At 34.4% G+C, this 144,179-nt stretch overlaps 1 protein-coding gene across 8 annotated transcripts; it reads left to right on the top strand.

The window, feature by feature from the left end:
* The first annotated feature begins 32,161 nt into the window (after nucleotides 1-32,161).
* col11a1a (collagen, type XI, alpha 1a) lies at nucleotides 32,162-138,813 on the top strand. 8 transcript variants are annotated; one of them, XM_088598363.1, is made up of 68 exons: nucleotides 32,162-32,573; nucleotides 39,761-39,925; nucleotides 41,158-41,371; nucleotides 44,729-44,891; nucleotides 55,332-55,463; nucleotides 59,419-59,526; nucleotides 59,848-60,009; nucleotides 60,227-60,328; nucleotides 62,959-63,240; nucleotides 65,164-65,226; nucleotides 65,510-65,551; nucleotides 65,788-65,850; nucleotides 68,514-68,588; nucleotides 69,456-69,539; nucleotides 70,098-70,154; nucleotides 72,320-72,373; nucleotides 74,683-74,736; nucleotides 75,143-75,196; nucleotides 75,554-75,607; nucleotides 79,334-79,387; nucleotides 79,478-79,522; nucleotides 81,300-81,353; nucleotides 81,463-81,507; nucleotides 82,654-82,707; nucleotides 83,149-83,193; nucleotides 83,631-83,684; nucleotides 84,771-84,815; nucleotides 85,724-85,777; nucleotides 85,856-85,900; nucleotides 87,997-88,050; nucleotides 88,472-88,579; nucleotides 88,890-88,943; nucleotides 93,816-93,869; nucleotides 95,101-95,145; nucleotides 95,273-95,326; nucleotides 95,439-95,483; nucleotides 96,438-96,491; nucleotides 96,950-97,003; nucleotides 99,792-99,845; nucleotides 100,887-100,994; nucleotides 102,187-102,276; nucleotides 103,951-104,004; nucleotides 109,280-109,387; nucleotides 111,447-111,554; nucleotides 112,421-112,474; nucleotides 113,094-113,147; nucleotides 114,365-114,472; nucleotides 118,453-118,506; nucleotides 118,677-118,730; nucleotides 118,832-118,885; nucleotides 119,966-120,019; nucleotides 121,060-121,167; nucleotides 122,515-122,568; nucleotides 122,802-122,855; nucleotides 124,911-124,964; nucleotides 129,518-129,571; nucleotides 130,551-130,658; nucleotides 130,946-130,999; nucleotides 131,107-131,160; nucleotides 131,602-131,709; nucleotides 132,364-132,417; nucleotides 132,507-132,542; nucleotides 132,649-132,702; nucleotides 132,892-133,141; nucleotides 133,685-133,797; nucleotides 135,365-135,433; nucleotides 136,376-136,609; nucleotides 137,013-138,813. In XM_088598363.1, the coding sequence occupies exons 1-68, from the start codon at nucleotides 32,459-32,461 to the stop codon at nucleotides 137,157-137,159; spliced, it is 5,619 nt and encodes a 1,872-aa protein (XP_088454489.1). In that variant the 5' UTR covers nucleotides 32,162-32,458; the 3' UTR covers nucleotides 137,160-138,813. The 8 variants fall into 8 exon arrangements, with proteins under 8 accessions (XP_088454489.1, XP_088454482.1, XP_088454485.1 ...); XM_088598356.1 differs by lacking the exon at nucleotides 59,419-59,526; XM_088598357.1 differs by lacking the exon at nucleotides 59,848-60,009 and having other exon boundaries at nucleotides 32,163-32,573.
* Nucleotides 138,814-144,179: the final 5,366 nt, after the last annotated feature.

The raw sequence follows: 144,179 nt of genomic DNA, 5'->3' as shown, positions 1-144,179 counted from the left end.
CTTTGCCTGGCTCCATGTATTGCTGTAAAAGTATGGATAAAACCTGTATGTTAAAGATCATTCATTATTAAATACATTGCTCAATTCCATTTGTTGATATAAAAACAAACCGTGGTTGATTTTTTTATAACTTCTGTGTAATTAAATATGAGTGTTGAAGTTGCTTTGGGCCTCATTTCTTTAAAATTAATCCATAATGAATGGTGAATTTTGTTTTTTTATTTCTCTAGCCTTGGAGTGATTTCAATAAAATGCTTAAAAATGGTGCTGAATTATGTCAAAATAAGGGCACTGAACTGATTTTATTTAATGAATCAGTATGAAAGAGGGTAGTTTTAGAAAGATACCGTGTAGATGGTTTTATACTTTATGTTAAGTAACTTTAATGTCAATGCTGAACTGCCAGGTTTTGGAGGCACCCTCCTGAAGCTTAGACACAGCAGGATTCTCTTGAGGCAGAAGATCTGATCTTTTGGTGCAGCAGAAACCACTGCTGTCTAAGGAGCGATCAATGTGTAGGTTCTGAGCTGGCAAGAGACTGTGATCAAATCCTGGCAAGGAAAGAGCAAAGCTGCACCCACCGCATTAAGTAAACTACCCTCATGGACCATTATACTGTAAGATTTTGGGCAGCTTTAGAAATAAAAACCAATAGAAATTTTATTTGTTATGTGGTACAATTTTATGGCACAAATTACGTATGAAATAATGTAATAAAACATATAAAAATTACATTTTATTACATTAATATTCAAATTATACTGATATTCCTAACTAAATAAAGAGAGTTACAACTGTGTATTTGACTTTAAGTATAAGCTTACACCTGCAAATCAGGTGTTATTGTCTTTTGTGAGAATAATGGTTAAATGAAAATATCCTATAGCCTATCTTTGTATACTCAGTCACCATTTGTAAATTCCAGACTCAGTACAATACTGTATGTAGCTGCGCTTGATTTATCAGACATTTTTCCTTTATTTCCAACAGAAGCCACACACTTGGTTTGGAAATTTGCAGGTCCTGACTTTGTCTCTCAACTTTATTTTTAGCTTTAGAGTATAGCAAAATAGCATTTAAACATAAGCCAGAAGCATCTTTTTCACAAAAAATGTTTGTGATATAGCAATTACATTTCATGTATAGCTTGTTATATTTTATCTCATAGATCTCATGGGTGCCTCAATTTTCTTTGAGATTTATTGTTCTTTGAATAAAATTTTGAAAAAGGGTTCCCTTGGGCTGTGTAAAAGCTGTTTTTCAAGCCTTTTGCCTTAGGATGAAATTATGCCTAGAGGGCTGAAAAAAATTATACTGTATTTGCTTTTGATGCATTTTTAAATGCAATGAGCATTGGATAACCAGAACAATATTTTATAAATGCTAGAAATATTGTTGAGAAATTAATATTAAATAAAAACATTGTTTAAAATAAATTACATTTGGCCTCTTCTTAGTAGTGATATTTCCATTAATTAAATATAACATGTGTGTTTTATTTCTTTATTGTTTTCACTCTTCGTTAAAGACACACATTAAGTGCTTTAAAGATAGCTTTTTCCTTACTGTATATCACTGTATATATACTGTATAGCTTATCTCTAGTCCCTCGTGTGTATTTTGTCAATGGGGCACTAAAAGCACAATTAACGTGTTTTAGGAATGTCTAGTTCTTGATAGCATTTGTAAAGGGGATTCTTCATTTTTGCAGAATAACCAAAACAAGGATATTCCTTACTCTCAACTAGTACTTTTGTTAAATGATAACTCTAGTATTGGCCTCTAAGAACTGCAGAAATGGATCTGGTTGGTTGGTCTAACCACAGCTAAAACGATGTTGGCACTGTGTTGGAAGTCTCTGCCCTTCCCCTATCATCATTGGATCCTGGCCTATTTTGACATTAGATATATGGAGCTCTCTACTCCTCAGATCCAAGGTGCCTTGGAAGGGTTTATGTGGCCTAAAATGCTGTTGCTGCATATATTTGTTTTGCAGTGCATCTGTTATCACTGTTTGATCTTGTTTTAGGGGTTCATTAATAGTGTGGAGAGGGTACTAAAAACATATCATGTTGTTTTGTTCTTACTTAGTTTTCAAAAGATTTTCAAATGGATAAAAGTTAGTTTGGAAAAAATGTCAGCATAAAAATATTAACTCTCGCATAATCAAATAACATTTTATCAGTTATGTTATTCTATTTCTGTGCAAAACTGCATATTGCTGATACTCTATATACTGCATAATAACAGCTTTGTTTAAATTTACAGGGAAGGAATTGGTACCAAACAAAATCAACCACTATGTGAGAACAAAAAAGAACTGAGAGGAAAGCTTAAATCAGTTGTAAGGTCATAGACTAACTTTAGAGAGTAATATAGTCAAAATCTTATATAGCATTTAACGATTACAAGACCTATATTCAGGATTCAATACTCCCTTCCCCATCCTTATTTAGTTCTAATCTGAAACATTGTTGTGTCAGTTTTGAGTCTTACGTGACCATTTAGAATTTGTAGAAATATTAAAAATGATCGAGATTGTACCTTTTTGAACCACTCAATTACCTTTGGGTCTTTCAATTTATAGTTTTTACATGAGATGATACAATATACTGTAAAAGTCAGAAGAGCTAACTAATGTTTCAGGAATAACTGGTGCTGTTAAATTTTAAAAATACTTACTGACAGCTCAGCATTAAAGTTCTCCTTACAAAAAATGTTATTTTGTAAGCCAGACATAAAACTACTCTTTGGAGCATCATATGATTGAATTCTGGCAGCACTGAAACCTTTCTGGCTGTTGTTTAGGTAATATTCTTATTTTCAATCAAAATGTTCAAATGTGGTGAGCTCATAAAGTCCAGAAATTAATTATTTTATTTTCAAAAAAGCAGTAAAAAAGTAGGTTTACCAGACTTGGACAGCTCAAAATGTCATTACTCATTCTTTTACAATTTTAGTAAAAATCCTTGTGGACTTTGATATCTATACTTTTTTGTATTAACCCAATGTTATTAACATAATACTGAAGTTGATTTTTATTGACTCTACAAACAGAATTATTAATATGACTATGAACTGACAAAACTTTTCTGTAAATGATAGTGTTACAAATGGTGGGATACAAAAATGGTGAACAACAGGAATTGACAGAGCAACTTAGTCAATAACTAAAATAATCATAACTCCCAGTTATTAAGTATTTCTCCAGGAATATACTTTAGTGGTTGGTATAGTCAGAGGCACATTAATTCTTTATTCCCTGGTAAGTCGTGGTAATAAAAGTAATAATTCAGGTACACTTAGTTGAAGAAATATTTATTAACAGTGACAACCAAACAATACACTACATACAACATAAACATGTAACATGCAAGTTTTTCTGTGTATAGTATGTACAGACCAGACATCCTAAAAGGCCAAATGTCCTAACCACCCGGGAAAATCCCAGAATTTTACCAAGTGTTCAACTCTGAATGCCTAGAAAGGCCAGAAAAAAAAGATAAGCTGCTTTCTAAATTAAAAAGAATGCAACCTACAGTTAAATCTCTCTCTCTGCGAACCTGGATGCCACAAAATAAATGGGAGCCTATCTCCGTATTCTAGAAATGCACCCACTCAGCAGGAAAGGCCATTTTTAACTGAAATAGTCTTCACTTAGGAAATCCAACTTCCCTTAAAACACAGAATAGCAAGCTCTGTTAGCAGGTTCAAATATTTAGCTCCAATCAGGTTTTTTAAGAAGATCTTGAGCAAGGACTTCTCACCTCTTGCCTGGCACATGCCATCTCCCTCTCTCTTGTGGTCTGTTCTATTTTCTTTTTTGTATTGTATCTATCTTGTATCTTTCATCTTATATGGTGTCTTTCTGGATGGTTTATTGCGACTTAATCATTTACCCAGAACTTAATTAACTAAGGTAAACTTTATGATTGCTTTGATCACAGAATCTGGCCCCCTACATCTAAGTAAATATACCCTTTGCTTTTAAGCTAGAAACATTTACACTGCCAGGTGTTACATACTTCGTCTTAGAGATACTAGCTGTAACAACATTTGTGGATCCCAAATTTAAGCAAGTAATGTAATTTTCCTTTATCAGCATTTATACAGAGATTTCCTATTTGCAATACATCCATGCATTATCTAATATAGTGTTGTAGGGGATCCAAAGCCTATCCCAGTAAGCAATAAACAAAAGGTAGGATACACCCTGGATGGGATTCCAGTCCACCACAGGACACGGGGACACACACACACACACACGCGGGCCAATTTTCCAAGAAACAAATTATTTTGCCAGTACGTCTGAGGAAACTGGAGCACCTTGAGGAAACCTATGCAAAATCACAGGGAAAACATGCAAAATCCACACAGGTAGACATGACTTGAACTCAGGGCCCAGCACTGCAAGGCAACAATGCTAACCACTGTGATACAATACCTGCTGTTTGCAATACATATGACAAAGATACAGTTTTCATTTTGCATTAAAATCCTTTGTCCTCTGAGAAGACACAACTTTTTAACAACACTATTATTTTGTAAAGTGTCTTTCTTGTTAAAAATATCCCAAAGCACACAACTGAAAGTACAGTATAAAGTAGCACCAGATAGAATGTAAGAGTAGTAGAACCATAAGAAAATTACAATATACAACAAAAGTACGACTGTGAAAATGCCAATGAAAACAATGATTTGAAAACAGACAGGGACTCAGTCATCCTGATCTCAATGAGCAGACTCCTCCATAATTTAGGAACATAACAGGAAAAGGTCCTATATCTTGTAGTTTGTAATTTTGTAGACTGCACAATTAAGAGACCAGTGTTAGAGGAAATTCAAAGGAAGATTTACCGTTCACGGTCTTGAAAGTCAAAAGAAAATAAAATCTCTCTAGAATTTGATAGGAAGCTAGTGCCAGGATTCAAAGACAGACCTTTTATGGATATTCCCAAGATGGAAGAGAGCCATCCTAGTGAAGTTCCAGAAATGTGGCTCAAAGACTGGATCTAGGGTCAAATATTTCCCCCAAGATTTTAATTTTGTCACTAAATTCAGTCTGAACTTCCTCAAAAGTTGATTATTGTAACACAACCTGTCTTACCACTTCTCAAAATGTTTTGTATAATTCCAAATTTAAAATCAGCAATATAATTTGTGAGCACAGACAACCACTTGTATTTTACATTTAGAATACAAGTAAAACTTGTGTTGAAATCAACAACCTGGTACCTATGAATTTGGGCACCTGGGAGCATGGATATACTGTATGTACAGAGCCATGAGGAGCACCAGAAGAAACCAGCCTTCATGGATCAAATTCTACCCAGACCAACAAATTACTTTCTCTCATAAAGGTAGGAACCAAACCACCAAAACCACCTTCAGATATGGCCAAGTAGTATGTGATTTACAGTGTCAGCAGAACAAAGACTAGGATAGAATTAAGACACTGAGTCTGAAACCAGTAAAAGATCATTAACAAAAATAGTAAAACATAGATCTTAATGATTTAATAGATTTCAGTACATTAAATGCACTGAAAAACAAGGCATAATACAATTCTACATATCTGATAAAGCTGAATAAATTAGTAATAAAATGAAGCATAATGTTTCAATATTTCTGATGTAATAGAGCTACATACTGCTTGCTTTATAAAACCAGTTTAACTCAGTTGCCTGCTTTTAAATCATGGTAAATAGATAATTGGACAAACAGTAAATATGCAACACATTTTGCTTAATTTTAAATTACATCCATGACACATTGATCTAAATTGATCCTGCTAAACCCTTTTTGTCTGATACTGATTATAATAGAGAAGATCATGTCATCTTTAAGACTGAGGAGTACCATTGAAAGTGGAGTGTTCAAACAGACTCAGACATATACTTTGGCTTCTTTTAAGAGGAATTAGTGACAAAGCTCATTCCAGAAGCTGCCTTTGAATGAAATGTTCGGACAAGCGAGAAAATAGCGAAAAATGAACAGTCACTTCTGATTAGCTTACTTAAGCAAGGCCATCCATAATGATTCTTGTAATTCAAGGTTCAGTGAACTGACAAGTACAGTATATGGGCAAAGCAGATATCGGATGATGGTAAGAGTTCATTATTTAAATGGAGTGTTTTCTCCACATACTGGAAATAAGTTTTAGAAACAGTTTCAAAACAACATTAAAAAAGACAAGAAAAATGAAAAGGCACTTTTGTCTGTTTTAAGAATCCATTGCTTAAATAACATTTACAATGTTATTTGTGTTACCATAAACAATAAAAAATAATAATCTGACTGGTTCTTTGCTGCAACACTATGGCTCTCTACAAAGCGCTGAATAGATGACAAGGGCTTTCTTATTGTGCTGGCTCTATTTTTTTACTTCTAAAAGTGTGAATGCCTTATCAAGGGGAAAAATGTTTACTAGTTTTGCTTTGATTTTGGAATTAAACTTAATAATAATATTAAAAATTGGTTCAGTTTTTATGTTTACATATTGAAACTATATGTTATAATAGGAAAAGTCCTGCAAATGAAATTTCAGCTACCATTATCACCATTATCACTGTATGTAACTGCTATCTTCATCTCTACAAAACACTGTCTTAATTCTGCTTTCTTGTTGGTTATTTTTCTTACTTTTTAATCTTTAGAAGGAACTGCTCACATTTAGAAAGAATACAGTATATAGGGTATAAACAGAAGATAAGGGTCATCATTTGCAGCATAGTAATAAGATATAAATTGTAATTCTTTACAAAGAACTATAATTATTTTTCAGTTATGATGTTTATTTTAAAATTAATTATTAATTATATATTTTAAAAAATAAATAGCACATTGTGTTTCAGAGTTCTTCAAGAGGCTACTGGAAACAGGCTTGTGCATGTTCCTTATCTAACCATGCACCTGCATGAAGCAAAAAAAATAATAATAATTTTGCTGAATTTTCTAGTTTGGCAGCCCTTCCAGTCGTTTCTAAAACCCTGCTGCCTAGGGCTGATCAGACATTGCTGGGATATCATAGCTTCTGTCCACATTAGGACTGCAAGCCTCAGCAATGGAAAAATAGGTAGAGAATGCTGAAGTTAAGACTGCAAGATTTAGCTTGCAAGGAACATTGACCTTTGTATCTCAGATGAGCAGCAAGTCCCTATGCTGAAAAAGCAGAAGTAGTGTCTCTTCTTGGTCTCTGATATAAATAGAAAATTGTTCTATTTGCTTTACGTTTCGTGCAGCTGTTAACAACACCCTAGTAAGGGGTATATTTGAAAGAATTAGGAATTAAGATAAATTTGGCATATAATTATGAAACCGACAAGAAGACATGGTGTTTACACAAAATTGCTGAAACCCGTCTATCGCCCGGTGATATTTAACATAATTTCAGTTATTTACTTTCTTAAAGGTCTCATTACTTTTACAGATTTCCCTTCCTTCTTCTACACATTTAGCTGACATTAAAGAGTAAGATTTAAGCACTCTTATTATTTATGCAACTTTGATCATTGTTGAACCTTTTTTTTCATGATACCATATAACTATTATAACTACTGTTGAAACATATATGAATAAAACTGGTTGGAATAAATTAAACGGTGCTGCATTTAAAGCTTCTGTAATATTTCTCCTTATTTTCCATCCAAGTATACAGTATACCATACAGTATGAATTAATGTGTATGAAATTTAACACTCAGAAAGAAATTATGTATTAAAAATGTACTAGCGACTGAAGACAGGAAAATAAAATCTGCATTCATCTTAAACCCAGTTTAAAATTGTACATTTGCTGAATTCTTTAATGTATTGCATGTGTCTTTCCACCGATGTTGCCAAAAATGCCTCTTCAGTCTTAAGTTTTAATTTACAGGGATAGCTGAACAGTCATCTATATCAAGATGTTATGCGTCTGTTATTTCCAATGTTACACAACATATTATTTGTGTTGTATGATCTTGGTATTTTCTTGTACAGTGCCTTGCGAAATTATACTAGTTCTTTCTATGCTGTCTCATTTTTGTGAAATTTCAAGAACTTCAGAAACATTTTTTAAACAATTCAAAATTCAAAACCTGAATGCTAAGACCAAAGACTTCCAAGGGCAAGACACAGTGTAGTTAATGTCAGTAACAACTAAAGAGAAATAATTCAAATATGTTGATTGCATAACTATTCAGACCTATGAACTCAATGTTTGGTGGAAGACGTTCTAGCAGCAATAACAAACTCAAAGCTTTTTGTGAACTATCAGCTTTGAACACCAACTTGACAAAATGTTTCAATTTTTTTGCTCAAGATCTCTGAAACAGCTTGGGAATCAATAACTGCAACTGGTTTTCAAGTCTTTTCACACATAGAATCTCAATAGGATTTAAGTCAGAATTTTGACTGGGCGATCCAAGTACAGTACATTTCTTATTCTTAAACTTCTCCATTGTAGCTCTGGCCTTGTGCTTTGGGTCATAACCCCATTGAAAGGTTAATTTTCATCCCAGTTTTAGGTTTGAAGCAAGTTTTCCTCTCAGATTTTCCAGTACTTCGTTCCATCCATGCTCTCATCCATCTTGACAAGTTTCCAAATCCTTGCTGATGAAAAGCAGAATTAGAATATAATGCTGTTACCACCATACTTGACAGTATGGATGGGTTTGACTGAGTGAAGCAAAATGATTGGTTTGCATCAGACGAAATGCTTTTGATATACAGTACTGCAGGCCAAAAGGTTTCAATTTTTTCTTGTCTGACCAAAATGCTTTTTGCCACATTTTAGCAGTATGACTTAAGGTTGACTTTGTTGCAAAGCCCATGTGGGATTTTAGATTTTTCTTTCAGTGTTGACCCATAATGATTTTCTGCCATCTGTCACTGATTTCTGTAACTCTTAGAAAGTCGCTGACTGATTAAGGACTTTACAGAGACAGGCTTTTTTATTCTGAAATCATGAGAACCACTATTATTACACACAGGAAGAGGGCACTCAAGTAATTCTGTGGCTCGTTAAGGTGTGTGGACACAGCAATGAGTCTGAATACTTAATGACTTTTTAATTCATGTAAATTATCTATTTACTTCTTTCTTTTGTTTTTTGCTTTGAATGTATGGAATACATTGTGTATGTATAATTGTGACTGTTTTAAAGAAAAAAAAACATGAATGCTCCAAAAGTTTAACAGTTTTTGCAAGGCACTGTGTTTACCCTGTTTTGAAACCTGCAGGCTGACACAAAATAAATAGTGTGGTATATAATAGTGAGTATAGAAGAAACAACATTGTTATAGTAGAAGCCCAACTCTTTTCAAAAACTCAAAGGGCAGGTTTAAGGAATAGTAATATGTGAGCCTGGTCAGTACCTGGATGGGAGACCTCCTGGGAAAAACTAAGGTTGCTGCTGGAAGAGGTGTTAGTGGGGCCAGCAGGGGGTGCTCATCCTGCGGTCCATGTGGGTCCTAATGCCCCAGTATAGTGACGGGGACACTATACTGTAAAAACAGGCACCGTCCTTTGGATGAGACGTAAAACCGAGGTCCTGACTGTGGTCATTAAAAATCCCAGGTCATTTCTCGAATAGAGTAGGGGTGGAACCCCGGCATCCTTGCCAAATTTCCCATTGGCCCTTACCAATCATGGGCTCCTTATAAGCCCCATCTATGAATTGGCTTCATTACTCTGCTCTCCTCCCCACTGATAGCTGATGTGTGGTGAGCGTTCTGGCACACTATGGCTGCCGTCGCATCATCCAGGTGGACGCTGCACATTGGTGGTGGTGGAGGGGAGTCACCATTACCTGTAAAGCGCTTTGAGTTTTTGATTTATAGTATTGAGAATTGAAGTAATAATACTATATACTAAATATATACTTTGTTATGCATAAAAGAGTGGTACAATGGCACAATGGTTAGCATTGCTGCCTCATAGCACAGGGGCACTGAGTTTAATTCCTGGGTTGTTATCTGCATGCTATCTGTGTTGGCATGTTCTCCCCATGTCCATGTGGGTTTCTCCCAGATACTTCGATTTCCTCTCACAGTCCAAAGGCATGCTGGTAGGATAATTGGATTATTGAATATTATTTTTGGATTCCTGTATTCCTGTTGTGTGTGTCTGAGTCTGTGTGTGCTCTGCTATAGACTGACTTCCCATCCAGAGTATATCCTGCCTCGTGCCCAATGCTTCCAGGTATAGGCTTCAGGCCACCATGACCCTGAAATGGATAAAGCAGGTATCCAATTAAGTTTTCTTTTGATATAAATTGGATACATAAATATTATAGTACTAGCTTACTCCCATAAGACTGAGAGATACAGGGATAAACAGAGTAAATTCTATATGTAGTAACATTCAATTTTATCAGATTTGAAAATAGAAATGTTGCTATAAATGGAGTTGATATGTGATCTTAGAATACATATGTCACAATTTCAAGACTTATGCATATTAGAGAGACTGTTTATTTTGTTGTGGTTGAAACCATAGTTAAAATCAAGGCTTTCCTCAAGTTATTGCTCAGGTTTGTCTTATCTGGCTACAAATAACAACAGATGAATGGCCCATTCAAAATGTATATACTATATTAACCTGTGTTTTGTATGTGTACCATATACAGTATGGAGTCTTTCTGTTCCTTTTTGAAAATGATGAACAGAAAGGAAAAGTTTTCTCCTCGCTCAGATGCCTCACCTGGGACCAGAGAGAGTGCTGATTGTTCTACCATATTTAGGATGGGCCTTTTTTCTTTCAATGTTTCTCTTAATGCCTTTCCTACTGTAATTTACCTTCATGCTCCATGCCTGTAATCATCTCTTTCTTACTTGTTACTTCTTAAATACCAAACATTCTTCAATTTTATTGTGTCCTTAAATGATTCCATAAACAAAGATTAATAAATACTAGCCATTTAACTTTTGATCTGATTTCACATTTGTCTAATTCTGTCATCTAGTTTTTCTTTCATAGTCTTTTCTTAATACAATAAACTATGCAATGAATACAAGACTAGATTAAGAAACATTGTGTATGTAACTGTCCTTTTTATCTTTGCGGATGAGATTTTATTTAAACAGATTCCTGTCCAAGAATAAAAAAAAAAAACATAGGGCTTAGTAAAACTGTACTTCATCACTTACTTCAAGAAAAATGTTAAATGGTCTGTTCAGGAAAGTTACAAACCATGCAAGTCCTGCAGAAAAAAAAATATCAAAGAAAAGTGTCATGGAAAATACATCTACAGTATATAGAGACTGCTACAAATTAATCAACTTGTGATATTCCAACTGCGTATTTTGGAATGAAGATCTGCTTTTATATTTTTTAAAGCTTTCAAAATCCTACCATTTGTCTTTTGAAATGGACTGAACAAATCTTTTTCAGAAAATTTTGTCTGAAGGCTTAGTGACATAATTTCAGACAACATCATCGTCTGTGATATTTGTAATATGAAAAATAAAAAAACGCATTGAACAGATTTTTATTCTTTATCTTTTAATGCACAGATGTTTCAGGAGTTACAAGTCAAGAAAGTGACTTATTAAATTTACAGTAGCATGGGAATCTCCCAGCAATAAATTAACAAAGCAGCTGTTGAGTTGTCCACCTCCTTATGGACTGGGTAATTCCCACCAACATTTACAGTACAAATTTCATTATACCAGATAGATTGTTTTGAATTACCCTTGTTTTTGCGATTTCTTTAATAAACTGGGTACCAGTTTTACTTCAATAACATTTATGTCAGTAAGGTTTACTTAACAGATATATTGTTTTGAATTACCCTTGTGTTTGTGATTTCTTTAATAAACTGGGTACCAGTTTTACTTCAATAACATTTATGTTAGTAAGGGTTTATATTCAAATTGTAGAAGATGAAAGATTTTAATACTAAATTAAACTGTTTTATAAACTTTAATAAACATGTGTCTTTCATGTTTGTTCAAAAAAGTTTTATTGTGTAATTTTAATGCATACTAATGAGCTTATCTAGGCAGCTTTCACTTCTAGATATCCATAGTCCAAGTCACCTTAGGTCTGTCCAGAAGTGGTAGGCTCTGGGAACAGTCTTTCTTAGATTTCCTGTTTAGTCTATTGATTTTCCCTTGGGCGCTTACTTAAAGAGAATAAAGAGGATAAAGCTGTGCTTTTTCAGGTACAAAAGTGTCTGCAGTCTGAAAGTTACCAGTTACAATCTAAGAAAATAATAAAGTGTTAAACTAGAAATAGTCCATAAAAATTACATTGAGATTTATCACTAAAATGCTTCTATGAATTGAGAATTACAGATCAATTATTGAATTATGCAACATCTTATTGTTGTTTAAAAAAAAACTATTAATATGTTCTTTGACATTTTAACTGTTTCTTCCTTCAAACTATTACTACTCATTATGTAGCTAACACTCCCCTATCAATCAGAATTCTTTTAGAACCTGAAAATAATTGCTCAAAAGTCATGTGAAAAGGCCAGATGTGCCAATTGTGTGTGTGTTATTCTTGAGGATTGAAAAGGAGTATATAATAAATGGAGTTACCATGGGTCAAGAAAATTGCTATAATATAATGGTCATGATTCGATATCTACCTTTCAAAACAGTTGCTTTCCAGTTATCAGATACAATATTTAGCATTTTGGTATTTGTTAATGCTTGTTATATCATGTTTAACATGTTGTGCAGATTACAGAGCCCATTTTTGACACAACTGAATGTGGATTTATTAAACTATCCCACCTCTTCTTCAATTCTTCTTTGAATTTTACTATTTCTTGTGGTTTTCAGTCATATGTGTGGTGCAATTAACTTCCTAAGAATACTGTGTTGTATCCTGCTCACTCTTTTATCTAACAAAAATAGGTATACTCATTTAAAAAGGACTATGTTTTATTACTACTTTCAGACTACAGAAGTTTCAGAGATGTAAAAGTATTCCTAGTGACTTCACAATCATTTAGGACAATTCTAGTCTGCTAATAATGATAAATTGATAACAATTTTAATGCAATATGGAAATCCCAATCCTGCTTATTTCTGTAAGAGTTAGGTGACAGCTGAGCCATGATAATATAACTGCATACAATTTACTATTCTGAGTAAGAAAGAAATGCTGTTTTGTAAATAAAAATGAACTGTAGCAGTCTGATTATCATCTTGGATGCTTAAAAATAAAGAAAAACAACTCTGTGTTCTGTTTTTCAAACAACATTATCATTACAAATCTTCAATTATTAAGTACAATAATTTAGTTAAATTTTAAGACTTAACATGAATTAGCATTAGCATCTATTATCTACAGTCCATATTTGCAGAGCTACCCCATTGTGCATAATATAATCCCACACTCATTTTGACTAAATTGTTTTAGATCTGTATTTAGTATTTTTGTTAATTGATTTAATAATCACTGTATTATAATCATATTACAATCACAAACAAAGTCCATGACCAGGTTGTTAAATCTGATTCTTTGGGATACTTGAAGAAAAAACTGGGGCAGACTCTTGGATGGGCCAAGTGCCCCACCCCACCACATTGAAATCTTTATGTATTTGTATGTTCTTATGGGGGCAGCAGGTGCTGAATTCCTGGGGTGCTACAGTGTCTGCGTGGAGGTTGTATGTTCTCCTTGTGTTTGTGTGAGTTTCCTCCTGGTGTTCCACTTTCAGTTCAGAGACTTACTGGCAAGTTAATTGGCTCCTGGGAAAACTGGCCCTGGTGTGAATGTGTGGATGTTTGAGCCTCTGCATGCCCTGTGATGGACTGGAGTCCTGTCCAGGGTGTTTCCTGTCTCATGCCCACTGCTTGCTTGGATAGGCTCCGGCTCCCCCCGTGACCCTGTATTGGATAACGCAGTTAGAAAAAGAATGGATGAAAGGATGTTTTATGGCAAACCAGGCAGTGCCTGTTGTGGGATGTTGGCACTTCCCTTGGTTGTAGGCATTCAGCTTCATCTCATGTGTACCATGCACTAGAATTGAAACAATATCCCACAACAAATATTCTTTCCTAGCATATTTTTTAATCTAATAAGGCCATAAAACACTTTATGCTGGAGTACATTTTCAGAGATTCATTATCACTGTAATGCTAATAATTAATTATTGATATTTTCCAATCTTTGTTGTCAATATACAGTAGATTATAGTTGTGACATAAATTATCTGTAATCAGTTGGAGAACTGTAAAATAAATTTGATAAAACATAAAAAGGTGCCGGGCAGCACAGTGGTGTAGTGGTGGGCCCTGGGTTCAGTTCTGGACAGTTCTGTTCTCCACATTTTCGTGTGGGTTTCCTCCTGGTGCTGATTTCCTCCCACGGTCCAGAAATATACTAATATATGTTAATTGGCTGCTTCTGGGAAAATTGTCCCTATTGTGAGTGTATGTGTGTCTGTATCTGTGTATTTATCTGCCCTGAGATGGACAGGCATCCCTTCCAAGGTGTACCCCGTCTTGCCCTATTGCTTACTGGGATAGGTTCTGGCTTCCCTGTGACCCTGAATTGGAATAAGCGGTTAGAAAATGGATGGATGGTTAAGAAAGTATTCCCCAAGGGATGATTCCTGGGCCATTGCTCAAGTAGTTTGTGAGTTTCTTTCACGTGTTTTGATGTTTGGAAAATAATTCCAACAACTATTGCAAACGTTTCGCTAATTAATCTCTTAGGCATTGTAAACTGTGCCCTGGGTTTTTCACAGGTGTTGGAAGCAGTGCCCAAGATAAAAGGTGTCTGCTAGGCAAATAAATAATAAGGAACAAGTAAAGTAATAGGTTTATTCCATGCTGAAAAGCGAAGAAAAGAAAAGGAAAAGAAAGAAAACACAACGTTTCAGCTGTGGAGCCTTCTTTGGGTGTGAGAAAGTCAGGGCAGTAAGCAAAGGTAATGTACAGTAGCATAGGAGAACAAAAGTTGGGAGAGAGGAGGAGCGGGAGGCAGGAGCAGGGGACAGACAGAGTGGCCAATGAGATAGCGTGAAGTCAGGATAGGAGGAGAGAGGTGTGAAATGAAACCTACAATGAACAGAGAGAATTTAGAAGATGCAAAGGAACAAGTAATAGGTTTATTCCATGCTGAAAAAAAGAAGACACCTGAAGAAGGTGACATCTGAAGAAGGCTCCACGGCCGAAACGTGTTCTCTTTCTTCTTTTTTTTCAGCATGGAATAAACCTATTACTTGTTCCTTTGCAGCCTACGTATGCTGACGCAGCTACCCACCTGAATTTAGAAGATGATTAGTCTGTCGTTGAGAGAAGGAGGAAGGTGTGATCCTAGCTGCAGGGTAATTTTAGTTTCTGTCATCTTTCTGATGTAGGAGTTTGGAAAACCATCTTTGAGAAGACAGACAAAGAGATTAGTGTGACCTTGGCCGTCAGAGGTTAAATGAGAAACAATAGGCTTGGAGAAATCTTTAATCTTCACAGCAGCTACCCACCTGAAATAAATAATAATAAAACTACTGTTTCAGCATCTGCCTACAGTATGTGAAGGTTTCCTGTTTTCTCTGGGTTAATTTTACTTGATACTCCATTACTCCCATGATAACACACACTCTAACCTAACAGGTCCCCAATAGCCAATAGAAAATGGCTTGATTTGCCACATCCTGGGTGCACATACTGTACAAAAATAATCTTTTCTGCTAATTGCGTTTATTTTTTCAATAATTCTACAAGGCTGGGTTTCACATGCTTTCTGCTGAAAAGGAAGACATTTAATTGAAGCAATATATATTTCATTAAAGTTTGCTTTTCATTTTTGATACTTGTTGTGTTTTGAAACATTCAGTAAATGGAAATACTATTTTTTTTACCCTAATCATGACATAATTAGAATCTGTAACATTTTCCACAATTTTTACTTTAGTATTATTTCTGTTCTAACTTTTGATCTTCCATCAGAATAGTTGGAAAAACCAAAACCAAGCATTTTCCTTTTAAAAAATGATGCAACAATATTCTTTTTTTATCCAAGCAAACTGAGCTGCCTCATGGCGTCAGAAAGCAACAGGCACATTTTTACCACATGAGGCTCTACGTGAGGAATTTTCTGTTATGCAGCTATAATTCGCTGTTTCTTATTACTAGTTATTAAGTGAATCACAGGATGAGTAATGCACAAAATATTTATGTTTATGCATGTTTTATACTGACACACTTTAGGTCTCATTAAAAGAGGAAAAGCTTTTTCAAAAAACACTAGTTTATAGATTGTTTGCCAGTTGGCATACTGCCGCTTCATTAAGAAAACCACCTCAGGCAATTATGATCCAAGAATTGCAAACCCACAGAAAAGCACATCAAATCCGCAGCAATCCTCTGTTTGAAATAATGGCAGGTTGCTTGACTTTGGACTGGTCTGATATAGTATAGAAACCTATTATGCTAGGTTAAACAAAATTAGGATAAACTAGAAGTAAAATATACAGCTCTTTATTTTTGTTTTCATTTTTGAAATTCATTTTGCCAACAAAAATAAATGCGTTTACTCTCATTTGTGGTTATTGTCATGGGATGGGTAGACAAAAAAAGACTTAAATATTGTGAATAAAACTGAGTTTGTAATTCATTATATTGTTAATAAATCATAAACATTTTATATACTATTGTATACAGTATATAGGGATATAACTGGATCTTAACATCTGCATTGAGGCAAATCGTACTACACAGAGGTAGTCCGAATTGCAAATGGAGATGTTTGATTGTGCCTCACATGGTATGAAGTGCATTTAATTGTTTTGACTTTAAATATGTGACAATAGCTGTGATTTCCTTTAGAAAGATACTGTACCTTATTTGTAACCTTCACATGTGTATCAGTGTTTTTTTATTTTATCAGTCATGATGAACTAAAGTGGTTCAGGTGGGTAACTGTGTCAACAGGTGTACGCTGTAAAAACAAGTAATAGGCTTATTCCATGCTGAAAAGAGAAGAAAGAAAACACAACGTTTTGGCCGTGGAGCCTTCTTCAGGTGTGAGCCTTCTTCAGTGAGCTCACACCTGAAGAAGGCTCCATGGCCGAAACGTTGTGTTGTCTTTCTTCTCTTTTCAGCATGGAATAAACCTATTACTTGTTCCTATGATGAAATAAAGATTGACACTTTTCGGATTATATTTGTAGGCATAACTAGATATTCCCATGATCAGCAAATTGCATTGAAGCGGTTTATTATAAAATAAATAATAATGTCATCTTTACAAATCCAAGCTTGATATCTGATGGGATCTGATTTCTATATTCAGCACTTTTTAATGATTACATATGCTAGATGGTATTCTTTCAGAACTACTGCTTAAACACATGCTCATGGCTTCATAATGGTTTTCACATACAGAATATAAATTGTAATTGTACCATATTAATCACACATTATGCACTGAGCTGAGCTAGTGTTAGTGTCAATTCACTAATGTTGGATTCCTTGTCATTTCCTTCACGTATTGTGTGGAAAGTCTTTGAAATGACTAAACTAAAATGCATTCTCATCAAACTTTTCTTTATGCATTTAGAATCAGTTGTAGTTAAACGGTGTAGTACTGTTGTAAATTATTTAATGTGCCAGGATCTTACAGAGGTTGAGGTTTGATTAAGCTGCTAGCAAAGATCAGTATGTAATTGATTAAGAGCTGATTTACATGTGGCCTTTAATTGCAGTACTTTAGTGTAGAGAGCACCTTAATTATGTTATAGTAAACCTTAGTTATGTAAATTGTAGCAAAGAAATGTGGAGCTGGCTGTTACTAAACCCATGGTGTAAACTGACCTGCACCAGCAGAATGTATAACCTCTATAACCACAAAGTACCCTTAAATGCATCTTCCTGGATTACATTAGAAATATATATATATATAACTGGGTTAAAAATCATCTTTCGAAGTTAATCATTAAAATGTATCCGTTTTACTTCTGTCCTGAAGATTTAGCTTTTTTATAGAAATACAAAAGAGGTAGAAAATGTTCAATACAAATTGAGCAACAAACATTTTTGATCAACACAGAGGGCTAGATATGTTAGAATGTAGGATGATGCATAGGTTTACTAAAGAAAGCCAACAGCTATATCACCCTCTAAGCAGGTGTGACCTCCTGGAAGCTAAAGTTGCTGCTGCAAGAGGTGTTAGTGGTTCCAGTAGGGAGCGCTCACCCTGTGGTATGTGTGGATCCTAATTCCCATGTACAGCAATGGGGACACTATGCTGTGAAAAAGGTGCCGTCTTCCGAATGAGATGTAAGATTTAAGTCCCGACTCTCTGTGGTCATTAAAGGGACACTGCAATCCCAATTTCTCACACCGGTTATTAAATCTCGGTAACAAAATAAATTAATTAATCACAAAATCGTAAACTATGTGAAAGTACTGTATAGTCGCCATGTTCTTGCAAATTGCTGGTCTCACCTTGGGCAAGAACGAGAGTTCGCGAGAATTAAGTACAAATTGTGCAGCAAACATTTCTTCACAGAAACGTTCCAGCATGATTTGCATGCATAGTTAAGAAGATGGTAGTATTTGTTGGCAAAAACATCTTGAAGTTGAGAGCAATATTAAAAGAGATGTATTCACAAGCCTGCTTGGTTACAATGTCATAGGGCCGCTTCATGACTGTAAGTTTTGTCGTTTCGTTCTGAATCGCAGACAATGACAGCAATATGGCGCTGTGCATTCCTGGAAAGTTTGTATGTTTTCTGATGTAAATCAGAGGTTTTACATGTTACTGTGGACATTTTACTTTCACTGTGGTTTGAAATGCACTCATCAATTCTGATTCTTTATAATCCCGAAATATAAATATAGTGTAACGCTTACGGCCACCATTGAGTGTGAAAGCCGGCTTACCAGAGCGGTGACCTCACCGCCCTTCCCTGTAATAGTAGGGCCCACAGCCGCTGGGCTTGAAGGGAGATCTCTCTTTAGCTCAACAGGCTGGGTCCCTGTTGAGTGACGCTGGAGGCCCTGGTTCGCGCCCCCGACGGTGGGGGGCCGACCTGATGCGGCGGCAGCAAGGGCGCCCAACTGAACCCCAAAGCGTTACAATAGCTTTAAAAATCCCAGGGCATTTCTCAAGAATATAGGGATATTATCCTGGTGGTCTGGCCAAATTTCTCCCCTGGCTTTTTCCAATTATTGTTTTATATTAATAATATTTATTATTAAGAAGGCTTTAAAACTATCAATATTACAGCAAAATCTAGAAACACGTGTCAAGATTAGAAAAACACTTAACAGAGCTCTTATTGAAACTGATTATTTCAATAGCACCTCTGGTTGCCTGAGACCAAGCTCTCCATTCATCTAAAATACGCAGATGTAAGCTGAAAAACCTGCTTCCCTGTGTTTTTAAGTTGAAACATTGCATTGCATGTTAATGTCTCAGGATTCATCAGGGAGTAAAAACTGTAAAAGTAAGAATACATAGAATGAGTATTGAAAAACAGTCATTATTTCAAATACTGTAAACATTTCTCTTAACATTTCTATAAAAGAAGATGAAGACATTAATAATGTATTCCTCTGCTTTAAAACAGAGTACATGAAGCAACATACAGTCACAGAGTTACTCCTCTTGGTTGATCTTTCTGCATCAATAGAAACAGAAAATTGAGTAATCTGTAGTTTTAAATGTTTGAAATTATATATATATATTAAAACTGAAAACTAAACCACAGTAATATAGTAATAGGCCATTGGTTGGTGCATTATGTGAGAAAACTATTAGATAGCCTTTAGCTATAATATGCTTGCCCAGACAAACGTGCATTCCTGTCTGAAGTCTTGCAGTCAGAATGTCTAGCATTAGTGTTTCAGATTTAGAAAGGTTTCTTTCCTCTCCACAGTCACAGAAGGCCCTTATAGTCCATCGGGTCTGCTTCAAATTAAGTATCAAACACATTTTCTGTGAGCTAGATGTGAAAGATATGAAAATCTTTTATCTTAGTACTCAGGGCTCTGTCGACTTTGTTTTTTTTCTACAATAGAACTTACAGCTGTGAAGAAGAACACTTTGATTACTTATTTGACTATATGGTTTTACTGTGAAAACCATTACCTTGTTTTGCCCTAATATATGTATACTTACAATATACTGGTACTATATTGAACTGTAGTGCACAAGTAAATGGGTGAAAAAGAAACATTTATATATTTTACCCGATGTTTTATTAATACCAAAATATGGATTTATATAAACATGTGTAGACATCAACTTTATGTATCTGTTCATGTAAATTAATATATTTCATTAAACATTATTTTCTGTCGTTTTATCAGACGCAAGCAGCAGTTTGACAACTTTTTTTCAATATACTGTATAGCACATGCCAACCAGATGTACACACATCATGATTATCCATTCAGGATAAACAAGCTACTGTATTAAACTAAATTTCAAATATAGTACAGTTTCCATTTTCAAGTATCTGTTTTCTGCTTGTCTCTAGTTACAGTATGGATGTTTGAAGGTGGAAGCTGGATTCTTATGGACTACTAAAGAAAGGGAAGTTTATAATAGAAAACTATTGTCTTACAATCAGAAATCCAAGGCCTACATGCTTTACTTCATATTCCTGCATAGCTCTTACCTCTTTTAAAGAATATTAAAGTACTTTTGTAGTCTTCTGCAATAACCATTCAAGATGCAGAAATCATATTGTTCAAAATACTATGTCTGTTATAGAATAATTTATTTTATTAAAATAAGAAAGCCAGGAATACTTTAAAATATAGGTTTCTGGGGATGTTTTGAATTGGATTTTGAATCTGCAGTATACAGAGAAAATACAGCAAAAATTAATTAGAAGCTTATGAATCTCTTAATTTGCAATTCATTACAATGCCATAGAACAATTAAACCTTCCATTTTACATGTAATTTAATCTATATGCAGATACGCGTGCAAGTACAGTATATTATGCTAAAGCTATGTAAATGCTAATCTTCTTTAAAAAAATTTGGTAGTTGTGAGCCAACTGGTTTTTAGCTCTGAATAAAACATCTATAATACAATATGTCTACATCTGTTTGAAATGCACAAAACGTTTAGCCAAAATTTCAGTTCTGGTTTACTGCATGGAAGACCACAAGTCAAATAAAAGATTTCCAGGGAGTTAAAACATCCACTGAAAGGGCAATCATGTTATTCAGCTACTATACAAACTGTTACAATCTCATTATTCGTAATTTACGGAGGCACTAAAGAAAATTATTTTGCCATTTTGACATAAAGGAATATGAAATTGCATTTAATATGATATGAACAGAATACAGAGCCCTATGAAAATAGTCCTGAAGAAATTATATTTTTTAATTCAACAGTTGGGATTTTTTTTCATTTTCCATAGACATTCATGCATTGCATATCTAATAAAGAGTTCTTTATATTCTAGCCACTGACCTGCAGGTTTAGACTGCCTGACAGATGGTAGTGAGCAAAGAGATTGTGTTTGCTTGTAAAATGAGTTTTTCTCACGTGGCCACACAGGAGTTGGAATTTAGGATAAGGTCTAAAAATCGAGGTAAGAAACTGGGATTCACTCCAAAGCATAAGTTTAATAGCAATACTTTTTATCAGTTCAATATTTATTTTTTTTATCACAGCATACTTGCACAAATACTGAGTCTGAGAAAACAATTTAGATTAACCTTTATTTCATCTTGGCAAACATAATTTAGGGAAAAAAACAGAAAATCAAGATTTTGCAAGAATCAATGCGTACTGTCAGTAACATGAAAAATAATTTAAGGTTAATATCAGAGACAGCCACTAAGAGATATTACATTTTAAAATGCAATGTGAAGTAAAATAAGAAGCTTGGTAGTTTCATATTTGTTCCTGTTAGATTTAGATCTGATTACAAGCTGTATGAAGAATAATAATGTCTGTATAGACATTCTATAGATATAGACCAAAACATTTGCTGTTTTCAAACATCTTAAGCTAAAATTACAGTATGCAGCTGTCATGTTGCCTCCATATATTATAATATATACTACATATAAGAATATTAATATTATTATTGTTGGTACTAATGACAAGTAACATTTGTCATTTTACTTCCAAGCCTTTCTGTATGTGTGGTAACAAACAGCCTGTTTGAATAACTAGGAGGAAGTTTGCTTTTTCAGGGTTGTAAAAGAATGAATTAGTACCACCCAGTCAGGTCTAAGAGCTACCAGTTGTGAAGAATTCCTGGTTTCACTATCTGAAACTAGAGTGAATTGGAAAGAAATGTTAACGTTTTACTCTGTGTTCCCCAGAGAAATCAGATTCTCTAAAAGGTCACCAGTTTGTTTGTGGATAATAGTGATACATTTAGATTCATTGGAGGAAGACAAGAAGTAGAATTTCACTGATAACAATAATACAGATTGTATTTTTTATTGAGATGTAGTAAATCTTAAATATCACACAGCATTAGTAATTAGCATTAGCATCCACAGCCATGGTTGTCCCAGGCAAAGATTATATATTATATATTTCATTCTAAAAACATACAACTGTACATGCATATTGTATATTGTCTTACCAAAATATTAGAGAACACTTTTAACAGCAGGTCATTGCACATCCAGTAGTGATTACAGATTCAATATGTCATTGATTTCACTGGGTGTTTCCAGTTATCTGTGGAGATACAGTATCTCAGTGGAAAGACAAGAAGTCAGCCATCTCCGTTTAGGTCAGTAACGTCTTTCTACATGAAGCATCTTGCTGATGTTTCTGATGCCAGTAGATCCTTGTGGCTGACGAAACTGAAAATAAACACCTCCCCAAATAATCTCACTCATTAATGAACAAAACTCAGATAACATTTTATTATTTAAATGTTGGCTACTAATTATTGAGTTATTATTTTCATACACATTGTATTGTGTATAAAATGTCTCTTATGGTACATTAGCTGAGCACAATGAGGAAAAGCCATGACCTGTGAATACTATTCCCAATACTGACCCCAAGCTTCTCTCCCTCTTTGTGTCTGTGTGTTTCATGGAGAGCAAATTGGGGTATGTGAAAAGACAAATTTCTAATACAAAAATTGTATATGGCCAAAACGTGATCTTATCTTATCTTAAATATGTGGCAGGGATGTGAATGGGATTTTCTTGCATCTGAGCCTTTCTAGCCCAGAGATGTTGAGATCCAGTGTTTTGTGTTTTCTTCGTTAGAATCCCCTTGGTGCTCACTAGTGGTATACTATATGTTTTCATGACTATTAACTGGGGTAAGCAATGTTCTGACGTGTTTTTTAGACACTTTGGTTTAAATGATTACTATGACTCTTTCAGAATGATAGTCATCCAACTTGAATATATGTATTTTGGGAAAAAAAGTGTTTTTTCTAAGTTCTATTATATCTAGTTAATTTTGTAGTGTTCTCCAAAAACGCTTGTATATTGACATCAATAGGCTCAATTTATCATCTGTTGTAAATAAGTATGTAATGACTTGCAGTGTTTGCCAAGTGTGTGTTGAATCAACCAGGACTGCAGCCATCAAGTTGGAATAACTATAAAGGCTTTATGTAAGCATTTGTATAAAAAGAAACCATTGTATTCTATTCTAATGAGAAACTTTCATGCACAAAATTGGCAAATAAAAATAACCTTTGTTCACGTCTTTGAATGAGAGAGTTTATGTAGGTATTTCATTCAATAAAGGATTGTATAGTGTAGATATTCCTTCGATTATGAAAATTGTTCTGCTAGGTCTGTAATGTATGGGAGATTCATTGCAGTGCTGAGGTATTCACTTTTGCACTATGAAAATGAAATTTTTGTTCTTGTCTGTAAAATAAATCTCTAAGCTACGTAAGTTTCCAGAATAAAACTTTATACTGTACGTAGGAAAAAATGTAATTAGGAGTCCTTAAAGCTCTAGCCCTCAAACATTTTTGATAAACCATTTTTGAGTTTGGAATAATCCCAAAAGCTTTCATAAAGTTTCCACAGGAATGTTTGCATATTAGAATATGGGTCATATTCATGAAACCTTTACAGTTATTTTAAATTAGGACCTGTTTTTTTCTTAATAAGAAAACAAAAATTATAACGTGACCTAAAAGTTTTGATTAATATAATCTTCAACAATGGAAAATACTCACAGTTGTCGCAACTTTACCTTACATTAATCTTTAACCTTATTGGTATAAAATTATGTGAACTTCATTGCAGTTGTTGACAACAGCGATTCGTTGAATCTTCATCTAATCAACTGTATTAGAACATTCAAGACTATAGAAGATTCTTTTGAAACATTATTTCTCATTATTTATATGTACTTCCCTTGTGTGATGTATGGATGAAATAATATACAAACATGCCTCTGCATGAAACCTGATTCCTGGACATTCCCTAGTAGTTACTGCTGTGGCTATCTAGGAGCCTGAACAAGAGCAATTCAGTGCAGCGAGGTTAGGATTTAGATTGAAGAGTAAAATGTGAAGTCCAGGAAATTCTCTGTTTAGGTTTATATTAAAAAACTAGGTGTCTAATCTGTCTGACAATAAAGGTGACCGTTCGATAGACATGCTAAACCAAATATAAGTAACAGAAGTCCTGTAAAGAGACAGAGTAACATGGCTTTTATGCTAGGACTGGCCCACAAAAGGTTTTTAACAAAGGTCTCAGGCTATTGAAGTGAGCACCACAGTCATATAAAGACTGGGAAAAGCAGCAACTATCTGATTTAACGATGAACTGTCTGATCTCATTTTTGTTTAATTCATCTACATAACAGGAGAGCAGCAGATATTGTAATCTTGTTCTCCGGGGATCTCAAGAAAAGAAACACTAGAAAACTAGTATGTTCCCCCATTGATTGTTTGATAACACACACCAGAATACTGGTCCAAAAACAATTCCTTGTTTGTGAAAAAATATTTTTGAAAAGAACAAGGTTTTCACTATGGATTTTGAAGAATGAATCTTCCACATTTAAAACACTAATCTGGTGGTTTAGAAACGGCACAATTGTTAATCTTTGTTCATTGTACTGACATTTCTGGCCACTTCAAAATATTTTCCAGATACAATAGTTCCATTCTTGTCTTATCATGTCACAGGTCTCAGCTTTCATCGGATGACATTTTTTAAGGCAACATGACTGTGACTTGGGATTAGATTAAAGTAAACAATTTAAACTTTAAAACTTCAAAATGTGTTTTTATGTACTTTCTATGTTGAAAGAGGAATTGTTTGGTTGAAAAGTTGATTGCATTTTAAGAATGAATATAGAACATAATTAATGATCTTTTATATCCTTTTAACATACAGTACTTCACCATTATTGACTGCCTAAAATAAGCATGCTTTCTGTGAAGACCAACTGCACAGTTTGTTACACATTATTTAAGGAAATGTTCTTAAGATACACTAAGCAACATTTCCAAAAGTTATTTTCAGACGTACAGGTATTTTTGGCCTGAGGCTTGAGATGCCTCTTTCAGTAGCTCATATGTATGTAGTGTGAAGTTGACTATAAATATGCTTGAGGCTGACAAATGTTTACGTACAGGTAACAAAAATACTCTACACTTACTAAATTCCCATAAAATAGAAGGCAATATAAATTTTTAGACAACTTTTTAGGTTCCCTTCTTATGGGTGATGAAACACAGTCTTATCAAGTTAGAAGAAACCATATAAAAACATGTTTTATTTGAAATCAGTCTGAGATGCCAATGTTATTGTTTAAGGTTGACTGGATTTTGATTATATATGTGGTATTATTATCATACACAAAAGTAGAACAAAAATGCATACTACATGTGTATATATTACTGTACAACAGATCAAGTAAGTCTGTGGTTTTTGCATGATAACTACAGCTTTCTGGTGTAGTTTCCTTCAAACTAAAAACTGCATTACTCCAAAAGAAAATGAAAATATTGTCTTTCATTTTTTGGAAAGCTGGCTTTTGTTTACTAAAATGCCTCTTTAATTTATTTTTTCAAAGGACACCAATTATAGAATAATTATACAATAACGTTGTGTTACAGTTTGGCAGATACTACACTGGTTGTATAATCACATGGTTTCAGCTTCAGAGCTGGAATACAAACCTGAAGTTTTATAGAGAATTGAAGACAAAGCATTTTTCATGCTAAGCTCTTTGCATTTGTGTCAGTTGTGTAGTGTATGACCACCATTTAAATTTAAGTTTTGGCTTACATGACTTTCTAGCACTAAAATACAACCCTTCCCATATAATTGTGACTTTCATCTGTGCTAGGATGAAACCAAACTTGAATGGTGATTTACACAGTAAACATTGTTGTGACTGACTTTAAGCCTTCAGCTTGACAGCCTTCATCTGTCAAGTCTTTTATTTCTGTATGCCTTAGTAAAAGGAAATTAGTATTACTAATTGCATCCTCTTGAAAGTTTAATAGAGAAAATTTGCATGATCGTTTTGAAAAAAAAAGCAATTTCAAAACCATATCTGCCCTGTTTAAAAACTGATGCTTAGATTATGTTGCACTTCTAAAAATGCATGATGACCAATTTCTCCACATTAAAGCACTTTCTTTTTTATTGCTTGTGATGAGGCAGTTAAATTATACTAATTCATTTTGGCTTCAGTCTTAGGAAACACAATGAACTGGAGGTCTGTGACTTTTTGTAGACCTGTGGTAAACGTACTCTGTGTTCCCCAACATTTTCAGTTGTAGTTCCCTGTGTGAACATTGCTGTGTTGATAAAAGGTATGTGTAAGCTGACAGACTATTTCATTATGTTTTAGGTATTTGTCTACAACCTGTACTTCAGATTAGTCTTGTTAGGAATTTATGAAATCATTTTTACTGTGAATGATGCATTATTTTGTATCCCCGAATATGCGTATCTGCTTTTCCTTTGTCATGCTCTACAGTCTGATCATCTAAAAAAGGATTTTTTATTTAATTCTGTGGTGCTTATGAAATACTGGTAACTCCAAAAATAAAGAGAACATTTGAGTTAATGAGGAACACGACGTAGACTGAAAGCAGGTGCTTCCACACAGGTGTGGTTACTGAATCAATTAGGCTTGCCCAGTTGCCCATTCTGGATACCAGCATGGCCAGAAGAAGAGATCTCAGTGGCTTTGAGAGAGGGGTGATTGTTAGGGCACATTTGGTAGGAGCTTCAGTGATGAGGACTCCTGAAGAAGGCTCCACGGCCGAAACGTTGTGTTCTCTTTCTTCTTTTTTTCAGCATGGAATAAACCTATTCCTTGTTTCTTTGTAATATTGTTGACCTGTGGCCCACTATCCTTTGTGGTACTTTTTTTTGGCAACGGGAGTGTCATCTATCCCTGGTAAAAAAGATTTAGCTTATCCGGTTATATGCTCTGTTTGAAATCGAATCTGTTTCCTAAAACCTTTTATAGCTGTTCCTGTGGCTCATCTGCCACATTTCACTGCAGAGCTGGCTGAACTTCAGTGCATGCTTTTTGGTTCATGTGGGGCTTTATCCTGAGATGGTCTGGCATCCTCAGTGAGGATAAAAGCTACTGTCTTAGTATAGGCTCTTACTGTAATGTTAATGACTTGATAATCCCGTAAATGAGGCTGATGGCTATAGAATAAAGACCACAGTGGTTTAGCAGAAACCATTTTGTTATTTTAAACTTTTATGTAGGGGTAAATCCAGAAAAGACACCTCAGATAAAATTCTTATTCACAATGACAACCTGGAGAGTATGTATTTACATAGCAGGGAAAGTAATGAAGCAATTAAAGTGTACCTTCTGAAGAGTACAACTGCACTGTCCACCTGGGATTTGAACCCACAACCCTCTCTTCCAGAGCCCTAAACACTACTCCTTTGTTTTGAAATGCAAGATTTCAAATTGTACTGTAGGGTTTAGGGTTTGGAAGTCTCCCACTGGGCTCAAGTGAGTAAGAAAAATTAGTTTGATAACTTCCTCTTCACCCTTATTATACTCACTTATATAAAGAAAAACTGTTCCATAGGGTCAGCAGAATTTAACCATTTTTAGAAGAACAAAACAGAGTGTGCCATTCTGATTAGGACTACTTTTAATAGTAGAAAATTGTACTATGACCATCTAGAAATACAATTTTCAGTACCATCTACGTTCATATACAGTACACTGAATCACAACTACTTAGTTTGACCTTTAAGGTGTATTTTGCATATTCTAAAGATATAGTATATTGTATTGTCAATATACAAGAAAATTAATCTGTAAATAACTTAAAATAAGATGGCTCACTCAGTTCCTTATTTTACAAAAACTCAGATCACCTTTTAAACACAAAATACTTTAAGCCATTGTCATTATGTTATATCCCTGATACTGACTAAATTAGAAACAGACTGACACAACTGATTTTTGAAATGTAATTAAGGAGTACAAGGAAAATATATGTCTAAGACATCAACGCTCCCTCTTCCGGTTATGAGTTTTTTCTTGTAAGGAATTAAATTAATCACACTTTATTAAGCAGAAGCAGATTCACTCCAACTGTATTCAGCTGTGTCTTGAATAGAATTCAGAAGAAAGAATTATGAGAAGAGTGACAAATCAATAGTATCATTATGTTTTATAAACCAAAAAACAATACATTTGTTGATGATATATTGTAAGACATTAAGAAAATAATAAGTAATCAAATGCTGATTGTTATTCCCTGAATTTAAAATTAATGGCAATTGATTTACATAGCAAACTAATATTTTTTCTTGTTAAGCAGAATCTTTGGAGCTTAAACACTGAAGAAATCATAGGAGATAAATAGTATCTTGCAATATTTTCAGAACTGGTGTGACTTATATTACAAATATAAGCAACAATTTTATTATTTGTTCATTTTTTCAAACATGCAGTACAGACAGACACCTCTTAAGGCTTATTGTAAAGTATTTTACAACACTTTTCAGTATTGATAAAGCTTTTCAAAAAGAAAATTGTCTTGAAAAACAATATATTTTGTATGGCTGAAAGCAATCTGGGAGGACACAGGAAATCAGCAAAACTGCAATATGATGATAAATAAGGAAGAAATAAAAACATAAAGAAATAAATGTTTGTTTACAGCTTACTCTTGTAGTCCTAGCATTTCATACCAAGCAGCTTTTCATCTAAATTGAAATATTTTCATGAAACACTTTATTTTCACAGTTCTAAAAATAGTTTATAATGGTTTAGATAACAAACATATACAGTACCTTCTGTTATTACATTGTAAAATACAGTATTATTAAAGTTAAAAGATTGCACTGAATTATATAGCTACCACCTGTAGTTCTTTTTTCCTGAGCCAATGATGATTTTTAAAATTATTTTCAGACTCATGGAAGTATATCCAAAAAGTACAGACTCCCTAAAGGGAGGCTTTCAAGAATTTGAAAACTTTTTTTTGCCTCCACAAATTATATTTGTGGTTTTGCATTCAGTTCATATTAATTATAAGATCCATACTTTCAAGCTATATTTTGGTACTTGACATGCTTTAAGAACTACTGTATATAGTGACCTAGATAGGCTGAATAGTGGCCTCCCTTTCTGTGTCATGAAATGTAATGTAAAATTACACGTCTTTCCAAGAATGTCTTAGAATCTGTCTCTCTAAGAGATACTGGTTTCCTACTCATTTAACAAATGTTCTAAAAGAGAAGGAGTAATTGTTGGTAATGTTTTCAGAATTGTGTGTCACAACCCCCAGAAATGTAAACAAATGCAGGAGTTAAAAAAGCAATGATATTTATTTGATTTTTGTAGGAGAGTTCCAATATTACTGTTGGAGTTTCTCTATAAAACATTTCATATCTATGCCAAGGAAAATAAAACACAGGAGTTGCACGAGGCATAAAGCCGAAGAATCACAACGACAATGAATAAATAAATTGCAATTGCCTTTTTTCAATTGATCAATAATTTCACATGTCAGACCTAGCTAGTCCAACCCCAACACTAATGCCTGTAGCACTCCTCTCTGATAAACTACGTCTCGTCTTAACCTTTTTAAAAACTGGGTCTTAGTTTGAGTTTGGATAGTTTGAGTTATCCTCATACAGTATATCCATCATAACTGAACTCAAACACTAACCTTTCCTCATACAAAGTTAAATCCAATAAAATAAAACCTAACAGCAGTTCAGTCCTGCTTAGAAAGCAAGGCAGAAAACCCTACCTCAATCCTATCCCTGGCTCCTTACCTAAATAAAATGGCAGTTATTGAACCATATCATCACATCTTAAGTCTTAATACAAAGTCAGAACCAAGCTTAAACCTCAACATATTTTATGTAAACTCTATCTCTCAGTTAACCAAGCTATAACAGTACTTTTAGACCTAGTAGAATTTCCTGACAATGAAAATCTAACCCAAATCCATACAATATATCCACCCGCAAACCTCTCAATGAGAGGCTGGATAGGGCACTGTGAAACTTGGGAACAGTGTTGATTCCCACTCCGGGCACACTAGTCCTGCTGCTTTGGAATGGTAGTCACTGACACGTGACCTGGTACAATATATCACTGGCACGGACACCACTTAATCACTGCTGGAAAATGGTTTTGGCATTTGACTTGCTCATTTGCTGTTGTGGTACATCTCTGTATAACCATCTCTCAGTGCACCACATAGCCTGCTGGGTCCTCTGCTGGCATTCTGTGCAGTTCATAAGTCATTGGGTCAGCTGCTGGGTCTCTCACTCTGGGTGTAATCAACTCATCTCTCACCGAAGCTTGGAGCTGATATCCTGCTGCAGGTTCTTACATGGTGAGAAGATGAGGTCTGCTCCTCTTTAGCTTCTGCAGACACTGATAGTTTCCTTCTTGCCAGTGTTTGTATTCTGAAAAGGTAAAGTACAGACAGATCATTAAAGAGGTGTCTTTTTCAGTCTGCTGGAACAGCTGGTGGTTTACCATGTGCCTAACTGCTGGATTCTGCATATTAATTGAATCTTCAGCTCGATGTGAACTTTAAAAGTTACTCTGTTTTGGAAACCATCCTCTTCCTTCTGGTGTGTTATCAAACAGTGTCTTACACCCACTGTGACAGCATGGCAGTATTTGGAGGTACTGAGACGAAAACAAGGATTTTAAGGCAGGATACCCAAACTTTATTAAATTACCCAAAGACAGTAGTTTAATAACACAGTAACAGTGATGAGCAGACCATCTAAAAAAAATATTCAGGCTTCTTACAACAGACTTTCTTCTAGAGTCCCTAAACAGCCAGCCCTGTCAATTAAACATACTGTAATTAAACGTAATTTAAATTTGTTCAATAGCTGAAAATAATAAATCCAGCTACAACAAACTCCACCTTGTAAACATACATCTTGTTACTGGCATATCTGACTGCAAACTCTCAGTACAAATGATGAACTGCAACAGGTTTCCTGAAGGAGGGAATTCCCTGAGGTTGCTCATTGTTTGAGGATTCCCTTCCCTCCCTTTTTCATATGTAATGCACGTTCAAATTGCACTGCAGCCATTTAGACTCCTGTTTTGCCAAATTTCTGTTATTTCTTGACTCACCGGTCCAGCAACTGTAACCATGATTGAATTCTACAATAAGCAATATACTGACTGGAATCTATTTAGGAGGAACAAAATGAAGTTTTTATTTTGTGCATATGATTTAAATATCACTTGAAGATGTATTTTAATACTGTACGTATAGGAAAAGTCCTTCTGCCGATGTTTTGAAAGTAATACGGTGTAACCACGCTGCAGTTAACTTTGTTGTTCAAAGCTTCCAATATCGTTCCGTCTGTCCTTAAATCCTTCTGCATTTTTTATCTCATTTAAGTTTTTTTTTAAAAAAATTCCTCGACTTACTTTGACAGCACGGCTCTTGCACACAACCGCGGCTAATAGCCAATCGTTTCCATCTGTGAAGTCAAGAAGTTGCGTTTCATTCTTGGAGATACCCATGGAGATGCCTAGGTCAACCGAACTGATCAAATATGCGGGACAAGGAGCTGGCACTGCGTGCTTATTCAGGATATAGACAAACACCATAGACTGCTTACATGGCTATTCACTGTCGCACTCTCCTGTCATTCCTTTCATTCCCAAACTACTCCAAGAAAATTGATGGAGTTTTTTGGAAAGCAGAGGAGGGAGACTTGGCAAGCGGTCTAAAACCGATGGGAGGATCCCAATGCAGATTTTAAGACCGGTGATTTGCTAACTGGAGGTTTTTTTCCTTGTCATTTTGCTGTGATCGTGGGTCTGGTTTGCGGTGCTTGCCCAGCCCTCCTGACGGTGTGGCTTTAGGGGGATCGGATGGTCTTTGCATTTTGATTAAAGCCCAAATACCTTCAGTCTGAAGGCAGGGCACAGGGAAGGGAAGATCGGAGGGGCCTGGAGTGGCTGTGCGAAGAAAAAACATTGCTTTTCACTTATGGCTTTGTAGAACAGATAAATCACATTTGGGATTGTGGAAGGGACTGAAATTCGTATAAGTTGAAGCCGCCCCGTTTTGTTCACAGTTGTGGGCGCCGATCATGGAGATGCAAAGGTGGTCCACAAGGTGGAAAACGAAAAGGTGGCTGCTGGACTCCACTTTAACCACATTCATCACTTTTACTTTCGTTCTGCTGGCTGCAAATGTCAGAGCAGGTAAGAAATGGCAGGGAAAAAAAAAAGTTTATGGGAAAGTTTTAGGCACTGTCAGTAAACTGAAGGCACCAATTCTGACAACAAAAATGACTTGCTTTGCCTGACCTCATATGATTATGGAATTCCATGTTTTTAGAATTGCAATGTTCCCTTAACCATAATTTATTCCTTCACATTTATAGTGGACAAATCAATCAGTTCTATACTGTACAAGCTAGCATTATCGATTAACACAGTATAAGCAGTGCCAATATACGTTTCAACCTTAGTTCAATATGTACAGTATAAAATGTACATGGGATCAATACACATTGGATTAGTTAGCGTTACTCCAAAGTGCAATTTTGTTTCCTTTTTGTGACTACAAAACCGTAAATAATATTGAACTTAGTTAAACATATTTTAGGTAAATTGTTTAACTTCTTTTTCCCGTTAAGATTTTTGATCGACTCGGTCGTGAAGTCTTGGAAAACGATATGGTTTTTAACTTGCTATTTTTATATGAACGCTTAAATGCACGCTTTGAACGTGCAGTTACGATGCTGTGGATGTACCCGAAAGAAAGAATGCGTTCTCTTTAAAACTGCTTTAAGAAATTTGTCAAGAAGAAGTCCTTTGTTTGAACTGGTGGTCCGTTAGGTGTGTGTGGACACGGTTAGCAGGGTGGAATTCCACAGGGTTGAAGATTGCAGCCTCACAGTTTGGTAAAGAATTCTGCAGCCTCGAGAGAGGTGCCAGTCAGCTATATTCATGACTTAAGGGGATGAAATATTTAAGTACTACTGAAGATCCCCTAATGATCCTTTTCCTCCTAATGTGGATCTCGAGTTTCATTGTTGATTTTTTTTGTTTTTAGTCTGTCTTTTAAGTAATTTTACACCGAGATTACTTTTTGCTTAATGTAAAATCGCCAATGTATTTTACATGTGCTGTTATACATATTGCTTAAAATCCACTTTGATTTGATTTTTTTTAAATTGAACTCAATTATTATTTTAACTCATGTATTCTTCGGTATGTGTGGAGAGCTGCTGCGTCTAAGTGGCACGATGTATTGTACACATATTTTTGTATCCTCAGACAAGTACTGTTGTCACGAAACTTGATTCGAGGGCGTGATAATCAGTGCTATTTTTTTCGAGCTCTAGTTCACATCCCTTCCTTTGTCGTAACTTCTGAATTTTTTTAGTGTTCAACTATTGGAAAAGAAACTGGCACTGAGAATCCATCTGCTCTCCCAAAGTTAAGAAATACTTGATGCTAGTTTAACTGGTTCTACAGTACAGTACATATAATCTACTGTACTGTATATGGAATTTGTAAAACTACTTATTTATTTTCCAGTTATTCCCAAAAATTGGATTAGGCATCCTAACAATGTGAAAGATACTGGTGTCAAAATGTAGTAAAATTATATACTGTATGACAGACTTAAAGCATGAACTGTTACAAACTGAAAAATACCCTTTCACCATACTGACCTAGTTCTCACTGAAGCCCAGAGCACACTTTGGTATAGTTTTGGGTTGATTTAAAGTGTTAAAGTTAGTAAAGAAGAATAAAGTGACTGATTTATAGCATACCTGAAGGCTGTTGTGGGAATGCTATTTTTTAGAATCTTGTACACCCAGAGACTGCAAATATCCCACATAGAGAGCTAAGCAGTTATTTAGTGTTTGTCTACATTGCACTTCCCTATTATTTTAAAGGCTTCAAAGAGCAGGCAGCTATGGGGGCCTAAGCTTGTTTCTTAATTGTGTCTGAGTCATACAGTAAGTACCGATGTCCTGAAATTTGTTATATTAGGTGCATTCAGATGTCTGCAAGTCATGATGGATTTTGTGAGTCAGGAAATTTAAGAAATAATGGTTTGATTATTTTAGGTAATGAAGGCCTTTACTTTAAAAATGGATTACAAATTAATCACTTATCACTGTAGGGAACAGTTTTAGGCAATGTAACATTGTTTAGCAAGTACCTACTGGTTGTAGTTCAAAAAGCAAAATAATTAGTTTAAATGTAGATCCAGACATGTTTTATGTGGAAAAAAATGTTTTTCTTTGAAAACCACAGATTTGGGGAAATAACACATTTATGTATTTAACTTTACACGTGGCCTTGCCACTTTTAATGTATACTCTCTCACTAAATCCTATTGTGTATTAAAAAAAAATCTGTGAGTTTCTGCCTTGAGTGTTAAATGCACAGACACAGTATTTCCAAACTCTAATGGTTCTGCTTATTTGGATTCTGGATTAAATACTTGCTTTTCAGAAGAGTACTGAAGTTATATACAGTCTAGCATACTAAGGGCATGCAAATTTAGGAATACATTTTGTACTGCATTCATTTTTCATATATAAATCATATGTATGTGATTTATTGGACTCATGTAGACATGATACTTGAACATCCCATGTCTTGTGAATGTCTGGTACAATGTAAATGAGCAATTATAGTGTGATTTACAACTGTTAATTTGGAAGTTGTGACTTGTCAACCTTTAATACAGTAGTACTTCATACATTAAGTAAGTAGTTTTGTGATATGATCATTGGATTTATTCTTTGACTGTTCATACTAAGTCAAAGTATGAGAATGATATTGAAAGAGAATTCAAAATGATCAGTGGATGTGTTAATGCTGTGATTCCAAGCATAATACGTCCTTGTTTAAAGTCTGAGTGTGTCACAGTGCTTTCAGAGAAGAAGGATTGTGGATGAATAGATTATTTGAGTCCCAGGGATCTGCAGGTGAAAAGGTCCTTTCTTTTTACGCAGTACTCTGCCAATGCCGATATATGAAATAACAAAGGTACACAGCTACCGACTTTTACCTGTTTTAGTTTTGTGTACGATTGTACAAGGAGATGGCCCACATATAATATGTACTTCCTCAGACAATGCAATACCCTTTAATGATGCATTGTAGATTTACCTGTAAACCTGAAGGGCTTTAAATCTTTATATTGAGGCTGATAAAATGTTTTCCTTCCCTAAACAAATTATTGTATTTAAAAAAAATGTAATGTGTAATGCTGGAAATGGGCCTCTTTAGAGATCAGGAAAACTATTAATGTTTAAATGTCTGTGCATTAGCCCCCCTCTACTTTGCATTTACTGCTCTGCTCTCTCCATTTTGACTTGTTTTTAATGCACCTTTTATTTTGCATATATTCTACAGCTGTTATTTGTAAATAGGTGGCACTTTATTTATGCAAAAGCAAAGGCAATATATCATTCTTTCATCAGGTGCAGTATTTTAAGAGTTGTGTGCTCTTCTGTGGTGTTTGAAAGGATTCAGACTACTGCTGTTTTCTGGCACCTACATGATAAGGTCATACCCTGGCCAGATTTGCACATCTGGAATACATAGAAGGCCTGCTGGTATGCAGAGAGGCATTTTGTATCTCACAAAGAAGTCCTTACTTTGGTTTAAAGAAATGATTAGCTTCAAATATTTATCATATATACGGTTGATAACATAAATGTCTCTTTAGCTTGGTGTTTTTTAGAAAATAGGAGGTTTTCTTGGAGTTCACTTGTTGATACGGTTTAAACATTGATAAATATTATTTGCACATGTAATTGGCCATTTCTTTCTTTTTTTACTTTTTGTTACACATAAGCAATAATGAGTTACAATGGTCTCCTTAGGCAGGACATGTTCAGTAAGCACACAAACTAGCCAACAAAAAGAGGTTTCCTTCAAGAGAGGGAATAATAGATGTGACAAGCCTTTGCCGTTCAATGATTTAAAGGGTCATGATTGTGTTTTCAGCTCTGGGAATGTGGTGTTTCGAAGCCTTTAGTAACTGCTTTTAGCTTTGTGCAAAGCCCAGATTAGAAGAATTTTAATTAAGGACATTTCAGTTATAGTTTGGGAGATTTGTCCTGGTGTCAAGAGAACTCTCAATACATATGTTTTATCACATGTGCATTACCGAAGGTCTGAAGAGTAGAGGCTAAAATGTTGCAAGTGCCAGAATTCTAATTCATTCAATATGCATACAAATAATACTTCAGAGAGCAGTCTGTGGATCTAACACCATGTTGTGCAACAAGAATAGATTGAAACTACCTGGTTTATTTGCCATGATATATTAGTAATAAAACATAGATTATTAAAATCAGCTTACCCATAGTTTATCTGGAGTATTCCTTCACATGGGTTCCTGAGAAAGTCATGCAGATTCGTAACTAGCTAGATCAGAAGTGGCTAAAGATAATTATGGAAACACTTAGTTATACTGTATGTGCCAAATGGAATTCGTTTTTAAAATATAGTTACACCTTGTCTCAACAGATTTGATTAATACATGTATATATTTATAAAGTATTTAAACAAATAATTATCCTATTATCTTAACATTAGTGTTACATAGACTCATATACCATAGGCTTTGTTGTTCATTAGATGTCATTTCCTTCATGGTTTTGCATTTTCTTTTCAATACACCTTTAAACCATTTGTTTTTTTTTCATTCTGTAAAATCAATTTTTGTCTTACTTCTTAGAGGAGTTTTCACAAATATGGTGCTGACCCTTGTGAATCTAACATGCAACTGCATTTTTAAATTTAAAGTTTTAAAGTTAAAGTTACTTGTATTAAAAAGGCAACCCAACTTCATTTTTAGATAAAATGGTACAGTACATGCAAAGAACACCATACAGTAGAAAATTGCAATGCCATGCAGATATTGTGTGTAGTATGCATAAGGAAGGAAGCAAAACCCTAAGATACACTTTGTATGCCAACACACACATGGAGTGCTGAGCTAGATTCAATGAGCTACTTTTAGCTGTCACTTGTATAATCAAGCTGTCTACTGTTAAAATCTTTCCTGGAGCCACTTCTTTTATATGGAAAGAATTTCCCTGTATTTATTTAATGTAACTGTCTGCTAAATTTTGGTTTCTTGACAAAGAAAAGTTTGTTGGATATAGGAGACTATGTATTTTCTATAGCCTGTCAGAAAAAAGACAGAATCAAGTTTTTTAGCTGAGTTCCTCTCCCTCATCAAGTGTTTAAGAGCTCACCATATTGTGTTTCTGCTGTGGATGCTATATCCATTGTATGTGCCCCCCAGAATTGCTGTTAGTCTTGCTTGGTTGCATATGGTATTTAGACAGTGTTCTGCAGTCCTTATGAAGGAGAATACTTTTACTATGACCACTGAGACCTAACTTTGACCACATTTTGGTTTGCCATATTTCCTTCCTAGAGATTGTTTTTCCATGATGTATAGTTGACAACATGGTTTCCTTATTTAAGTTATTTAAGCATGATAAATAGTTTATTTGTCATTTAAGATGTTATAATATACACTAATTATGTTAAATTAGGTTTCTTAAAATGTGACTAAAGCAAGTCTAAAATACTGTATTCCCTTACATAAGCTTTAAATAATTATGATTTTCTGCTTAAGTTGCCTATATGTAACACATTTTACTTTTACATTTTCATGAAGTGTTATTAATGCAGAAATGAGCACATTTGGTAGCTTATTCCTTGCTATCTGAGATTGGACTGCAAAACTCAACATAGACATGCCTATTTCACATACACGTCACACATGAATGATGTTAAAAGTCAGACTTATCATCATAAAAACAAATATATAGTAAACACTCACTATTGAGTATTCACCTACATTGTATAATATCTCATGGAAACTCAATTTGACAATGTGGTTTGTAGTATTAAAGAACATAATGCCTAGATAAGAAGGTTCAGGTAAAAGTATTTTCGTATTATTATATTCGAAATATATTATTATTCTACATTTGCGTCTAAAATCATAATTTTGATACATTTACCTAACTCATCCTAAAGTCCTTTAGATCTAGCTTTCTTTTCCTCTTTTTATGTTAAACACTGTTTCTGACACCTTATCTAAAGAAGATGAGACCGTTGTGTCCATTATAAACCTTAAGTCCTTTCATTCCAATTTAGATCCACAACATCAATGAGTGATACCATATGCTTTTATTCCAGAATGTTTTGATTTCGATTAGCAGAGAAGCAGGGTCCCCAATTACACCAGCAGCAATAGTCTTTTCATCTTTACAGGCCTATTACTTATGTTTCTCATAAAATACAAGTGCTCAGTCTGTAATGACAATTTTGTAAGTTGTCGCATGCTAACAAAGTACAGAGGGCCAAGAGGAAATGTGTTTCAAAAGAAGTTTTTCTAAAGCTGTTTCCCTCCAATAAGATATTTTTGTTTGTTTTTATGACAAAAAGAAATTGTGTTTAATTTGTTTTTTATATGCAAATACTATGAGGAAGCTGACTGTAGTGCTTTAGGTCCCTTAGTAAGACTCTTATGCATAGTTACAAATTCTGTGTGATGTAATAGATCATACCTATATTACCTAAAAAGCAATCTTGCACTCTTAAGAATGGTTCTGCTAAGAGGATTTTTTATACACAAAAGGGTATGTTTTCTGGTAATAATAGATCTATCTCAATAGCAATCACTATTGAGAGAATGTTTATTGACCTCATGGAGGTAGTGATGGAAGATTCTTAGATTTTGTCTTTGGCTTTAACCTGCTTGTCTAAAGAGCTAAAAACCTGACCATCTGGATAAGGGGAAGTGTGTCCCCTCCCCCACTTTGACTGAGATGAGCCCAGGGGCAGCTGTAAGGGCAATGAAGATGGGACTAGTGAAGTGTTACTGACTCCTGAATGCTGGAAAGGAAAGTCTAGTGACTCTTATTTATATTGAGGAGGGAGCAGATAATTGCTTATAAGAAGGACTTATCTGCTTCCTGAACATTGTAAACTCCATTTGCAGATTAACAAAATATGTAATCATGTCGTCAATACAGTGCTTAGTATCACTTAAAGATAATGTTAAAGATCTCAGTTGTAAAGTTTGCATTTTTAATCTAAAGGTAATAAATCATTAAGTCCTTAAAATTGTTAAATTAACCCAAAGAGGTTACTTTCGTGTTGAAAGAAGGACTAACAACATTTCATCTGGAGAACACTCCTAAAGAACACACGCAGATTTTTGCTTTCTACATTTCAGCATGGAATTAACCTCTGCTTCTTCCTTTTCAGGGTTCACACTACCACAGTCCCCCTTTTGAAATCAGTATAGACTGTTATATAATTTGTGAACCCATTAGAGTGAAACAGAGATAAAGTGTGTATATTTCTGTGCTTTTTTCATACAGCTGATCCAGTTGATGTGCTTAAAGTATTAGAATTTCATAATAGCCCCGAAGGAGTAAGGAAAACATCAGGGTTCTGCACAAATAGAAGAGACTCACAACCAGACACAGCCTACAGTGTCGGAAAACAAGCACAAATCAGTGCCCCAACAAAGCAGCTATTTCCAGGTAAGTAAGACATTACTGTATTATCTGTCCTTTTGGGATTTGTTTTGCTCAGTAATAATAATACATATTTGATTATTTATTGTAATCTAAGAAGTAATTTAAGGATAAGGTTTTATTTTATTTAACATAACATATTGTGAGTGTTTCAGTGCTATACTTCAAAAAGATTGAAATTGGCAAGAAGTACTTGCTACAACTGAGCAGTATTTTCTTTTGAGACTAAAACTTTAAAAGGTGCCATGCCTTTTGCTTAAATAAGAAACTAGCTTTCTATAAACTAGCTATATTATTTTCTTCAGGGAAGGAAATGTTTTCAAAACAATATCTTTGAAGCGGTTTACTACAGTCTAAAGAACCATTCATTTTGGAAAGGGATATACCAACTATCAAGGGTAGAGGGAATTTAGGAAAGAAAGAAATGCCCATCCAATGAAGAATTCCAAAATGGCAGTTATTACATAAAATGCAGTTATTATGTAGCAATCATTCCTTCTGATGATTTTTAAGTTTGAATGCACATTTAAGTATGTATTGTTATGAGTGATAAAAAAAGTTTTGGAAGCTCTTGATCATTCAAAAGCAGACATTAAAAATAAAATCTTTCTATTTATAGATTGGAGAAACAGATTTTAAACTTAATGTATAACAGGCAGTTTTTAAATGAATATATGTTTTGATAATTGGTTGTAATGCAATGGAAAACGACATTCAAGATAACAAATATAACACACAGTTAAGCAAAATTGAAAAGGCCTTGGAACATTATGTGCTCAATGTCTGAATTGTATTATTATGTTTTGTTATCATTAAATATGTCTTGCAGTCATTTTTGTACTGTATATGTTGAAAGAAAAGAGCACAGAGGCTTCCACAGTGTATGAACATTTACTTAGCTAATTATTCAGAATATAGTATGTAGATCGTATTCAAAATATTCTACCCTAGAATACCAAGAGAAGTAGACACACAATGCGTTGTTATTCTTTCCTTTTCTAAACCTGGCTTTCATTTTGAAATACATTAAGCTGGTTTATTTTGGACTTTTAATCACATCATGACAAAGAATCTTCTTTTTCCATTTACTTTTAATATGAATTAAGCTCCATTAGTGTTTGTAATAGTGAATCATTTGGTAGATCTTTTCAATGTGCAACATTCAATCTGCGTGTTTTGCATTTAAAGAGCCTTCTGCCAATCTAACATTTTTTAAAATTACTCTTTCTATGCAATAGGAGGAGTGTTCCCTGAAGATTTCTCTATCCTAACAACAATTAGGCCCAAGGCTGGGTTACAATCCTTCTTACTGTCAGTGTACAATGAGCAAGGAATTCAGCAGCTCGGAGTAGAAGTGGGAAGATCCCCAGTGTTCTTGTACGAGGATCAATTCGGCAAACCTGCCCCTGAGGATTATCCTTTGTTCAGGACTTTAAATCTGGCTGATGGAAAGTAAGTGAAGGAAAACAAAACAAACCATTCATTTTAAACTACTTTTTCCTATTATTGATTTCTCAAAAAAGATTTACAGGCGTCAAGCCCTACTGTACTGTTGTGAAGTTCTTAAGCTTGTTTTCTACAATCTCTTTATAATGCTGTTCATGAAGTGTTTTTACAATATACAGGTGATGCAGTAATAAGCAGTGTAGTTCATATTAATTTCATGGTAGCAAATGAACCATCTGTCATTGAAGTTGATGACTGCTGCTTTGTGATTCCTGTGCCTTTAGATGCTCTTTGTGCTGTCTTTGGAATCAGGTGCTGGATTTGGTTGCCGACTATTTTAAGTAAACTCTTATCTCACAAAGCTAGGCAAAAGCAGATTCTCATGTTTGGAATAACCGTTGATGTACAATTAAAGGGGTTTTGAAACAGAAAACGGAAAAGCTAACACCATCCTATTACAGTTTTTAAAATAGTAAATAGATTATATGCAAATTACAGTTTGCCATTCAGTGATTTTACTGATGAGATATTTCAAAGAAAACCTGTGAATCACGGTAAGAGAGGCTCTTATCTCATTAGCTGATGGTTACTAACTGGGTGTTGTAAGCTTGTTTTCACTCTAAGGAGCAGCTTTGTAATGCACACCAGTAACCAAACAAATAGAAGCGATTGTTATTGTATCCACATATACATATTGTTTTTTTTATAGTCTTATTAAATGTACAATGCTCTTTTTTGTGAATAACATAAAATACATTAAGTGTTTTCATTAAATCTTACATTTACCTGAACCTCTTTTTGGCAAGAGTAGTTGAACAGTTTTGGAAAAATATATTTTCCAGACTAGAATGGGTTTAGAATGCATATCATTGGTACACTCCAGCCTTGCAGTTGCGATATAGGTGTGACTCTACTCAGATTTTAAAAAAAGTTACTCTGCAGGCAGTGGCATTCATGTAGTCTTTTCAAATGATTGCATTTTTTCCCATAAGAAAAAAGATCAATATTAAAATCCATTAAATCAATGCTGTTTTAATATTATTGATTGATGGCCAATAAGCCATGAAATAGTAAATACAGAGATCTCACTTTACAGTTTAAATATTATTGTAAATCAATGTCTTACATATTAAAACTATATACAAAGACTGCCCTTTTCATACTGAAATAGTAATGTGTCATGTATCCTTTTAAAAAATAAAAATGTCCTACTCTGCAAAACAACAAATAGCAAATCGATCATATTGATAACCCTGAGGACTGAGACCATCTGACCTCACTTATAGCTGAGCACACATAATTGCTGCCTGTTGTCTAGGAACTAATGCTCTCAGTAGAGCAATTTAGTGTTTCACTGTCTGGCCGAATTCCAGGAGAAGGGAAAGGGAAGGGAAGGCCTAAATTGCCACTGATCATTTAAATTATTATCAAATTTAATAATTCCCTACGCAGTACACTGTGTATTGCTAAAAATAGGATTCAGCATTTTGGTAGGCTTCTTATATAATTTTACAAACAGAGATGTGTGATAATATTAGTCCTGTTGGTATGAAAGAGTGTTTACTTAGCTAACCAAATAATGTTGTGGTAGCATGGTAGCATCATAAAAATCTGAATGTTAGTAAAAAAACACTGTGGCAATGCCTATTTGTAAAACTGCTGGGGGGTGTTGAAACATTCTTGACAGTGTTGTCACAGCCAAAATGTAATTTTAACATCACGCTGAAGCAGTCTTCAATTGTCATCTAGAGATTTTGTAACATTCTGACATCTTAATAATATTTATGGATATAAAACAAGTGATGCCTTTCTAAAATATACACAAAGTGTCTCATGTTTTTGTAAAATGGCTAAATTTCATTTGAATGTCTAATACAACCAAACTGCTTTCTCCCAGTAATAGAGTAAAAGAGTTTGTCTAAATTAACTAAAGTACAACCTTCCATCAATATTTGGAAGTGCTGTTATAACATTTTGAGTTAAATGGGTTTTATAGTTCACTGCAAACAACTTCTAAACAAGAACTTCAAAACTCAAGATTCAAGATTCTGTCAATTCTGTCAACCAAAGCTGGGAATGAAGTGCCAACTTGTTATTCATGTTTTAATTTCCAACATACGTTTTTAGTGCATGATTCAGTTTTAAGCATGACAAACCAAATTTGAATAAAGCCTAATGGAACACAACAGAAGGTTTCAGTTCATAATTTCCTCATCACTAACTTTGAGCGATTCTATTTTCAAATAATTTTAAAGTTTAAAAACGCTTCATAGAAATCGTAACCTTTCTGAGTGCAAACGCAAAAAGCAGATTACAGTATATTTAAGGAAGCTTTGTATTTCCTTGTAATGTGATTTTTTTTAAGAACACTGTTAGAGGCTGTTCAAGCAGGGACTTTTGGTGAGCTTATGTTCAATGGCCAGTAATTTCAAGAGCTTTGAAAGTCTCACACCTGGACCGCTGTAGATCTTAAAGCAGGTACCGTGTTCTTTTGCAGCCTTGAACAATAATGTAAACACCTACAAATAAAATAAAGACACATTTCCATACTGGCGTACTACAGTGTTACTATCTATACATTGAAGGCATTATAAAATAATTTATTAGCTTCTCTATAGGTTTGTGTTTTACAAAAGGAAAATGTTTTTTGAAAATGATACATATCTTTTGGTGTCCCTTTGATGATGTTAGTAATTAATCATGTTTTAGATAATTTAGGGGAAGTTATACTGTACGTGTATTGCACTTTCTAGAGTAATGGTGATTGAAATGCTTTAAAGTTAGCGATGATTTTTAAAAACAGGATACCTGTAAATACAGAGATGGAAATGGGATGCGACTACAGAAAATTCAGGCTATTTATTATGGATGTTTTAGAAAAGCTTTTTCACGTGAAACAATCATTTAAAATACTTTAAAAATTAACACCAAACAGTTTAGCTCTCAATTTGTTTTGCTTCTGGGGACACTGAGAAGTCATTATCTGGTACTCTTTTTTTCTTTAAATTGCTAATTTGATTTATTTCTGATAACATAATAATCCAAAGGCTTATATGTAAACATGGGTCTCTGGAACTCTTTGTGACACACTTCCTACAATGTGCATCGTATCTGTCACACTGAATAACCCAGATGAAGGATTTGGTTTTCTATTTAATGAGTTTAATCCAGTGTTGCAAAGGCCAGAGAGTGGGGGCAAGAATGCAGTGTACCACTCCTGGAATGTATTATTTAAATGTAGTAACAACCTGACCTGCCTGGGAGGTAGGTGTTTGATTCACATGCATTGCCTGTTAACTCTTCGTCTGCTACATGAGTTTTGTTTTTTGAGCATGGTTTTCCTCTTCTTTTCAATTTGAACAGGTGGCATCGAGTAGCTATCAGCGTTCATAAGAAATCTGTAACCTTCATTGTTGACTGTAAAAAGAAAATCACAAAACAACTCGGCAGAAGTGACCATGCAGTCATTAACACAGAAGGCATCACTGTTTTCGGTACCAGGATTCTCGATGAAGAAGTCTTTGAGGTAATGCAATACTAAATTATTCAACTTAATTAGACATATGCAGGTTCCTAAGCTAAAAAACATCAGTGGAAAACTTCAGTACATATCTATAGTATGTATTTTCCACATGGTATTGTGTTATATTTCTTGTATGGACAGAAATAGAATGATTAATAATTCTAAAGTGAAGATTCACTATCATGCTTGTAAAATTGCCAAACACACTATAGCATGATGTACTTCTTGGCAGCAGTCCAATTAGAAAATGTAAAACAATGTCACTATGTCCTAGACATTATTTTCTCACAGAGTACGTTTAAGAGAGAATGTAGCACAACACATATTACTGTACATAAATGCATACATTTCCAAAGCCACTGATTTAAAAAGATACAGCTGAACATAGGGTGAAAACAAACAGGTCTTATTAAATTAAAAGGCCTGTATTTATTCCAAATAATATTATTTTGGTTAATTTGTATTATTCTATTCAAGACTTTTTGTAAGTAAATATTGCCATTTATGTAAACCTCTAATAGACCTGTAAAAAGTGTAGATGTAGTTACTCTGAAAATGATTATTCTGGGGGAAAAAGCTTCATTTGAAAGACATTAACAAATTTTTAAACAAAAAAAGACCGAAAAGGTAAAGTATACAGTATATAGCAAATATAACTGAGACAGGTATTTACCATATTCATTTTCTATACAGTATGTGCATATTTAATTTCTTGCAACAAAATAATATTGGGCTGAAGCACAGGCTACAGAAGGATGTACCTTGTAATTTGATGTGAAAATATTTTCAACAGCACTAATCAAAGTTTTTGAAAACCAGTAAGAGCTAGTAATTATTACTACATCCAACCTTTCCTTAACATACTTAAAATAGCACTATATGATACATTCTATCCTGTCTGATGCTATTTTAATTATTGTATTATATATTTGATTGTACGTTTAAATGCCTAACTGTTGTGGGAAGTCTCCCTATGTACAATGTGCTATTTGTATTTGTCATACAGTTTTTCACAACAGAAAATAAGGACATAAATATCTAATTAGGTACAAAAATGCTTCTACTGTATGTACAACTATATGTTATTTTTTTCCTTTTGATTTGTTTCTTCTAGCTTTAATTATGACATGGGTTTTCATTGCCAGGGGTTCTCAGTTCTTTGTTTATTTGAAACCATATATATTCAAATTCATTTTTATTCCTACCAGTGTCCTAGAGGTGCAAAGGTAATTATAACAGAACATTGGAAAAGCTTTCAGCAACATTGAAGCTTAACAATATATTGCAGGGAAATTTGATGCATCTTTGTGGAATGCACATTAATAAGAGCTGTGTCTTAAATGTTTGCCTTCAGCTAAAAAAAGACCTGAAAACAGCAGCTACTTAAACTATATCCCTGCCTGATGAATTTTCAATCAACAAAAGTAATCATTTTAATACTACACATGAAGCCCACACAATGAAGCCTGTACTGTAGGGCGTTTGGTTGTGTGTGACACAAATGTGAGGTTGTAGAAGGGCCTCTCAGCATTAGTATTTAACTTTAACAGTAGATTTTAAGCCTCTCAATCTTCACTTCCTGTCATGATTGCCCTCCTTAGCCTGTAATTAAACTTACTTAAGGCAGGACGAGCACTAAGGCTCTTGGATTGCTCCTAAACAAAATCATAAAGGGAGTTTAAGGTTTTCTGTACCATTGCAATGAAGCAAGTTGGTTCAACTATTGGTTTGCCTTTTGTTTTCCAAAAGTTTATGTTTGTAACTGTTTATTACAAATTCGGTTAATTTTTTCAGTTGTTTTTGTTGTTGATTGTCTGTACAGGACTCTTCTTTTTCTAAACACCACAGAAGAAAATAAAAAAAATACAATTTAACAAGCTTAAAGGATTTTAGAAAATGAATAATAATATTCAGAGGTAGCAAAAGAGTTTTAAAAAATACCTAGATAACTGAAAGAACTAAAAGAAAGATAACAGAAATTCCCTTGCTGTGACACCTTTGTCTAAGGCCATTATGAAAAATCAAAAGAAAAATATTTCATTATTTGTAATATAATCAAATAATTATTTGATTTGGTTCATTAGTTTTATGAGAGAAAGAATGTTAGTGTGATTTTATATTGACATGAGCTGTTATCTTTTAAAAAAAACATACAGTATTTAGGAAACAAGAAAGGGGTGCTTATTTCCATAGTACTTGTGCAATATAGAAAGATAAGACCTTAACCACTTTGGATTGTTTTCTGGAGTGCTGTAAGGAACATACCAAATAATTAACAAATCTGTGGCACATTATGGCAGTTGATTTACTGCAGGAGAAAGTTGTATGGGACATCTTAAATGTTAGTGGGACTGTGGGCAGCAGTTTTATATTACTTTCAGACCACAGCAAATGTGTTTGTCATCCACATAATTACAGCCTAAAATTCGCCAAAATCGTACTTGCTATCCAAGGTAAACAAAATGTTCATAAGTCTAACAGCTAAAGTGACGCCAGTTTTGAACTTCAATACCTATTTAAGAAAGTCTAGAATGTGTACTAACGCCACAGTCTAAACTATGGCTTTATATTACTGTATGTTTCTCTTTTTTTTCTGAGAGCTTTGTGTTTTCATGAAAATATACTGTACTTGGAAAGACAAGCAAGCCAAACATTACAAAGACTGCACGAGCAAAGCTTGGCAAGCTAACAGACTTGAGCCATTTTTGATTGCTCAAAATAGCACCACAGTCTACGGTTACTATTTGGTGCAATGCATAGGTTAGCTGTCTGTAGGCTGGAAGTAGTAAGAACAAAACCAGACATTGGCTTTACAATTATGTTAAAATATCACGAAGAACCTAGAACTAATGAGAAGTTCTCATTATGAATAAATCAGACTTGATGGCAATGTGTAGTGGCTTAAAAGATTGAGTCTGCTGATCAATTTTGAACATGTTTTCTTTGAAACAAACAGAAAAATGAAGAAAACTTTGAATGCTCACTACAGAAGAAACTGTAAAGGATGAAGTAAAGTGTCTCAGAGATAATAGAGAAACTTTTAAATGATGAGAGGAAAATGACTGCTGTATTAAATAATAATAAATAGAAAAAATCTATATTACAAGCACTTCACGCCTTAAGGCCTGATGTTATTCTAATAATTGTACTTGGGAAAAACGATGGTGTTATTCAGTGACCACTAACAAAAGTCTTCCAACTGTCACTCAGAGGTGATACTAATTAACTGGGAAATGCTAATATAGCACCTATAAATAAAAAAAGGTCAACAAAATTGAACCAAATAATTATAAACCAATATGTCTTATATCTATGTAAGGTTAGTATGAAAATTATCTTTAGAACTAAATTAACAGATCATTTGTATAGCAATGGGATTTAGAGGACAGGCAGGATTTTGAAAAGGTAAGTCTTGCTTAATTAACTTTACATAGTTCTGCAAACAAGGTTCAGTCAGCAGTTATCGTTACAGAACCTATGATATTGTATGTCATAAAGTGCCTCATGAGAGTCAATTGTCAATTGCAGGAAGTAGGCTTAGAAGGAAATGCATGCAGAGCTTGATGAAGATGCTTGTGAAAAATGCAAGCAGAATGTTAGGATATACTTGTTGTAAACTAAGTTATGGAAGCCGATAGCCTGTATTTGTTCATGAAATGGCTGGATGAGAACCTTGGATCAGTTTATAGTTAACACATAAATATTTTAGATGTGCTGAATGGCTTCCTTTTGTTTGAAGCCTTTCTTGTGTTGTGTTTTGTACACTTCAACATTTCAAAAATATTCTCAGCTGAAGACCGAATCATTACCATTTCAGTGAGACACTGATATTTTTTTTACATCTCAACACACCTCTTTCACTTTGAGTTCAACAAAATTATCCTAATTTTACCAAATTTTCCATTGATATTTTAGTAGATTTCCCTCTTCTCTCCTTTTACAAAGGTGCATTTTTCACAGAAGAAATGTTCTCAGTGTGAAAACTTGGTTTGGGTGTACTACTGTACCAAATCTTAGATGTACTGTAACATGATGCTAAATCATGGAAGAATCCTCAGTGAATCCTAATGAATTCTTTGAATGGGAGAGCAAAGACAGTGCAGTTTGATCAGCCTGCAACACTCCATATGAGGATATATCCATATCCCCAGGGGGATAAATACAGTAAAGTAATTTGAACTGACTTGAATTTTGGCGATAGTACTGTATGAATAGGTAAAAAATCTGTATTTGCTCCATAGCTTGGAAGTAGGAAAATATGATCATGCTTAAAAATAGCAGCTGTTTAAAATGCTGAGAATTACTGGCTTTGGATGGAAAGACCATTTAAAACAAATCCAAAAAACATGCCTTTTCACAGTTATCTGCTCTTATGTTTCAAAATGTCTTGTCTGTGTACTCAACCAGATTTGAAAAGAAGAGAGCTCAGCCTGGGTTCTAGACCATTTACTATTTATTGTTGAAAATGAATACAAATCTAGATGTGTCTCTGTTGAGTAAAATTCTGGATGAGGATGTTTAGTTCTCTTTGATGTATATTACAGGTAATGTGTAATGACAGAAAATTGTTTTTTGTGGGTTTTTTTTGTAAGCTCATCCTATAACAATGGAAAAGACTTGTGATCTAGTAGTGTGAGAGCAGAGCTAATTTTTTTTGGCTCTGTTACATTTTGGCCTCATCCTCTTTGGCACAAGTTCAAAACCAATAACAGCACAACTTTGATCTTTCGGCTAGTAAAATACTGTATTCATTCTAGAAATCTATGCTTCACAGAATATTTGACAGTTTTTAATTTTAAACAATAATATCAAGTTAGGTAGCCATTTGTAAAGGTAACCAGCTATCAAAGTATTGAAAAGAGTTTCTAAAGATAGAACTATTTCTATACCTCAAAATACAAATGTTTACCATGCATTGTTCTGATAAATGGATTGTATGCATACCAAAATCGTTTTTGATGCTAGACCTCCTCATATCCTATTAACATATGTACCTCAATTTTATCCCTACCAACTTTCAGCTGTGAAGGACACTTCATGAATGAAAGTCTTTCATTTCAACTCCACACTTCTTGATCCCCAGCTCAAGCCCCCTGTAGAGAGAAAGCCATGAGACCAACTATTCATCAGAGTTTTGACATTTCTCGTCAGACTTATAGATGTTATCCCCTTCTCCTCTGTTCTGCACTCTGTGAAACATGCTTTACTGCTTAACTGGTCCCAGTAGAACGATAAGATATCAGTTGACTGCTCATTGCATTCAGTTTGGGGATTTGGTTGAGTTCAGTAGCCACGGCAAAGAGGATGTGGGGAGATATTAAAGTCAAAACAGCTATTGAAGTATGCATTGTGAGTTGCTGTCTGGAAATGGCATTAATATTCAATCTGCAGATGGCATCTGTCTGCCCTCAATACTTAAAAAGAAACTTTATCCCTCCTTTGCTCACAAAGGCTGTATTTGATGAGAGCTGAAAAGTCTGGAGAGCATAAGCCTTTTTGTTTTCCTTAGTTGTCTGTGTCTTTACTCTGGTTCAAAACATAAATCTCCACTTCCCCTGCTTCATACAAACAAACAGGAAGTCTCAGTATACTGGAGGTTTCAATATGAGTGATTTGTGTAGCTACTGGTTCACAGCTGAGGCAGATGTAGTGCATAATACCTTTGATTTCTTTCACTTATCTTTTTGTAATTAACCCCAAGATCCAATTCTCCAAACTATCTTGCAAAAGAGTTAAAACAATCATGTTGTGCACAACAATTATTTGGATTTTTCTAAACTAAAAACTGTTTCCTGACTTCCACTAATATATACCCTTATTGCACTTTAAGGGATCTGATACTGATGAATTTGATACTTTGAATTGTGCAGAAGAAGATAACAAGATAAAAGAATACGTAACATTAATTTTTCATATTTACATATAGTACAGAACCTATAGTTTATTGTTACTAAGTAACATTTTAGTAATGAAGGTACTATACAGTAAGTATATTACTCTAATGATTAAGCCTGTCAGTGACCACAGTGCATTCCACTGCATGCTACTGAACTATAGCAAATTCAGCTTTGACCCGTGATAAAATCTTGACATGCATATTTCTACCATCACCTATTCTGAATGGGGGTACCTTCTAAAAGATTGCTCCAAAATCATGGTAGCATTATTTTAGTAGAGAAAATGTGTACATACCTACAGTATTTATTGGTTATCTTAGCTCAAAGGCTGACAGAAATTTGTAATCTATAAGACAAAAATTGTACAGTACTTAGTCATTACCTGGAGCACATTCTTGGTATAAGAGTTTCAGCTATTCTTAAATTAGTATAAACTATTGTCTAGTATCCTGCTTGTTTTTAGCTCATGCCCCCAATTGATTGTTATCATACAATAAAATTCTGCCCTTCCTTCATTAACTTTCTTTTCTTTTGTTACATTTTTAATAAACAAAACGAAATTGATATTTATGTTTACATGTAATGTGTTCTTCTTCACTTCAGAGTGTAGTATTAGTGAAGAAGTATGCAAAGCTAATAAAAATTGCACCATCTTCATTGTACTATATAATGTTATCAATGGTGTTTTCGAACATCCTGTATGTTTTCAGCTTTCTCCTAGTTCCTTGTGGTGTAGGATGGTATTGAATACATTTATCTTTTTTTGTGCATTCAGAGTTGATCTGAATTACAGGCTGTCCTTCATCTAACGTTAAGGCTACTATATCTATAGTTAAGGCATGTCTACAGGAAGATATTCTTAGCTATTGTTGTGACTGTAGGGCATTTTATTAATTTGGTAGGTGTTGCCTCAGGCTTAGCATGTATTAGGGCTTGCCAGGTGTCCATACAGACTTGACCATTTTAAGAAACCCGCATGTACTCTCAGGTAATAATTCCAGAACTTGCATATGCTGGATCATCATAACAAGACTGTTAGCTCCACATTTCTGTTGGGACACTTGTTTTCTGTTGGAGAGAAACTAATATTAAATTAGGTAGCCATGTATTTTTAGAAATGTTTTAGGGAGTTATTTGTATAGAAAACTGGATGTAGAAATCAGTCCTCTCTTGTGCTCTCTCCTCATCTCGTTATCTGTTTTAGGGTGTATACAGCATATGGGGTATACTGTATATACAGAGAGATCTCTCAAAAATAAATATTAATTGGATATTTTTAGTTTGATAATTTGGGGTTTATGACATGGAACCCCATGTTGGAGGTAATGCAAGTTAATAGATGAGATTTTGAAGCAAAAATATTTTTAAGAAGCTACCAAAAAATGTACTACTTTTCCTTTTAATGAGAAAACGGTATTTTATTTAATTTGGCAATATACTGTATTACAGGAAATTATGTAATATCTAGAAATGTTCTGTATATTACTAATAAATTAATAGTACACAGAATTTAATTTTATTACTCTTCTTATTTAATCCTTTATCACTAATCATTTGAATTATGCATATTTTTGTTTTAAATAATGAAATTATGGCCTTTTGGACTGTAAAATATGGTTTACTTTATATTCCATATTATGGGAATCCTGAGCTGATTAATTTCTGTTGGCTCTATAGAAGTTTGCGATCTGACAGCAGGTGTATGGATGACAAATGACTGGATGTCAAAATTATTTAGAGTTTGACTTGATCTCACTAATTTCCGAAAAGAGTTTCAGACTTGGCATACACAGTAAAATGCAATTCCTGTTGTGCCAGTGCTGGCTTTCATGGTCTGGTAAATATCTGAAGCATATTTAACTTGAATATGATCAACTAAAAAGGCATGCTTGTAAAAAAAACAGTATTATTAAAATGAAAGGCTATGTGCAATTTGTACAGGAGTCAGTGGCTCTCAAAAAATGTAGGATAGTTACTTTTCTTCTTTCTATAGTTTTTTTTTCCCACTGCAAAGTCTTGTGGGTGGGTCTATATTCCTTATAGCATGCGTAAATCTCACCTTTTGAGATGGTGTAAAAGAGAGAGATCAATGTATCTTGCATGACTCCAAAATTTTAAAATGTGAAGAGACCTTCTGTCCTTCCTGGCTAGGAATCTCATCCATGTTTGAAGTGTTGCTTGTTTTATGTTTCCTGTCAAGATGTTTTCAAACAAACTGTGCTGTTTTCACCTGGGCTTCGAAAGGCCTACGCAACAAGTTACAACATGCTATCTGTTTCCCTCTACTTATATGAGCTTCTTTATTCAGCTGTTCTCAGATATGACCTTTTGGCTGCACTACACACACATTATATACAAAATAAAGTAGTTCATAGAAGTTAGACATATCTGTTTGTGTCTTGTATTTCAGCTAAAGTTTTAATATACAGTAATCATGCAAATATATATTTATAGTCATTTCAAAAATTCTAGCAGAGGATTTGTTCCGAAAATGTTATAAGAAAACATCTAAACTAAACGATTTAAGTATTGTTTGAGATATATTTCTATTCGGTCTGAAAAATAAAGCTAAGACTGAAATGCTTCCCATTATAAAGAAAGAATTATATGTTAATATCCTTTCACAGTATAATCTTTAGTAAAGTAAAGATGTAATGTACTTATTTAAAGCATGAATAGAACAATACAGCATTTAGAAATGAATCTGGATTTATGATTAATAGTAAAAGCTTTAAAATTGTAAATAGTGTTAAACAGGACATTTTTTCAATTCAAAGTAATGTTCAGCATTGTAATGGTCTGTAAATTGTAGGAGTTCTGAGTTTCATTTATATATGTGTGGTAAACTTTTATTAGTGAAAGTCCTAAATACATGTTCTGAATTCCTAGATGAAATAGTTTATGGTAGGGATGATAGAGTGATTTAATTCTCAACATTATTGTTGAGATTTGAGTTCATAGCTAGCATTAATCCCTGCCTACTACCTGTTTTTTAGGATAGAAATATGGCACAGTTTGTCATGGTACAGTAACACCATTCTACCATCCCCACTGCCACCTTTAGTGTAGCAGCCCTTTGTTTTGTTGTAGCTGGTTTCACACTTGTTCAACCTTATGGTTAGTCAGTCATCCCTCAAACCAAGTGGGTTAAAGGCATATACTGTATATCTATAAAAGCCTTTTCTTTTTCTCAGTTGCACTGTTGGTGTCTATGTGTATGTTCCCATTTAAGCTTTGTGATCTTTATGTAATTTAGCTTTCTTTATATGAAAAGCTTTAAATTAATACAGTATGCTCTTTGGCAATGCATACATATTCAGTGACGCATAGAATGATTATGGAATAAAACTCTGTTTTTAAAATAGAATCAATTCTACTTTCTCCTAGATCTGTATAATGGAAACCGTAATACTATAAAATAAAAAAGGCGGTTTTGGCGACAAGTACAACTTACTTGTCTCACTCGTATATTACATTACATTAGTCATTACAGTGACTAGTGAGCAGGAAGGGCAGCTTCATGACGCAATTTGTCCAACTCTCGCTCTAGCTGGTGGTTTGCGACTGTGGTAATCATACAGTCCTTTCACATAGTTTGCGATTTTGTGCTTAATTCAAAAATTGTATTCTTCTCTATATCGTCAATGCATTTATTTTGTTACAGAGATATTGAGAAATTGGGACAGTAGTTCTCCTTAAACACTTTTAAGACTGTTTAAGACTTTTTGAGCTAAATGCAGTTTAAAAATTTATCTTTAAGCTATATTACAACGGAAATAGACCAGTGCTACAGTGCTACTGTATGTAAAGATATTCTCATTAATGGGGAGATTCAAATCTAGTAGTATTACAAACTGTATTTGAATCACACCTATTCAACAACTAAAATCTGGTTATTGTGAGTGAGAGCAAGATTATTTGGCCACCGTTCTGACCTGAAATAAAATATTTGTAGCTCTTTATTTAGTTCATTATTAGAGTAATTTAAGCTTGCTGTGTAATGAATCATTTTCGATCTAATGGTCAATTCAGTGGTTGAAATCATTTTTATGATATGAAATGCACTCTTACGTTTTTATTCTGATTCGCTTGTGTGATTCACAGAAGATTCTGGCTTCTTTGTGACTTTATAGACAGTAAATGTACATGAATGAATGATTACACAATGAAATTCCTGTTTTTCATTTAAGCTGATGTCACACACTTAATACTCATGTTTTTTTTAACAACTAGCCATTCAAAATTTTCACCATGTTGTTACGTTTGGGAACCTTGTCCATGTGCATTACACAGTCCAATATTATGAACTCCAGAAATAATCTGAATGTTGGCCATGTTTATGACAGATAGCCAATGAATATAAAAACGATCTATATGTCATTTACTTAATAAATATTAGACTTTTAAGTGGGTATTATCACCTTTACCTAGCATATCAAAGTGATTTTCAAGTAAGGAGCTACTTACAGAAACACAATTAAAACATTATGTTTCCATATGTTTCTTCACATAACCCTTAACAAACTTTAAACATTGATCATTTCAGGGTGACATACAACAGCTGCTGATTGTGGCTGATCCCAGAGCAGCTTATGACTACTGTGAACACTACAGCCCAGACTGTGAAACTCCTCATCCCAATGCTCCCCAGGCTCAGGAACCCCAGGTGGAGGAAGAGGTCAGTATCTAACTAAGGTGTTTACTTAAGGGAAGAGTCTCAGGAAAGACCACTGCTGTCTTTTAAAAGGTACTCCATCCAGTAAAGCAATAAAATTAAAACAGTCATAACATGTAAATAAGCTAATTGTCTGCTTTTCATTCTATTATGATTTCTGTGTTTATTGTTGAACAAATAATTTCATTCACATGACACTGACTCATATAATCTTCTTAAATTGGTGTTTTTTTGTTATCAAACTGTTTCAGAAAAAAGACCTCTCAAAGCAGGTTGCCAAGATTCATATAATGAAACAAATAGCATTGCACAGGGAGACTAAAGAAGTGTTATGAACTCAGTCATGTGTGCCTTTGATGTACTTCCCAGAGATGTTTCTACATCAACAAAGTTAATTTTTTAACTCTAAAATATTATTTTTTTCCTTTCTCAGTACAGATTATATGGCAAATCTACAGACAATAAACAGACAAGAATAAATACACATCATATTACAATAACACATTAAAAAAGCAAAACCAGAGTTATTAATACTTGTCTTGATTGATTTCTGGAAACATACTGTATAAATAAAATATTCTACTGCATTAAAGCAAATGTATTGCAAAAAAGCAAAAGTTTTCGCTTGACAATTTCATAAAAACATCTGTTTGTTCATAGTAACAATTATAGAAACAATGTTAATAGTGTTTGATTTTCCATCATGGAATCTTGGAACTTGATTCTTCAAAACAAATGTGTTGCCATTCCCTATATTAAATTGAGCGTTTTAAAGTTCATATCAAAGCCAAAGTTAGTGTTAATTCACTAACCTCTGAATGAATCAAAAGATCAGTTTGTGCTTGTGCATTTGCTTGATTGCATTCAGAATGGCTTTTTTTAAAGAGTACATTTTAAAGGGTGTAATGTGACAAAATGCAAAATATACAATCAAGAGAATCTAAGAGAGTAACCTGTTTTACCATTATAAGAAGTATTGTCTTGTCTTGTGAGATTCTAGATTTTTGTGAATTTTTTTCCAACATATTGTAGTGTTCTGTTGCGATTTTCCAGTGGTATTTCACTAACTGATGAGATCACAGTGGAAACATTTCCTTGCCATGAAGACAGAGCCCATTTTCTTCTTGCTAGTGATTTATTCCGTTAATGACTTTTGCAGATTGTCCGTTACACAGAAGGAAATTGTAGACGCATAATCTTTAGAGCTCCTACACAGCCAGCTTGAATTGGCTTCAATTAGTAGATAGTTTCCTTAACTTAAAAAAAGGAATATCTTAAAATGATTAATTTATTAAATAATTAAATTATTTTTGTCATGCCTTATTTAGATATCTGCTTAAAAATAAACATTTAAAACCAATGAGTTAAATAAATATCGATTTCTTGTCCCGTGCTATTATTTCTTGGAATTTGTTGGCAAAATGATCTCCAAAACAAAGGAATTCATTGCAATCTTCAGTACATTTTATCTGCATACAACACTGTTGTTCAATGATTCGTATAATGGTATTTTTTAAAACACGGAGCCATTTTTACAAGTTGTTATCGTTTTCTGACTTTAGTTTTGCGTTTGATGATGTGATACAGTACACCACCACATGCTAGACTGACCCTTGTTAGCATGTGTCAGCACAAGTGTTTTTATTTAATTTTTGGTTTGTCATTTTTTATTCCACCAGCAGACCTTCTATATTTCATTCAGATATTCAGCTCCTCTCCACAAACGCTTTTGGCTTCACTCACACTGTAACATAAATTTACTCGCTGCCTTCTGTTTGTTTTGTTTTTTTTCTCCAATACAGCCTTTTGTGGCTTGAGGAAAGCAGCCAACTCATCAGCTTTTAAGTTGTTTTATTAGCTGAGCAGCTGTATTGGGACTAACATTTATCCCTTTTGATGGATGTAGAGATATCAGGGTTTTATTGCCTGTAAACATCATTCTCAATTATTTTAACTGCTGATTATCCAAAACTATTCAATTCTGTAGTTCAGACAAGCCCTGCATCAGTAAATGGGATTGCAGTATCCTTGGTTTCACCCCACTTGGCCACAGGGGTAACCCCTTCTTAGACAACTAAGGTGTCCATCCCCCACAAGTAAAGTGACCCAAGAGCTGCTGCATAGGCATAGAATGGGGATCGTGGAGGTTTGCTGAGCATTGATCACCGGGGAGGAAAGTCTGACTCACATTTATAGTGATGTGGTCACAGGTGATTGGCAGGAAAAGGAGGCTGCTCTTTCCTCCGAACATTTGTTATTAACTACATTAACAGGTCTAGCTGTAGAATTTAATCACCTAAGAATTTAAGAATCCATTTTTATATTAAAGCTATTCACTGGATAGGAAAATCAATTTGTCATAAAAAAACAACTGGTTTAATATGTCACTTAAAAGCAAATTCAGCAATTTGAAGTGAAAGACAAAAAATCATAATCCAATTGACCATTGTTGTGAGATCATAAAATGTGCTCCATTAGTTAATATGTACAGTTTGCATTGCATTTTAGCCTTAGAAAGTACAATTACTCTTTGACCATAATATGGCCACCAAAGTGTTATAAAAGTCCTTAGTTGGCTCAGATTATTAGTTTCGGTATACAGTATGCTGTAGAAAATGCAAATAACAAAACTCATTGCCACATTGGCAAAACTGCTTATCTTCTGTGTTCCAAGATTGTCTGGTATTATTTCTGTTTGAAGTAGAAGAAACAGAAATAACAAAATAGACAAGAAGGTTTAAATGCTTTACTACTGTGTTTAACCCTTATTGCCATGACAACAACAGCTTGATTTGTGCAAGGGACAGCCCCTCTCTAAATAAAACTAATGCTTAAGGACACATTCATTGTTGTAGTTTTGTTTTTGTTTGGAACATTAGTTCAATCTTAAGACAAGTCTAATAAACCTTTTTATGCTTAGTTTAGCCATAAAGCTATGCCACAAGACAAATAAAATAAAAGTACTATGGGATTATTGTGATGAAATCCAACATTTCTATTTTAGAGCCTTTAAAAACTCAACAGATGGAATTGATTCCAGCACTTAGTTGTGGTATTTTAAAAACCTCTCTGTATATAGTGGTACACAAAAGTGTTATTTAATTGTCTCAAAGACTACTAGTACTGATTTATTTTATCTTACTTAAATGTAAATATATAATATACATTAATATGCAGTTCATTAAAGGCAAAGCTGGCATTGCTGGCAGTAATCTGAGTTTAAGAAAGCAGGGTCTATCCCATTTCTCTGATCTGTCAATTGTATCATTACTATAAGACAATTTTCCATTTTCATTATGTGGCTTTCATCAAAAATAATATGTTAATGAAACCTGTCTGTACAGTATACTGCATATACTGTAAATATATATATATTCAAATATATTTAAAATTGGTTCTTAAATCCCCATAGGAAGCAATGGAGATTTAGCTACCTAATGTTCTGATCACAAGGATCAATGTCATTTTTTTATATTTTCCTCTTTCAGTGGATTTTCTAGTTATACTTTCAAGCCACTGTATTTAATATGATAAAGTGATACAAAGGCAGATAAAAACCTGCAGTTTTCAGTGAAAAACGAAAATAAGCATTTGGAACAAGAAAAGCTATAAACATGCCATAGATCTGATTGATAGAGTAAAGCAAGGCAAAATGGAAACATGCACAGAACAAGGTGCATAGTGCTTTCTTAAACAAGGAGATTTGAATTAAAGCAAGGAGATTTGAACCGTATGAACTTGCTGTATTATTGATGACTAAAAACTGTCCTCAAAAACAAGCAAAGTGTTTAACAACTAACAGCACGTCAAAATGTCTGACAACGGGTACTGACGACAATACAGTATGTCACAACTGTTGTGAATATGACATGTTTGACCACCTTTTCCTCAAAAAAGGTTTTTTAAAATTTGCTTTTCCTAACATTTCTGTGCTTGGATTTTTCCTTTTGCGATCTAGTACACTACTACTGATGACTTAGTAGATTACAGTGAATTCTATGACTATGGTGGAGAGTTATATGAAACTGAGACCCCCCCAACTGAAGAGACTTATACGCAACCAAAGGTAAAAATAAACACTGGCCTGTTTGTCCTGTGGTGTCTCGCTGTCACTCATTGTGTGAACCCCCCTCCAAGAACACCGCCACTGTGTGTGGTCTTTTCGTGTCTTCTGTCCATCGCCCTTGCTTTACGTCATGCTGAGCCTCTCTCATTTTCTGACTGAAAACAGTTCGAATTTCTCTTTCAGGTCAGAAATACCTGGAAGGTAGAGGTGCTGTTTATTCATGTGCTCTAACATTTCCCTCGATACGTGCTGCTTCTCCCATTTTTCTTTCTTCCTCATTTATGTTTATTTCCATTCCATCTTTCGCCCACGTTTTTTCAGAAAAAGAAACCAAATTCCTTCAGCAAAAAGAAGAGAACGGCAAAGCCCAATAAAACTAAGGACAAACCCCTAAAGGTCACAACCAAAAAATCTGAAAAATTAGCCGCTAAGAAGAAGAAAGTGATGCCTGCAACCCCAGCAAGATCATCAGTCATACTAGGGGTAATGATAGATCAGACAATCAAGATCTTCTTATGGCCAAGATGGGAAGATCTCTGATAATAGACTAAACTCTGCCTAACCCCCTTAGATACACACAACCCTAGATGACACTAGAGCCTGGCAAATAACCGGAGTTCCTCTTACATATGCTTTTTCTATTTTAATTCTTCCTTTTGTTATTTTGTTTTCTTTTTCTTTCAATGTGACATGAATTCAGCTAAACAATGTAGATGAAGATTACTATACACCTGACAATGACTTCGGAACTGTAGAAGGTTTTCAAACTCAATCTCCCACTGAATCAACTGGACCAAACGAGGTAAATATTCAACTTTTTTTTTTATTAAACTGGGCAGTGCTTGAAAAGTTAACCCGACCCAGGCTGTAAGAATCCCCTCTAAGAAGACGTAAGACCGAGGAAGTTGACGGTATGAAAAGACAAAAACAAAACAATTCAATGTAATTGTTCTGTGCTGAGTAAGAAGATGACTCCAGCAGTGGAGCTTTTTTACAGTGAGTGCTACAAGACATAAAGCTAAGAAATGCATTGCTGAATGGTTAGACAGGACATCTTGTTTTGAGACAATCCAGGAATTAATTCAAATTCGACTTTACCTGTGTAATGGGTAATCCTCACAACTAAATTCATATTTTGGCTAAGAGCACTGTAATATGACAAATACAGGAATGTAATATTTTCAAGAAACTGGCTATAAAAACACATACATTAAAATTCAGGAGACACTATTCATTAAAGATATTCTTTATAAAAAGATATTATGAATTGTACAGAATGGTGTAAAAGAGCTTCCTAAATACATTTTCTAGCTTTATGTTTTTTATGTTAATGATGGGTAAGGCTGTATTAGGTATTTAGTATTTTATACAGTAAGTTTTTGATCTGAAATGTATGTTTTAATTACAGAAACCATATTAATAGGACGTCTTAAATACAGCTTAATAATTATTATTGTCCTTGTAAAGTCTGTAATGAACAGCTTGGGTAGATGTTCTAAAGAAAACAGTCTTGGAGACAAATGTTAGAAGATCACCTCAGCAGGCAAACTGATGTATCTGACCACCCTGTAAGCTTATATACAGAGAAAACATGTCAAAAAACAATATTTCATAGCACAGATGGAGACCTCTGGTGGCAAAAAGCATCAGGGTTTGGGAATTCATTGCTCTGCTCTTTTAAACAGTGATTAAGTACATTTGGAATTGTCCTGAATAATAAAAGGAAAAAGAGTTCTGTACACATATCCTGTTCATGAACTGCCAAACAAGATACAACTTTACAACATTCTCTCCCAACATTAAAACGGATATAGCACTGTATCTGTAACTTCCAAAAGTTACAGTTCCATTTTTTGTTCTGTTTTTCTCTTTTTGACTTTCTAGTTAAGTTACAGCCTTACCTATGATTCACAATATCAATAACAGACAAAGCTCTTTAGAAGTAATTAGAATTTGTAAGTATGATCAAGACTACCTAGAGCTGAAGTCTGCCTTCAATTTAAATAATGCTTTAGATGCATTTTAATGCTTATTTATATCTTGTAAGTATACTGAAATGAGTTGATCAAATATTAGTTACTATTAGTTTTTAACTAAACTTTGATCAGTGCATTTCAGGCACCCTTTCTGAAACTAGAGGTCAATCAACATGCATTTTTTCTAACTCAAGCTGCAAGGATGTAATGTGACTGTTGTTTTTAGGCAATGGTACAATACAGAACTGTGAACATTCTCTTTCAGGTTCTGGACAAGAGTATGTTCCTTTGAAGAGCTTTTTTAAAAAAATGCACCATTTTTTCTCTTTCTCTGTGATTGTTCAGACTAGCTTTGTGTATTGCATCTGGTGTAGGCAAGTCAATAGAGAGGTCAAAAATAACATTACCTCTGACCCTTGAGATGCACTAAACTTCAGTAATCTGTTGATTTATTAGTGTGGGAATGTGGCAGAAGTAGAATACTGCACCAAACCTACTTGAAACCTTATAAGGTTATCATGCTTTAGAGTTAAATATGCTTTGTTGTCCCGCTATAATTTAGTAAATTTATTAAACATTTTATCAGAATATATACATATTGAGTTGAAAAAAGTATGACACATAGTCCACTTAGAAATTACTAGTTAAATTCAGTGCAATTTATATGCTGAGCATTTTGAAATATGCCAGTTTTGTATTTTGTAAAGAAATTCTTACCTGATGGAATTTAATGAATAATTTGTACCGCATTGGCAATAGCCTGATATTTCACTTTTTGTTTTGAATTCAATCGAAGCAAAATGTAATATTTAGATGAACAGAATGATTTTTTTTAACACGGTTTCAAAAATATTGCAATCAAGTAAAGGAGTAGTAATAAGTAGTAAATAGTTACAATAGTTTCTGCACTGTGAAAGGTTATGCATGCTATTTTAAATAAGCGTGAAATATTTTATGCACATCATTTGCTAATATCTTACCTTATTCCTATCACTGTGTGAACTATGAGGAAAACAGGTTCAGTTGTTTAATTAATACCAAGATAAATGCAAGATAAAAGCAAAACCCAAAATAATTTATTCCATACCCTTGATCATTAGGGATGCCAAATTAAAGGGGTAATATTCCTTCAGTTTTGCAGCAATTGGTGATTCCTCTTTGAAAAAATGGTGCCTTATGAAGTTACCATGTGCAATGAATTAAATTGCACAGGAGTAACACATGTTGCTACTAAACAGCAACATGCCATTGTGATTATAGCAAAACTATTGCACATTCGATTAAGAAGTAACTGCTCTACATCAAAATTAAGGTGTTACTGTTCTGCAGTCATGAATTTGTTTATGCAGACTTTCTTAATTTGCAAAGCTTTGTTTGAATAGTGAATGCTCTAACTGCTTAACTAACAAACATATTCCTTCCATTGTGATACCATCTGCTACATTGCTTGGAATAGAATAAGGCTGTTGAAGAGGAATATTTTGACGCATATGTAACTGGAGTGGAGAATGGTCTGGAGCCAAATATCACGGAGGAAACGGTGGAAATCAAGGGGACAGTGGATCCAGGTGCCAGTGAATATGAGTTTAAGGAGTATGACCTTAAAGAATATGATCTTAAAGAAACTGAAAAAAACTATGATGGGTACTATGATGAATATGAGACAGTACCTACTGTTGATGAGAAGGATACCTTTGGGCCAGGTGTTCCTGCAGAGACTGGCGTCACAGAAAGCAACGTAAGTTTTTTTCCAATCCTGCACTACTGGGTGTAACTGTTTGCATTATAAAGTAAGGATTCTAACCTCAAAATGTAGAACTCAGACACTAGCAAAACACAATGACTTCTTTAGTTTCACCTTTTTGTTTATGATGTTTGCATTTCCATGGAGATAAAATATCAGAATGATATTGGGGCCACATAATTCAGACCCACAGACTGGCTTATTGTTTCTGAGAAATCTTTATTTCAATCCGTGAACACTTCAGTAAATGTGACAATAGACATTTGTATATTTTTAACACATTTTTATATCATTAAAATAGAATATTGTGAAATGAAGGAAGCTGTTCATTTTCTAATTTTATTAAAACTTCATAAATGCATTTTTGAACAATATGACAAAAATGATACACAAGCACAAAATGTAGAATAAATTGGAACTGCTTGAAACTTGTTGTCTTCACAAAGCAGATACAGTAAAATTGTAGCATTATGCTAATTTAGCATTAGTTGGAAAACAATGTTATTATGTAACAATTTTTTAATGCACAAACCTCTATGATGACAAGTCATGATGCTTTCTATTGAAGTTGCACAAGTACTTCCGAACAAAATTAATTATGAAAAACAAAGCATGAATAGAGAAAAGGACAGCCAAATGTTATTCAGACCTTGGATAATATCATATAATCAATGTCATTTCCATTATTGTAAATGTATCACAACATTTGGCAAATGTCATGGAGACATTACTGTTAATTTAAACCTTGCTGAAAATGCACTCCTCCCTCTACACTTCATCCTGAAGTTTTCAAGAGCATTTTGTCAAGTGTTTGTTTCACATATGGCTTCAGGGCAGATCACCTATTCCACATTAAAGATCCAGCTGTCAGTGACATACACACCCTCCCACAGAGGCTTATAAAATGCTGCAATATTTTAGTATGTTTTCATACCTTTTTTTGTGGAAACTGCTTATGTTCCATCTATCTGTACTCAAAACTCAAAGTTGTTGATAACATTGACAGTGGGCAAATTTTGTCTTATTTTACTGTGATCATTATAAAATATTCAGTATGGGAGATTAGACCATATCATATTCATATCTGTTATACACTAGGCTTTGATGATTTAAAGCTCTCTAGCCATATTCTGTTGCACTTTGCAAGACTTTTGGGATGATGTAAATACCACTTAAGGTGGGATGAGTTATCTTGCCGGTCTTGGGTTTTCAACATTCAACAAAAAAGATCTTGAAGACTCAGTAGCTTCATTCCTAAATATCACTCATGTGAGATGATTGTAGATATACAGTAACATAAGCTCTGAAGTTGACAGCTCCCGCTCAAGTTTTGTTCCTGTTACCTTGTACTTCATTCTTTCAGGGTGGTTTTCACATGGTCTGACATTGTTAGCTGTTACAGACAAGTTATTATCACTTTAAACAGGCTGGTTATTAATATCTTGACAGAATGCAATAATGTAATAAAAGGAATGCATATAACAAATATCTGCTGAACTACTGAACATTGAAAACGCTTATGAATAAAATGGAACAAAATGTATATGCATTTATATTTTCACTACAGTTATTGAAAAGTGACATTATGAACACACTGTACCACTACTTATTCTGAGACTGCATAAAAATAATATTAGAATTATAATCTTGAGGTTCTGTTTCAGTTTTACATTCTCTGGTAACTTAATACAATGACAAATAATAAATGCTTGTAGTCTAATTGGGTAAGCAACTCACTACCTTAGCTACCTTTGTCTGTCTCTTCTTCTGTCAGCCTGTCTCTTTCTCTATTATATCTTCTAACACTGTAATTATACGCATATTATATGTACACATAGAAAATCAATATTTTAATAAGCATATTAATTTCTCCTTGATGTGCTGAATGTAGACAATCTGTCATTGACATATTTGTAGGTAAATGGCGGAGGGTATTATGGAGAAAAAGGAGAGAAAGGTGAACCAGCAGTCATTGAGCCTGTAAGTTTTTTCTTTTTTGTAAGCTGTATTTCAGATATAAAATGTTAGAAATCTGTATTACCTGTGCAATAAAATGTTTAAGGCATAGTAATGTGAACCTTTACTTCAATTTACGTACTTTGTGTTTTGTATTACTCTGTCACACAGAGAGGGAGAGAGCAAGCACATTTTAAGGGGGTTTAGTTACTGGTTTAAACCCTGTATTTGATTCTTTTATGTGCACACTCCATGTAATACTTTCCAGTGATTTATAACTTACTGTAAATACTATTATGTCTTAAAGGGAATGCTTATAGAAGGACCCCCAGGATTAGAAGGCCCTGCTGTGAGTATCAAATTTGTTTAAACATTTATTACCAAAAAATGCATCTACCATTTTGTATATTTTAAAATGATTAAAAAAAAATATTTGGAGGAGAGCTTTCTCCTTGGTCTGCATTTCAAGCAGAGCGGAGACAGTAAGACAATGCTTTGCCATGCTTGTTTGTGCCATCGTGTTTTGCGTAGAGCGTGTTTTTTATTTGTTCATGCAGGGATTTGATTTTTGTTCTGTTTTCTCAGGGTCTTCCAGGCCCCCCAGGTCTACAAGGTCCTCCTGGCCCTTCCGGAGATCCTGGTGAGAGGGTAAGAATTCCAATGAGAATCACAAACTCTGACAAGTCCTCAGTAAGACCTAATGGAGGTCCTTATCTAATGCATCACTTCCTCTCATTTGATAGTACTGTGAATATTGTTTTAATGTTGCTGAATTGTGTCTGCAGGAAAGTAATGCATTAATTATGCTGGCTCATTATTAATAAATAGAATAATAACAATATAGCAGTTTATTAATGCCCATTAAAGCTTACTACGTGATATACCTTATGTCAGTTGAAATACGTTATAAAAAACATAAATGTTTCTAATGAAAAATCAGTGAGTATACTGATACATGTAATATTTTGTGTATTGATCAGCTGACCCACTGTAATGATCTTGCCTAGTTATTTTACATTTTGTGTCATACCGTTCGAAACTGTGAACTACTTTATGGTAGACTTGTGCATCGGTCATTTTACATTATTTCTATTCTCTTTCATTAATATATAAAAGCCATGCAGCTCAAAAAGCAATAGTTAAAAACCACTATATGGCAAATCATTCCACAAGTAAGCTTAACAGACATCTTCAGACAGCTAAGTACAGTGTGACATGGAAAATGTTCTTATAATTCAAGGAATAATTGAAAAAATGAAATACACTTAAGGGCAGTGAGAAATAGGATATTGTAAATATTGTTTTGATTTTCCTTGTACTGATTTCTTGGAAGTTACTGGTTTTCTCTGCTTATTATTGAGCTCATTCACTCACATGACAGTCTCAATGGCCAGATATGCTCATTAAAAATGTTAAATTCCTGGAAACATTTATTCTATGAATGTTGAAGGGCCTTGAAATGTTTATAGTTGATTGTTTGTGAGCATAAGTGTTACTAAAAGCTGGATTACTGTTTGTTTTCAAAACTTCAGTTATTCATTCATCTCTGGTGGCTTACCCATTTAAAAAGAGTACACTCGGGACCAACAAGAAATCAGATCTTCTTGTACACCAGCTTTTTTGTGCACACAAACATACATTTTCGTTCTCGGTCATATGAACACAAAATGCAATTACATTGTTTAAAGTGAGCATTTTATGCTTACAGCAATCGCAAGGAAGTAACATCATATTTTAAAATACAACAATTTCACTCTTTTTCGGGGTCAGGCAGGAAAAAAGTCATGTGCACTAGATGGCGCTGTCTGCAATAAATTCCTGCAGAACAATGACCAATGAAATGAACACTAATACTAGTATTATCTGACCGTAAATGAGGAACAGATGAAAAGCAGTGCTTTGAACATATATGGTAATTCTACTACTTCTATTTACCCAAAACACTATATTATTGTTTTTGCTAAAATATGCATGATATCAGCTTGAACTAATGAAATATGACTAACCAGTTTTTGAAAGGATTATATTATAAATCAGCTCAGTATCATAAATTAAAAGAAATTCCTGGAACTCTGATTAAATCCATTTTGGAGAATATTCTCCATGGAATAAAGTCAGAAACCCTGCAGTATAATACATTTGCGATTTAATTAGGAAATTCTTTATACAAACCTTCGTTGAAGATTTAAAAAAAAGTTCAAAAAGATTTTATCAAGTAGTTATGGTTTGAACAGCATTACTACTTTGCATTAGATATCGCTAGGTTTTTCTGAAAAGTATAACACCTTTTATTCAGTTACTTAGAAAGCAATGGGGATTTAAGCACACCTGTGCTTTGTATATAGGGTCCCTAATGTTTGTCTTGTATTTGGGATGATTTATATTAACAAATTAACATGCATAATTACCATGAACAGCATAGTTTTACCGTTACACTGTTATATTTTCCTCCTTAAATACCCATCCAATAGGATATACAGTACAGGGCTGTGGAATAATTTTAATTCTAAAATAATTTTATATAGGAATAGTTTTTAAATAATTATTCAAGCTGTTATATTAGATCTCGTACAATTAAAGCAAATCCTTTTAAAATCCTCTATAAAGAATTTACATGGTTTCAATTAAATAGTACTTACTGTACAGTAGTAGTCATGTAAATTAATTATCCACCACAAAAGAAACAAAGTTCCTCCAAAGCCCTCCAAAACAAACGTGCCCTAATTTCTTTGGCTTTCTCACTTCTCCAAGGCTTTGAACAGTATGTTTTGGATCAAACTTACTCTTCCATTCTCCAAAAGCCTTTATGGTTATGAACAACACCTTGTATGAAGGATTAGGAAACGTCTAAATTAGATCATTTCTGCTTTAAAATGTTCTGCTTAATAATGTGGATGATTACATGCCTTGACAGTTTAAACATTTCGGAACGCATAATTGTAACAGTCAACATCCTTCTAAAGAAACCAGACTGTTTAAGGACCTAAATACTGAACTCGAATGTTTCTACTGATGAAGTCATTCATTTCCTCTTTGCCCTTTTTTAAGGATATCATGATTTTATAATTATATATTGATTTTTAAAATGGGTAGTGAGCTTTAGCCAAAAGGTACAGTAATATCCCCAGGCTGTGGAGGATGCTTTCTTCAGCATTCTTCTGATACTTTAATGAAAGCATTCCTAACTCTAAGAATATTTGCACGTTCTTTGAGTTACCATGTGTTCTTGCTCTCTCTCCTGATGCATGCCATTGCCTGGCTTCTGTCAATCGTGTCAGCCTTTCAACATGATTTATTGTTTTCTTTGATAGGGTCCTCCAGGCCGAGCCGGTCTCCCAGGTGCTGATGGATTACCTGGGCCTCCAGGTACCATGCTGATGTTGCCAGTAAGTTGTTCATAATTTTTCTTCACTGAACCGTCTCATGTGACATTTGAAAAAAACAATCAGTTTCTCGTAATAAAAACTAGTTCAAATAAAGCACAGAGAAAAGGAAGACCTAATTTTTGTTTTAACAGAGGAGTGCACAAAATATGCTTTTTGGAAATCGTGACAGTGTGTTTCATTTTGAAATGCATGGGAACAGAATTTATGTTGAAAAACGACATTTTCAATGGATCCATTATCAGAAAGCCTGGGAAGGGTTGAGATAACCCAGAACATGGCCCAGAAGCATAGGGCACTAGGTGGGACTGAGAGCCCAAGTCTGCCTTCTCTCTGGATGGGACACCAGTCCAGTAAAGGACTGTGGAGAAAAGGACAATTTATAGCCGATAACCAATGAAAACCTAGCCGGTATATCTTTAAGAGGTGTGAGAAAATGGGAAGACCTCTAGAAAGCCCCTGCAAATGTACAAATGACACACGTGGTGCCCCAGTCCAGAATATCACAGGACCCTGTGAGGAAGCAGTGTAACTGCTGTGCTACCATGCTGACCCGATTTGTGACTCATCCTCTTTCAAAGAACTGTAATGGTCTGCTTAGTATAACCTTAACTGTTATTTTTTGTAGTTTTCCATGAACTATCTCCTCAGGCTCAACAAATGTCTTAAAACCGAAGCCTTAAAAGTCCAGTTAAATGTGAAAATTAGAATCAAGATTGATTTAGCCTTTGTCAAAACAAATCGTCATATGAAGACTCAAACATATGTGTTGATGGATCTTTTTCGAAGGGATGTGAAATACTTGAATAGTACACTATGGAAATCAAAGGATTTGTTCTTCTAGATTTATTTGGTTTATTTTGTTAACAGTTCCGGTTTGGTGGGGATGGTGAGAAAGGACCAGTTGTGTCGGCTCAGGAAGCTCAGGCTCAGGCTATTCTTTCCCAGGCCAGGGTAAGTGCTGCGGAACAGTAGGAAATGACTGCCAAATGGCCTTCCACTTTAGACAGCTGTCTTTGAAGTCCTATATTGTGACTCAGCATGCCTATCTGTTTGGACAGATGCTGAAGATAGTTAAAAATACTGCAGGGGTTCAGCCCCCATACTTTTTCAATGGGACAGGTGTGTGACGTTTAGTAGCATAAAGACAGTCAAGAACTTCTGCGCTGAAATATGACTCACTTTATTTCCGATTCTTCTCTCAGGAAATCCTGACACATGCAGAAAAAAATATTTCAGACAGTGGATTTGCTTTTTCATCAAGATGCTTGTTTTGAATTTTAAATGAAAATTGAAGGAACAACACTGTTCTTGTTAAACATACTGTATGTGTTTCACTGACCTTTTGCGTGCATGATGACCTAATGACCTACAATGTCAAGAGCTTTGGTTAGCTTGAAAGTAACCACTGTGTGGTCAGACATTCTTATTAATGCCAGTCTAAAAATATCTGAAGTAGTATCGCTCTGAAGAGATGCATAATTTCACATTTGTTTAAATATAACCCTCTAGCTTGCCATGAGAGGTCCTCCAGGTCCAATGGGTCTCACAGGAAGGTCTGGTCCTGTGGTAAGTTTCCACTGCTTTATTTTTACCACAAAATGGAATAAAACTCAACACTTTTCCTACCCTAAAATACTGCCTCAAACATAATATCTTGCACAGAGAATGGGTTAAATGTCCTCTAAAACATTTCTGCTAAACAATGTAAAATGGATGAATATGTGTTTGTTTACACTATGATTACAAAATATTATATTGCTTTCAAATTTCACAGTTAATACTGTAACACCAAATTTGAAGAAAGAATATCAGGTTATCAGGTAAAATAATGCAGTCCTTGTAATAATGCACATTGTTTTTCTGGTTCGTGTGAGACCCTAGTATTTGCTTCTACAGAGTAACTCTCACCATAAAAAGCTGGCTGCCTCTATAACTTTGCTATCTTCCCATTTATCTCTTTTCATGGTTTCCATTGCCAGCAGACCAATTTACAGTCATTAACTCTCTGGTGGTTTCAAGACAAGTAAACACTTGTCTTTCCATTGAACAGGAAAGGAAGGCACATCTTTGCCTCAGCACAATTTGCTGAAGGCAATCCTGGACTTTTATCGTGTTGGACAGGGATTTCAATGAAAATTAAATGTCAGTGTTTATGAAGTTATTCTGGATTTACCATATTGTCACTTCTCTCTTTTATATTTAATACAAAACACTTTTACACAGCAGACACATCAGTTGCAGGAATATAAAAAAGTCCTGTTTCTAAGAAAAGGAGTAGTAGACATATCAATACTTTACTCTTAATACTATTGTGAACATAATTTCTTACATAATTCATAAGGTACAGTAGGAATGCATTCTCACAGAAAAAGAAACAACCAGCGGTGGAACAGAAACCAAAGGGTAGAAGTGGAAACTAAGGGGATGTCTATTCAAAACCCTGATTCGATTACACTTTTGTACACAAAGGTTTTTTGGCAGCTTGGTAAAGCTATCCAGACATGTATGCAAATAGAAAGGATGAGAACCTTGAATCACCAGCAACCAGCAACCAAACAGGCTTTATGGCCTAAATGCCTTTAACAGTAAAATAACTTAGCAGACACAGGGCACAATCCTGATGGGTCATTTGCACATTCACTCACATTTGCATACTGGAGGTAATTCAGAAACACCAATTAAACTTAACGGGAAGCATGTTTTTGTGCTATGGGAGGAAACCAAATTACCTTCAGAAAACCCACACAGACATGGCAAGAATATGAAAATTCCACACAGAGGATCAAGGATCCAAGAGCTCTGAGGCAGCAACGATAACCACCACACTGCCCTTAAGTCATTATATAATTCATATGTAGGATACATTTATGCTTTCATATCTTAAATAAGTAGGTGTCAGCTGGCAGAGGAACAATTAAGAGGGCAACCATAGTGCCCTGAGCTATAAGTTATATCTGGTTGTGCTAAAAACACAGAGCATGTTATTTTTTCATTGCTTTGTGTGTAACCTGCTAATTAAGAATGCCAGACTACATTATATGAAGAAAGAAGTGATATATCAAAAAGATCATCAGAGTTTCCATTTAAAAAGCAGCATTCGGCATATTTAAAGTAAGATGGCTGGCAACAAGTTTAAAAATCTATAAATCTGAAATCGTATGCTCTTCGGGAACTTCTGATTATATCAGAGTATGAATTGGCTTTATTTATCTTATAATGTGATGCGAATGGCATTGAATAAAATGTGTAAATGAGCCCCTTTACAACCTCACAAAGTCATTAGTCTTTTCTTAATTTCTGAAATAACTTGATCAATTTAAAACAAAGTGGTGCTAAAGAACGAAACATGACTTCAATGATACATTTAGCTCTATACCCTATGAAATGTTTATTTAGAACTTATATTTTTTGGGGTAGTATTTTTGTTTTACAGAAGTGAAATGTGTAATTAGGCTTATTTGTTAGAATGATAAAAATCAAACCTTAATAAGAAAATGGTTGCTTCGTACAGCTGGCACATGCTGTAACTTGCATTGCCACATTCTGTATGTTTGTTGTACACATCTATATTTACTACACAATTAGTAGGTACAAGTCCATTTATAGTTCTTTACAGTTCTTTTAGCAGATGTTAAAAGCTATTCATTTATCATGTTAATGGCATTAATATCTTTACATGCCAGCTTTATTTCACATTTCCATTTTAATTTCTTGACTTTTCTCTTATCTAGGGTCTTCCTGGGTCTCCTGGTCTCAAAGGTGACGGTGGTGATCCTGGCCCTCAGGTAAGCTGGAAAAAAACAGCACAAGATGCTCCCAGGTTGAAACAAACTCCATGTCAAAGGTGGATCAGTCTTGGAACCTCATCAAAAACACTTTTCAGTTTTTCATGTTGTCAATATAGCCAAATCTTGGTGGATGCCTTCATGCGTTCATCGTATATAAACCTCTTACCATAAAAGTAAATTTTGAGGTTTTAAAACTGGTCCTGATTTGTCTGGACTATATGTCAGGGGATTTACTTGCTCAAAGTCACATTCATAAGTGGTAGCTTCAGCAACACAGTACAAATGTACTTCTTCATTCAGTATTCTTGTTCTCTTTTGCTTGATGACTTCATGACTCATCATCAAACAATATTATATACTATAATACTTTCCTAGTTAATACATGCTTATACTCTTTTATACATGAAGGAGAGCTTTAGTGCTTATATTCTTGTAAAGTCTTAAGAGTTCCATTATTGTAACTATGTTTTACCATCTGTAACATCATGGGAGTGAAAAGCTCAATATCTCCTCATTAAAGATTTTTATTTGTAGTCTTCTTAATTCTTTTGGTACCATTCTTGAAAACTATGGTGTATATAAAATAATGACAACCATAGCCACATACTATAAATTGTTTATTAAGGTATTTTATTCAGGCAGGGGATATCTCACTTTAAAGCAACATTTCTGTTCAAACCTGGGTTGTGTCACTGGGATTTCTTAAACACTAACTCCCAACTGGCAAAGCACAGCCAGGATAGGGGCTGGAATTATTTGGCCAGAGTTTTTTCATGTTTGTGGCAAACAGTGACTCTTGTGACTAATGTTGCAATTACACAACATCCAAATATAAAATCAATGTACAATAGAAATGTACAGTAGACTGCTATTGATATGCTCCAGAGTAGTATCGGCTACTTGCTCAGTATGGTCCTGATTCCAATTGAACAGAAATAACCCTGATTTACCCAATAGTGTTCATCTGAGATTCATCACCTATAGTAAGGGCTGATGGCCTTGCCTATGTTTGAACATTAATCATGAGGAATATATTTATCTTCAGTCTGACATCATATTCACCATACACTGTAGTATTTAATGCCTGTTTTGCTGAGCTGAACAAGAAACAAATCTCAAAACTCCTCACAATGTATCTGGTGCTAGCTACAATACAATTAAATATTTCTTGTTAAATGTAAATGGGTGTTGTCCAATATTTTGTTCTCCCCTGTGACCCTCCACATACATTAAGTGACATCATGTGCCACAGCTATGCCAGTAGACAAAGGATATGGAGCTCCCCACATACGTGTTGTTACTGTCTTCTAGAGGAGGACAGACCATACCTTACTTTCACCAGTAATCCCTCTAACCCTGTTGTCAATCAAATGAAAGTTCCACAGTGGATGTCTCTAGTGTCATCAGTTCTCCCCCCTATAGAACAACAGCTGATCATGACTCTCCAAGGCATTGCATTCTTATAGTGCAACTGGATTTAACTTTGAACATATTGGTGGCACAAAATGTGCAATTCAGTGTTATTTAGGCTTTTACATACAGTATACCAAACCAATACTGATATCTTGCAAAATTGGACTCCACCTGGACAATTACTTTATGGCTTCATAACAGAAAACATAATGCATTCACATAAACTCTGAACTGGTGGGTTTTGCAGTATGCCAAGTGGATTGCTTCATTCCTTTTGGATAATTCAATCCAAAGCTTTCACTTTTTACTTTTTAATACAGTGTTTTCTGTCTCATGTAACTAATGCAATCACTAAAAAAGCCTTCTCGCAAACAAGAACGTTTTCAGGCTAGGTTTCAGAGGTTTGGATAATAGCGACCAAAAGCCCTGTTACCTATGAAGTGTAGCCAACCAGTGGGATCACAGTGAATTTACAACATGTATGGTCACTTGTTTTATTAAGCGCCACCTTGGGGCCACCTTGTTGTGAAAGCTGCTATATAAAAATAAATTGAATTAAATTTAGAGTAATGAGCAGTAAACACATAACTTATCATCTACAGTAGATACTGGGGAACCTAACTATGTAGAACCTTAAATGTAAGCAGGAGGTTTTTAACATTTACTCCAATCCTGACGGAAAGCTAGTAAAAAGACTCCAAGACAGGAGTGACATGATCTTGCGTCATCTAGTCAGGATTCCTGCCTTCGAGTTCTAAATGTATTGTAACTTAAATGCATTTTCTTTATAGAAGGGGACCCACTTCATCTACCATTGAAGTGTAGCATCTACCTGGATGACAAGTGGCAGCAATTAATTACCAGCAGGTGATTTATCTATTTGCTTTTTTTAGGGCCCAAGGGGTGTTCAAGGTCCCCCAGGTCCAGTGGGAAAATCTGGCAAGAGGGTAAGTCCAGACGTTTTTGGAAATAAGAGTGCTTTTTACCACGCTGTTGCGCTGATGTATTAAAAAAGTCACTTTAGCATAATTAAACCTGAAAGTAAAAGTAGCATTATTTTCTATATCCACAGTTTCACACAAATGAGATTATTTAATATACATTTTAAAGTTGATAATACCACTGCTATTTGCAAAATATAACTTCTTGATGGTTGTACACTTACTATATAATTGTGTCGCTTTAATCAGTGAAATTGGAAATGTGTTGATATTTTGCATAGATGCCAAAAGTGTCATGCCATTTTGTACCATACGTACATGAATAGGTTTGTTTAAGGGCGTAAAGTTGGCCAAATACAGCTTAAAGTTCTAAGTTAATGTATTAATTTGATGTACGAAATCGTTTTTTAAGGGCCGGGCGGGTGCTGATGGAGCCAGAGGAATGCCAGGTGAATCAGGGTCCAAGGTGCGTCATATTGGTTGTTTTATTTCCCTTTTTAGAAGTATGAGTTACAATTGTTAATTATAGCAAATTTACCATAACCCACACTATGATAGGCAGAATGGGGGTTAATAGGTGGGCAATACGTTATTGTGACTGTATTGTAGGTGTCTAAAAATACACAATGATTTCCAACTTTTAACAACTTTAACTCAGTAAGAAATCAAGAGCTATAAAACCCTCAGACAGCATTTGCATTTTATTAAAAACATAAATGAAAAGCAAAACTTTTCTTTGTTCTAAACATATTGAAGAAGTTTAAATGAAATGCAGCTTAAAAGAGTATTCACACTTCATAGCATAATATTTACTTTTTTACAGGGAGACAGAGGTTTTGATGGACTTCCAGGTCTGCCTGGAGAGAAGGGTCATAGAGTAAGTGTTGATGAATAATTTCAGCATTCATGTGATTTAAGGTTTACCATTATTATGTGCTGCCTTCGTGTCCAGGAATCACTGAGAAAAGCTTTGTTGTCAAAGAAAATATTGTATTTATTGTTTATTGTTAGCTTTTGTTCTTATGAAATGATGCAAATCCTCAAATTAATGTGACGATCCATTCTTCTAGTAGAGTAAGTTAATTTTCTAATTATTGTATGTAAGTATGACCAGCACAAAATATGGATTATTTACTGGATAAAGGTGCTGTGTTCTTGGTTTCTTTTGATGATTTGTAGGTGGTTAAATGATTTAAGGAAGTTTACAAAACAATTGTGTATGTTATAGTACATTACATGAATTTTTGCCCATCATATTGACTTATTTATCTTACATTTGGGATGAATTTAGCTTGGAAAATGGATTTCAGGTATACATTTTATTTTTTAAAAGCAGCTTAATCATACTCTCACATAAATTAAAAAGTGCAACTTTCAGTCAAATCAATACTTGACTTGATTGAGTTAGAACAAAAAGAGCAGAATGGACTAAAATCCTTTTAAAGTAAAATATGCATATATTTTAAATCCATTAATGTTTAAATATAGGTCCTTTTAGAACTTGCAGTCTGTTGGAAAGGATAAGTGTATCACTGTAACATTCTCTTTGGATGACAGCACTCTTTCTATTTGAACAGCAAGGATGAAATAACCAAAACTATTTTGTGGACTAAATAAATTTACAGTGCTGAAAAACTCTCATGTGTATTCTTACATGAGCTCTACATTCCAAATTGGGACTTGGAGAACAAAATGACTTCTGTTTTACTGGTTAAGGAGTATAAAGTTGCTTTCAGTAATACAATTTAGCCTTGACTATCCATATTAGCTTGAGAAAACAAAATGAGGAAAACAGATGATCTTATAGATAACTGAAAATATTTCAGTATTTCATCATATACTTTTGTGATAACATATAATGATAAGCATTATAAAGGCAGCACATAACTATCTGAACCAATTTCTACTTCTCAGAACAGCTAAGCAGCCTTGAAAATAAGTATTTTCATACAAACTGCATGACAAATTTAGATAATAGTCTTCTACGACGAGGGATCAAAGGGAACAATGATTTCCATGCTATATTCCAAGCCAAGACTGAAGAAAAGAAAAGAAACTTGGATGTATTGAAATTGTTTGGTATTTATATTAGAAAGCCAGGGTGTAGCTGAGCTTTGTCATGAAGTAAAGTTGAAAACCTTTAAAAGCACAATACATCCAAAGTTGACAATAGTAACTAATTGTACGTTGTACACAGCAAAAAAAATGTACTTTGCTTACAAATGATCTGTATGTCAAATTCTAAATTTACGTCTTCCTGAAATACTAAGGCTTAAAGATGGATTAAGCCTTAAACCATTTGACCCACCCAAAAATTGCTAATTACAAACCCAGGCTTTCATGACTGCTTTCCACTGGATAGAAAAATGAGCCCTCTGGAAACCAAAAGCTGCCATCAAGCACAAGGTTTATAATTTTTGAATAGATGGGAAGGTTGATTTTTTTTTAAAATTCAAATTTAATGCATTAAAAATATCAATTAAACAGAAGCACGCATGGTGTCTAATTCTTTTCCTGTGACACAATAGTTGCTGCAAACTAACAAGTAGCCTACTGCAGTTCTGCCATGTTTTTTATCATCACAGAACCAATGATGGAAGTTTTGAAAACAAATATTTGTTACGAATACATGTACTGTATTACTCTATAGTTTTGTCGTCTATAGGTTTTTGGTGTCCATATTGACAGCATTTCAGCAGGACAGTGTTTTTGTGAAAATAGCTACAGTGCATAGAAACACAATCATTAATAGCTTCCAGAGCTGAACTGGATAGATATTAGTGAGGAATCCTCAACTTAAATCACAGACTGGACCTACAGGCAGCCCAGCTGGATGGCTGTAATGCTTGACTGCTTCTGTTCTGCATTTCCTGTACAAAACTGTATAATAGGTTTCACAGTGCTATGTCTATGACAGTTTTATCTTCTTTTCTTCTGGTCAGTGCAGGGTTACATTGGGGAAGGATTTGATGAATAAGAACATAAAAAAGGCTTTCAAAGGAAAGAAGGACTTTCTGCCCATCTAGCCTGTTTGGTAGTTAATAGCTAATTGATTCAAGGATCTCATCCAGCCATTACTTGAAAAAAGCCAGGGTGGCAGCTTAAACAACATAGATGAGTAGCCTATTCCATACTCCCAGAGCCCATTGAGTAAAGAAGAGCTCGGTTTTTAGTGCCCGTCCAAAAAATGTCATATTCAAAAGGAAGTCCAGAGTTTTACAATTTAAAAGGTATGATGCACCAGAGTGTGTGGTGGCACTTATTTGTTTTGCCTTTTGGAGGTGGGGGATGTATGGAATTTACTGCAAATATACAACCTCACAGGGCTTTTTTAAAAATGTGTACGATATTTTAAACAAAGATTCAAAGTGTCACTTGAAGAACCTGGGAAATGTGATTCTTAAAAACAAAAAGGTACAATTTTTCATGTTATAAAAAATATAATGAGAATCTAAAGCTGGAATTTATATATATATTTTGCCTTTAGTTTGATAAAGCCTTAAAAAGGCATGTCATATGAGGATGTCGGAAGTAAATCATAAAAATATTAGTATATCATAGTTTATGTTAGAATATTTGAAATATCTTAAGCACAGAAAAGTGCCTAAAAGTTATTTCAAATGCTAAGCAAACAAGTTAACACTGAAATGTGCATTAATAAACTATTTTAATGTGTAAATATTGGTTGATACACTTTAAATAAACATTAGCAGAGGTAAACTCTTACAAATGTATTCAATGTTAGAGGTTTAGAAATAATTTAGAAACAGAATTTGCAATCCTTAGTCAAATTATTACTGAAAGTCTCCATTCTTACAGGCTTGAATCAAGAATATTTTAAAAATTCCGTTTTTGTTTTGACTTCTACTTACTACTTAAGAAATATGAACCATTTCTTTATCAGTCGTGTGTTCTAAATATATCCTTGATGAGATATTAAGATGTTTTGGGATTTCCCTACAATTGGCTCAGTACAGCTGGGAGACACATTAGAATTACTCATTTGGGCCTCTTTTGATTTAAAGTGAAACAGTTTTCCAAGCTACTGCAGGATTGCAATGACATCAGTAGGGGACACACTTCTCCTCTAGTTTGGTCTGAATTTGACATTATTGCAGACACTGTAGCCCATCAAAAGATGAGTGGGTGGGTGAGAGGAGCCTGTCTGCACTTCCAAATTCTCCTCTTGTGGGTACATGGTTTATAGTTGTGAGCCAACACATAAAGAGACATTTGGCAATTTTACATTGGATGGGTATATTATGTATAAATAACTGGCTATTTAAAAATGGAAAATGAAATGGAAAAGATTCATATTTCTACATTTGACTATTTTCAAAAGTGAAAGTGGTAATCTCTGCCTAACTTTGGAGGGCTCATACTGCTTGGAACCCAGGTCTTCAAGACATTAGATCACAAGAAAGGTATTTTGGTCACTTCAAAGTTCTTAATCCTGGGCTTTTCAAATTACAGGACAAGGGTGTACAGAGCAGGGATATAGACTTTCAAAAGGACTGCTAGAAATAGCTGTGTGAGTTTAAACAATACTGTGCGTCTAATCTGGTAAACATCATAATAACACATCTTCCTTTGTGCGTTACAGGGAGAAACAGGTCCACCTGGCCCTCCTGGTTCTCCTGGTGAAGATGGAGAAAGAGTGAGCCAGTCTGCTCTCTAATTTGCTCAGAATTATTGATGCCAACTTCTCTGTGTGTTAGACAGCTAACAATTTCCTTTTGGTCTGCAGGGTGACGATGGAGAGATTGGACCAAGGGGTCTTGCAGGAGAGAGTGTAAGGATTTTCATCTTCTTTAAAAAAGGTCACTTTTGTACTTGGTGTCTAGCTACTAAACAGGCACATGTTTATTTTGTCTGGAAGACAGTTCAAGCTTAAAATGTTGATCCTTTTATTTATGCTGCTATTCTACTGTCTGAAACTAATTCCATGCCCAAGGCAGCTGGCTGTTTTAGCATTTAATAGCTGTGGCAGAGAAAGTACTTTTAACATTTGACCTTACCTGGTGATACAGGAATCTGTTTTTTTCTAAGGGATGCATATGACAATCTCAGTTCTGAATTGTATTCAAGATGAAAAACAACTTTTACCGACAATTTCACACTTTTAAAAATTAGTGTGAACCCTAGTATATCATTGCTACTGACAATCTATGATTAAAGTTTTAAGGAAATCCTTTAAAACTCTTTGAAGAATATCATATGCCCTCATACCCTAGTTGTTAAGTCATTGTGATTGCCTATAATGAAATTAGTATCTAGATGGATACCATTTTCTTAGCTTGTTTCACAAATTCTTTATTCTTTTCTATGCTTATTTTGTAATATAAAAGGGGTTTGAGGGAGTATTTTTAATATGTCTTTAGTATTTTTTCTGCACTAAATAAACAGTATTTAGTATGGTCACTTTATTATAAATGTTATAGAGAGGATTTAAAATATGGTACAATGGATAATAAATAATTTATTACCTTTTTGTTACATGTATATTAAATAAGCTTCATCATTTGTTAAAAGAGAGTCAATATTGTGAATCAGAATTATTAAAAAAGGTAACTAAAAGAAAACACATCAATGTAAGTTTCAAACTACAGAATAGAAATACCTGAGGTATTTTAGGTGAGAGTTAATTAATTCTGATGCAGTGCACTTGCCTGTATAAAACCACAAGATGGCAGAGTAGCTTGATCAAAATGTGATTCCCTAACGCTAACCTAATCCCTCCATCATTCTTTCATTATCTCTACAGCAGTCAAAAGCCATAGTCATTTCAGATTTTAATTTATACAGAATTATAGAAATCTTACACAATTATACAAAAAATAAATATTATATGTGCTATAGGATTTTAATTCTGCACATCAATCAGGTGGTCAACAAGCACAAAATGTATTAACAAAATCAGTAGAATTTTTATATGTGAGCAGCTGCTGTTATTATTGTTAATGGTAGGTGTGCATTATGTACACAGTAACCAGTAAACTTACAGAAATGTGATGAGAAAAAAATATTTAATATGAAGTACATAATGTACACAACATGTAGTAAGTAAAGTTGATAATACAGCACAGTCCATTTAAGTAAAATCAGTGCATTTTAGGTAAATCAAGTACAAAAAATAAGGATGTTGGACTGATATCAGCACAGCAAATTTAAGCTCTGCAGTGTATTTAGACAGATACAAATTATTTTGGAGAAGCTGATTGCAAAAATTAAATGATGCCCAGAGCAATTACAGCATAAAATAAACATAGTCACTAAGGTATGAAATGGAAATCAGGAGGGTTTTTGCAGCAGTGATACAGTACAACTCTGTTTAAGGCTCTGAGGCAGTACATCATACGTCTGACAGTTTGGCAGTCTGCACAATAACATTTTGATTGCTAGCTTATTGTTTTACAGTATCAGACAGTCTGGATCACTTTTGTCTTTTATCGCTGCCTGTTGCAGACGATAGACTGAGATTTTGTATCATAAAAATGAAACACTTCACAATTCACTATTTGTGCAGAGGTCTGACTTGACTTCACCTGTTTTTGTATGTTTTCACCTAGGGTCCAAGAGGATTGCTCGGACCACGAGGGCCACCTGGTCCCCCTGGGCAGCCTGTATGTTGATTACTCATTTTCTTTTCACACTGTATGCATTCCAGAATCCAAATTTCCTAAAACCTTACTTTTAAAATAGACTATACTTATTAAATGAGTTTTTCCACAGGGTGTTGCAGGCGTGGATGGCCCTTCAGGTCCAAAAGGAAACATGGTATGGAAAGACTTTTTGTGATTCTTTAATTTACATCATAACTTTACAGTTTTACCTGTAAAACCCAACACAATGATATTTTAAAAAAAGATGCACATTTTCAAATGCCTGAGCTTGCATCGGTAAGACCTGGTTTTCAGTTTTCTTTATTAAACATCATACTTTACTGATATGTAGCCTCCAGAGGTTAAAGACGCATGAAGACATTTGTCTTCTCCTGACTTATAAAGGTCTGTACAGCTCAGAACACAATGAAGTGAAACTGATGCTCTTCCCTGTGGCCCATTTTAACATGTCACAAACACAATGCAGAATGACTATCATCAACTAGCCTTTGCAAGCAGATTTAATAGCTGAGTCTAGACTGGCAAAGAGCTCCACTGTTTTTCCCTAAGTAGTGGGAATCATACAGAGTTGGAAAAACAGTTTGCCAAGTCACTTTTATGTGACTCATATTAAATATTTTACCTGTTGGATGCAGTTGGTTAACATGTATCATATATTCCTGGCATATTCACAAATGTTATGTTTTTTCAGGTTGCTGTTTTGTGTTAAGAATAATGCTTAGAACATTAAAAATCAGCTGCTAAATTCTACATTAAAATTTGATTTGTAGCTAAAATCATTCTTAAAATTTACAAGTAACTTGTTGCATTCTTATACTTCACTGCCATATTCTTGATTGGGTATATGCCAAATAGGTAAAAGAGCAAAGTGCTATTGTATGATAGTGTTTTGACACATTACAGATGTACTTATTTTTTAATGCATTACTCAGAAGTAATAATTCATGATCATTTAAAAGAATAATTTGTATACATTCATAAGAAGGAAATATGAGAAAGAAATTGGTTGTTTCCTTTTTCAGATCTCTTGTCTTAAAATATTATTTTATAATACACGTTTATATTATATTCTTCCTAATCTCTGTATAAATCTATTCAAATAACTGTATTTACTTAACAAGTTTTACTATTGCAGAAAAAAACAGGCCTTTTTTATTTGTTGCTGAATATATATTGATATGATATTTTTTATTTAAACAGAAATAGGCGTTTGCCTCTATGCAATACCAGAAAGACCCATCCAAACCATATGGAAGAGAAATGGTTTCACGTTTTTAAAAATAATTCTGTCTTTATTTAGGGACCTCAAGGTGAGCCGGGGCCTCCCGGACAGCAGGGCATCACAGGCCCACAAGTAAGTGTTATAAAAAAAGTTTCTGTCTAAGTAGAAGAGTTTTTTGGAGGGGGGGCTTGCACACCTGTAAGTAGGAACCTTGATCATTTCTCTGATTCCTCCTCACCAGGGAATACAGTGTAATTTCCTTGAATGCTGTGAGTTTCTTGTCATGAAGGAAGAAACTGAAAGCATTGCATTCATGTGGCTGGAATTCTAATCGAGCCACACCTGCTGTGGCTGTGAGCAGGATCAGGTTACTGTCTGCATGCCAGTGTAGAGGCCTTTCTGCAAAAAGAAAAAAAAAACAGCTTTAAATCTGAGAATTTATTTTATGAACGTTTGACACCATTAAATGATGTTACCTTTTATTACTGCCATTTTACTGTGTACAGTGCCTTTCTTCAGTGTTTTTGCACGATAGTAGCAAAACATAACATTCTGTTCTCTTTTGTCATATAGGGTCTTCCTGGTCCTCAAGGCCCTATTGGACCACCTGGTGAAAAAGTAAGATCTCATGAATCATAGAATTTTCTCTTACTTTAAATGATAAGCAGCGGAACGTTGTATAGAGAATTTATAACAAGGCTCTTCAGTTTTTAAGACTTAAATTGTTGCTACAGTAGGTGATCACATACATATCTTGGCTGTGGTGAACTAGCTAGTGTTACAGGAAGACATCCCAGGGGTGGCAGAATACTCAGAATCAGACATACTGTACAAAGTTAAATGGGACACATCATAAAAAGCAAGCATAATAAGAATATATTGCTTATCTGAGCTACTATATGTCTTATCGTGTTATGCCTCAAAACAAATCATAATTCCAGCACACTATTTGTACTATTTGTATTCCCCTGGGTGTCAATGCTAAAGACAGTGTTGGAAAAGTACTCAGCTGTTGTTGTGACATTTAACCTTTGATATGTGATCTCTCTGATCAGGGACCTCAAGGCAGATCAGGTCTTCCTGGCTTGCCTGGCTCTGATGGACCTCCAGTAAGTCTTTTTGCAGCCTTCATTTCATATTTCTCCCCTTTTCGGTAATCGAATAATGTACATTGTGAGCAATTCAAGCATATATATTTTTGAAGTTATCATTTTCTGCTCACCCTTGCCAAGTTTGTTACAGTCTTAAAGAAAAGATTTCAGAAATGTTACAGGCCTGCAGCCTTTTTCTTTATTAGCATTGAATCAGTGGCACTCCATCAAATCAGCCACAAGATGGCAAAAGAAGGATGAGCTTTAAAATCAAAATAAGGTTATAAGACCACAAAGCTATAGGTAAGCTAAAAATTATAGACACGTCTTTTTGAAACAGGTTAAAAACTCTTCGTTCATCATTGGTGTTCAATGATTGTCAGCCCTCTTTTATGCCTTGCTTCTAGAGTATTAGAAAGTACTTTGTGCTCGCATGGAGGCTCAGATTTTTGGAACAGCTTTTAATCTGAACCATGAGAAAAAAGAGTCAGGTGGATGGGTGTTTTACAGTAGGAGAGTCTTTAGCAAAATCTCTGCAGCAGGATCACTGTCTTGGAAATGTACGTCATTTATCAGTGAAGATGACCATGTATTGCTCTGAGTGGTACATAAAATGATTTAAAAGCATCTCTGTCTGTCGCAATTTTTCTTATGCCATTGTTTTACTCCTGTCATGCAGTTTTGGAGTTGCCCTATATACTGAACAAAGTAATTATCTGACATCAGCCAAAAAGATATTTCCAGAGATTTTTCACAGTGGAGAGGGAAGTCTGTGTGCCTGCATTCCTGATGTGATCATTAGCACAGCTCTGACTCTAATTCTCCATCACTCCAGTGTCCTTTTGAAAAGCTGCCGCAGTTCAGTAGTTACAGAGATATCTGACTTAATAAACTCCTAGCAATCACACCTAAAATAAATACATGCAATAGGTCTTGTCACAATAACTCTTCTTTTTGTCATATACTTTGGTGCCAAGCAGGTTATTATAAATAAATTGGTATTTTTGTTTAAAATGAGAAAAAAATATTATTTTTTTGCACATACTACTTCCACATTTAATTCCACACTAAATTAACATTTACATTACAATCATTGCCTCATAGGGCCACCCAGGTAAAGAAGGACCACCAGGTGAAAAAGGTACCCAGGTAAGTTAAATATTTAATTTAAATCTTTGTGAAATTGTAAAAATGAACATAAAGAAGACTACTGCTAATAATAAAATACAGGAATATACAGTATGCCTGTGTATATAGCCAGCCATGAAGGAGTTATAAAAGCTCCATATGTAATTTTGGAATTCTTGGGTTTGGGTGTTTAAATAATGTTTTTAGTTCTCCATTTCCAGACTGAGATTCTTGCTCTCTCACATCTTGAGATGTGAGAAAGGCCTGTAGGTGTATTATATACTGAAAGAAACAGAACAGTTTTCTGCCTTTCACAAATGTGTTTCAAATCCAGCAACTTGTTTAACTTCATAACTATTTAAGATGATAAACAACCTTAGCAGACTTGGTGGTTTTTATTAAGAGGTAGCACAACATTATTACACAAAACAACAGATGGTAGTATTAATACGAAAGCAATCCCATTGCATTATAGACACTTATAACTATAATTCAATGAGTATTCCTCACACTCATATTTGGATTGTTTCTATGTATCGATAAAACCTATATATCCTTGTATAATGAGTGAAAATGATATGTTCTTGATCGTTTTCTGAATTCAAATAATCAATTTGTAAAATCAATTTGCATTCAATTGCCAGAAAAATTGAAATGCACTTTATTTGTTATTTAATGGGCATTTTATGCTAAGGATGATTTCTTGACTATCATGAATCACAAAGGTATTCAACCCTTTTGCTGTCATTTGTTGAAATGGATCATTAAAAAGAAATAGAACTAAAAGAGCTGATAGCAGCCTAGATATTGGAGAAAATAAGTAAGATTCACTACTGGGGCAGACTCGTAGTGTGATTACTAAAGAGTCATTTTTTTGTATTTGTCTTATTCTGTTTTTCCCATGCTTAATCAATTAATTCTATTTCCAGGGACCGACTGGCCCTCAAGGCCCCATTGGCTATCCTGGCCCTCGTGGTGTAAAGGTAATTCATAAACATTATTTTCTTTACATGTTAAACTTCTATTATTTCTGAATAACTCTTTCATCTTTTCTTTAATAGGGGGCTGATGGTGTACGTGGACTTAAGGGTGGCAAAGGTGAAAAGGTAAAGATATTTATCTTCAGCTACATTGTAAATACATATATGTCATCAGTAAAAGCTGAGAAAGATTTGATTATATGTACAGTATGTAAATCATATATTTACAGTAAGCTGTATGTTTAGATGTTTAGATTTAATTACCCTAATTCAAGAGGCTACAGAAATATGGTGAATCTTCCAGCCTTTATATGCTTTGTTGAATTCAGAAAGTAATGTTTTTTGTTGCTTGTGTTACACTATTGTAACCAGATATTATAGAAACCTTAAGATAGCCCACCAAAAGCTCAGCAGATCTATCTTCTTAATACTCCAGCACTGTGGAGCTTTATAGATCAATGAAGTCAGTGCACTCACGGAGTGAGTCTTACCAGATAATTTAAGATGTGTGTGGAAGACATTTGTTAGACTGATATAGAATTGGTCCTACACAACAGTGAGGACTAGCTGTGATATTTGAGGAGAGGTCTAAAAGCATTCAAGAATCTGAAAGAATGTCAGAGGGAAAAACATGAACATTTCTACTTGAAATGCTGGGCCTGTTTTGGCTAGTTAAGTTGGGACTTCCTAATACATTCTGAAATTTGTTGTACCTGGTTGTTAATTTAATTAGAATTCGAACATTGGAACATAATTTGATTAAAAAATAAAAACTCAGCTTGTTATATAAATATGTAAGTAAAATAAGACTAGATAAGCCTTCTTGCAGGTATCCTATTGATATGATGGATGCTTATTTCTGTCTATTTTGCTTGAGAAAGTATGTTCGTCACATTAATCTGAACTGTGCACTAGTGGTGCATCAAAGGGATTAGTCAGTAGCTTAATTTTAAGCTCTCTAATGTTCACACTGAATAAATAAACAGTGATTAAGAACATCATTAATTGCCCATTTATCTTGTTTGGTCATCAGAAGACTGGTGATGTTTAAACTTTAGTATGATATTATTGAAATTGAAATTGTGGAATAGATACTGTATCTGTTGTAGAGTAGTGTTATTGCCTTCTTGATAAGATTTATATTCATATTTAAATATACGTGCTTGTGCATTCAGATAAATAAAAGTATTCTATGAACAGAACTTATAATCCTGTACCTAATAGATCAATTCATTTTGTATATACCACCTTATACAACATTGAAAAACCAGCATTATTCTGGCTGTAAATCATAGAGGTTACAGAAACAGAATGCATTAAAATGATTAACATTCCTAACTTTGATAGCACGCTTTGAAACTTAAATGAGATCTCAAAATTCTCAAGACTTTAAGACATTTGCTACAGTATACTGTATATAACTGTAAAATATATTAAACTGCTGCTTTAATACTTGAAATAAAGTATTTTGAAATGTTTTTTACTAATGCTGAATTACTTTGGTCGTTCAATGGTTCTTGCTATGTTAAAACGTGCTTCCTTTTTAAGTTTTTTTTTTAAGGTAATCGGTTTGGCCAATGTCTAAAACACAATGCATTTTTCTTTTAAATTATATGTCATAGATTTATAGAAATAATAATTTTGCTTTAGAACTAATTAAGACTAATTTAGAATTTAGGACTAATTGCTTTTTCTCTCACCAGGCTTTAGCAATAATCAAAATAATATGTACTTCATGTAATTGTACTATACATTTTCTTACACTGAATTAAACATCTTAAATCAGGAGTTGCAAACTGTTTGATTTTATTGCTGACAATGTGGAATTGTTCATTGGTTGCCTTTTCAATCAAACCAATTTGAGAGAAATTTATGCCTTTGCAAAATTGAATAGAACTGGATTCCTCCCTGTTTTTTGGTAAACAAATGTCTTTCTTTTCGTAACATCATGTGATTTACCGAATAATGCATTTCACAACTGTAGGCAATGTGGTGATGATATATTGTTATACATGTAATTCTTGGCATCTTGTGATAAGATTGTAATTCCACTATTAGGTACAAATAGATTAACCTGTAGTTTATATAGTTTGCACATTTCCCTTTATTACATAAAGTGTTTTTAAGAGTTTTGATCTATTTAATATAAGAGCAAGAGTCTATTGATCATTTTCCCAACAGCTCCATTGGTTTAATTTATTATGTTTAACGTCTTATTTCAGGGTGAAGATGGGTTCCCTGGTTTCAAAGGAGATATGGGTCTCAAAGGAGACAGGGTAAGTGTTATGTTATGAGTAGCACCAAGAAAATTGCTGTATATTACAGATGCTATGCATGTGTGTACTGTGCCAATCTACCGGAGTTCAGTGAAGTGCCTTCCTGATTTTACTTCTTCCAAAATGATTTTTTTTACTTATTACTTACAAACATACAGTCCCATATGTTTTACCTTACTTTGATTTGGAATATTAATGTGAATTCTGGACATCAGAACGAATAATATTGACATATTCGGTCACTACGAGTCAAACCTTTAAAATCTAGGTTTTGCAGTGATATCTTTATCTACAAAATTGGGGGCAAAAGAGCATTCAGAGATGTTGAATCTGTAGGTTTTATTACAGGATGAAATGCATCTATGTTATTCTTCATGATATGGGACCTGGCATTAATAGTGATGGTACTCTTAATTTCTAGGGTGAAGTTGGATCATTGGGACCCAGAGGTGAAGATGGCCCTGAAGGTCCAAAAGGCCGATCTGGTCCTAATGGAGAGTCTGGTCCTAACGGTCCTGCAGGGGAGAAGGTCAGTATGAACCCTTTAATTGTCCATTTTCCTGCATCTCTTTATATTCAACAAAAGTGCAGCCAGGAGCATATAAAGATTATCACACTGCATCAGCAAGCCTGTTGTTCTCATCTGGATGTGTTTTACGATGTTGCCTACTTGGCCAACTGCCCTGAAGAGTTCTGATATCCTCCAATATCACTGTTGTTAAGCGGTATGAAGAAGAAGTGATAGGACAGCCAGCAAGCTGCGCAAGACACTGCCTCTTTTAAATAATTGTACAAAAATGTATATGCTTTTGTCATATATTAAAATCAATTTTCTTTAGGGGAAGCTTGGAGTTCCAGGGTTGCCCGGTTACCCAGGAAGACAAGGTCCTAAGGTATGTGACAAAGCAAGCAGGTGGTATTTTTGTAATGAAAGTAATATCATACATTAGCCCACGTTTGGCATTAACATTACAAGACATCTTTCTGAAATGAATTATTAATTTCATTGTGATACATGGCGACTATTAAAAATCTTAGGGCAGCATGAATTGAGAAAGGGTTGTTGTCTTTTTATTCATGCAGATCATGCCACTACGGGGAACTTGTTAGATGCAAAAAGGTCTTGTCTGATTGTAAAAGTGCAAGCTGAATGAGATAACCTTTGATCTAAAAGGCCTATGGAGATCAGCAAAATCAAGAGACTAGAAATGACAGAAAGGAAATGGTTAATTAAGAATCTAAATATGTTTGGATATCACAAGTAAATGATGCTATTCTTTTATTTAACTAGATACAGTATGTTGGGTGAGATTAAATTATCATTCATAATAATGACTTGGCTAAGAGGTTTGCACCAATGTTGCACAGAAAATAAATCAGTGAAAGAAAGATGATCAATTAAAAGTAAATAGCATAACATGACATGACGTCCTAGGATGTAGCAATGTTAACAAGTACAAGTGTCAGGCAGAAAAGATTTAATTATAAAAACTGAAAACAGCCTCAAATATGAATTTGAATAGTTTCAGCTTACTGTGCTGAATGTTCCAGTCATTAGCAGCAGATAATTCAAATTACTTGCACTCAAAGTCCAGCGTTGCTCTGGGGAGGTTCCGTTTGATAAACTTAAATTGTAGGAAGGAACTGCAATAAATTATTATTAAGAAAGGACCATGTTTTCCCCTTTGAAGATATGTAAATTATTTTAAGCCAATCGAGAATTTATTTAGTATATAGAGAGGGCCCATCAATCAAAAAATAAAAATGACAGTGGTGAGTATAATGGGGATCACCAGTAATAAATCCTATGGCATAATAGTTTATGATATCAGGTTTCTCAAGAGCAGCCACAGAGGCAGTTTTATAAACAAAATCATAATTGTCAAAGATGGTGAGGACAGACAGACCTTATGAAAAAAGTCATACCTAGAGAAACATTTAAATAAATGCTGTGATAAAGGAATCAAAATATGGACTTGAGCTTGAAACTGACTAAAATGAGTTTTGAAAGCTAATGCATTATACGGCTTTATGCCTACATATTTATAAAAAGTAAATTGCTCTATTTTTGTTTTTCTTAAAGAAAAAAGTTTGCATTCATAATTTAGGGAGCAGTTAGAATGATTATGAATAAATATCGTACAATGTTATAAGATTTTTACAAAATGCTGGCTGAATTGTATTGAAACAAAATTGCTGGTTAGTCATTACATGGAGGTATGTACTGTAGTAGCCTTTGCTATTGCCTGAGCAATATTATTAATAGAGATGGAAAAAGAATACATCCAATGGCAGAACCTATTGTGAATCTTTTAATATCAGAGGCTTTAAAACAAATCTGCGAGATTGTACACAATGTATACAACTTTGGAGGGAATTCATAAACCATGCAAGGGTTCCAATAAGACTAACACAAGGCAACGTTTTCAGAAGGATTGAGTGATTCACAGTATTAAAAGCCTTAAATATAAATATATAAATCTGTAAATACTACTGTTATTTAAATATTAAGTGGATATCTATGTGTGTGATTTTTGTTACAAAAGCAGAGGTGTTACATAACGTGAAAGACACTTTCAATGCCATTTTACCCAATAACATACCCTCTATTGTCAGGAATAGAGGTCAACTAAGTAGATTACATGGGTTCTTTGTTTCTCTTATTTATAAGACTTGATTGCGAGCTAACACATAAACAACTGTTTGCAAATTATGTACAAAGATGTGAGTCCCAGAAAGAATGCAGATCTTCTGCATTTCAAAGCTACCCTCACTCGTTCCCTCAAAGACTTTTTGTAAATGACTACAGAATAATAGAGACACATTAGCTTAGGGAGGTAGCTCTGGCTTCTAAATAACAAAAAGGACATCCACTGCTATTGCAAAATCAGTGCCAGACTGTGAGAATAATTTCTCTACACAGGTAATGCATCCCAGGGGTACTAGCACTGCCCTTAAGGAACCCTACTTATTATGCGTACTTTTACTCAAAGCCTTCTTCTTCAGAAGAAGAGCCATATGTTTGCCCCCTTGCATCTTCTTCTGCATTCTAAACCCTTGTTTTTAATTGTGCTAATTTAGTTACCTTTTTCTCCTTGATACCTTTTTATTTTCATTTGCTACAAATCTTACTACAAAATGCTTTGAGAAGTTACTTTTAAAGGTGCTATATAAATGAATGTCTTCTTCTTAGTTTATTGTTTCTTAATCTTGTCTGGTCCTCATCCACAAAGGTCTCTATCTAATTCGGTGACATATTTATGCATTCAAGAGAGTAGTCAAGATTAGGAATTTGACATCTTTCTAAACTTCTGTTTAAAAACACCTTTAATTTCATTGACAATTTTCAAAAGCGCTATAATGAATCCATGCCAAAAATGAAAACTAGTTGTTGTCTAAAAAGTGCTTGGTAACATTTTTTCCATTATCCTAGAAAGGCAAAATGTGCTTAGGTCTAAATCAATTAGCATCTGACTTATCACCCCCTTTGAAACAAAGAACAGAAACAGAGAGAGTCCACTGGGATTTTAGCAGTTGGAAAAGAGATTAAATAAGTGGATCAAGTTTAGGCAGTCATTAAGGTTTATAAAAATATGGTCCAATACCTTAATGACCAGCAGATGTATGACTGTCAGTTTTAAAGTTTAGTTGGTGTATACTATTGAGTAACTGTCTGTTTTATAAAAATCTAGGTCTTGGTTGCATGAAGCTCAACTGAATCAGCATCGTTATTCAGTACAGTATCAATCAATCATACACACAACCAGAATTAATGCTTATTTTGGAACATCTTATAACTTGTGTGTATTTGTTTCTAATTTGTTTGAAGGAAAGCTAATCAGTGGGATTCTTAGAAACCCTAGCCATTTACCAAGCTGTATTATTATAATGAATTCATCATGGCAGCATGGTACCAGATCAAGAGCTGTTGTGTTTTTTCAATCTAAACATAATAATTGGAGTATGCTTGAAACAATCTTTAAAAAAAGGTTTTGGCAACTTCAACTGATCGGAGGAAAGAAATGCTGCTACATTTTATTGAAGTCAGGTCATGTAGAATCCTTGATAATTCTTAAAGCATCTTTTACATAAAATCATGAAATGAACATTCTTTTTCAAGATGCTTCTAAGGCCTCCGGCATTAGAGCCTCCCGAGATCTCATGTGACCCTTAACCCAACCGAGTGAATATGATCACTAAGCACTGATCACTAAGAACCTTATAAAACCGTATAATGAACATTCTTTTTCAAGGTGCTTCTTAGACCCCTGACATTAGAGCCTCCTGAGATCTCATGTGACCCTTAACCCAACCGAGTGAATATGATCACTAAGCACTGATCACTAAGACATTATAAAACACACTTGACTCATGCTTGTCAGGAGTGTTTGTGAGTATGATGTCAGGCATGGTTGTCATTCTATATTTGGTAGCATGGAGTCAATTTGACTAGGGTTGGTTCTGTTAATCTGGAAACAACATTTAATAATTAACAATGAATAATCTTGAAACAACATTAAATAAAGTGACAATTTGAATTAGTAATAAATTCATTAAATAAAGTATGATTTCTAAAAATATTTAAAATGTAAATTAAAAAGGTTAAAACAGTGCCATAAAGTAAAGTAATCTGCAGTTAAACAAAGCATTAATTTTTAATCGATATTCTAAGAATAAAAATGATTACCCATTGTGGGGTATTCAATATCAAAATGTACTGACATGTTAAAATCATCTCACCTATTTTAAATGTTATATTTGCATAATATCAATAGTATCATGCAATTGCTGTTTTAATCACCATTTTTCTTTTTAGGATACTGGCATTTATTTTGATTAATAAATCTTATAAGTACTGTTTCTTTGTTATGGTTGTAAAGGTTTACAGTTTCAGGAGTTATGACATTTCCTCAGTCTGACAAGGCTGTTAATCAAGACTGGACTCTGAGCTTTGCATAAAGACATTACAACAATGATTTACACTTATTGTCCGCAACTGGTATTCTACATTGAAAACTTTAAAAAATACACAACATACTGCAGTCTAATCAAATTGCTAAATGTAGTACTGATAACTTTATGAATGTTTTCAATGCCGCAAGGACTGAGAGTACATTGGTAAGCTGTTTTTAATTTTTTGTCCCAGAAATATAAGCTTTGTCTGCATGAATTCAATGGTTTTTACTTTGGATTATAAAATCACTAATGGAAAATTTAGTATCATATCATATCATAAAGAGGTTTAGATTTAAAGGGCTAAGTTTCTAACCATTTTAATGTTGCATCTAGTAAATCTGAATATTTATTGTCACCTTATTACCTGTTCTTCATTCTTCAATGAGAGCAGTCACTTCACTAAGCAGGATTTAAACAGTAAATGCATGACTATATTCTTGAAAATTATGTTTTTAAAATCTGTACTTTAATGTAATGCTAAAATAAAATGTTGATCTACAGAAAGATAAAGAGCAATCTTACTATCCCAGCATTTCTCCCCATGCAATATTTTAGCCTCAGCTTGGTATTGGATCACACCAAGCAAACCAACCAAAGCCGACCAATACAGTATTTCTCTATTGAGGGATTCTAACTACTGTAATTGTACTCAACAGCGATAATTTTATAAAGTGAGAAAATCCTTGTTATGTTAAATGCTGGCTTCATATGATCAGTAACAGATCTAGTGGAAAACTACTGGGAAAACCTTTGGACCAACTTGAGCACCAACGTCTGCTTTTTCTCTGTTCTTGATTTTAATTCTTTAGGGATCAACTGGTTTCCCCGGATTCCCAGGAGCCAATGGGGAGAAAGGTGCCAGGGTAAGATATAAGATTTGAATTGATTTTAACAAAATTGTTGTAGCCAAACAGTGGTTTATTGGAGAAAACAGACGTCACATTAGATTTTGATTTTATACTTTGAGCAAATATATTCTGGGATCTTCTTAACAGAATTATGTAATTATATATTTTCCCATTACCTGCAACTACTGTATATAGCATATTTAATATAAGACGTGAGTAAGAGCCATGTAAATTTTGAACTGTTTTAAGATGCGTTTGTTTATGCATTTATCACTGTTAGACTTAAAGAATTATTATACATTGCATGAAGAGATGTTTAGCCCAAAGTTACATATTCTTGAAAAACGTGTACATTGAGAAATAATGACGTTAAAACAGACTGATTGAAAGTAAAAAAGTCATCTAATTTACTTTGAGTGAATCACAAAGAAATTAGGAAGTATTATAAGTAAGGTTTTTAATTTTTTTAAAATAATATAGATTCTTACTTCTTTATATATACTGTATATACACGTTGCTGACAATGTTTTAAGTTGTCCACTATTATTGGTAGCAAAATACCAAACGAGAAAATTCTACTTACACCCTGGCAGTCTTTGGTCTAATCTTTGAACACCAATTTAAATTGATGAAAAGTGCTGGACTGATGGGCTGGAACGTTAGAAAATGTCAGTGTGTACAGTGTCTCAGTACACAGACTGCAGATGTAATATATACAGGTCAGAGAGTTGGCCTCTATCCCATTATCAAGAAATCCCAAAGGGAATGAGACTGTTGAAACTGTCAGACATTCTTCCCCCAGCATCAGAGTTGAAGAGAAGCCTTGTGACAGAACGCCTACTGACAGATTACTTAAACAGCCAAGCACCAAAGAACACATTTTACTCTCACACACTAGTTTTCTTAAACAGTCTAGACAATAGGTATATGCCCAATAACGACTATCTAAAAAAAAAACAGAGTTGTTTTGAAAACCCCTTTCACTGCTTGGGACTTAAATGTTAAGCACGTCATTCTTGTGAACGTTAATATTTTACATCTGTGTTTCAGACCTTTCCAGTAATGTAAGGCTGTGTAGTGCAGCAATGAAATTATTATTTTTTTCTGCCGCAGGAAGATCCATTAATTTGGGTTTCAAAGTTAAAATTTCTTTGTAATGTTAAGAAAATGAGGTCTTGTTGATGCGTTGTATTGTTATTTTGTTTCCTGTCTTTCTGATTTGTTTTTTCTTTCTTATCATTGAAAGGGTGTTGCAGGCAAGCCTGGTCCAAGGGGGCAAAGAGGTCCAACGGTACATAAGACTTCTTTATATTATATAGAAATGTAATGAATGTCACTTCAATGGCAACAGGAGTTAATCTGGTTTATAATATATTACATAGAAACTGAGCTCTTTTTGTCTTTCCCTCCAAAATTAGGGTCCACGAGGAGCTCGTGGGGCCAGAGGTCCAACTGGAAAACCAGGCCCTAAGGTGATTATTGTTTGACTTTTCTAATGTAGTATAAGTTATGTTTTTATTAAATTAAATGAACATACGGTATGCACAATATCTAACTTCCTAATGTGTTTGTTGCTTTGCACAGGGCACTGCGGGCAACGATGGTCCTCCTGGCCCGCCTGGTGAAAGAGTAAGTCCAGCGAAGCACAGTCTACATGAAAATGTGTTGTACAGTAAATTACGGCTGTGGATATATTGAATTTGCAATAGCTCCAGCCAATGTTGGTATTCTTTATAACATCAAGAAATCATTCCAGTAGATCCCAGTGTGGGGTGTGAGTTTGATTTAATTGTTTTCATGCCTCTATTTTCTTATCTTTTATTGAAGCTAAAATGGCAAAACCTTTTCCTTGGGTCAACTCTGGCAACCAATATTTTTTAAATTTAAAAGGCATCATAGAAGAGTTGCCTGTCAGTACATTTCAAAACCAAATGAATTCATTTTCGTTTTCCGATAAAAGCAGGTTTACATGCTATATGTTGTTTGTTTCTTTTTTATGAAGAACGCCTCCATACAGTATATTCTGCTAAACAAAGTGTGATCTTCAATGAATAGATTTGTTCAAAATGTCAATTTCAGATTTCTTCATTTCAGGATCACTATTATTATGGGAGTGATTAAACACTACCTTTATGCTAAGGTTATAAGACTGATTTGCAATCTTAAGTTGTGGCACTGAAAAAAGATACTTAACCCTACATTTTTAGGATTAAGACTGCTTATTGCAATAACTGACTTTTTGTGCTTCTACTTGAAGATTTTAAACTATTTAGTTTAAAGCATCTACCTGATTGCTTTTCTGAATACATTGCAAGTCAATTTTCTTATTTTGCCAGCGTTATTGATTTTAAAACAACTTGTAAATAGATGCATTCATAAGTTTTGCAAGTCGCACTTTTCTTTTCTGCTTGCTGAAGTGTTTTGCATCTTAATTTAGCTGTGACTGATGATGGCAGGATGCTTCATTTTATTGCTGACCTGGCTTTATTTTGTTATGTGCAGCTTCTCTAAAACTCGCCCAGCATGTTACAAGTATGTCTCTTTACTGTATGTTGTGCCTTACATTTTTTCTCTGTATTAAAGGGACCTCAAGGACCCCAGGGCCCAGTTGGATTTCCAGGACCAAAGGGCCCCCCTGTAAATATCTATGTTTTTGTTATGTCCTATATAACTATCGTATTTCCAAATTCTGAATCCAAGTAACAGACTCTTATGGTTCCAAATGCACAGAAATTAAGTTTGCATAGAAATTAAGAATTATGAACTCTCTAGGGTATGTGAGATTTCGCCTTATCAAATATAGAAGAAAGAGTAATTCACCAAAATAGCTACATTAAGTAAATCTATTCCTGGAAATGTTTATCAGAAGATATTCCAAATTATAGAGCTTCAGAAGAAATGCCAGTATAGTAACCAATAGAAAAACTTGAATAGAAATTGAATAGAAATTTAATTTGTGCATGTCCTCTTCTATGAGCGTTAGATCAATTGTAAGACAAAGACATGTACAGTTTTCATATACAAGTTTTGGCTGGTCTGGTGCCAACAATCAGTACAGAAAAGAACTGCTTATGTCTATTTTGTTGTGCTTTTAGGGACCACCTGGAAAGGATGGGCTGCCTGGTCACCCTGGTCAGCGGGGAGAGACTGTAAGTATACTTGTTCTCACTGTACAATAAGCTGTACCACACCTGGGTACTTCACTGGTCACTGACTTAAGCAGACATTTTTCGCCGGGTGAGGAAAAATGGACAGCAGTTTTGTGGCTATATACTGTAGTAAGAAGTCTATTTTTGTGCACCTGGATAGATCTGTCTCCCTAAGTCAGTAAATAGTTATAATACCAATGAGACAGGTGTCAGACAGCTTGGTATCTTTCTATGCTGGATGGCTACACAATGCCTGTGGTGACTTGATAGTATTAAAATTATATTACAATACTTCTGTTATCCTTATCAAACAATATATTATTTGCACTGAGGCAATTTATTTTTTAGATAAATTGCCTGTAATGTTTTAGAGTCAGGAGTTAGCTTGACATACTATATACAGTAAGTGTGCTGTTTTTAAACAAGGAGTTGTATAAAGTATGTCTTGCTTCATATTTTGTTATTTAAATATTGAATACAGAAATTGTCTTTCAAAAACAATTATGTCTACCACCTGTTTGAAATAATGCTTTTGCTAGGACCAAATAGCAAACTGCATGATTTGTTGTACTTAATAAGCTTTGCAGACTAATACTTTAAAATATTTCAACATGAAGGTCTACTGAGTTTATTTAGTTGTATTTTCTGTTCAGGCTATTGATTCAAGTATGCCAAGAAGCAATAAAACTGCTAAAGGCTTGATAAAGTGTTACCAGCTATAACAGTTTTCTTCATCATTTCTTTCCCAAGTGATTTTCTAGTGCCAGAATTGGCACATTATTGTTTCCTCATGCTAATGATGCATCAATAAGAATCTTCATTAAGCTTTTTATAATGCCTGATTTATTAGCGAATGAATTGCATTGGGGATTTGCACTAAATGAATTGATTTTAGCACCAAAATACCTCCACACATAAAGTACACTGAGCTATATTTTGAAGGATACTTACAGTACAGCCTTATGCATTCTCAAACAGTTCTTCAAAGAACGTGAACTAATAGCAGAAACAGAAACACACTTCTGACAAACAGTTGCATTCATGTTTAAACCAAATTGCATTGAATATCTTTCTGTATGCTCCATTGATTCAACCAAAAATTGACTTTAAACTAATTAATGTGACAAGCAATATGAAATTTTCTTGGAAGTTTTATAAAGTCTGTCTCTGTACTTGTTGGTTTCTGGCATGGCTGGCTATTTATGGAATTCACAAACTCTGATTATCTTCCTTTAGACATGTGTAGAAGCTATGAAAATGTGAAAGGAATGGCATCTATTATTTTCTTTCAGTGTTGTACTAAATGAATGTTATACTTGCGTGCTTTTGTGAATGGATGTTTGTTTCTTTTTTTTCCTGGTCCATAAATCTGTTTTTTGCTGTTTGCCAAGACCATTGTATTGTGCTCAGCCTCATTCTGTGTTTCATCACAGCAGAAACACCAAAGCTGCAGTTCATTACTGACCCTTTTTGTGACTTGTTTGTGTCTGGCGGCCATCTTTTTTTTTTCACGCTTTAAGCTGTGTTAAAACTGACCACAAGACATAGCTCTTTCCATCATCCGTGATTGGTTTTTTTTTAAAGAATTGTTCTTTTAGATATTTTGCTAGATTTCTTAGCACTCATTATGCATCATAGTATTGTATTATTTAATGCATTCTTATTTAAAACATTCAATTTAAAAGGAAATAGAATAATTTTAGATGTTTCTGACACGACTCTGTTCATCCTTTTCCAAAATTTGAATCCTTCGCACTTTTACCATAACTTACGCAAAATATAGCATTGAGATTTTGGCTGAAATAACATAGTCATACAAAGAATTAGTTTTTTTTATAATAATAAGCCAGTAAAAATGCCTGAATGTTTTATTGCATTCCTGCTTCCAAGAAATGACTTTTAGATTTCACCAGAATTTATGTGTATAGTATTTGGGCTGTGTAATAGCATGAATTAGCACTGCTACTAAGGTCTTGGGTCCTCAATTTGATTTCAGGATGGGGAGCTTCAAAGTGGCATTTACATGTTCGAACCTTCTCCACATGTGTTTTCTGCTACCTCATACAGACATGCTGGTTATGTTAATTGCTGTCTTTAAATGATGTGCGTACCAATGCATGCCCTATGATGGACAGTTGTCCAGGTAGTGCTATACTTACAGAATGAGTTGCAGGCTACTCCCAACCTTTACCAGGAATGAACAGCTTTCTGATGACGGATGGATGTTCGTAACACTGGTTTCTACTTTACTTCTTTTTGCTTGAATCTTTGCCACTCTAACTTCAGCCACAGTTAAATTCTACAGTAAATGGATGACTCATTTGGCCTCAATGCAGCATGATAGTTTTACTCACCACTAGGTGGTAAATTGGTAAGTGAGCAACTGTAAATAAATGGACGTTCCATTTATTTACATTGTTTAAAATGCCACTTTCAGCAAGAATAAATAACAATCCAACTATTATTCAGGTTTACAATAAAAACGTAAAGCCTATTTTCATTATTTCATTAAGAGTATTGAAAGCAAAACTGATATAATAAAGTATATTAAAGTATATTCATAATTATTGTTGAAGGGAGTATAGATCAATGTATTAAGACTGCAGTGCAAAATGAACAGAACTATATAACCTTTAACGTGCATTTTTCAAAATAGTAATGGATTTTTTCTGAAAAGCACCATTTTAATTCTTAGTGACTAGCATATGAACAACATAACATATTAATTAAATATACAGTATACTTACTGTACTAGCAAAGTGTAAATGAAATCTGGCTTCGTTTACAGGGTTTCCAAGGGAAGACTGGTCCTCCTGGTCCTGGAGGTGTAGTTGGTCCTCAAGTAAGTAAACACTTGATCCTTAATCCCTCAGCATGCTGCTCAATAAAGAGTGCACAGTGCACAGTAACAGCCCTCAGCTTCTGACCCTTGTGATCATAGTACTAGCTTCAAAAACTAGGAGCAGGATTGCTTTCTTTAAAATTACATTATTACGGTTCAGGGAGGTCAGATTCCAGTGGAATTATTAAAGTTACAAATAGTTATACTTAATGAAGTACTTAAATAAATACTTAATGTAATAAAAAATCCAATAAAGAATGATATCAGTGCTACAGTACCATTTAACCCTTCACACATTATATCTGCATTCATTATACTTTATACCTACATTCATTAAATAAGTCATGAATCTTTATGATATTGTACCGCATCGTTCTGGATTAATTAAGTAGTTTAGAAAGACTATGGGACTTTTAAACAGTACTACAGTATTTCCTAGTGGATGAAATTATCCATTTTTTTCTCACTATATCCCTGACTAAAGTGTCCTTCTTCGTGTTATTTAATAATTTGTTGTCATTATAATAAAGCCTTCTAACCATATCCTGTTTTAAAAAAATTATCAGCTTTCATGTATTGGAATGGAAGTTTAGAATGTTTTATTAAAAATCGTAAATTGATCTTTATATTTAATATTATTGTCTCTGCTTGTTGTGCAGTTAATACTATAGTGTGTACTATCGTACCTCTTTTGGTTTTCTGAATTGTTCATTCATCTTAATGGCATTATAACAAAACTACTATATAATAGAAATCTGGGAAGAAGGTGAGATCCTAATCTCAGGTCGCCTTGCACCTGGGACTTCCCATAGCGCATTTCTTTCATAACGTTCCTGCCACCCCATCTATACCCTTACAGGAGCTCCCTGGCTCAATCCTCACAATACAGAGGGGGGTTCAGTTCCCTTAGCCAGATGAGCCAAATATACAGTACATATCTAGTCATTCTCATCTTTACTAGGATCTAGCCAAACTACAGAATAATGTAATTTGTAATTGAAATGTTCTTACTAACACAGAGCTTATTTGGTGATCTAACAGGGCCCTACTGGAGAAACAGGTCCCATCGGTGAGAGAGGCCACCCTGGGCCTCCTGGTCCTCCAGGTGAGCAGGGCCTACCCGGTGCTGCAGGAAAGGAAGGAGCAAAGGTAAAGACAAAGTCCATCTCTTACTTCACTTACTGCCGTGTTTCTTCAGGAAAACACGATTTGCTATGCAAAACAGGTTAATAAACTGCATTGTGTCGCTGTACATCCATCTGAAATCATAATGTGCACTTTAACAATGGCAATAGTTACGACAATTGTGAAAGTGTGAGACCCTCAGTGAAAAACCTTTGAACTGAATACTTGTCACCGCGTGACTCTCTGTGCATATATTTAATCTGCTTTCAGATATTTAAGAATGAACATCAAGTATGGAAGAGTTAGTTATAGAGTCTTTTGATCTTGATCATTTGTACAGTAGTTATGAGGATAGGTGGGTCAGATGGATCAGAACACTGATCCTTGGAAATTTTATTGAAGGACATGTTTAGGAAGTACAAACAGTTTTGCAGGAAAAGCAGTTTTCCATCACCCATCTTCATTATTCCTGTATGGATTTGAATAGTTTATCAAATATACCGCTAAATATAAGATAGCTGCTATGGTAGGGTTATTTTCACACATTATCAGCCTTTTTCTCATTGGTATTCTGCTTCCACTCAAGCTTATCCTGCTGGGACTACCCATGTTAGTTTTAAGATACCAGATACGACTTCTTTGTCTCTCACCTTATTGATCCATTCAATATAGGAAAAAGTGAAAAAGAATAGAGGCTCATTTCCATCTGTTTGGAGACTTTGTGCTTGTGATGCAAATGTACCAGATTTTTTGGGGGAAATTTGGATTTTTAATTGTTGGAGTGTAATTAATTTCTTTGCCTGAAATTCCTTGTGCCCTTTGTTAATCAAATCAGCTGGCATCCTGCTGTTATGATGTTTTGCGTTTTTATGTATTAAATCATCTGTTTGTCTAAGCCCCTAATTTAGCTCTATTACATGAATTTGATCAGCAGACCACTTTAAAACAGCTACAGATAATGATTTAATTGCATTTCGAGTCATTTAGTACTTTCTTGGTTACTGGCTTTGTCTTCTCTTTACGTTTTAGGCATGCGTTTGTAATATGTGTAACGACAACAGTGTTGTAGAGAACATTGAATAACTGTTCTTACCTATGAAATTGAGTGACTAGTTTATGCTTTCAATCTCATGTTATTTTTTCTGCCATGCATCTTGGCAAAATAATCATGTTCAAAGAACAAAATAATGATCTGGGGTGTAATCTTTTCTGTCAGGGAGATCCAGGCCCACAAGGTCCTTCTGGAAAAGATGGTCCTTCTGGTCTTCGAGGATTCCCTGGAGAGAGAGGCCTTCCAGGAGCTTCGGTAAGGAATACCACAGACTGGCCATGCTGTTTAATTTAAAGTTTTTCTATATAATTATGAAATTAACGGTTATCCAAACTAACCTCTTATTAATACAGAACCAAGCCATACTAAAAAGGATTATCATGTTATGTACTGTAGATAGTATGTACTGGATCGAACAAAATACAAAATATTAAGCAAAGCAGACAGACATGAACCAGTAGCTTGTAGCTTTGAATTTGAAAGGCATGGCATAGGAAGCTCATGCAAAACACAAACACTGAAGCCACAGCAATAATATTTTTGTGAGAAACCCAGACAACATCTCTATATTACACATTTTAATACGGCACGCACAACTGTGTTAGTATTTAGTAATGTATTTTAGTTACATAGGGGACTACAAATTGTCCGTTTTGCCTGTCAATAGCTTAGAATTCATGAGTAGTGTATTGATTGCTGTTTGTTTTTTTGTGGACAAATTATTTTTATTCTCCCAGTTGAATTGCTGTTCACACCAGGCCCTCAGATTCTGTTTACTTCAAGTGTATTACCATAATGGTGTTATTTATATAAGCATAAAAACAGAATGATGTACTATTTTTGTGAAAAGCTTGGTTTTCCATATGTTCTTTGTATCTTGGTTTTATAGAATATCAAATTTGAACTATTTAGAGTTGATGAAAATAATGTATGATGTTTGTTCAGCAATAATAATGGAATTGTTTTGCTTTTATATTTTGGAATTATCTTTCACCCCTTTTTTTTAGACATTCACAGTTATAAGTATTTTTAGATACCTTTGTCTTGATTATTATTCAATGTGAATTCACAAAGTCTAACCCTTGAGCAAAAAGTTTGATTCCTTTTCAGTCTTCCTTGGTTGATCTTCAGGGATACAGACTGCCCTAGGGGCTGTAGTCTTTGTTACCATTCTACAGTTGTTTACATTTCCACGTTCTTTCAGTCTTTTATGATGAATTGGCCACAGGGCAAAATATGGGCCAATAGGAACAATCTATGAGCATTGTAAAAAGTGAATATCATCAAAGCACTTTAATCAAACATACAATAGTAGTAATAGAAATGTACAAGTAGAATATATACAGTATATACAGGTTGCATTTTTTCCTATACAAGATTATTTAGTTCTTTAAATTTTTATTACTGAAACTACATGTACTGTACGCACTTTTGAAACATAAACTAATTTTTATATCCAGTAACAAAATATGCTGCAATGAAATTGAGTTTGTAAAGGCATTTTGCATTCTCGTGTGCAGCAAAGGACTAAATATTCACAAAATCTCATTAGCACAGTCCTATATAGCCAGTCATTGGAGTGTTTTTACATATTAACATGGCTTTTGTGGAGAAATTGACTACAAGGCTGTTTTTGATAAAACTGTGGAAAAGCTTTGACTTGAAAATAGACATGCTCCTGCTGACAATGGAAACAAGAGGTACAGTAATTGTGCTTCAGCCAGCATCACATAAATAACAAACACCTCAACTGGAGGTCTCTAACAACTTAATGTAAATATTAATTTTAAAACAGATACAAAGAACTATTTTGTAACACAGTTCTATGAAACATATTTCATTACAAAAGGAGAGTATAGTCTATGTTCATTTGTTGCAATTGCTAGTCCCCTGTGGCTTGATCGAAACATTTGGATTCTTTAATTACAGGGTCCAGCTGGTTTGAAGGGAGCAGAAGGTCCACAGGGTCCCCCTGGCCCAGTTGTAAGTACTTTGTTGCCATGGTTACATGTCAATGATGAAATGGTCAATTCCTGGAAATAGAACACACTAGGAAATCTACCTTTTAAATAATCATCTGCACAATAACAAAACCAGGCACAATACGACAGACAATGGTTTCTTTTCAGATGTTCTCTTCACAGTTGTACTTCATAGTCTTGTGAAGTACTTGGTATTTTATTTTAGCACAGCTCCCTTTGTTTTGTCAGAAATGACTATATATTCTATATATAATATGCAAATAAAAAACTAAAAAGTATTTTACACAATGGTGGTTATCACTCACTTCAGTTAGGCTGTTCATAATTCTGTATTGTGATGTGTTTTAATTGCTTTTCCTTAAGTATTTAATTGATTTGCTGCAGTCAGCAGTGATAAATTCAAGCACTAGAGGGCAGTTTCTAACCTTTAAACATTCAATGAAAGAACTTTTACAATCAAACTTCCTAAAGATAAATAAGGTATCTGGGTAGTAATTACTGTCTTCTGACATTTCACCTTCTGTAGCTGCCAAGAAAGATTTATTGTGACAACCAGAAAGTTACTATGTCCAGAAGGCCTGTTAAAGCTCTAATGACAAGCTAGTTTTTCCTGTCTTATTTCTTTTTTAAGACACCAGATAAATATAATTTTCTGTAACGGCTATATAGTACTATTGTACGGCCAATACTAGAATACTATAAACTACTTAGTATTATATACTAGTTACATTAGTATTAGTATATATATACTAGTATTGTGAAGTAAAAAAGCAACACCAGCTTTGTTTAAAATAAAGATTTTACTTAATTGTTTCTGAGCCAAACTAAACCTTTGAAAAGATACATACAATATTTAAATCTAAAATAATTCCTACCTGCCTAACAGTAAAAGAAAACAATAAACAGTAAATAGAAATGTATAACCGCTTTTTTCCAGTCCCTTGTTCAGATAATTCATAAATGTCTTAGGTTTGGAACCTTCTGTATTAAAAGTAATGTGCTCTCAGCTTGTATTGTTCATTGTTCCCTACAACCTGAAAGAAAAATGCTAGGTATCATATACTGTATCGTTATTTATGTTTAATACTTCAGGTGTGTTGATACTTATATTGTTGATACTTATATTGTATAATAAGTATCTTTTTATTTAAAGCTGTGCTTTGAGATTAGTTTATATCTGCATGCTTTGTGATATGTTGAGGCTCACCCCGTGATAGTTTCAAGATCTATCAATGTTTTTTATTTGTTTTTTAACACCAAAATACCTGGCCTTTAATTGCTGCATAGTACCATGGAGTAGCACAATAAGCAACTGTGCTTGGATAGCACTTACTGAAAAAGAATTGATTAACACCACAAGACATACATATTCTAATATAGGAACAAGTAATAGGTTTATTCCATGCTGAAAAAAAGAAGAAAGAAAACACAACCTTTCGGCCGTGGAGCCTTCTTCAGGAGCACCTGTCTGTCTGTCTGTGTTTTCACATTACAAATCTCATTTTTAATTTTTTAAGTGCGTACTAATGGTCAACAGCAGCACTGCACAGTCTGTAAGGTAGGCAGATGGAGGTGAGATCATTGGCATTGTCACTGCTAATGCACGCAAGACACAAGTGAAAACAGAAATACAGCATCCCGACATCAAGAAAAGCAGCTGTCGCTCAGCAGCAAAATGCAACCACCTTGACCTTTGTATGGAGAGAGGATGGTTTCAATCAGGCCCAGGCCATCAGAAGAATGTAAGCAGAGGCAATAACAAGTTCCATCAATGTACTTCAGGAGAAAGGACTCGTCAATCACATCAGGAAGGAAGGCTCTTGAAGTAGAAGAGAAAAACAGAGAGTCACTGTTTAGAAGAGAAAGAAAATTAACTGTGTACTGCAGACCGATTGCTATGTTGTAACACTGAGCTATAGCATTGGCAGGTAATAAATTTACATGATTACCTTGCGCCCATTGCTTGCCAGAATAGGCTACCCTGTGACTCTGTACTAGATAAAGCAGTTAGAAAATGGATGGATGGATGACACCAAAAGAGCAGAAAAGCTTATGCACCTGGTTCTCAAGTGTCAACCTTTACTTTAATGAGGTTATGCATCTGCTGACACACAGTTTGCTTGAGCATTATTGGTGAGCGTCAGTCAAGTACTCTGAACCTGCTTCGCTTAAACACCAAGAGGAGACAGCTGTACAGATAGACACTTCAATGTGTTTTTTATGTCAAAGTGATGGTGATTCGTTTTTGATTGAAATCTTTTTGAGTGCAGATGATTCTTGGTTATTTTGGTTTGGCATATTAATCAAAGCACAGATTGACATCTTCAAGTCTTACCGAAGTGCACTGACGTGTTGGATAGATTGAACATAGATGACATTCACATTTGGAATTCTCAGTTTTTATTACCCTTGAACCACTGCAAATAAAGAAGAGGCGATCTCTTAGAACACACTAAATTTAAAACCACAGTACAAAAAGCTGTCATATACTCTTTTGACAACTGCTTTGACAGTTTGGCAGAATGTATAATTAAGAATAGATTTGTCATCTGTCACTTTGCTTTCTGTTCAGAAGGAATATAAAACACTAGATGCTTCACAAAACAATTGTTGATTACTTATTCAGAGTCATTAAGGTCCGAGTCTGATTTGGGGAGGCTGTCTGCATATAGTTGGTCTATAATGCCTTCTGCATTCACACATCTCAACTGCAATTATTGGAAAGTAAGAAAACAAGAAAGACAATTAAATAGATGGAAAATGAGCTGCATCCATGGTTTAAAGAACTGTAGCCCCAGGTAATGGGCAGAAATCAATGCAAGGGATGAACAGGATGACTGAAGCATTCAAACAGACAATAGATATTAATAGTACAGGCATGACAATAGAAAAAAAAGCTTTTTGTTTCGAAGAAATGTACTAAAAATGATTAACTATAAAGAGCAATTGACTTTTTTGTGGAAATACAATTCTAAATGCATCAGGCTGAAAAGATGCCTGTGTATATTTGTTTCATATTTAAGCACAGTGTGACATATTTCTTTAAGTTCAGAAAGATTAAATACATTCTAAAATTAATTGGAGCTCCTATTAATGCTACAATGTATACTGTAAGTACACAAATACACCCACTGTAAAAAATAGTTCACCGTGTTTACCTAGAGACTAAAAAGAAGATTGTTAAAGATATGAAAACCTTTTGTTTTGAAAGGAAACATGGCATTTGGTTTACATGATTGATGACATAACAGTTTAGCAATTCTTTGATTAAGAGTTTTAGAAAAGCAATGTGACACATGTGACCTTTTATAATGAGGGGCCTCTTTAATTCACTTAGTTGACTCAATACAGGAGCCCATCAGTGAAAACAAAAATAAACTGAATTTTCTGTAAACACCACTAGATCTTGGACACCCAATCATTTAGGGAACCATTTTTTTAGATGAACCACTACTTAGCTAATGTTCTTTAATTATAATAAAATGGTTAGCAAAATTGTTGTAGCTTTTTTGTTAGATTTTTAAAAACATGTAAATAATAATAATATTTTAACCAAATAAGTAATCAGAGAACAAATTCCAAATTACAATAATAACCTGGTTAAGAGACTTTCACCATTGGCATCATATGTTCCAACTGTAGAGACAACTTTAGAGACCTTTTGTTAATAGTCTTATTATAGTTATAGTCCATAGTCAAAGATGGGCAGTATGGATGTTTGAATTAGCGAAATCCTTAAGGAATAAGTAAAACAAGATTTGCTGTGAGGAACAATTCCTATGGTTGAATTTAGGTTCTAATTTATTATCTCAAGTTGTGAAAGGTAAAGCACTGTCTATCCAGTTACAGTTTAGATATTTACTGTATAAACCATGACTTCATTCAGTCACATTCATAAAGTAACGCTTTGTTCCAACATTAAGTAATAAATATGTTATCATTTTAGAAGTTAATACAACTCAGAATGTGTATGAGACCAGCAGAAGCCACAGTTTATTGACAGCCTGAATTTTAACATAATAAAGGTTCCAACGAGAGGAAACAATATGGCCGGGTGGTTTGTTTCAGACTTCCACAACCCTTTGTACCCTTTTGTCTAATAAAGTGCCTCCTGTTCTCTGTTGAAAAAGCACTTTCCCTTATGTTCCTCTTATCTTGTTTTTGTTTCATTCTTGATTCTGAGGAAGTCGACTGGGATGTTTTTGTAAACACCTTTTAAGATTTTGAATACACAAATTATACTCCCTCGTAGTTTTCTCTATTCAAGATAAAAAAAACATTTGCTTCTTTTAGCCAGTCCGTGTAGGACATTCTTTTAGGTCTGGGATTGTTTCAGGGAATGGTCTTCAGGATCGTATCAGTTGAATCATTTTTGTAATTCAGTGACTACAATTGCACATAATACATGAGGTCTAAATGAGGTTTAACTTGTGCATTGTGCAACTATAAAGTTTGTTTGTTTTTGGTCTTTTTATTGAAATTATGCTGCATATCTGTCCAAAATAATAAAGTGGGTCTAGTTGAGTATAGAGGGTGTCAGAGCTGTACATGTGGACATGACAGATGCCTATTATCTGAACAATGTTTTTAATATAACTGGAAAAAGAGAGAACGGACTCCCTTAAAAAGTGAAAGAGAATGTAAAAGAAATCTGTCAGATTTTACACAGGAATCTGGTTTTGTAAGTAATTTTAAAGCCATGTGATATTAAAGCCATATCGCTATTTCAGAAAAATAACCCACAGTATAAAAAATCTTAGGTATGTCTATGTACTCTAGATGGTTAAATAAGTGTGTTTTTACAGATCAGTTATATCACTGAGAACCTTTAAGGCTGCCATCTATGATCTTATTCAAGGCAAAATGGATGTAGGTCAATAGGAGTCTGACTTATCACTCCCTTTGAAAAGAGGCAAAAGGTAAACTTTCAGTCCACTGGGATATGAGCTGGTTTATGAGGACTGAATATTGTGGGTTATTGAAGCAGACATTACATGAGAAGCAAGGATCAATGACCAGCAGATGATATATTGCACAAAAAGAATTGATTGTATTTTTTAAATATATTTACTCTATACATATACAGCATCCTTTAATATTACTTTTTCCATTTTGAGTTAATTACAATCAACAGCAGCACTTGTGTTTTCCGGTTATTTTAAATAAATAGATGGCCTTACAAATGATAGAAACATAATCTTTTTAATCTAATCTTTATAGGTTATATGCTGTACAGTACACATTTGTCTTGATGACGTGGCATCTTTCTGTTTTAGGGTTCACCTGGTGAAAGAGGAGCCGCTGGCCCTGCAGGGCCCATAGGCCTCTCCGGGCGTACAGGACCCCAGGGACCCCCAGGCCCAGCAGGAGAAAAGGGTGCACCTGTGAGTATACGTTTCACCTTAAAGAACCAAATTAGGGAACCAAGTGAAAGAGTGGATTGTAATGTCTTCCGTTTCTGGACACACAAAATCAGGTTGCTTGTTTACTGTACATCTTCCATTCATCCATGGCTAAAATCTCAGTTTTTGACCTATTATGAAAATGATCTTGGTGAGTAATAAAATTTCTGGCACACAAAAGAAGCCTCTACCTTTCTTGAGTAGCACAGTTAAGAACCCATCATTTACTGGAGGGACAATGACGGTGATGTGTATGCAATGTCATTGAAATGAATATTAGAAATATGGTTTTGAAGATGCAGCTGCTTTTGAGGATAATAGCACACTTGAAGAAAAGTTCTATTAGCAGTTCACAGATTTTTTTTGTTTCTTGTGTTATTGTTCATACTCATATACAGTTACAAAGATCCAAATATAAATGAACACATAAAAATGGATAGCTTGTTATATTATAAAAGTTATTACTTTTTTTCAGCCATTATTAAATCTTCACACTTCAGTACCTTTCTGTATATGCTTTGCATAGACACATGATTGCCGCAGCATTTAACATTTTAATACGTAACAAAAGTAATTCAATTTCTAATATGCTTACTTTCATCATTTCACATTCTACATGTGAGTTGAATTTTTCATTACACTGTTTAACATTCAAGTTATACTGTCCTCTTATTTTCTATAAAAAAGACGTGCACTGATGATGTAAAGCATTATTGATTTATACTAAGTGAAACTCTGGCCTATAGCATTAGATGACCTTGCAGTTAGAAATGTGTTGACAAATATGAGATGAACTGAAAATAATATTTTCTAGTGAAGCAGAACTATAGTATATGTAAATAACTTCTATAAATGCTTTTCAAATAAAACAGATATTAATATTGTTTTCATAAGCTAATTTACATAACATTGGGGTGGTCTAGATTTAGCAAGAAGTCATGCTTAGTGGTAATATCTCATGTCTGTTATGAGTCTACTGAGCTCTACATGGATAGATGCAATGCTGTTCCTTTTGAAGGTTTAGTGAGGGTTATACTGTATACACTATTGGAAAAATATCTTAAGTGTGTACTGAGCATGTTATGTCAAGGACTTTATTGGCGATTCTTGAAGGATCATCAACAGGATTTCATCTTGGACTAATAAAATAATGAAACAATGCTGCACCATGACAGCAAGAGAATGATACAAGTCAGATACCATAAGATGGTGCGGACAAAACACAAATAGAACTTCTGCCAACTATAAAGATGTGGGCCCTTCTCAACCCGTAAAAATGATAGTATTAGATTAATAGGATCTTCTGTAGAACACCCAACCCTAGCACTACATCTTAAATAGATAACAGGAACCTTGGTTCATCTGATAATTACGTATTGCCATAGACCAATGTTGATGTCTGTTACACGAGCCATCAAATACTTGCCAAAGTAATCCATAGTATTGATGGATATTACAGTTTATGGTCAGTAGAAACTTTGTGGAGTGGAGACCTTTGGAAATAAAGAACCCAATGGCCTGCTGCAGTTTTCATTTTACGTGATTCGTTTTGCAATCTGCAACACGATCTCCTAGTAATCAGTATTTGGTACTGAAAAAAAACTGAAAGAATCACAATTGACAATGTCCGGACTACATTGAATTCCCGTAGTTTTTCTTATATAACAATTTTTTACCTTGTTGCTGGAAGAAGACACATTATAAGAATCCAAGCATTATCCTAACCATGCTCTGATAAGGCAGATGAGGCAATTTAGTTTTACCAAGAAGATTTTAAACAGTGTATAATGTTTAATGCAATTGTATTTATAATAAGGGATATTGTGGTTCTCTTAACAATAGTGATGGTATTATTAATCTGATAATAATACTGTATGAATTCCTGTATGTGCTAAACTTTTTCCCAAGGATAGTAATGCAATAACAGAATGTTGTACTTGTTTGCTTAAGTATCTTACTTTCTGTGTTCCTAGAATCAATCAGGGCAAAGAGATCCTCACTGCTCACACTCTCTTCCTAATGTGTATTAATTGTTCTGTAGGGTGAGAAAGGTCCACAAGGACCTGCCGGCAGAGATGGTATCCAAGGTCCAGTTGGTCTGCCTGGCCCTGCTGGACCTCAGGGTCCGCCTGGAGAAGATGGGGATAAAGTAAGCAAACCCAAGCCTGTGCCTGACTAGGTTTGATCAAAATCAGTGTATCACAATTGTGTTTCCCCCCCAGTGCAACCCCATTGTTGCAATCAAAACTGCCGTTAAATATTAGGTCATGTCAGATCATCCCATCAGTTTAGGGTCATGATGGCCCGGAGCCTAGCCTGGGAAGCATTGGCACAAGTTGGGATACACCCTGGATGGGAGAGCAGACCATCACATGGCGCACACATAAATACACACACATTCACACCAGGGGTAAATTTTTCAAAAGCCAGTTTACTGACCAGAATGTCTTTGGACTGTAATGAGACACCAGATTACCTGGAGGAAACCCACACAAATGTTTAGAGAACATGCCAACTCAATGCAGATAGCACCCCCAGGCACTGAAGCCAGGGCCTCAGTTTTGTGAGGCAGCAATGCTAACTACTCTGCCACTTGTGGTGCCCCATTGGGCCAAGTATAAACCCAAAACACTACTGGAAATTTATTTATACTCTCAGTTATGTTAAAGTGACGGTATATACCCATTAGGTTATCCGTTAGGTTGCTGTTATGTTTTAATATGAAGGGCTGTTAAAGTAAGGTTTTTAGTAGAATTAGAGAATTTAGAAGCCTTGTCATTTTCTACTTTGCAGCTTACCAGTCAATAGGAGGGCTTGCTAAACGCAAGACAAATAATTATTTTTCTGTACAACCCCTAGGTTCTTACGATGTCTACACTATTAAATTGGTGGCCTGAAAATTACATAACACTGACATTAAAGCTGGCATGTGGAATTTAAAATTATTGACAATGAGAAGGTAGGGCAGATGACATTGCTAAAATGACACCTTACATATGTTCACTTTTTTTTAAGGGAGAAATCGGTGAACCAGGTCAAAAGGGAAGTAAAGCAGATAAAGGTGAACAGGTACGTATTTTCATACTTTCTTAATTTTGAATTGTGCTGCTTTATAGTGAGGCTTCTGTATCGTTTTGTCAATAAATGTCTGATTAACGTTAAATCTATTGATATTAATGTTTGAATAATGAACAAATATCACTAAATAACACATATGAAATACGGGTGCATTTTTTAATATACGGTAGACTTGAAGTTTACATTCACTCAACTTACACAGTCACAGCTTTATGCGGTCAGCTCTAGAAAATAAAAAAAATATTAAGAAAATGCTTTATTCTCTTAGTTAGTCAAGCATGTCTATGAGAGTTAGTGAGCCTAAACACTCATCTTATTTACTTTGAATTATTGTTTTTATACTTTATATTAAATATCTTTAATTACTGTAAGAGGTTAGTAGGCTTTTTATCAGGGCTATAGGGTACATCAAATTTGACTATAGGGACATTTGCTTTTACGTGCTACTCAAGATCCCTAACCCACCTGTAAATTATGAGTCGACTGTTTAGAGAATGAGATACTCTGTGTTCGAGTGAGTTGTGGAACCATGGTAACCATTTATCAAAGGACCATTCATTCATGTTTCAAGTTTTAAAAAGTCAAGACATGTCTCTTTTGCCTCCTCTAGGGCCCACCTGGTCCAGCAGGTCTTCAGGGTCCTGTAGGTGCCCCAGGACCTGCTGTAAGTATCTGTTTCCGTCCCTGCAAAATATTGTTGTAATCTACCCTGCTTTCATGAAAAATATTGAGTATGTGAGTCTCAGTCTACTAGCAAACACATAATTGCATCAGCTGATGGAATTTTATTCAATGCAGTATATTAGAAAAGGCAATTCTGTAACTTGGCATCAGACATTATCTCCCTTTTAATCTATTTCATGTTTTTCATTTTGGTCCTCGCCTCTAGCTAGAATGAAACAAATATCACCTATAAAACATTGCACAATTTATATGCTTGGCAAAATGTGTCCATTAAGTAACTTATGTAAACAAATAGGTATATATTGTTGCCTTTTGTTGACTTTTTTCTCTGGTTTACTGTTGGGACCTTACTACTGCAGACCTGAGTGTATTATGCCATGCATGGTGTAAACCGTTTTGAACATACAATCTCAAATTGTCATCTCCATCTAGTTGTTTTCATTGGCTTTATCTTCTGCACAATGTCTACCCACTCTGACACAACGTAAGTGATTACCTATGTGGCAGGAATTGATAGGCAACATATTAGGTATTTCCTGACCTTATCTTGTTTGTAAAACATTAACTTTATTTCCAGTTGACTGCAGTGGTACTGTACTGTGGAGCCTTCTTATTGGATGGTTATTGATCAGTAGCTAGAAATAAGATCATCCCCACATTTTGTAAGTGTGCTGTCACCAAAGGCAATTGATAGCAAAAGGAACAGTATTATCTCTTTCATCACAAGATGCAGTTTTCTTTTGAACTGAGAACTGCGCTATTGTCAGCAGTTCCCCATAATATAATGTATAAGTGACATCTTTGAAGGTCAGCATATTTAATTTGTAGAATTTAACCGGTGCTTGTAAAATAGTAATAAGCCAATATACAAATTATACATAACTGCATTGCTTTCAGATTTTAAGATGTGGATGTTCGTCTTCATGGCTGTTGCTCAACGGCTCTTACTTTATTTCCCATCCTGTTGCAGACTTCGTTTTAGAAATGAAGAACGAAAGCCAAGGTTTCTCTATATGAGGAATACCCAACCCTAAAAGGCAACACTACCTTTATATTCTGTCATGAAGGGATGGTGTATGATTAGAATTTATGAGCATGTCAACAGTCTTTTATCATTTTAATTGTGTTGCTGTATGTGAAGGCTCTGTACGTATGTGTTTGTCCTAAATTGAAGACAGTGTAAATTGTTTCATTCAGGGAGGTGATGGAGAGCCTGGTCCCAGGGGACAGCAGGGAATGTTTGGACAGAAAGGAGATGAAGGTTCTCGGGGATTCCCTGGCCCTCCTGGGCCAATCGGACTCCAGGTGAGTCTCCCAACACCGAAAACAGGCCCATCTGTGGTTTTATAGGCTGCCGATACAAACGCTAAGGTAATGATTCCTGTGATTCTGGCTACCCAACAAACATATCCATTGATCGGTCCATAATGCTTTTCAAAGAAAGAAGGGCTGACGTGGCTTTTGGTGGGAAAAGCTAATTGAGGTCATAGAACCGACCTTCATGAAGGGTGCATTTGAAAATACTCATCTTACGCAGTGATTTATTGACTGGAGCTTGGCAGCAACCACTTCTTATTTTTGACATTCACATATAGGATTATGTTACACGGGATGATTCATAAATTAAATAATGTTGTTATAACATGTTGCTACACGGAAAGCGTGGAAATATTTGCAAGTAGAGGACGTCATCGCATTGCAGTTAATACATTATAGAGATGTAGTCAAGCCAAATATTGGAACTAGCCCGTGGCAGTTGGTGTTTTGAATCAACAACATGTGATGAAGATGTCCTTGAAAATCAATCTCCACAGCTCAGTGGCATTTTCCTATGCAGTAATGTAATAAAATCTGCCATTGGTTTTCAGTCACTTTTTATCATGATCATATTGGTTTTTTGGGGGGTTTTTTTATGATCGTATTGTTGTCTGTGCTCACAGTTCGTATGAAAAAAAGTGGAAGTAAAAAGAATGTATATACAGTATGAACACAGCATTTCCAACCTCTTTTATTAAATGTACAGGTGTAATTGGGGCAGACACATATCCTCGTTATTTATAAATTTGACTTTGAAAATGATAATAAATAAGATATTTGAACCCTATTAACTGAAATATGCACAGATTTACAGTGTAAAGTAAAAAATCTCGGATTCTGGAACTGAATTGTTATTCAACCCCCCAGGGTTGGACAACACTTATTGAATTATTTATTTTGCTTCTCTAATAAATGATGAAGAATAGTAAAATTACATAAAGGAATGCTGTTGTAATGAGAGAAGATCAGTAAGTCATTTAATGTAATTGACTTTCAATTACACATAGTGCATTTTTTTTCTGACTTATTAATTGCATTTGCTAACCTTTCCCTATTGGCAGAATGCTATTAAATACTTACCATTCATTCTAATTAGTGGTTTCTATAATGGAATTTGACTGAAGGAAGCCAGAGGTCCCTATGGGATCTCCTACCTGGTTTAAGTATAAAATGACATGTGTATGTAACCACAGGGATCTGGGTATTTGAGAACGTGTTTATAGTTGAAGGTTGGGTAAATATCAACTGGAATGAGGGCTGTAATGACTTTGCTCCAATTCCTGTGAAAGGCAACTTTCTGCAGAGGTCAGAAATAAGGGAATTATAATGAAGGATTAATGCCATATGAGAATAGAAGAAAGGTTACACATGAAAAAAGCAACCTATCCCATCAAGTCGATTTGGTTGCTGCTAGCTGATTGAACTGAGCATCTCTTCCTAGCTTGAGAGAAGCTAGGATATTGACTTTTAGACCATAACTAGTTAGGTTGTTCCCATCCTTCACAACTCTTTGTGAAAAAACTGTCCCCTGTTCTAAATGTACCTCTATATATACAGTAGATATAGACTGTAGAGATATATACAGTATATGGATATATAGAATATTCTGTATATACTTATCAAAACATTATTCCATGTAGTTTTATGCATAACAAGAAATAGGTATGTGACTGGAATCAAGGTGTAAAGAATTGAAACATCTGTAGAAAATGTATGTTATAATATATTGTATATACAGTATGAAATGCATAGCATTAATGCCCATCCATAGCAAATAATAGTAATCTTTGAGATTATTAACACCTGTTCCTAATTGCATCTGTACATTTCAAGTGTATGGCAAGAAAGTCACATTGACAATTGTAAATAGTTCTTTTGATTTGAGTGTTCACCAATTTATGTATTTTAATAGCGTGGAAACCATAAATGTTTAAAAGAAAAACTGTAGGTGCACCATAATTATTTTTGAAAATTGTATAATGTCAAATATACAGTACCAGGAGTATTTTTTACTAACTGCTATTTTTAAGAGGCAGAGGGATATGTGAGAAAAATATGTATAATCTGAATTATAAATGACATAAGCTAAAATTTACCACCAGGCTGCTGACTAATCAATAAATGTCACAAATTAATGCTTTGCATATTAATGAGAGCATTTTTTCATCAGTACTTTGCAACATATTTTCCAGAAGGCATTACAAATCTATTCCATGGGGGGTTATTAAGTCAGTGAATATAGTCTATTTATGAATTTCCTACCAGGTAGATTGCGTGATACAGTTATCAATAATATATTCCAATAGTTGTATTCACGCACAATTAAATGTGCTGTCGACTTGCCAATCAGCATTTATAATTATGTTGTTTTTTATCTTAATCCTTAAACATGTGCTGTCTTCTGTAAATGCTAAATGACACCATAGCTAACATTGTGGCTACTTAAGGGCAAAGTATTTCTGAATGCAAAGTAAGGTGCTTGCACCTTTTTACATATAATATTTTTTAGCCTACTCAAGTCTATTTTTAGATTTAAATATCCCCTGAGTGTACTAATGTTCCAGTCTGACCCCTGACATAAATTAGGTTTACTTTTGGATTAATTTGATGTTAGAGCCTCTCAGATACATTTTAAACAAAAACAATTCCACAATCCGAAGTGCCGTTGCCTTTTTAAGATTTGATTGAAAAGCTAAATCTAAATTCTGTGAGGTGCCAGTTGTCTCATAGTAAATGTTTGCATAATAAGAGAAAATTCTATTTGACTAATAAGTGCAATCCTCCATTTTTATAGCTGTGACACCTGTGAAAAACTACTTGCTGCCTACTGAGTTGAGAATTCATTCTTTTTAATCTCACTATTTATATTTAATGTGGTTATAAAAGGGTGTTTCAATAAGTAAACCTATTTCATCAGACTATATCTATAGCTTGCATTTTTTAGTTCAATTTGTTTTTCATGAAGTGAGATTTCTGCTAGGGCGGTTTAAATCCAGAAGAAAATTATGGACCCACATTAACAATGACAATGATTCCAGTATGAAGGCGATGAACAGAGGAACAATACCACATGGGTCCCACAAATCCTCAATGAAACTCATAAAGCATATGGACTGAACAGGTCTTCTGATTTGCTGTTATAAACCAGGTAGCAAGTGACAAAACATGTAATGGAATTAGCCAAATTCATAAGGGAATATAGTCCTGCCCGAATAATCAAGAAGTCATGATGACAATTGTTTTGTGTTGATAGATGTCTTAAGACAAATCAGCACTGCTTAAAAACAACAAGTTGTTGTGTGTAACAACCATGGACCAGCTAGAAGTCATTAATAAATTTGAAATTCCAATCAGAGAAAACATGAGGAAGGGATCATTGAGATTTGTTTTTTGTTTGGATGAAAAGGGTAAAATAAGATATTAATTCGTCATCCGTTGAGTAAATAGTGCTACAAAATGGGAAATCAGACATTTTGAAAATGGGCAAATTGTTGCTCATGTTCTTAACATGTGTGCAAGTAACATTAATGAATGATCAAGTTGGGAAAAGGTGTGCTCTGATGACTTGTTTTGCCTAAAATTACCCTTAAACCCAGGCAAATGCTTAGTAAATTTCGAGAGGTGTATTGATACATTTGAATCAAATTAAAACAGATGCACACATTAGCTTTTGCCACACAGGATTAGCGAAGTGTAACAATGTAACAATTTAATATTTGTCTTTAACAAATACATATATATTTAAGTTCCTGTATGTCTTTTATATTTAAGTATGTAAAAATATCTAAAAAGAGATATTCAGCGGGGCTCAAAGATGCACGCCTAAAAACAGCCTATTTCTATTTATCTAAGGCTGTTCCACTACCAATGGAGTGCAAAGTTAATCCCCAATTCAAAAGTTATCATCAGCACTAGTTACAAGTCAACGTTGGCCAGAAATACATAGCCATTGCATTTTTGTTTTTCAGGGTCTTCCTGGACCACCAGGCGAGAAGGGAGAAAATGGGGATGTTGGGCCAATGGTAAGTGGTTTTCTTTAACTATACATACAAAACGAGGATTCTATTTATTTAAATTAGTCAAGCTGGTAACTTAAAATCCATCATGTCTACTGTCAGTTGATAAACATGTCTATTAGGACTGCTAACACTACCTGAAGATAAAAGTAAACAACTTTCTTTTCTCTCAACAGGGTCCACCTGGTCCCCCGGGCCCAAGAGGTCCTCAGGGTCCTAATGGAGCTGATGTAAGAAGCACATATTTCCCATTGCAAGACCTTGTTTGCATTGGCATTTCTTTTATTTTTGTCATTTTCACTCCATTTTCAACTCTCCTCCTCTTACACAGGGGCCACAAGGTCCACCGGGTGCCTTAGGTTCTCCTGGAGCTGTTGGTGAAAAGGTGAGAACCGATACCGTTCATTCACTTTTTTGTCCTCATAAAGCTTTGGCCTCCACCTGTTATGATAAATGACAACTTCATGACGACTCTGCTTTACCATGACAATTCAGCTTTAATAGAATTCAGAGTGACACCATGCTTTCAGACTTATCTTGTCCATTTTTTCAAAAATGTAGTAGAAGCCATTAATTATATCTGGAGGGTTATGTTTGAGTCTGAGCCCAAATTTTATTAGTTCCAATGTTATAACAGTCTTAACATTACTATTCTCCAATACTGCTATTTGGCAGACTTCCGGACTATCAATATTCAGTGTAATACGTCTGGGTTCACATATTGTACAGATACTGTATGAAATACAGAGGTAATGTAGACCGCCACTTTGGACTCACTGAAAAGAAGTACAGTATAGCCTTTACTTTTAATTTTGACAAAACAATATCAATAGTAATGTGCAAGTCTGTCTTTTTAAATATACATGGTGATTAGTACATGGTGTCCCAGTCCCCAGGATTAAAAAAATATTTAAAACATTTCACTATACTGTATAAGCAATGTTAAGTACCCACAGAATTCTTGTTGTGCTGGCAAATTAACTCTGCATTTATAATGTCTGAGCTCAAACATACAGCACCTCAGGGTGGATTTAGGATTGAGAAAAATCTTTGTGGGCAAGTATGTGATTCAATATTGTTTGGTAAAAAATAAAATAAAAGTATGCCTCCAGTGTGGAAATCAACACTGAATCATGTTTAATCAATGTTCTGTGTTAAATATTCAAATGACATCATGCAGCAGGTGTTGTGTGTGTAATGCTATGATTAACAAGTCAATTAAAAGAACCAGCACCAATATGTCTGAGTTCAGCAGATGACTCTTTTACTGCATTGTACAGAGGATGAGTCTGGTGAGTAGGGTAGAGGTTCCATAAATCATAAGTCCATAAAAGAATTTCAGAAAATTTGCTTTTCGTTGCTTAATTCTTTCAGCTTTATGTATGTAAGGTTGTATGGCTCGCTTTATAATTGCCTCCTGCAATATGGCACTTGTAAGCAATATTTTTATTTTTTTCTTCAATAGGGTGAACATGGAGAAGCTGGAAACCCAGGCCCTCCAGGAGAACCTGGCACTGGGGTAAATAGTGTCTTTTTTTCTAGTAATTATTCATTTGAAAATTGCCAGTTGACCATTCCTCTCAATTCTTCATGCACTGCAGTGAGGTACTCCTTGACAGCACTTGACAACTATGTAAGAACACCAGTCCTCTTAATTAAACTACTTCAGCCATCCTTAAGCAAGCATAACTGGAAGCTTGTTTGCAGACATTGCAATTAAACAAATAGACAATTGATGCAGCCAATTAAAAAATAGAGCTTATACTGTAAATAGCTGCTATGCAGTTTTAATATAGTAATACCAAAAGGTTTTAGTATCAAAAGAGAAAATATTTGCACTGGTTTTTTTTTTTTCATTTTCATCCTTCACATTCAAAACACACTGCTTCTTGTTTGCTTTAAAAGTCTGTGCCTGGTCTGGAGTAGTCTAACTATACAGTAGGTATGACTTATTTCAGGAATTTGTAAACCCATGCATCACTTTATGTCAATGTGCTGTCTGCTTAAAGCTTATTATTTGGACTGACTGATGGATGCACGATGTCTCCACAAGTGATTGAAAATGAACAGCTTAACCATTGACTAAAAAGATAACTCCCTTAATGGAATGATTAAGCAGACATTGATAATGATGAATGTCCGATGGGTATTCAATATTAATGAAGTACACATTGCTGTGGTTTGATGTTAAAGATCTGGTTGTCTTCCAGTTGCAAAGATGATAGTCAATGTTGTGGAATATTTATTTGAGTTTGACAAATAATGACCATCAGAAGACAATTCTAGAAATGGATTGATGTTTATATTTTTGATTGACTTATTAAGTATTGTAAAAATCATTTATATTTTTGCATATTCCATTAAAATGTATGAAAATTGAACAATAAAGTGCTATTTTTTATTAATAACCTTTATTAGCTCTTGTATTTATAGATGTTTAAAGGACTATGCTGGTTCTACTGCTCAATTGCGCCTTTGTTATCCTTTCTGGTCTGTAATGTACTGTAGGATTATGAGCAGAGAGCAAGTGGGTGTTCATTATTATGATGGCATTTACAGGGTCCAAAAGGAGAAAGAGGTGAAAAGGGAGAGGCTGGACCACCCGGTGCTGCTGGTCCTCCTGGCGTCAAGGGACCTCCGGGAGATGATGGACCCAAGGGTAACCCTGTAAGTTATCCTTCTGTAGCAGTGAACAGCAATTTCATTATTCTACTCGTGAATCTGGAACACACTATTCAATCAGAGTCTCTGGTCCCTAATGCCAATAAAACTTCTTTTAAAAACCCAGAGTAAGCCTTGTAGGCTCACTTATGGGTATCCTCCAATGTAAACTAGAATACTATAGGTAACTTATTCTATTACTTGTAAGATGGTTGTGGCTTTGGAGATTTTGAAAGTTTCTGAAGTCTTATTTTCCAAAGAAACTGCCACCTGTTTCTAGGGAACATTGGTCTCTATGTGAAGAAGAACAAATGCAATGAACGTTTTAATTGGGCACCAAGACTTATCCCCAAGATGTATATTCTGTACAGATTCATTTATATTAGTTTTACAGAAACGTTATTTGTTGAATCTGGTCTCATTTCTGTTTTGTTACTAAATTTAGAGAAGAGCAGCCTTATTCCCTCAATTCTCTTTACCGATCTACCCTAACATTAGCGTTTTTTCCTCTTCACAGTTGTTGCTTTTCACACTGCCCCTTGACTATCAGTACCGCCTCTTACTGCCAGTTTTAATGTACAATATATCCCTGACCTCACTGTATATGAAGGCATCCTTTGACAGATCCAGGGTGTAAGTCAACATACACTGCTACACAAACCACAAGAAGATGTTACAACTGTAGCACTAAGTTTATATTCACCACTCAGGACAAATTCAAAAGGAGGAAAACTTTTACTGTGTTGGTGTTGAAGTATAAATGGTAAAATACCTGGTTGAACTTGGTTGCTGAAAATAATCTTTTAAATATGTCAGTATTTAAATTTAGGTGGCCCAGTCTTAGGCATTCAAAAAACTCTGCCACATACTTGGACAGGTTGGATGAGGAATTTGTCCATTCCTAATAAAACCAAATGAAATATAGAATTTGTTCTGCTTCTGTTTATGGAAATAGTGCATGCTTTATGGGCATTTAACAGGACCAGTAGAAACTAGCCTAGTGCAGTATTAACACCTTATGGAAGGCAACTCTATTGGAATTTTTCTGGCAAAAAGTTCAACCTTTTACTATATGTTCTTAAATTCAGCACTTGACAGTGCATTGTACCCCGAATCTGCTGTGTATTCTAATGAAGCAGAAACATTCATTGTTTTCTGAAAGTTTACAATGCCACTAAATCATCTGAACAATTGAATCCCATAGCATCTAGAAAAAGTTAAACCACTTGAAAACATGAAGGATTTCACATCATAGGTACAGCATTTACTAAATTATTACTTTCCACATCTGATGAGGATTTGTGCATTTTGTGTGTATTAATGATTGCAAATTGATTTTTCTTTTTTATTTAGGGCCCAGTTGGGTTCCCTGGAGACCCTGGTCCTCCTGGTGAGCCCGGTGTTGCTGTAAGTACCAAATAGATCCTATAAGTAGTTTTCCAGTCTTCGATTGCTTTGGGAAAGCTGCAGCCCAGAAGACAAAATCTGTAGCAAATAAACCTTCTATTTATTGTTTTAAAATATTTATAATACCGTTCACAGAAAATGTCATTTTGTGCATGTCTGTAGTAGTTTAAGATTTAACTTGACAAAGAAGTGATTGATTAATTCTAGGAATTATTATTTATTCATAATGTCAGGGGCAAGACGGTACTTCAGGAGATAAGGGAGAAGATGGTGAAGCTGGTCAACCTGTAAGTTTTTTTTCTGTTTTAATTTTCTTGGAGTATAGCTGCAAAATATTAAATAAATATACCCATTCCTTGAGATTCTCTTTGTTTTGACTATAAAAGTATAATTTTGTGAAGTAAATCACCAAGAAGGAAAAGTATTTGAGAAACTGTGGCTATTCTCTGTCAGTATATAGCATATACTGCATATTATTCTTTTTGGATATATGAATTGTAGATATTAAACAGAACTTTTAAAAAATGCTACTGCAATATATCATAGTCTTTGGATATAAATTATACATCTGATGAAAAATATTATTTTAAATTAACTTTAAATTCTGACTAAAATTGTTATTATAAATCTGATTTATAAACCATAAATCTTATGTATGTTTTTAAAATTGTATTATTGTAACAAAGATTTATAGCTCCTTACCTTATTGGGAAAATTAGTTTATAGTGTAATACAATGTCTTTTTTTTAATGGCTCGGTGGACTATAAAGTCAAACTTAAAAAATGGAAAATGCTTTTGTAATCACTGGCTAAAGATTTCCCATTCACAAATCATCTGCATAAAAGTTATATCTAGTTTTATGAAAGTTCTATGACAACTGAATTCACTGGATTGTTGCTAAATCCACACAGCTTAATGTACAGTAATTATACATGAGCCATTTATCTCTTGAAAACACAGTATCTTACAGATAATTTTAGATTTAAATTTGAAAAGTGCACTGTATTTCCTTAAATAACATATTCTGTGAAAGGAAGTTCTGCAGCCTTATTTTGTTATTAAATGGGGTAGTGGAAATTTCAAACTGTATTAATGTTTTTTACCAAATACTTTTAACAGTATATTTTAGCTGCATTAGTTGGTTTGTTACTTTCAAGTACTTCACAATACAGGTCTTTGTGACCTTTGTATCTATTGATTTTCTTCCAGCTGAACTCTAGATTTTGTATTTGAACGCATGATTTCACTTTTAGTTTATACTCTAGACCTTTTTGAATTGTTTTCAGTATCGAAACTGAAGTTATTCAAAATACAATATTAATTGGAAAAGAAGACAACTCTAAAGGTCCAATTAACAAAGATTATTTGTTCAATTAAGCAACTGAAAGTCTGTTTAGATTTAAAATGTCATATACTAGGGGCACCAAAAAAAGTTTAATAAGCCCCATTCTAAAGATTGCCTCTTCTAGGAGAAAATAAAAGTATAATATAAGATAATATAACTGTTAGTTTAGATAACATAGGATGGTTTTACATATCATATATTTGTAATTGTTGTTTATAGAGTTTGAGTTGCTCTTTTTATGTGAGCAATATCTAAGCATTGTTTCACTCACTAAACTAATCATCCTGTATCGGAACCAAATACAAAATGCTATGTAGGACGTTCTGGGACTGAGGGGTTGGTTAAAGATTGTCATTGCACTACACGAAGTGACAAATGGAAACATCATTGTCGTATACTTAAGCATGATCACCAAGACAATATTTAAGATAACATTTACAAATTCGTTCAAATTAATTGCAAATTCAAAGAATCCGGAATAAAGCTCCTATCCATGCAGTTAATGTTAATTCCTTGGAAACATTCAAGAAATGGCTTAATGAGGGATGGCTTAATGAGCCTTTATGATCACTAAATCAAAAGAGTACTCTTTTGAGTCTTTTGAGCTCTTTTATTTCATATTATGATTTAACTGGGTCTCGATTGATTAGTGACTGAATCATGAAGTTTAAATGATTGTCTGGGAGAAGGACAAACCCTAATCTCACCCACTTTCACTCTCCTTGATATTAATATCTTGCCTCCAGAGCTTCCACTCAGGTACAGTATGGTATGTTACATGGCTCCCCCCACCCCATCACCCTTACAATAGCTCTCTGGTTTATTCCTTCCAAAATGGGAAGGTCGTACTTATGGTCAGGTTGCCGTTTCTTTACTGGTGAGTTACGCCTGCAAACAAATCTCTATTTCTGCCTCTACATCACATTAATTAGGGCTTGGGCAAACTACTGAACGAAGAACTTTGGAAGATGCAACAGCTTATTTTCTCTTTTTTAGGGTCCTCCTGGTCCTTCTGGGGAAGCTGGCCCACCAGGACCTCCGGGCAAAAGAGTGAGTTGAATCCTCATTACTGGTGATGAATTTGAGACCACATTAAGTTTTCCACTTTTTTTTTTAAACATAAAATATGCACAATTTAAAAGTGGTATTATGGACCTATGTCCCTTCAATTTTATTTTCAGAGCAAGTTGTTTTGATTCTAAGTTTTCTTTAAGAATAAATCAGGAAATATGCAATATATCTACTGACTATTCTGTGGGTTGCAGTTTCTACTCTGTGAATAAACATGTAAAATTATTATTTTTTTGTTTTTAATTGAGCAATAAGATCTCATCTCACAATGAAGGGTGCATTCTTAATTAAATGATCATATAAATTAATGATAATGCCATAGCAACACATTATTACTTGGCCTTTTTAGATGAATAATACCTCCATAAACTGAAAATACAAAAGGAACATCTTTTTATTTTACTAAAAGTAAAAATTGATTCTATGATAATTGACAGAATACTACAGAACCTTAAAAGAGGGTAATTTTTTGACCTTATCAAGAATTTTATATTTTCACATACAGAATACCATTTTGCATGAATCAGAGCTCATCTGGATAATATTAGCAGACTTTAAATATTAAATTATTGTAAATAATTTAGGCCTTGATTTTGTCTGGGATCTAAAGAAGTACAGGAAGAGATGACTTTAATAGACTCCAAATATTTAACTTGCTGAAATGTTTTATTAGAGACTTTCCCCCTTCATTCTGCCTCCATTTGATTTTAATTATTAAAATAAGTGTGACCTGATTATCGTCAAATATGACCTCACTTTATTTCAACCATACCTTACAAAACGATGTTCTTCAAGTTTGCAATAGCATTCAACATCAGTAACTGCCATAAAAATTATATTTTGAAGACTTAATTTAATGCAACATCTGAAAGTTAAGGAACATCCTTAATTCCATACTGTATGTCACAAAAACGTCTCCCCTTTTCTTGGTTTCCCGAGTTGCCACAGATTTCAGATGTGAGCAGGTGATTTCTTTTTTGCTGGATTGTGTCATTAGTCAGCATTAGAAAGTTTTGAAAGACACTATTATCCCTCTGTGTTAAAATGTTTAATGTAAGAGTTTGCATTATTTGCTTTATTCGTTCTGAAGGTCCTGTTGAAGTGCAGTTTGTTACCGCAGGAACGGCTTCTGTAGCAATCTATACTTTGTGTAGAAATTAAAAGACAGATAAGATGTATGCCTAAATAACAGTATCAATAGTTGAAAGTTTTTTGGGGGATTATTTTTACATAATCATTCATTATAATTATCATCAGTGTATCTGATCGACAGTATGGATTGAATGCACTACCAATAGTCTTCCAGATTTATTGTCATTGTAAAAGAAAATAAATATACTTACTAAAAGAGGGCAGTGCCAACTCTCCCTGTCCATGTAAACTAATATACTCCTTTACTTGTGTTGTATAAAATTGTAATAGGCAGTGATTTCATACCTTAAATTTAGTTTGAATCTCACATGTGAAATAGGGGCTAAAAAATGCATCTTATGTCAGACCAAATGTGTTTGATACATAGTGTATGTTTTTAATCAGCCTTTAACCATACAGACCTGATACTTTTTCACTGTCACTCTGGATGAAAATGGCAGTGGTGATTTAATAGGGTCATTGTATTGAACTACTGCTAAATGGAAATAAAAATATCTCAAAGCCTGCATGGAATGAAGGGAGTGCTGATATTAAATCTATGTGTGAAATTGAAAATGCACTAAAAAGACAAAGAGTTGGTCCCAAACTCATTTACTTCACTCAAGTAGAACAGTGCTTAGAATGACATATGGAGATAGCTTCCCAATAGAATATTGATCTAAGTTAGTTGAATGGCAGCAATGTAAAAACAATGGCATAATGCAATTACTAGCAAAGAAAAAGGGAAATGAAGTTGTCATTTTCAGTACATGCACCTTGAGACATGATCCTTAAACCCTCATCTATAGGAAGCACTTTTTCAGAGAAACATTAAGTTTTATGACATGTCTCATTTAAGGTGATAAAGTGTTATTTCACAGTCAGGTTAGCTCTAAACTGCTTGACCAAAGAGGTGAAATGAGTAAACTTCTGGCACCAGAATTGGCTTTTTGTCCTCTCTATTTTTTTTTACTTATAGTATATGTTATTTTTATTCAGTTTTGCACCCAGCATATATATAGGTATTATCAAGCTTAATTTGAAATTTAAATTCCATAAAATAATACATTTATTAATTAAAACATCATCTTTATGTATGTATGCTGAACATTGAAAAAATGTACCTCTTTTAACTTTAAGAGAAAACTATTTATAGAAAAATAACTTTTTGTTGCAGGTACACTCATTTGTTATTGAACATACAGTACATGGTGCAGTAAATGCCCTGGTTAACATTTGTAATCAATAGGAATGATTAACAGGGTTTTTTTTGTGAAATTCACGGGCCTACAGTGTGTGGCTGCCATTGTAGATTGCAGGTTACATATGTTGTCTTGGGGGATTATTCCCTATTTTTTGCCCAGGTCCTGAAGAAGCATGTACTTGTTCTCTGGTCTCTGTATCCCGACATTATCCCAGGTCATAAGTCAGTTGTACAACAGGGTTCATGTCTGGCAAATAGGGTCTTCAGGACATACATGTCACATTCACATATTGTAACTGACACATTCTTTTGATAAGCAGGACATATTGGTTTTATTTTTTTCTATTTTCACCAAACGTGACCTTCAACAACTTAAATTTATCTCATCACATGTGTGCAATCACCTCTCTCACTAATAAAATGAATTAGTGCAAAGTTAGGCAGGTCTTGCACTGTCAGTCATGAATAATCAAAATGATGCCAAAAATTTACAATTACAAAATTCACATTTACAAAATATGTATTTTTCTAAAACGATACATACTGTACATAAATAATACATATATTTTCATGCTTAGTGTATGTGTGTGCATATAAAATATTTGATAAGTAGAAGCCACAAAAACAAATTAAATTCATAATAGGTTATAAGCTCCTAGGTTTCTTTCACTTTACATTTATAATATTGAAAGTGATGAAGTCTAGTATAGTATATGTTATCTGAGTCAAAGGAATTTGCATTTTTCATTATCAAATGCTTGATAACCTGAAAAATATAAATATTAAATGTATCATATCAGAGGTTCCAGTTATTAATGACCTGACGAATAAGCTTAAAAAACGCTTTTTCATCATAAGGAGTTTAAAGCCTTGGAATGTTAGAATAATTTATTTCAGTCTCAGGTTATTTCCTCCTGAGAATCTATAATAAACAGTTAAGCAGTTGTTTTGCATTTAAGGTAAACTTTTGCTATGTCAGCCTTTTGCTTACAGCTATTTGAAATGATTTTGAAATTCTTCAGCCTTCAAACTCTAGGGAGCTAGTCTTAGGACTATTTACCATGTCTGTTTTATTTGTAATCATTAGATAAAGTGTTTAGGTATTTTAGGCTTCTTAATCAATATTGATAATGTATTACTCATGTTACAAATATATAATACAGATTGTTGCATTCAAAGATACATTTTGTAAATCACAACCTCTTGTAATACATTTCAAATAGAAATGTTTGTATTAATATTCAGACAATGTGTTTGATGATAAAATGCTGTTATAATTTATATAATGCATTGTCTCAGAATTCATTCAGAATTGTGAAGGGTTTTTTTCCCTGATATAAAGGACAACACTGACATGAGCTGTGAGGATTGTAGAATGTTCTTCTATGTTCATGATAATGATAAGCATTGCTTTATGCGTATATTACAGTATGTGCAAAATGTTTCAGCTGAATTTTTCTACTGCAGATCAGAATCAAGAAACTTAAAAAGAATCTTTTCCATTCAGTTTCCCATAGATATAATAACCAATTAAAACTGAGGTTTCTTAATTATCTTTTTTTTTCTGGGGATTACAAAACAGTTTGATGTATAACATTTTCCATTCCATGGTGATATAATGATTCCTCTTTCAGTTCAAAGGAATGTTTGTTAGGGGAAACTAATGACCTGGAAAATCATAAAATAAGTCAAGGGCCTATAGTTACATCTGACCTCATAAACCTATGTGTTACTCTTTCTGTGGAGGCTGTAATCATGCAAAAGATAGTGGTAGGTAATACACAAAACCCATATGTAAGTGCTAAGCTGCTGTTAAAATTCAAATAAGAATTAAAAGTATTTTCCTATTTTTAATACATTTTTACTCAGCTTAGAAGATGAGTATAAATATGTGTACTGCTTTGTGTTGTAAATGTTCTATTGGGAAAGCAATCATATTAAAATAATTGTAATACTGCAGTCCATTATATAATGCATTAGGTTTCCACAATGTACATAAATTACTACAAATGAATACAAAATTATTACAATTATTACAAAAAGTAATATCCTTTACTTTTATGTCTCTGCCTTTATGTAATATCATACCCCAAGAACTTGATCACATACCCTGTTTCTTGTCTTGTTGGCATATAACACAATGTGTTTACATGGTAACAGACCAAGCTAAAGAATTTTTTTTTCTTGCCTACCCAAGGGTCCTCCAGGAGCTGCTGGTGCTGAAGGCAGACAAGGAGAAAAGGGGGCAAAGGTATCATGACTCCAGAATCAATCAGATTGAACTCCAGGATCAATAAGCACTTACTTCAGTGATTAAAGCATGACTTTGTCATTTAAAGTGTTCAAATGACACCAAAGTTTTTCAAGATTAATCTGCAGACTAAAATACTTTTAGCTGCCCATTATTGGACTCAGTACATTGTTTCATTTTTATACAGTATATAACATTTTTAGCATGAGTGCTAAATTTTGTAGTTCTATCTCTGCACATATAAGTTCACAAATGTAGTTTTTATGTCAATAAAAAAGTGTTAGCAAATTTGAGATTTTCTCTTGCTAATATAATAACCATGATCAATGACAGCAGTCCGTACTAAACTGTGATTCAAACAGGCCTACTGAAGATTGGATTCTAAATTATAGCCCTATAGGGATTTCCCATAGTATAAATACTGCATTGTTTCTGTCATTGGCCATATTGAAATTCTTGCTTAATAAATCCCTTGATAAAGACAAAAGCATATCTCATGTTGGTGAAGCATGGTCCAAAATCAATGTCAGCACAAATAAATCCCTTATATACATTTTGTCACTTATCTTGACATGAAATACATGCTAATTGTGATGTACAAGAATGCCATTGTGCATTTTTCATCATAATGGAATGATTTAATTCTAGCTGTCTCAACCCTTTTTAGTTTTTGATCTTACTATTGTTCCATGTGAGTTTAGTTTATTGCCTTTGATCACTCCTGTTCAATGAATGATGATATACTATAACCTTCTGTCTACTTGCAGGAAAACAGATTGTTTCCAGTCCTGTTCTTAGTAGAGTAAAAGAGACACATTTTATTTTCTTATTAATGACTGACGTCCTTTCCCTCTATTTATATGATAATGTGATAGTTTTCATCAAAATACAGTCAAGATGATCATATCATACATGCATGTCCTGTATATAACATCAACAAATGATGGTAACTGTTGTTTTGTTTGGCATCTAATTACAGGGTGAAGCTGGTGCTGAGGGACCTCCAGGCAAAACTGGACCAGTTGGTCCACAAGGTCCTCCTGGAAAGCCTGGACCAGAGGGTCTCCGTGGTATTCCAGGCCCTGTAGTGAGTAGAACGACACTGCTTTTCGTGCTTTAATTATAATCAAAGCATTTACGATAAACAAATCAAGGTTCCATACTGATAAGGAAAGTTGATTTTTAACTGAAGAAAACAAAGAAACATGATTTATCAAATACATCAACAAATACTGTATCTACTATAATACGGTTTTGGTTTTCGATTTTTCCCTTCTTTTGTGTAAAACAAACAGTAAAGAAATATCTCAGTGAAAGTTCTTATGTGGTAGGACTTTACATTCTTGGCTAACACACCTATCTAATTATTTTCAGGGTGAACAAGGCCTCCCAGGTGCTTCCGGACAAGATGGCCCTCCAGGACCTATGGTAAGAGGTTGTAAATACATAAGAAATGCTGACACAGTAAAAGCCCAGTTACTAAAATTCCTTGTGTTTCACTCTGCATATGCTAAATGCATCTATTTAATGTTTAGGGACCACCTGGTCTTCCTGGCTTGAAAGGTGACCCTGGCACTAAAGGTGAAAAGGTGAGTGACCTTCAAGTATTCTAAAATAAAGATAAGTGTTGTCACGAATTGCTTAGAAAACAATCTATGAGTGCTTATATATAGTATACATTTTCCAAACTAACTGATACTTGTCTTAACTGCCTGTAAGTACGGATACTTAGCAATGTTACCAAGAGGCATACAGTAAGTGTAATGGCACAAGCACTGCAAAAAGATCGTTTTAGACATTTATGAACATTTGGTAAAACACGTAAACTCTATCCCTGTAATAAAAGCAGCAAGGCAACAAAAACATGACAGTTTTGAGCCTAAAAACCTTTGTGATTTTTATTATAATTTTTAATCTCACCTTCTACAGAGACGTAATTTGCAATTACCTATGTATACCACTTTTTTGGTATTGTGGCGTTTTGCACAAGTCCTCTTGTGATTTACCCTGTCTGTGTCTGCCTTTGCTAGGGTCACCCGGGTCTGATTGGTTTAATTGGGCCTCCTGGTGAGCAAGGAGAAAAGGGAGATAGAGGATTGCCTGGCCCTGAAGGTTCTCCTGGTTCCAAGGGTGATTCGGTAAGTGCAATTCTGGCATTTGCACCTGTTCGCTACATTTGTTGTGTTGAATTTGAGGTTTGCAGTAAAAGCCTGCAGCAGACCTTATTAGGTACATTAAGTCTGGAAAACTATAATGCTGTTAATGATTGTATTATTCTGAGGTACATTAGAATTTCAGTTCATCCATCATTTCCCTGTTGAATTATCGCAAAACCTTTTGAAGCTTGCAGTTTCTCAGAAGAGTTTATCTTCTTTTAATGTTGTAGTTTCTCCACAAAGAAGGAAAATAAGATTGACCTGTGCTGAAATCAAAGTGTTTTAAAATTGGCTTTGGCCATTAGATTTACATTGATAAATAGATTTAGAGTATATTTCTCAACCTGCCATGCTGTTTCTGAAAGCAGGATGGCTGCCATCATAATCATCTTGCTCATCTCAATGTTGCATTAGAGCTCAAACTGTAATTACTGTATGTTTCAGAATTATTAAATCACATGTGGTTGACCCCAATAAAGTATTCATATTCCAAAACTTCACAAATTAGCATTGTTAATCTAAAGTAATATGTTCAGAGGAGAAGGGACTCACCTCTATATTCAGCTGCTGTGAATTTCCAAGGGAATGTCCATACTGTAGGTGATGCTGAATTGTGTGTATGTGATTATTTTTTAGGGTATCGGTGGCCCTGCTGGCTCTCTTGGCCCTCCTGGTCCTCCTGGTCTGCCTGTGAGTTCAGTTTCATTAATAATTTCAATGTTAAGCAAATCTCCACATACTTGGTATTAATTAAACTCTCTTGCTTTGTGTTTTCTTAGGGTCCCCAAGGTCCAAAGGGTGCCAAAGGTTCTAGTGTGAGTCAGATATGTTCTTTAGTTTTCAGACCACTTAACGCCTCAATATTACAACAAAGGTTTTTCATCAATACAACCTGTTCTGACATTTTTTTCATCTGTTTAGGGTCCTGCTGGACAGAAGGGTGACACAGGTCTGATAGGTCCCCCTGGTCCCCCTGTAAGTATATTATTTTATTCCACAATTCTTTACTCACTGGCCAAGTACCAGACAGGTTTCAATTAAATGAGTTCTTCATTACAAGAACAAGAAGAATGGTGAAAGGACGTGGTTTCAGTACATCTCTATATTTAATGTTGGCTTTACAACTTTTGGTCTTATTCCAGAAAATGTTTTGTTTTTGTTCAGGGTCCCCCTGGTGAGATTATCCAGCCTCTACCAGTCCAGTCTGCAAAGAAGACCAGAAGGTCTTCCGAAGATGCACAGGCTGACGAAGCTGGTAACATCCTTGATTACTCTGATGACATGGAGGAGATCTTTGGCTCGCTCAATAATCTCAAACAGGACATTGAGCGCATGAAATACCCCATGGGAACACAGAGCAACCCAGCAAGAACATGCAAAGACCTGCAGCTTTGCCATCCCGAGTTTTCAGATGGTAAGACAGCTCTGAACACCATATTGATCATATAGCCTGACAAAATACTTCCTTAAATTTAAGTTTGCTGTGAATCTAGATTTCAGTAGAAGGATGAATAAGAAACTCTCCCACACAAAGTATCATGTTAGCATTCAATCATGGTCAAATTCATAAACCTTTTTTTATTCAATCATAGCATATTAAATCAAATCATCACTCTGTTTAGTTAGATTTTATGAACCTGTTAGGTTAGTTTTTTCAATGCTTTTATTACCTAAAAAAATATTGTTCTCTGTGCACTACTCACTTAAGATGCGTTGCTGTATATCCCTTAATATAATCCTTTAGGGTAATGAAGCTTTGAATCAGGCACTTGCATATATTGTAAAGATTATAGTTTTATTATTCCTGCAAACTACTACCTTAACATAAAAGTATCAATAAAAGAGAAATTGAGAGAGAGGGAGATAGAAATATCAAAACAGATTTCTAGTAGTATGTTCAAGCACTATTCTTGTTGTCAATCTAGAAATAGTCTAATATTGTTGATATCATTGTCAGGTGAATACTGGATTGACCCTAACCAGGGCTGCTCTGGCGATTCATTCAAAGTGTACTGCAACTTTACTGCTGGTGGCGAGACCTGTATCTACCCAGACAAGAAGTCTGTGGGAGTGAGTGAAACCCATTTAATACAGTACATAGGTCCTTTATTGTTCTCAATCAAAGTAAGGACTCTAGAAAAAAAATGGTGAATTTACTAAAGATAAAACAGATCTAGTCAAATACAATGGAATTATCATTGTAAAAAGAGAAAAAGAAAAAAATTGAAAAAACGATTTGATCTCTGTTAAAAAAAGGTTTCTTTTTTACTCTTTTCAATTATTTTTTTTCCTATTTGGATCTCATATACAAAAAACGAATTTATCAACAGATCAAATCACCTTGACAGGATTTACTAAAGATAAAACAGATTTAGTCAAATACAATGGAATTATCATTGTAAAAAGAGAAAAAGAAAAAAATTGAAAAAACGATTTGATCTCTGTTAAAAAAAGGTTTCTTTTTTACTCTTTTCAATTATTTTTTTTCCTATTTGGATCTCATATACAAAAAACGAATTTATCAACAGATCAAATCACCTTGACAGGATTTACTAAAGATAAAACAGATTTAGTCAAATACAATGGAATTATCATTGTTGAGAAAAAGAAAAAATTTGAAAAAAAGATTTGATCTCTGTTAAAAAAAGGTTTCTTTTTTACACTTTTCAATTATTTTTTTTTCCTATTTAAATCTCATATACCAAAAACAAATTGATTAACAGATCAAATCACCTTGACAGGTGTTAAAATAATCTACCTTACCCCGTGTGATCTCTTTTTGAAAGAGGGCATTTACATAGTAATTCTAATCACACGAATAGCTGTAAGATGTTCAACTTAATTGATTAATATATTATGGAATTTTAAAATCAAGTTAACTATTCACTTTTTAAGTAAAACGGATGAATAACCTTGTGGCATTTTATACGTCTTCCTAGTCTTAGATTTTCAATACTTCTAATATTTTTCTGCTTTTAATATAGATTAATTTTTGATCCATGAATCATCACAACATTGATTTGCTGCTTCTGAACCAAGCATTTGATCTTTTCACATCCAACTAATAGCAGAAAGGACAAAAAAATGTTGTTGGAACAGACAGGATTAGTTTTCAGAGATGGGTTAAACTATCTGTGGATCCTATTGAAGATTAATATTTAATCGAAATTCATATCTGTTTAAATATATATAAGCCATAGCAACATCTGTGTCCTGACAGGAAAATATTAATTTCTAAATACAAGTTTTTCCCATATGAAGCACACAAGCATCTTTATCTCAATTATGAAAAATAAAAACAGCTAATGCTTCCTACAAATAACAGTATACAGTAGTTGCTTGCTGTTTTATGCACTAAATTCAATATATTGCTGGCTAAAATCCAAAAATGTTCACAAAACATTTAGTCTCTTTTGCCAAATCGTTTAAATCCTTTCCCTGAAATGCAAATCTGTGGTTTTTATTGACTTTTTATATTTTGATTTTACAAATTCTTCAAAATATGTATCATCGACATATTTCTTTGGATAAGCTGTTGTACTGTATATCATTTTAAAAGCTTTACAATATAATTAGATTTTAAGGAGATGTTATTTGTTTAGATACTTACAGCTGTATTATTGGTTGTGTATAACAGGTTAGGCTATCTTCTTGGGCCAAGGAGTCTCCGGGAACATGGTTCAGTGAATTTAAGCGTGGTCAAATAGTAAGTATATTTAGACCCTTTTCCATTATGTTTGTCCTTAGTGAGCTTTCAGTATTTGCTTTAATACTGTATAAAAGCTAGCCACTAGCCACTTTGGTGCCTGGTCTACTTCAGTGTTCCTTGTGTATTATAAGCCATTAGTACCTTTTAAGACATCTTAAGACATAAATAGAACCATTTCATAGATAAACAAAAGATGAACCAGTAGACACTGAAACAGACTGGTGAAAGTTGTGGAGGTAACAACATATAATAGGAGTTTGGTGCATTGTTTTGCCTAACTTATTACTACATTAAACTGTTATTATGTGTTGATGATTATGCTTTTAAATGTCCTTTTTAAAAATGCATAATGTTGTGCTAAACAACTGTTTCTCATCACCACAAGAGGAAAGGGAAATGAAAAAACAATTAAGCTCTTTGCAGATAATTTAAAGAAATAATATATTTATGAACTGCCACACACAAATTCCTTTTGTAAAAAAGTAACCAGTTCCCCTGACAAATTATACTTACAGGAAACTTTTGTTTCAGTGCCTGACCATGTGATCTGTGCCCTGTTGTGTTTGTGTATTGTGTGAGAAGGGTACAGTACATGTTTGCCTGATTACACAAAATAATTGGTAAATACTTTTTCATAATGAAATTCGGAAATTATTGCATAGGATTTATTCAAATTCCATATAGAAGCTGCATATCGTTAACAAATGTGTGGTGCTTTGCTGAATATGATTGACAGTCAATTTAAAAGGGGGTATTGTGGAGTATTATTGGCAGGCCTAGGGTTTGTTAGTTGTATCCTACTTTCTGTAAGTACTACTGTATATATGAACTGTTTTGCGTTATTTTTAATTCAATCACATTGATACTCAGATTTTTATTTTACAATATTCTGTTTTGTTTAATCAAAGTGGTATCATCTTGCTTCTTATTTTCTAACAGCTCTCATATGTGGACCTTGAAGGCAGTCAAATAAACATGGTTCAGATGACATTCCTGAAACTACTGAGTGCCTCAGCCAGACAGAATTTCACTTACAATTGTCAACAGTCTGTGGCCTGGCACGATGTGACAACTGACAGCTATGACAAGGCTCTCAGGTTCCTTGGATCAAATGATGAGGAGATGTCTAGTGACAACAACGTATACATCAAAGCCCTCTATGACGGTTGTGCAGTAAGTGTATTTCATTAATATTATTACATAATTGTGATGAACCAATTGAAAAGAAGCTGAAAATGTGATTTTCTGTTAAACAGAGCAACCTATCTTGTCTTCATGTCTTTGTAGCATTGTTGTAGGAAGTCACTATAATGGGAGTTGTGTGTTTTCCCAGTTTGCATGGTACAGTGCGTTATACAAATCTTAATCACCTTAATCTTTATTAAATACAAAATCCAAAATATTCTTGTTTGTACCTTTGCAGACTATTATATCAATGGTCAACAATGTTGCAAAGACTTGCCCCCCTGATCTGCTACTCCAATTGTTGAATTATCTGTGTATAGCTATGACAGTGTTGCACAGGAGCATGTGAACCCAGTAAGAGACCTACAATATTTCCTTCCTTTTTTTGCAGATGAGGAAAGGCATTGAAAAGACTGTATTGGAGATCAACACTCCGAAAATTGATCAGGTGCCAATCATTGACGTGATGTTCAATGACTTTGGGGATCCAAACCAGAAATTTGGATTTGAAGTTGGTTCTGTCTGTTTCCTTGGTTAAACTCTGGGCAAAGGGCAGATCAACAAGCAAGCTATGACCTGGTACCACCATCCCACTTCATGCCACATGCAAGTTTTGAATAAGAACGGTGTAGAGAATATGTTTTGCCGTGTATGTATGTATTATCTAGAAAATACTTGTTGCCCTTGTAGGGCCAGAATCACATGACTTAAACCTGTTATGGAAAATCGAGAAGGACATTTGATGCCGTGACAGAGAATGGTGCACAGGCAACAACATAAGGGGGTATGCTGTGCAGTGAAGTGACCTCCTTTCTGGATTCCTTTGGTGCTGTACAAGATGACCACAATGGTGCTCATTCAAATCCAACAATGAGGTGCTAAGAAGGTGTGTTTTAATAAACTGTAATTATGCTTTTGTACAATACTGTTATTTCCGAATCCACTTTCAAAACTTGCATGTGTGTCTGCCTCGCATCTGGCTCTTAATTTTAAAGTTCGTTATGAAAAATATATAAGTTAAAAAATAATATGTTGTCAATGAATACTGTGTAACTGATATGAAGCAAATAAAATGAGCATTTTCAGTCAAACAATTCCCCATTTCGAATTACAATGTATTCCCATTGTATATATTGACCATAAAAAGAGCTCCAGAAAGTCGTCTTCAAGACCTCAGGTGACACAACTGGAAAGCCTTCACCTGCACACTCAAAGCAACTTCTTCACTAACATTGTTTCTTGTGCTTCTTTTAAGCATTCAAGGCATTCATTTTTTATTTTCAATTTTTGGTGCTATACCTCAAACTTTCTAGATAATCATGAAAATTCAAGGCTGTTATACGCTGTATATACCTTGGTTAAACAATTAAGTTTATATATTTGGGGTGGGGATTTTTTCAGAGAATAAGGGTGCTTATTTGTTAGACATCTCTTGTTCAGATATTTTGTGAATGCAATAAATAGCCTTCTAGGAAACCCATTTTTGTATCTAAAATAAAACTGTTTTAATGTGCTTTTCTTGGTTCATTTAAAATATTAAAACTGGATTCTAAACAACAAAACATTTGAATGTGTGCATTGTTTGCTTACATATTTTGTAAAAAAAAAATCTGTACAATAGAATATCTTTAATTAACTTTTTTTTTGTAGTACCTGTCCATTGATCTGTTAGCAATAAATTTTCTTGCACTTCAAATTGAGAATATCGATGACGTAATATGTCTAGGTCATGTGATTCTACCTAGTTGCAAAGCAACACATAAGGGGACTGCTACGTTCAGAGCTTTCTTTATTTGACCCAGATCAGCCTAGTCAAGATCTGTTTAATTTAAAGCTGGTTTGGTATTTCCCTCTGAGTAATCTATTGGTAGAAACTGGCAGTAGAAACATTTTTTAACTCTTGAGAATTCCCTTTGTAATTTTTTTCCATAATATATGTAAGACTTGAAATAAATGTTTGGTAACTTTTGCTTTATGAGTTGTTAAATTAATTGGATTAAGCTGGAACCACAATACATTGGCTTGCCAGTATTATTTAATTTGTAATAATTGTCTGGCTTAATGTGTGTAAAATAAGTAAAAAAGAACACCTTATGGATATGCATTTCATTTTACTTTCAGACCAAAGTTTGTATCTGTCAGCATCAAAGAAAAATATACAAACTTCATCAATAAAGATCAAGTCTTGACAACCTAGTTTATTCTTTCATCTTTTCATATTTGCCTACATATTACAAATATATTACATATTACATACATATTTGCCTTTGTTACGCTGTTAAAATTTCTGTTTACTCAGTTTTTCATATATGAAATTAAATACAGTATGCTAACTACATTTCTTTTACAAAAGTTAATATGTTTAAGGATTTCTTTTCCCCCTTTGAAAGGATTAATTAATGGAAATCTCAAGGTAAGTGAATCTTAATTTTTCAAAGCTTATTTCTGTCTTTGATTTTTATCTATTATGTTTAAATTTGATCTATCCAACTATATACCTACAATTCATTTAAAAATGTATTGTTCTTAAACTTATGTTTTAGAAGGATGCCTGAAATGTTTTGATATGTAACAGGATGTGATATACTTTATTTTATTTTACTTAAATTAAAAGAGAAAGGTTATTAAGTGTTTGTAATTGATACAATTTACAGGTTATACAATGTACTTTTTACGTTGCACAGGACTAGAAGATTTGGACTGTCTTTCCTGTATTTATATATTCTTCACTTTGTCCATTAGATCCAGTTCAGTTGTATAGCTTGGTTTCTGCATGACGTTAATGTTTTATAGAGAAGCAGTAGCTCATGCATTTATATACTTTAGCCTTTACTCAGTTTTATTGTCAAGCCTGCTGTGAAAATTGCAGATTACTGCAAAAGCTTCTTGTGTTAAATATAGCTTCTTGTGCCACAGACACTTCACCTACAGTATATGTACAGTATATGTAGTATGTGTAATTATACATTTTCTGTCAGTTAAGGATCCTTACAAGCTTGAAGTTAATTAACTGTTGAGCTCTAATTAGATATTGCATAAGGTGTGAAACAAGATGCTACAATTATATGAAGCTTACAGGGATTCAATCTTAGGACAACTGTAAAAAATCTCTGTGTGTATTACTTATCAAGGTAAGCAGGTTTATAAATGCAGTACATGTGTTGCAAAAAAGGAATGCTTGTTCAGTACACCTGCTCGGTGGTGATGCTTTATTCCAACACAATCATTGCTTCAGGAGGTTGACATAACAAGAATTGATGCTGTGATGACTTTCTCTGGGCAAGACGTGCTTAAAATGAAAATGTGATATTTAACTTGAAATGTGAATTAAAAGCATGAAGCACAGTACTTTTCACAATTCTATGGATTGCTTTGGATGATAAAATGTCATGTGAGTATGTATATATACGGCTGAAAGAATGTATAGATCATTTTGTCCCTTTTAAAAATGGAAAGGACATTAAAATATTTAAAATCCCAGACACGTTAAGGGTATACTGTACATGATTTGCATGCACAGAGTGGATTATTTGCATTAAAAAGACATACAGCAAGAATACTTAATTTACAAATGTTCTTAAAAGTTTTCAGCAATGTAATATGCTTTATTATCTAAAATTTGGTTTGCAGTAATTATGTGTGTTATGACAACCGTGAGTTATGAACGTGGTAGGTGAAGTAGGTCTCTGTGACCTCTGGCCTCCATGCCAGCTTAGTTTTTTGTGTTCTTTCCTGTTCTTATGGCAGCACACTTTACCTGTTGGGTCTAGGATGCCTCTGTGATGCCTCTCAAAACAACCTAAACTGTTTTGTTTCACGCCTCCCTGGCTTGCCAAGTTCCATAGTCTTGTAAAGTAGTCCAATCCTTTATTAACGAGCACTAACTCTCCTTCCTTATAGAATGAATAAGGCTTCACAGCCGAAACATTGTGTTTTCTCTCTTCCCTTTTCAGCATGGGATAAACCAATTACTTGTTCCTAATAATATCATCATCATCATCATCATCATCATAATCATAATTAATGTTAGTACAGTGTTTGTTGTTATAGTTCTGGAACAGTTTTAACAAAATGCAATCACTGTTCTGTGTGGGACTATGGCAATGTGAACAAAGCCTACTGGAAAATATCTGGTCCTGCTTTTGACATTGGTGCCTGCTGATGCAGAGCTCCAAAAATAAGCAGCAATTAGTCAATACAGTCAGTGTCAAAAGATCTACCCAGTTAATTCAAATTAAGTCAAGATAAATTGACTCCAGTTGGCAGTTTTAAAACATTAGTATGCATTGAGCAACTGTGTTTTGTTCTATTTTAACACTTTAATTGTGAAAAGAGATTCCAGGAAACTCATGTTGACGGAACAGCTTGGAGAGAAATTTCTCAAGGTCTAAGTTCAGACGGGAAATTCATTGTTGTTCCAAAGTAAGACACAGAATATTAAATCACACAGTTCTTTTCCCCTTACCAAATATCTATTGCAATACTTTCTGCTGTGTGTTTAAGCATCTCCTCCCCAGCTTCCACCTGCTTCCTTGGCATTAACGTCTAAGAAGGATGAGTGACAGCATATGACTCTCTGCCCAGAGGCAGCCCATGATCAGGCAAGCAAAACTTTGAAAGGTTATTTAGAGAGCCAAAATGTTTTGGATGGGACCTAAGACAAGTAATACTTTATAAAAATATATTGCTTAATGAACACTTTTAAGTGAGTGTTCCTGACTGAACCTAAATTACACTGTGGGTCAGCCTGCTTGGAGGGGCTGTAGAAATGTGATTAATTTGACCAGAATTCATTCCACCCACCATCCCCACCCCCTGCTGAAGAAAAACCTGTCTTCAGACTGCAGAACTGACTCCACTGGGATTGCCTCTATTTCAGGTTAGCAGGTATTGAGCTGAGGGTAAAACCCATACAAAAGGAACTCATTGAAAATAGGGGAGTTTTATTTATTCAGTTGCCACTTGTGATGAATCTGCTGTTCTCTGCCTTTGTGTCTTAGATGGCCTTCAACCTTTGGTCATCCAGACTGCAAAACACACTACAACTATACCCAAAGAACCAGCTTTCCTTAGTAGCTTTAAGCAGCATTCACAAGTAGCTGTCATTGACAGATTAGTTGTAGATTTGAAAAGGACTTTTTTGTTCATACAATCTGTTATTCCCCTTGAATATGAATTAAGGTGCATTCACTCCCAAAGAAATACAGATTCAGGCAGCTTTACTGTTTGATCTGATATCAATTATGTTTAATTTTATATGGCCTCATCTTTATAACAAGAGCAATATGTATCTATGCAGTAAAATTGTACTTAATTAATAATGATTAATGGTAAGGAAGTAAATCACCTTTTGTTCAGATTCCTTCTTCAAACAATAACATTTCTTACGCTTTTCTTTGTTTACTATATTAATATATGTTATATATTAGCTAAAGCTAAAGAAAAATGAATGATTTTGAAATATGAAGCATATGATAGGTTCTTTCTAAAAACATAGCTGATATCAACTGACATTCCCATTTAGTACTGAATTAATAACTGCATTGAAGGAATTTCTCCATAACATTTTCATCCTTAAATTCTTTTCTGTCTCTTCTGTAGGTTAGTTTACTGAAAATTGAGCCAAAAGAACATTTGTTTGAAAGGGGAAATACGGAACAAACTCTCAAGAGTCATGGGATGCAATCCCAGGGAAATCCCAGAGGAAATATCTGTTACTACTTACTTTTGGGGATTATTGACTTTGTCAAGCATGGGGCACATTGAGCTACCTATCATGGATAACAAAAAAGAGGATGTGACACTTAATGATATGATGCAGATAACCGCAGAAAACAGGTTTTTCAACTAAAACAAATATTGGCTGAAAAGAATGGTATATATGTTTAGCATAGTGGCACCGTGATTTAGCATAGTTGCCATGCAACACTGGTGCCCTGGGTTCAATTCCAGACCAGGGGTGTTACAGTATCTCTTTAGTTTAAAGTTTCTATGTTCTCCTGGTGTGTTTTTCCTCTGAGTGCTCTGGTTTCCTCCGACTGTCCAAAAGCAATCTGGAAAAACTTGCCCTATGTGTGAATGTGTCTGTGCCTATGTAGGCCTTATGATGAACTGGCATCCTGTTCAGAGTGTGTTGCACTTTGTGTCCTTTGCTTGCCAGCACAGCTGTGGTTCCCCCGTGACCCTGGACTGGAAGAAGAGATCAGAAAACAGATGGAACATGCATGAACAAATACTTTAGCAGCCACAATAGTTAACATACAAGCCTAGATTGTTTCAACTAAAACAGCTTAAAACCTATCGAACCTTTCAATATACAGTGCATCAAACATTACAGGTTGTGTGAGCTGACTTGCCAGCGCAGTGACATCACCGCCCGTCCCTGAGAATAGCAGGGACCTCAGTTGCCAGGCTGATGAGAGATCTCCCTTTAGCTCAGCTAGCTGGTTCCCTCTTTAGTGATGCCAGAGGCCCGGGTTTGAGCCCCCAGCGGTGGAGGGCCGACCTGAGGCGGCAGCGGTGAGGGCGCATACCCACATGAACCACGTGGATCTACTACCATAACAAATTATTATTATTATTATTATTATTATTATTATTATTATTCACAAATACTTTAAGAGTTTGAAAACAGAGCACCCAAAACATTTTAAATGCAGTTTATGAAATACAATAACTTAAGGATAATAAATATAAGATATATTCAAAGTCATTTTAGGGTTAAGATTAGTGTTAGGGTTCGAATCCTTTTCAAAGTGATTGTACCCACTTTAGTTTATTCAATGCAGTTCATGAAATACTATAAAAAACGTACCTAAGATTTATCCAAGGTCATTTTAGTCATACCAGTAAAATCAGTTACAGACCTATTTAATAATTGACAAGCAACCACATCCTGTGATCACCAAGGGAAAGATTATGTCAACTTAAACTAAGACAACTCTGTTCTTCTCAGTTTCCTCCTTCTTGACTCAATCTACAGGCCATTCTGACTGTTTCTGTCCTTGCCCAATATATCTAACATTCAGTTAATGTCAGCAGAAGAGTATCATGCACAAAAAGGGCAAGGGCAGATAATTAAGTGCATGCATGCTGTAATAATGTAGTTAAACATAATAAAACTTATTGCATGACCTATATCACATTTGATATGTACTGTAAAGGAATAAAAAAGTTAATGTTTTTCTTTTGAGCAGAACATTTTTCTACTAGTAAAAACAATATAACATTATTTAAATCAAAATTATTGTGTTATCCACAATGAACTCCTCTCCTTTGTAGACGTAAATATGCACTTATGTTCTTTAAGGGACCAGGGAGACTGTAATAACTATGTGCCAAATCGGAACTGTGACATCTGTCATTTGCTGTCACATCATCAAATTATTCAGAGGTGATTAAAAAAAACATTTACTCTACAATCCTATAGACTGCCAGTTTTTGTCATTTATCAAATCTATTCAACAAGATAGCACAAACAAAATGTCTATATAAAATACTGTATGTATCTGTGTGTTTGCAAAGCATGTCATCCATCATTGACCTATTTTCGTCTCTT

The sequence above is a fragment of the Lepisosteus platostomus genome, chromosome 11 (genome assembly GCF_059453375.1).
Source record: "Lepisosteus platostomus isolate fLepPlt1 chromosome 11, fLepPlt1.hap1, whole genome shotgun sequence".
Lineage (NCBI taxonomy): Eukaryota > Metazoa > Chordata > Actinopteri > Semionotiformes > Lepisosteidae > Lepisosteus > Lepisosteus platostomus.
This window is presented reverse-complemented; position numbering and strand designations above follow the sequence as displayed.

What these genes read in the sequence shown, in the direction of transcription:
- col11a1a (XM_088598363.1), top strand. Translation starts at nt 32,459, where the DNA reads ATGGAGATGCAAAGGTGGTCCACAAGGTGGAAAACGAAAAGGTGGCTG. An exon ending in TTAAATCTGGCTGATGGAAA is followed by an intron (nt 41,372 to 44,728) that starts GTAAGTGAAGGA and finishes CAATTTGAACAG; the next exon opens with GTGGCATCGAGTAGCTATCA. An exon ending in AGGGTGGCAAAGGTGAAAAG is followed by an intron (nt 85,901 to 87,996) that starts GTAAAGATATTT and finishes GTCTTATTTCAG; the next exon opens with GGTGAAGATGGGTTCCCTGG.